The 117363-nt window shown below is 52.0% G+C and overlaps 3 protein-coding genes and 1 long non-coding RNA gene across 13 annotated transcripts; 3 read left to right on the forward strand and 1 right to left on the reverse strand.

The window, feature by feature from the left end:
* The first annotated feature begins 15625 nt into the window (after nucleotides 1-15625).
* On the forward strand, nucleotides 15626-28389 carry CCDC124 (coiled-coil domain containing 124). Of its 2 annotated transcripts, none has more exons than XM_049877395.1 (5): nucleotides 15626-15676; nucleotides 21030-21199; nucleotides 26989-27178; nucleotides 27792-27906; nucleotides 27984-28389. In XM_049877395.1, the coding sequence occupies exons 2-5, from the start codon at nucleotides 21041-21043 to the stop codon at nucleotides 28189-28191; spliced, it is 672 nt and encodes a 223-aa protein (XP_049733352.1). In that variant the 5' UTR covers nucleotides 15626-15676; nucleotides 21030-21040; the 3' UTR covers nucleotides 28192-28389. The 2 variants fall into 2 exon arrangements, with proteins under 2 accessions (XP_049733352.1, XP_049733351.1); XM_049877394.1 differs by lacking the exon at nucleotides 15626-15676 and adding an exon at nucleotides 15808-15947.
* A 1905-nt stretch (nucleotides 28390-30294) lies between these two features.
* On the forward strand, nucleotides 30295-76202 carry KCNN1 (potassium calcium-activated channel subfamily N member 1). Of its 5 annotated transcripts, none has more exons than XM_049877398.1 (10): nucleotides 30295-30394; nucleotides 43989-44109; nucleotides 56682-57167; nucleotides 58214-58309; nucleotides 63885-64303; nucleotides 67458-67599; nucleotides 68644-68754; nucleotides 70548-70675; nucleotides 73818-73887; nucleotides 75678-76202. In XM_049877398.1, the coding sequence occupies exons 3-10, from the start codon at nucleotides 56763-56765 to the stop codon at nucleotides 75930-75932; spliced, it is 1626 nt and encodes a 541-aa protein (XP_049733355.1). In that variant the 5' UTR covers nucleotides 30295-30394; nucleotides 43989-44109; nucleotides 56682-56762; the 3' UTR covers nucleotides 75933-76202. The 5 variants fall into 5 exon arrangements, 4 of the variants coding, with proteins under 4 accessions (XP_049733355.1, XP_049733354.1, XP_049733353.1 ...); XM_049877397.1 differs by lacking the exon at nucleotides 30295-30394 and adding an exon at nucleotides 41748-41824; XR_007516495.1 differs by lacking the exons at nucleotides 30295-30394; nucleotides 43989-44109 and adding an exon at nucleotides 53146-53230 and having other exon boundaries at nucleotides 70548-70650; nucleotides 75678-75763.
* On the reverse strand, nucleotides 31276-37973 carry LOC126072367 (uncharacterized). Of its 2 annotated transcripts, none has more exons than XR_007516497.1 (3): nucleotides 37628-37973; nucleotides 37222-37538; nucleotides 31276-36704 (listed from the first exon to the last, which is right to left on the reverse strand). It is a non-coding gene; the product is annotated as an uncharacterized LOC126072367 (long non-coding RNA). The 2 variants fall into 2 exon arrangements; XR_007516496.1 differs by having other exon boundaries at nucleotides 31276-33719; nucleotides 36218-36704; nucleotides 37222-37973.
* A 3570-nt stretch (nucleotides 76203-79772) lies between the features above and the next one.
* On the forward strand, nucleotides 79773-87828 carry ARRDC2 (arrestin domain containing 2). 4 transcript variants are annotated; one of them, XM_049877402.1, is made up of 8 exons: nucleotides 79776-80271; nucleotides 83620-83686; nucleotides 83926-84073; nucleotides 84941-85043; nucleotides 85138-85394; nucleotides 85768-85930; nucleotides 86151-86308; nucleotides 86653-87828. In XM_049877402.1, the coding sequence occupies exons 1-8, from the start codon at nucleotides 80013-80015 to the stop codon at nucleotides 86704-86706; spliced, it is 1209 nt and encodes a 402-aa protein (XP_049733359.1). In that variant the 5' UTR covers nucleotides 79776-80012; the 3' UTR covers nucleotides 86707-87828. The 4 variants fall into 4 exon arrangements, with proteins under 4 accessions (XP_049733361.1, XP_049733359.1, XP_049733357.1 ...); XM_049877400.1 differs by lacking the exon at nucleotides 79776-80271 and adding an exon at nucleotides 80281-83532; XM_049877404.1 differs by lacking the exon at nucleotides 84941-85043 and having other exon boundaries at nucleotides 79773-80271; nucleotides 83904-84073.
* The last annotated feature ends 29535 nt before the right edge of the window (nucleotides 87829-117363 follow it).

Here is a 117363-nt window from a genome sequence, read left to right on the forward strand (position 1 = left end):
TCCCACCATCAGCAGGGGTAGGCAGTTCCCTTCTAGTCACCATCCTTGATCAGGTTAAGGGAGTTTCTTCTTTCTCATTTACAAAGAACTTAAAAAAAAAAAAAAAAAAAGGAAGCGGTGGCTAAAAGTAACCCGATGTTTTCCCAGCACAGTTGAGATGACCATTTGAGATAAGGGGTATTTTTCTCCTTTCATCTTCTCTTTGAGTCAGTGATGTGCAGAGGTTTTCTGAGGCTGAACTTCTCTTGCCTCCTTGGATCAGAGCCCGGCATACTCCTGGCAGGTTGTCCTTTGAGAACTCGGCTGGACTCAATTTGCTAATATTTTATTTAGCATTTTTGTATGCACCAGACTCCTGACCGCTTCCTGGCATCTCCATGCTCCACAGCTGAGCTGATCTCCACTGTGAGTATACACGTGGGTGTCTGCCAGGAATATCGTACGAGTTCAACAGGGTGAACTAAACTCTGCTCCCGAGACCCACTCCCAGACTCCCAGACCTGTTCCTCCTCCAGGTGACCCTGCTGCTTACCTGAGCAGCCTGGGCACTACCTTCCATGCCCCTTCTCCTAGTCCTGTTGACTCATTTCCCTAAATGGCTGGAATGGGGGAGGGGAATCCACCACACAAGGCTTTCCCCAGGCCTGCAGGCTTCTCCCAGCTTCCCCCCCACTGATCTCGGCATTCACAGCTGAGGCCAAGACTGAGGCCCCAAATTCTTGCTCTTTCCAGGGCGTCTGGAGGATTACCAAGAAGCCAGGCTGAGCAGGAGGCAAGTCCAGGCAGGAGCTGGTAAGTTTCCATTGGTATAGTCCCACCTGCCTCCTCCCCAGTTCTGCACCTGGTCAGCTTCAGGCTCAACTGGATCCAGGTGCACCTAGGGGTGCAATACAAGGATGGAGGATCTACCCTATGCCCTGTCCTCCCCAAGGCCAGGTCTCAGGCTCGGGCTGAGGTCTAGGATTTTCCCCCACAAAGCAGATGTCTTTTCAGGAGGCAGCTCCTTCACCCCCACCCAGCAGCCGTATGGAATCCTAATGACATTTCTTTGCAACCAGCATTCACTTGCTGCCCCTCTCTGGGTTGTCCATGTTGCTTTCTCCCAAGCCGTGAACTGGCAATGGGACACTCGAGGGGCTGGTCAAGGAAAGCAGAGACCCCAAATATGAAAAAAATTAAAAATCTGGAGAGGGCAATACTGTGCTTGTATTGTGACTGAGTGTTGGTTTTACGTTGAAGCACATATGGGGAGGGGAGTGGATATGAGGACCCCAGTGAATGAGGTTCAATTCCTGGCCAATGTTCCTCATGAGCAGCCACCACCTGTCTATCAGTGAAGGCTCGTGTGTCGCTGTGATGCTGAATAGGTTTCAATGGAACTTTCAGACTAAGATGGACTAAGAAGAAAGGCCTGGTGATCAGTTTCTGAAAATCAGCCAATGGAAGCCCTGTGGATCACAACAGTCCAATCTGCGACCGATCATGGAGATGGCACAGGGCCAGCCAGCGTTTTGTTCCACTGTGTATGTGGTTGCCATGAGCCGGGGCTGACTCAAAGGCAACAGACAACAACAACATGAGGTCCTACTAACGTGTGCCCTAATCCTCTATGACTGGTATCCTTATAAAAGAGAAGAAACACAGAGACAGAGAGGCAGAGACAGGACCTCATGCGAGGCTGCAGCTGCAGGCCAAGAAATGCCTAGAGCCACCAGAAGCTGAGAGAGAGGTGTAGACACCTGATTTGGACTTCTAACCTCCACGACTGTGAGACAATAAATTTCTGTTCTTATAAATTCCCCATTATGTTATTAGCTGTTGTCGAGTCAGCCCCCAACTCATGGTTTTCTTGGCTGTAATGTTTATGGAAGCAGGTTACCAGGCCTTTCTTCCTCAGTGCCACTGGGTGGATTCGAACCTCCAACTTTAGGTTAGCAGCTGATTGCAAAACATTTGGGCCCCCTGGGGGCTTTTATAATCCCTGCAGTTTGTGATATTTTGTTACAGCAGCCCTAGAAGACTAATACACAGACCCTGATTCCAATTCCCTGTCCCTTCTCCTCCCTCCCATTGTCATCCCCCCCAACAAGGTAGCCAAGACACTGGGATTAAGAGTCAGGCAGAGCAGGGTTCAAATCCTGCCTTTGCCACATACCAGCTACATCTGAACAACTCCAGCACTTGGAGCCTCAGTTTCCCCTTCTGTAAACTTTGACGCTCACGCGAGTAACTGGGCCCCAGAATGTGGGTGATATGGATGGTCCTCGGACCAGAAAAGGCATTGCCCTTGCTGGGGGATGGAAGGCCTTACCAGGGTGATTGCAGGCTCCATGGGGGACCCCAGCGTGTGTTTGATTTAGGGGAAAAGCCACCAGACAGCCGCTATCTGAGCAGAGTGAAAACAGGCCCAGAAAAGTGAGGGCATGGGGAGCCATCAGATTGCACACCATGGGGAGAAAGCAAACAGCGGCTTTGTGTCTCCCAGGGGCCAGCCACGGTCAGACGTTAACACCCAAGGACCCACCCGCCATTCTGCACGAAAGTGCATGATGTTTGCTGAGTTCAGTCCTTGCTCAAACATTTGTTTCCAAGATAAGATGCCTGCAGTGTCCTGTGCACTTTAGCCAGGTCCCAGGCACCACAGGGCACTAGGGTGGGAGAGGCTCAATGTGGCCGGAGGGTGGTGGGGTTCTCTCCAGGCAGGACGCTGGTCCAGGAACCCTGGGGTCGGAGAATTCACACCTCTCGGAGTATGTGGAGATGTTCTCAAGAATCTGCAGCCTTTCAATACACAGTGTGGGAGAAGTCAGGAAAACATGACCAAGATGTGGGAGGACACTGAGAGGAACACAAGAATAAAGAGCAACAGTGGTAATTAATATAGCATAGATAATCCTGCAACAATAGTATTAACAAATACTAGTTTACAAATGGATACATAGGTAAATAGGTATGCCAAGGGGTCTGAGAATGTGTAAGGGAACACACCCACTTGTAGATATAGGTTTGGTGGTGGATATTTCTGAATACATAACTGTAGGTGCTGCTTATATATTAATATATACAATAGATCACACAAGGCCACAGTCAGGGCAACTTCTTAGGCATAGCCAAACACCTTGGGGGATGAAGTTCCCAGGCTTGAAGGCAAAGGACCCCAGACTCGGAAGATATCTATGTCAATTGGCACAACATAGTTCACAAAAGACAAAATTCTGCATCCTATTTTGGTGAGTAGCATCTGGGGTCTTAAAAGCTTGCAAGTGACCATCTAAGATACATCTACTGGACTCTTACCACACAGAGAAAAGGAGAGTGAAGAAAACTAAAGACTCAAGGGAGCAATTAGCCCAATGGACTAATGGACCACATACATGAACCACAGCCTACATGACCCCGAGACAAGAGCTAGATGGTACCCGGCTATCACTACCAAAGGCTCTGATTGGGATCACAACAGAGGGTTTCAGACAAAGTGGAAGAAAAATTGTAGAATAAAAAATCAAATTCACAAAAAAGACCAGACTTATTGGTCTGACCGAGACTGGCGGAATCCCCAAGACTATGGCCCTAAGACACCCTTCTGAACTGGAACTGAAGCCATTCCCAGAGGCTACCTGTCAGCCAAACCATAAACAGGCCCACAAAATAAACAATAACACCCTAGAAGAACACGCTCCTTAGAACAATCAGTTATACAAGATCAAAAGGGCAATATTTGTTCAAATGTGAAGATAAGAAGGCAGGAAGGGATAGGAAATCAGAATGAAAGGAAATGGGGAAACTAGGACAGAAACGGGAGAGTGCTGACACATTGTGGGGAATGAAACCAAAGTCATGGAACACTTTATCAAACTATCAACACAATTTTTGAACTATTAAATGGGAACTAATTTGTTCGGAAAACTTCTACCTAATAAAAAGTTGGAAAAAAAAAAAAGAATCCTAAATAAAAAGAATCTGCAACCTTTGCCATAAAAAGGAACGAAGGATAAAGTGCCCATACTCACTGTACGATAGTGGTGTCCACTTCCCAGCATTGTTGGGAGATAAAATGAGTTAACCCTGAATGCAGGGACACAAACAGATATTTGTGCACCAAGGTTCATAGCAGCATTATTCATAAGGGCCAAAAGGTGGAAACAAACATCCATCAGCAGATGAATGGATAAACACAATGTGGTCCACCCATACCAGGGACTATTACTCAGCCATAAAGAGAAATGAAGCACTGATACGTGCTATAACATGGATGAACCTTAAAAAAATCACGTTGAGTGAAAGAAGCCAGACACAAAAGATTGCATAGTGTATGATTCTATTGATACGAAATGTCCAGAAAAGGCAAATCCATAGAGACAGAAAGTAGATTAGTGGTTGCCTAGAGCTTTTGGGAAGGGTGAATGAGGAATGACTGCTAATGGGTATGGGGTTTCTTTTTTGGGGTGATGAGGATGTTCTAGACTCGATAGTGGTGATGGTTGTACAGCTTTGTGAATACAATAAGAAACCACTGAGTTATGCACTTTATAAGGTGAATTTTCATGGCAGGTGAATTATATGTCAATAAAGGTGCTATTAAAAGAAAAACAAACATACAAAAAAATTATGCTGAGTAAAAGAAGCCAGACACAAAGGTCACGTAGTGTAAAATTTCATTCCAGCCTACACTGGTTCGACCTCAACTGATTGATTATATTACATTAAATTATGTTACACCCATAGGTATCAAAGCTGCTGCCATCCAGTCCATTCTGATTCATGGTGACCCCATGTGACAGAGTAGAACTCAGCTCCATAGGGTTTTCTTGGCATGCTATAATCATTACAGAAGCAGATCGCCAGGTCTTTCTTCCATGGTACCACCAGATGAGTTCAACCAGCCAAACTTTAGGTTAGCAGTTGAGTGTGAACTGTTTGCACCACCCGGAGACCTCGACCCACACAGGTATAAGAGCCAGGATTTCAGTACGTATTGGAGGGGGGCATAATTCAATCCATAACAAAGCCCTTATAGGATTTGTCTTTTTTTTTTTTCTTATAAGTTTTTGAAATGGTGGTAAGTATGTCCGAAGACCCTGATGTAGGAACATGAGCACCTCAGCCCCCAGCACTGACTCAAGGATGACTTACTGGGTCTCTGTCTGTCCTCTCCCTATAGATGTTTCCTCTTATAGACACACAACACTGAAGGCACTCATAGTGAGTGGAATGGTGTCTCCCACAAACACATGTCCACATCCTAACCCCTGGAACCTGTGAATGGGACCTTATTTGGAAATAAGTTCTTTGGAAATGTGATCAAGTTGAGAATCTTGGCATGAGATCATCCTGGATTTAACCCATTGCCCTGAAGCCAATTCTGACTTATAGCAACCCTCTATAGGACAGACTAGAACTGCCCCCTAGGGTTTCCAAGGAGCAGCTGGTGGATTTTAACTGCCTACCTTTAGTGAGCAGCCAGGCTGTTAACCACCGAGCCACCACAGCTTCCCTGGATTTAAAGTGGGCCCTAAATTCAATGACAGGTGTCTTTACAAGAAGAGGAGAGGACACAGTGACACAAGGGGAGGACGGTCAGGTGATGACAGTTTGGAGTGATGCCACAAACCCAGGACTGCCTAGAGCCACCAGAAGCTGGAAGAGACAAGGAACGATCCTTCCCTAGAGCCTCTGAAGGGACTGCAGCCCTGCTGACATCCTGATTTCAGACTTCTGGCCTCCGGCCCTGTAAGAGAATACCTTTGTGTTGTTTTAACCCTCTCAGTTTGTGGTACTTTGTTACAGCAGTCCCAGGCCACTCATATGGCATTAAACAAGAGCAAGAGGTATTTGGACAGAAAGCTACTTCACCAAGGGACAGTAAGTCTGAGCAGATAGCCAAAAAGTCTCAGAGGACCTCACTGCAGCACTACTCATGATAGCCAAAAGGTAGAACACAACCCAAGTGCCCATCTACAGATGGTAGATAAACACAGTGTGGACCGTCCCCACAATGGCATATTACTCAGCCATGGAGAAAAACGAAGTTCTGAGACATGTTACAGTGTGAATGAACCTTGAAAACATCATGCTGAGAAAGATAAGTCAGTCCCCAAAGGGCAAATACTGTATGACCTCACTTATATGATATAAGCAAATATATAGAAACCAAGTATTATTAGTGGTTACCAGAGGTGGGAGGCAAGGGGATGGGGGAGAGTTTTTGCTTAGGGGGCAGTGAGTTTATGTTAATGGTGGTGGAATGATTTGGAAAAGATTGCGACTTGAAGAATATAATCAATGTCACTGTTGCACACATAGAAATGGTTGAGATGGTGTACGTTCTGTTGTGTATGGTTTCACCCCAAAAAGAAAAAAAAAGTCTCAGAGGAACTTATTCTTAGAAGACCAAGCCAAATCAACCATATGCTGAAGGGTCCCAATGAATTAATACTCAGAGTTTGATTCAGTATGAAACTTACCTGCCAGCCACCGGCAGGTGATCTTGAACAGGTGGAGATACCAGGGGTCTCAGATGTGAACACGTTGAGGGTCCTGAATCTTGGTGGGACCTCCATCTTGGTTGGTGCCCTCCAACCACACACCAGGAACCCATCACACCTGCCATCAAGCCAAGTTGGGTTTATTGGCTCATTGCAACGTGGGAGAGCACCCGCCCCGAGACTCTGTGGGACATCTCAGGAAGACGACATTAGGACAGTCTGGGTATAAAATTGGGGCTGTCTATGGTGATTTGGAGGAGGGTTCAACGGAGTGACAGTTTGCTGTGGACTGAGCAAAAGCAACAAGTGGGGTCAATTCTCTAAATATGATAATAACTTTTACCCAGGAGGAGTCAAGTAGGACTAACACTGAAATTGGTGAGAAATAAGTCATTTCAGTTTAATTTCTTTTTTTTAATAAATGTTTTGTAAACATAATGTGTTGTTGTCGTTAGTGTCCATGAAGTTGAGTCCAACTCATGGCGACCCCACATGTGCAGAGTAGAACTGTGCTCCATAAGGTTTTCAAGGCTGTGAACTTTCAGAAGCAGATCACCAGGCCTGTCTTTCAAGGCGCCTCTGGGTGGATTTGAATCATCAACCTTTCGGTTAATGGTCCAGTGCTTAACCATTTGTGCCACCCAGGGACCCCATAAATAATATAAAAATAATTAATAATATTACATAATGAATTAATGGAAACCCATATCAAGGTTCTTTGCTCACCTGCTGGCTCTCCCCTTCATCTTCCTTCATTTTGAGTTCCCTGTTCTGTTTTTCCTATCACACATCTGTCAGTTTGTCATACTGTGGTGGCTTGCTGGAAACTATGCCACCAGTATTTCAAATACCATCTAGGTCACCCATGGTAGACAGGTTTCACTGGAGTTTCTAGACTAAGACTAAGAAGAAAGGCCTGGTGATCTATTTCCAAAAATTAGCCAATGACAACCCTATGGATCACAACAGAATATGGTCCAATTAAGTGTTGGAAGATGAGCCCCCTAGGTTAGAAGACACTCAAAACACACAGCGGCCACAATGATGGACTCAAGCATACCAATGATCATGAAGATGGCACACAACTGGGCAACGTGTTGTTTTATTGTGCACGGGTTCACCATGAGTCAGAGCAAATAACTACAATGTGTGAGCCAGGACAGGGGGATGTTTGGTCACTTTTGTGCTTTGGACAACGCTCTTGTTTTTGTCTGTCGTTGGGCAATATTATGGAGTAGTCTTTTGTCTCAATCCATCTTGGTGACAGAGTGGCCTGCGTCCAATGATGATGTTCTGTGAAATCGTTTATGTTCAGCAGGAGAATGCAAAGTCTCACAGAACTCACAAACTATACTCCCAGTCAAGTGGTTTATTACGGAAGTGACAGGATACAACTCAGGATCAGGAATGACTCAGAAGTAACATGAAAAACTCAGGATATAGTTCTTGATCAAACCAAACCCAGTGCCGTCGAGTCGATTCCAACTCATAGTGGCCCTAGAGAACAAAGTAGAACTGCCCCATAGAGTTTCCAAGGAGCACCTGGTGGATTTGAACTGCTGACCCTTTGATTAACAGCCATAGCACTTAACCACTATGCCACCAGCGTTTCCAGTTCTTGATCAGGACAGCTTTTTCTTGCCCTCTGCTGCTAGGCCCTGCTGAGGGCCTTCTCAGGCAGGTGTTACAGCTCTTAGCTCCGTAGGTCAGCAAGCCTCACCACAGTTGTCTCTCACCAAACTCCTGGCTCCTGCCATCTCCCACTGCTATTGCTTTTGTTACTGTTGTGCCAATGTCTCTCACTGTCTTCTGTGTTACAGCTCCTATGTTTGTCTCCTGGGTCTAGGAGATTCTCAGCGCAGGGATCCTGGGTCCAAAGGACACACTCCACTCCTAGCTCTTCTTTCTTGGTTGTAGTGAGGTCCCCTCTCTGCTCTGGAATTGGCTTTGCATTTTAAGCCTAGCAAGATGGCAAAACTGGCCAATCATCTCGTTAGGGTTCCATAGACCTTATCTGCTTCCATACACCTTATTTGCGTTCAGGGACAGATTACCCAATAAACAAGGTACACACAGGCTTACTTAGCAATCATACTAATCTGTGGTTGTTAGGTGCCGTCTAGTCGGTTCCGACCCATAGTGACCCTGTGTACCACAGAAGGAAACACTACCCTAGCCATGCTCACAATTGTTGTTACATGAGCCCATTGTTGCAACCACTGTGTCAATGTATCTTGTTGAGGGTCTTCCTCTTTTTTGCTGACCCTCTACTTTACCTAGTATGATGTCCTTCTCCAGAGACTGATCCTTCCTGATAACATGTCTGAAGTATGTAATACGCAATCTCACCATCCTTGATTCTAAGGAGCATTCTGGTTGTACTTCTTCCAAGACAGATTTGTTTGTCCTTTTGGCAGTCCATGGTATATTCAATATTCTTCGCTAATACCACGATTCAAAGGCGTCAACTCTTCTTCGGTCTTCCTTATTCATTGTCCAGCTTTTGCATATATATGTTGCAATTGAAAATACCATGGCTTAGATCAGGCACACCTTAGTCTTCAAGGTGACATCTTTGCTCTTCGACACTTTAAAGAGTTCTTTCACACCAGATTTGCCCAATGCAACGCGTCTTTTGATCCCTTGACCTCTGCTTCCATGGGCATTGACTGTGGATCCAAGTAAAATGAAATCCTTGACCACTTCAATCTTTTCTCCGTTTATCATGATGTTGCTTATTGGTCCAGTTGTGAGGATTTTGGTTTTCTTTATGCTGAGGTGTAATCCATGCTGAAGGCTGTGGTCTCTGATCTTCATTAGTAGGTGCTTCAAATACTCTTCACTTTCAGCAAGCAAGGTTGTGTCATCTGCATGACGCAGGTTGTTAATGAGTCTTCCTCCAATCCTGATGCCCCATTCTTCGTCGTATAGTCCAGCTTCTCAGGTTATTAATCTGTGGTGGTGAAACCCACGTGAAATTATTCACACAGATTAGCAAGTAAACACAATTAAACCCATGCATAACTTGCTTACTGGTTAATCTGCTCCTGTTTGCCTTGTTAGCAAGCTGTCCAACCCCCTTGGTGGCCACAAGCACCTTATTTGCATAGGCCCACCCAATCATTTTGTAAGAGTCACAAGACCATGCATGGCTAAAAAAAAAAAACCCCCTTGGTGGCCACAAGCATCTTATTTGCATAGGCCCACCCAATCATTTTGTAAGAGTCACAAGACCATGCATGGCTAGAAAGGCCAAATAAGTAATGCGGTGCCCTGCACATTCCCACCAGCAATGGATGAGGGCTCCAATTTCTCCGCATCCTCGTTAACACTTTTTGTTTCCTGTTTTATCATTGCCATTCTAATGGGGGTAAGGTGGTGGTTATGAGCATACTTTTGTCTGTGTGACTTTCTGACTGTGAATCCCGTGAGAACAGGGACTGTGTCTCTCTCATTCGACATGATGTCCCTGGCATTGGCGTACATCAGACCCTCAATCCATGGTGAAGAACTCAAGCATCTGGGAGCTAGAAAAGGTCAGATAGTTAGAAGCCAAGAGTTCTCAGGCCTCAGAGCCAAGGTCCACAGCAGGGGTGCCTGGGAGGGAGCAGAAGTCACCTTGCAGAAGACTTAACTTGTTCTGGAACGATCCACTTGACCTGTATCCCTCAGCTATGTCAATACGAGCTAAGCCTCCCTGCCCCCTGGGAAGGTGTGAGGAGCCTGGCTCTTTGCCAGGAGATGGTTAACAAGGTAGTTAACAAGGTGTTATTTTTGGCATCTGTACCCCACCCCCTGACACTGAACAACAATCAGTGTTTTTGTTGAATCCCTTCTTTGTGCTAAACACTGCTGTAGGTGCACAGTCTCTGCCCTCAGTAGGTCGTGGCCTTGGGGGAGGCCAAAAACAAACAGGTAAACAGATAAATTGACCCTACGATTGAAATAAAAAAGAGGGCTGGGGATGGGGGCATGAACATTCCCTGGTCAGTCGGGGGGTATTTCTGAGGAAGTGACTTTTTAAATTTTTTAAAAATTTTATTGTGCTTTAGGCACAGTGGTAAAAAGCTACAGCTGCTGACCTAACCAAAAGGTCAGCAGTTTGAATCCACCAGGCACTCCTTGGAAACCCTCTGGGGTAGGTTCTACTCTGTCCATAGGGTCCCTATGAGTCTGAATCGACTTGACAGCAACAGGTTTGGCTTGGTTTTTGGTTTTAGGTAAAAGTTTACAGTGCAAATTAGTTTCTCATTCAAAAATTTATACACAAATTCTTTTGTGACACAGGTTGCAGTCCCCGCCATGTGTCAACACTCCCCTCTTTCCACTCCGGGTTCCCCCTGTCCATTCATCCAGTTTTTCTGTTCCTTCCTGCCTTCTTGTCTTTGCTTTTGGGCCGGTGTTGCCCATTTGGTCTTGCATAATTGATTGAACTAAGAAGCACTTTCCTCATCTATATTGTTGTTTGTTTATAGGACTGCCTAATCTTTGGTTGAAACGTGGACCTCAGGAGTGTCTTCAGTTCTGAGTTAGCAGGGTGTCTCGTCGCCATAGACTCGGTCTTTTTTTTTTTTTGTGAACTTGAATTTTGTTCTATGTTTTTCTCCAGCTCTGTCTGGGACCCTCTATTGTGATTCCTATCAGAGCCATCAGTGGTGGTAGCTGGGTACTATCTAGTTCTTCTGGGCTCACGGTGATGGAGGCTGTGGTTCATGCGGTCCGTTAGTCCTTTGGACTAATATTTTCCTTGTGTCTTTGGTCTTTTTCAGGCTCCTTTGCTCCAGATGGGATGAGACCAATAGATGTATCTTAGATGGCCATTCACAAGCTTTTAAGACCCCAGACACTACTCACCAAAGTAGGATGTAGAACATTTTCTTTATGAACTATGTTATGCCAGTTGACCTAAATGTCCCCCAAGACCATGGTCCCCAGCCATCAGCCCCAGTAACTCAGCCCCTCAAGGTGTTTGGATGTGTCTAGGAAGCTTCTAAGACTTTGCCTTGGTCAAGTGTGCAGGCTTCCCCCGTATTGTGTGGTGTCTTTACCTTCACCAAAGTTAACACTTGCCTACTATCTATTGATTTTCCACTCCCATCCTTCATCTCCCTTGTAACCATCAAAGATTGTTTTTTTCTGTTTAAACCTTTTCTTTCTTTTTTTAAAATTATGCTTTAGGTGAATGTTTACAGAGCAAAGTAGTTTCTAATTAAACAATTAATACACAAATTGTTTTGTGACATTGGTTGCCAATCCCATGATGTGTCAACACTCTCCCCTTCTCCACCCTGTTTCCATTCTCCAGTTTTCCTGTCCCTTCCTGACCTCTCATCCTTGCTTTTGGGCTGGTATGCCCATTTAGTCTCCTTTACACGATTGAATTACAAAGCGTGTTCCTCATGTGGGTTACAGTTGGCCCCATAGACTTGTCTCATCTTTCACTGAAGAGTAAACCTTGGGAGTGACTTCAGTACTGAGTTAAAAGAGTGTCCAGGGGCCATACTCTTGGGGTTTCTCCAGTCTCTGCCAGACCCGCAAGTCTGATCTTTTGTTGTGTGTGTGTGAATTTGAAGTTTGTTCCACATTTTTCTCCCTGCACTGTTGGGACTCTCTATTGTAATCCCTGTCATAGTAGTCACTGGTGGTAGCTGGGCACCATCTAGTCGTTCTGGGCTCAGTCTGGTGGAGACTGTGGTAGTTGTGGTCCATTAGTTCTTTGGACTAATCTTCCACTTGTGTCTTTGGTTTTCTTCATTCTCCTTTGCTCTAGCTAGAATGGGACCAGTAGATGTATCTTAGATGGCCACTTGAAGGCTTTTAAGACCTCAGACATTATTCACCACAGTCAGATAGAGAACATTTTGTTTATAAACTATGTTATGCCAATTGAGCTAGATGTCCCCCAAGATCATGGCCGCCGGCCCTCAGCTCAGTTACTCAGTCCCTCAAGAAGTTTGAATGTGTCTGTGAAGCTTCTATAACTTCGCCTTGGTCAACTTGTACTACTGACTTCCCCAGTACTGTGTACTGTCTTACCCTTCACCAAAGTTACCACTGAGCTACTATCTGTTGTTGTTAGGTGCTACTGAGTTGGTTCCGACTCATAGCGACCCTGTAGGACAGAGTAGAACTGGCCTATAGGATTTCCAAGGAGTAGCTGGGTGGATTTGAACTGCCAACATTTTGGTTAGAATCTGAGCTCTTAACCACTATGCCACCAGGGCTCCATCTACTATCTAGTTAGTATTTTTCCCTACCAACCCCTCCCCTCCCTCATAATCATCAAAGGTTGTTTCTCTCTGTGGGTAAACCTTTTCATGAGTTTTTATAATAATGGCCTCATATAGTATTTGTCCTTTTGTGATTGACTTAATTCATTCAGCATAATGCCCTTCAGATTCATCCATGCTATGAGATGTTTCACAGATTCATTATTGTCCTTTATCATTGCATAGTATTCCATTGTGTGTATGTACCATAGTTTATCCATTTATCTGTTGATGGGCACTTAAGTGTTTCCATATTTTTGCTATTGCGAATAATGCTGCAATGAACATTGGTGTCCATATGTCTATTTGTGTGATGGCTCTTATTTCTCTAGGAAATGTGCCTAGGAGTGAGATTGCTGGATCATATGGTACTTCTATTTCCAGCTTTTGAAGGAGGCACTGTATCGTTTGCCATAGTAGTTGTACCATTTTACATTCCCACCAGCAATGCATAAGAGTTCCAATCTCCTTGCAACCTCCCCAACATTTGTTATTTTCTGTGTTTTTGATTTGTCCCAGCAACGTTGGGGTTGAGATGGTATCTCATTGTAGTTTTGATTTGCATTTCTCTATTATTGCAGCATTTCCTCAGGTGTCTGTTAGTCACCCGAATGTCTTCTTTGGTGAAGTATCTGTTTGTATCCTTTGTCCATTTTTAAATTGGGTTGTCTTTTTGTTGTTGAGGTATTGGAGTATTTTATAGATTTTAGAGATCAGACCCTTGTCATAGCCATTTTTTCCCCCTGTCTGTAGGTTCTTTTTTTACTCTTTTGGTTAAGTCTTTTGATGAGCCTAAGTGTTTAATTTTTAGGAGTTCCCAGTTATCTAGTTTATCTTCTGGTGTTTGTGCATCGTTCATAATGGTTTGTGTTGTATTTATGCCATGTATTAGGGCCTCTAGTGTTGTTCCTACTTTTTCTTCCGTGATTTTTATCATTTTAGGTCTTATATTTAGGTCTGTGATCCATTGTGAGTTAGTTTTTGTGTATGGTGTGAGGTATGGCTCCTGTTCGTTTTTTTTTTTACAGATGGGCGTCCACTTTTGCCAGGACCGTTTGTTAAAAAGACTGTCTTTCCCCCATCTAATGGGCTTTGGTCTTTTGTCAAAAATCAGCTGACCATAGGTGGGTGGATTTTCATCTGCACTTTTTATTCTGTTCCATTGGTCTATGTGTCTGTCATTATACCAGTACCAGGCTGTTTTGACAACCATGGCTGTACAGTAGGTTCTGAGATCAGGTAGTGTGAGGCCTCCTACTTTATTCTTTTTCTTCAAAAATACTTTGTTTATTCAGGGCCTCTTTCCTTTCTATATAAAATTGGTGATTAGTTTTCCATCTCATAAGAGAATGTTGTTGATATTTGGACTGAGATTGCATTATATCTGTACATCACGTTGGGTAGAATAGACATTTTCACAACGTTGAGTCTTCCTATCCATGAGCATGGTATGTTTTTCCGTTTATGTAGGTCTTTTTTGGCTTCTTACAGTAGTGTTTTGTAGTTTTCTTTGTGTAGGTCTTTTAGGTCCCTGGTTAGATTTATTATTTTACTTTTTTAGGGACTAATGTAAATGGTATTGTTTTTGAGGAAGGGACATTTGACCAAGGCCTGAAGGAGGTGAGAGTGCTGGTTATGGGAAAGGCCAGGGGCAGAGCATTCTTGCAAAGGCAACTGCAGGAGCAAAGGCCCTGAGGCAGAACCATAGTTGGCAGTTTGGAGAAAGGAGACTGGCGTGGCTGGAGATGAGAGGGAAAATGGATGAGAAGGGCCATGAGGTGGGGAGGTGGGAGGAGTCTTGCAGGACCGCGGGGAGCCATGGGAGACTTTGGAGTACAGGAGGTATATGAGCTGATACAGGTTCCAACAGTGCAGCCATGGGACTGCCTTTTAGAGAATGGACTTTGAGGTTAAAACAAAAACCGTTGCCTTCCAATCAAATTTGACTCATGACGATTCCATGTGTTACAAAGTAGAACTGCTTCATACGGTTTTCTTGACTATAATCTTTATGGAAGCAGACTGCCAGGACTTTCTTCTGAGGTGCCACTGGGTGGGTTGAAATCTGTGCCCTCTCTCCTTCCCCATAGCCAGGCCCAGTGTAACCATCCTCTCTAGCACCCTCATTTTTACAGGTGTGACACTGAGGCTCAGTAATTGCAAAAAAAAACCTTAAGTATAGGTACCTAGGACGAATTGGCGCCTCAAACCTAATAAATAATATTGCAATCAAGTGAAGGTGAGGAGAGCAATTCAAGTGCAGGGACTGACAGGAGCAAAAAACGAGGAATTGAGCCACTGTGGTTAGATTTTGACTAAATTCAATTCCTTGCCGCTCTGAGCCTCAGTTTCCCCACGTACACAGAGCAAGAAGGTGTTCATTTTTTCACCGCTTTCCCTCCCCTTCTCCCCCCAGCGCCGTGGGACTGGGTAAGCCTTTCAAAGCGCAATGCGATCGTGAAGGGCTCTTGGGACGCCCCTCTATTCAGAAGCTTGCTTCAGTGCATCCAGGTCTGCCTCCCGGCGCGGATTGCGGGCTCTGGCGCGCCGTGGCGGCCAGGCAACTCCTGGCCGACACTGCCAGAGCAAGTGTGAAGTCGCGGCTGCCATATTTTATTCGGGCAACCGCCATCTTTGTAAGGGCATTGCTGTAGTCTCTAGCCCCTGTTTGCCCCTTCTGGCTCATCAATATCTGAAGTGAGCGTCGAGGCTGATAATTTATAAAATATCCGCTTATTGAATAGAAAAAAGAAATAGATGATGACTTTAGCTTCGACCTGAGGCCTGGTGCGCTTTTCCTTGACCAAGATGGCAACGGCGCCGAAAAGTCATCAGGGCGCGCCGCGCGCCGCCGGGAGCTCGGCGCGTTGGCTCCGTGGTGACGTAACGGAGACGCGACCGGGCCGGAGCTGGGAGAAGGAGGTAGGAGCGGCCGTGGTGCTGGCGGAGGCGCGGGGCAGGGGGGCGGGCCCGCGACGGCGGCTCAGCTTCGGAACCCCCTTCCCCGTGGGGCTGGAGAAGGGGTGATTGGAGATGGGGGTACTTCCAACGTTCAGTTCCGATTGCCCCCGCGGCGGCCGTGCCCATTTCCAGGAGCCGGCGACTGAGGCCCAGAGGGGCAGCGTGGTGTTCGAGGCCGCCTGGCCCTGACCCCACCCCCAAGCAGCTCCCAGCCTGGGAGGGACGAAGCTGGGTAGGGACGACCCCAGCCTGTTGCATTGGGGTTAGGGCTGGGTAGCAGGAGGGGCTGGGGGAGCCCAGCCGGGATAGGCGGGAGGGCTTCTTGGAAGAGACGCCGTTGAGCTTCATCCTCTGTTCTCTCTTACCTCCACATTCAGTCAGTCACCTGGACGGGTCGTGATTTTCCCCCTAAATGTCCCCTGGCCCAGCCTGGGCCACTCCCTGGTTTTTCCCGAGTCCACTCCTCACCAGCCCCGGAGGCTGTCTGACCTGCACATCTGGACCTCCTGAGTTCTTGCCTTCCATCACACTGGAATACAAATTCACTCTTTTTCCTAGCCTTCCTCTTCTCAGATGGCTCCTCCAGGAAGCCCTTTGATCCCTCAGGCTGGGTCAGAAACCCCCCTCCGCCCCATCACAGCTTCAACCAGTTGTAACTCCTCTTCCCTTACCTGCCTATCTCCCCACTTGCCCAGGTGTCTCAGGCAGGCAGAAGCCCATCTGAGCCATCTCTTTCCCCAGTGTCCCACACATAGGTGCTCAGTACATGTTTGTTGAATGAAAAAGTGTGGTGTGTGTGTTGTGTTTGCCATACTAAAAGGAAAGGGTGAGTGTGTCCCAGCAAGAAGAGGGGGGTCGAACACCTTTCAGCCTTGGGAATGGCATTGGGGAGCTTGGCCAGTGGGGCAGTGTCTTCCAGGGCTGGTAGGGTTTTCACAGGAGGAGGGGGTAGGGAGGGTATATAAGGTGAGAGCCCAACATGAGCAAAGACTCTGAGGCTGGAGAAGGAGGGGAGTAGGAAGAGCAGGGAGGAGTCGAGTTTGAACACAACACAGAGTGTGTGAAGTTTTAAATACTGAGAAAACCCTGGAAACGGAAGCTTTATTGTTTTGCTCAAAATGTTGACTGAGCTCCTGTTCTGCAGGGCTCAGGACATGGCTGTGAAAAGGCAGCCCTGGCCCTGCCCTCACAGAGCTCACAGCCTGGTGGAAGCCAGACATTTGTTAAATAATTGTATAAATGAGCATAAAAGAGCAAACTGTGTAGGTGCCTCAGGGAAGTTTGTGGTCTGGAAGAGGGGTGGGGGGCGGTTCTTAGAAGGCTTCCTGGAGATGGTGACACCTGAGCTGGTTCCTGATGCTTAAATAGGAGTTAATGAGATTAAAAAAAAAAAAAATCGCCCTCAGTCAGTTTCCAACTCATGGAGACCCCATGTGTGTCAGTGTAGAGTTGCTTCACAGGGTTTTCAAGGCTATGACCTTTTGGAAGCAGATCACCAGCCTTTCTTCCCAGTCACCTCTGGGTGGGTTCAAACCACCACCTTTCAGTTAGTGGCCAAGTGCTTTATCAGTTGTGCCACCCAGGGACTCCTAACTGGATAAAAAGGGGAGCAAAAAGTATCCAAGCAGATGGTGCAGCACTGCCCTGCTTGGTGTGTTTGAAGGAGGCTGGTGTGGCTACCTTTGAATGAGTGAAGGGAAAAGAGAGGGAGAGGAGGGGGCCAGGGGTTTTCTGTCAGGTACATCATAGGTGCTTAGTAATGAGCACTTGGTTCAGGGGGCCAGGGAGTAGCTGGGAGCAGTACGGAATTGGGCTGGTGTATCTTGGCCTTTGTAGCAGCCTTTGCACCCTGTGAGGGGAAGGACTAGAATTACACCCCCATCTCAGATAAGAAAACTGAGGCTTGAGAAGCACCTTGGCCACAACTGCGGAGCCAGAGCTCAAACCCGAGTCTCCTGGATCCACACTGACCTCCCCCATTGCTGCCTTTGCTGCCTGTTGAGCTCTCTCCCCAGTCTCAGCCTGAACTGTGGAGTGGGGGCCACTCCTCCACATGAAGTCAGGAGCAGCAGTGGTTTCAGAGCACCAGTCTGCCTCGATGCTCCCTAAGAAGCCAGATGGGACCCTGGTTAGGAGCATGGTGTTGGGACCCAGCAGCCTGGACCTGGGTTCAAACCTTGGCCCCTCCATTAACCAGCATATGGCTCTGGGCATGCCAGTTAGGCTCCTTATCTGTAAAACGGGAGTAAAAGTACCTGTTTCGGTGCTACGGGGGGAATGAAACGGTTTAATGTGTACCTGGCACAGAACGTCAGCCCTTATCTTGGTTATTACTGCGTAGCCAAGTCCTGTCTGACTCCAGAACTCCAGCTCTACCCCCAGCACCATCATGATTCGTCAGTGTTTGTGCCCCCACCCCCCACCCCTCATGTGCCTGCACGGGGATCTGGGGCATACAGCAGCTGGAACGGGCTTACCAGTTGCTGTCCAGATAACTGCAACTCATGGCAACCCTGTGTGTGTCAGGGTAGAACTGAGCTCTATAGGGTTTTCAGTGGCTGGTTTTTTCAGACATGGATTGCCAGGTCTTTCTTCTTAGGCACCTCTGGGTGAACTCAAACCTCCAGCTTTTCAGTTAATGGCTGATCACATTAACCATTTGCACCACCCATGGAGGAGGCTTAAACCAAAACCAAACCAGTTGCTGTTGAGTCGATTCTGACTCACGGCGACCTCATGTATGTCAGAGTAGAATTGCTCTATAGGGTTTTAAAGGCTGTCACCTTTTGGAAGCAGATAGCCAGCCCTGTCTTCCGAGGCATCTCTGGGTGGGCTCAAACTGCCAAACTGTAGGTTAGTTGAGCGTTTAAGGGAGGGGGTTTGGAACCACCTAAATCGGAACATATCCATGCCTTGCTTGAAGCTGTTTCTGCTCCCTGTTGCTCTCAGGATAAAATCCGTGCCCTTCCTCCACCCACAAGAGCCTGTGCTGTCAGCCCCTGCTCCCCTCCCCATGCGCACCCACTCCTGCCTCAGTGGCCGACATGCTGCTGTTCCCCCAGCAGGCGGCTGAGTTCCCGCCACAGGGTCTTTGCACGTGCTGTGCCCTCTGCCGGGAATGCTTCCCCTACACACACAGCCAGCTCCCGCTCGTGCTCAGACCTCTGGGTTGTGAGAATGAACTAAGACGCTGCATGTGAAACCCTAAGCCTGCACAGGCACCCGCTGCAAACAGGAAAAGCCAGGATTTCCAGTAGGGCTTACAAATGGGCGAGAGCCACCTGGCAGTCCTGGATGAGCATTGCCCCTCTGCAGCCTCCCCTTCGTTCTCAGTGGATGGCCCTGTTTGTCCAAAGGTCATAAGGACCGGAGGAGGATGACCCAGAGGGAGGAGCATCTGCCCAGTTCCAGGATGAGGAAAACTGAGGCTCAGAGACCTGAAGTCACTTATCCTGGACTTCAGCATTCTGGAGGGAGTGCCCTTAATTCCTCAGGGGCACGGGCTCCCCCTTCACCTGAGAAGTGAGACCCCAGGCTCCCATTGCCATGCCATATGACCTTGAAGTGAGAGTAATTACAGTCCCTTGTTTAAGGTCTTGGGGGAACTCAAGCCACTTGGCGTAGGGCCGGCCACAGGATGGGGTTTATGTCTGTCTCATTTCCCCAGAGCCCAACAGAGACCTGGCCCAGACCAGGTGCCCGTGGACGGCAGGTTTCCATTTATGGTCATCACCTCTCCCAGCACAGTGAGCCTGGGGCAGCCATCAGAAGTAGCTCATGGTGGCTGCTGGTCCAGGGTGACGAAGACTTGCCTTCGGGTCTGTGGGACCTGGAGATAGAGGCGTCACAGGTGGCAGAGCGAGAGGGGCCTAAGAATAAGTCCAGGCCACACACAGACTCAGACACGGATGTCCAGAGCAATACTTTTCACAACAGCCAGAAGGTGGAAACAACCCATTTGTCCATCAACTGCTGAATTAAACACCTGTGGTTCATCCATACGATGGAATATCACTCCCTGTAAGGGGAAACGTAGCACTGATACATGCTGTAACACGGGTGAACCTTGAAAACTTGCTGTTCGCTGAGAAGCCAGACGCAAAGGACTGCGTGATGTGTGATTCCGTTTATATGAACTGGCCAGAACAGGCAAGCCCATAGAGACAGGAAGTAGATTCAAGGTTGTCGGGCTGGGGGAGAGGGGTGGGGAGTAACTGCTAATGAAACGAGGGTGATGAGAATGTTCAGGACGTGATTTATGGTGATGATTGCACCAGTTGGTAAAGTTACAAGAAGTCACTGAATTGTGTACTTGGGAGGAGCAAATTTCTTATGACATAAAATACATCTCAAAGCAGTTAAAAGAGGAGATGGTGGCTACCTTCCACTACCAGCCATTTTGACCAGGGACACAATAGATGGTTCCAGATAGAAAGGGAGAAAAATGCAGAACAAAACTCAAATTCTTTAAAAAAAATCCAGACCTACTGGACTAGTAGAGACTAAATGAACCCCCAAGACTATGGCCCTGAGATGCCCTTTAAACTTTCTACTGTAACCACTTCTGGAGGTCACCCTTCAGTTGAATAATAGATTGGCTCATAAAATAAATAATATCACCGTGAATACTATGCTCCTTTAAAAGATTATATGAGACCAAATGGTCAACATTTACCTTAAAGCAAAGATGAGAAGGTAAGGGGTGGGGGGGTGGGGGGGGAGGTCAGGGAAGCTAGAATAATGGGAACAGAACATCCAGAACGGAAATAATAAGAATGTTGACATTGTGAAAAATGTAACCAGTGTCACTGAAAAATATGTATACCAAAACCAAAAAACCAAACTCATTGCCATCGGTTCGATTCCAGCTCATACCGACCCTATAGAACAGAGTAGAACTGCCCCATAGGGTTTTCAAGGAGCAGCTGGTGGATTCGAACTGCCAACCTTTCAGTTAACTGCTGTGCTCTTAACCACTGCACCACCAGGGCTCCAAATGATATGTATAGAAATTGTTAAATGGGAACCTAATTTACTGTGTAAACTTTCGCCAAGAACACAATAAAATAAGTGAGAGAGATGGAAGGAAGACAAAAGAGGAGGGAGTGAAGGAGAGGGAAAGAAAAATAGAGACACGGGGAGAAGGAGAGACAAGGGAGAGAAGACTAAGTCTGAAGTTCTCATTTTCTGTCCATTGAGACCCGCGGAGGGTCTCAGCTCGAAGGCAGCAGAGGTGAGGCCCCGGATGCTGTGAGCAGGTGCCCTGCCCCAGCCCCAGCTCACCATGTCCCCCCCTCCCTCCCCATCCCCGCAGCGTGCCAAGGGATGCCCAAGAAGTTCCAGGGCGAGAACACCAAGGCGGCAGCGGCCCGGGTGCGGAAGGCGGAGGCCAAGGCGGCAGCTGATGCCAGGAAGCAGAAGGAGCTGGAGGATGCCTACTGGAGGGATGAGGACAAACACGTCATGAGGAAGGAACAGCGCAAGGTGGGTGGCACCCGTGGCCCCACAGACCACACGCCCAGGGCCTGGCTGGCGGAGGGCAAGAGGGCGCTGGATATGGGACAGGGGTGGGAGGGAGTTCCAGGCAGAAGAGAAGGCACGTGCAAAGGCCCTTGGGTGGTGAGGATGTGGCCTGTTTTCAGCCAGTGGCTGGAGTGGAGCCAGCACCGCTCTGTGGACTCCTTTCTCTTCTCTGCAATGCCAGGGTCAGGCCAGAACCCAGGGTGATTCTGCCCCCAGGGGACCCTGCGCATTTCTGAAGACATTTGTGGTGGTCACAACTGGAGGAGGGGGTGCTACTGGCATCAAGTGGGTTGAGACCAGGGATGCTATTGTACAGGTCAGCCCACCACAGCAGAGAATGTTGCAGCCCAGAGGTCACAGAGTCCAATTTCCAACTTGCTGGTCCTGGGTCCGCAGGCTCCTCCAGCTGTTTATAAACACATGGGAACTCCAAGAGGGCAGGCCCATCTGTCTGATCCCCAGAGAGACCGGTGCCAGCATACAGGTGCCTTCAAGTTGACCCCAACTCAAGGTGGCCCCATGGGTGTCAGAACAGAGCTGTGCTCCACAGAGTTCTCTGTGCCTGATCTCTCAGAAACGGATCACCATATGCCTTTCTTCTGAGGCCCCTCTGGGGGGACTCGAACCACCAATCTTTCAGTTAGCAGCCAAACATATTAACCCTTGGCACTACCAAGAACTCCTGTTGGGCACATCAAACCACGGCCAAACCCATTGCCGTGGAGTCGATTCTGACTCATGGTGACCCCATGTGTTACAGAGAAGTGAGCTCCATAGGGTTTTCTGGATCCCCAGGTGGAGAAGGTGGGAATCTATGGAAGTAGATTGCCAGGCCTTTCTTCCATGATGCCTCTGGGTGGACTCAAACTTCCAACCTTTCAGTTAGCAGCCATGTGTGTTCACCATTGGCACCACCCAGGGACTCTGCCAGGCACACCAATGACCAAACCAGTGAGGAGCCATATAAGATACTCCACTGGTTTCACCCCTTTGAGAGCAAGGGAGAATGAAGAAAACTAAAGATACAAGAGAAAGATTAGTCCAAAGGACTAACAGACCACAACTACCATGGCTTCCTCCAGACTGAATCCAGTACAACTAGATGGTGCTCGGCTATCACCACTGACTGCTCTGACAGGGATCAAAATAGAGGGTCCCGGACAGAGCTGGAGAAAAATGTAGAACAAAGTTCTAACTCACAAAAAAAGACCGGACTTGGGGAGAAACCCTGAGATTATGGCCCCTGGACACCCTTTTACCTCTGTAAGTGCCTCCTGAGATTCACCCTTCAGCCAAAGATTACACAGGCCCATAAAAAAAAAAATGAGACTGAAGGGGCACACAAGCCCAGTTAGTGATCATTTGACCTCTGGTTCTTGGGACTTGAGCCAGAGGCCCGCTATCTGACCTGCTGATTCAGGGATTCACCAGCCTCTACAGCCCCCTGGGCCGGCAGCCTGTTGTCTGACCCAATTTGCCAGCTTCCACCACCTTGTGAGCCAGCAGCCTATGGTCTGAACTGTGGGTTTGGGTTCTTCAGCCCCTGCAGTCACATGGGTCAGGAGAAGCCTATGCTTGACCCACAGATTTGGGACTTAACAGACTCCACAACCTCATGAGCCATTTCCTTTGTACAGTTTGTGAGTTCTGTGAGATGTAGTGAATTGGGGAACCCAAAGATGCAAGGGAGAGTGCTGAGGGGAGAGGGGGTAGTTGATGTTAGAGATGATGGAGTGGTGCAGCAGTTTGGAAAAGTTGGACATTTGGGACATCTTTAACCTCCACCCTATAGGGTCACTATGAGTTGGAATCAACTTGATGGCAGTGGGTTTGGTTTGGGGTTTCATCGGAGCCAGCTTTGTGCTGATCCTTATAAAAGAAATTATTCATTTTGGGGGGTTCCTTCAGCCTCAGTGGCTCCAGAAAGTCTGAATTTGCATTTCTGTTCCATATTTCCCCCCTTTTGATCAAGATTCTTCTATAGAATCTTTGATCAAAACATTCACTTAATGGTAGCTGGGCACCATCCAGTTCTTCTGATCTCATGGCAAAGGAGACAGTTGTTCGTGCAGGCAATTCCTGATCCCTCCTTCCTCTCTTGCCTCACTGACTATAATCTCTATGGAAGCGGATCATCAGGCCTTTCTCCTGTGGAGCCGCTCAGTGGGTTTGAACTGCCAACCTTTCAGTCAGCAACTGAATGCTGAAGCGTTGCGCCATGAGGGCTGTTCTTTGACACTACAGGCAGTTGAAAACTCAAAAGGAAAAGCAAAAGCCAAAGATCAGATATCCAGCTAGAGAGACACTGGAGACCTTTGGTCCCAGGAGCAGTGGCCCAGGACAGAGGAAGCCGTCCCCATGGCCTGTGTCTTGGGCACTGGGATCATCTTGTCTTCTAGTTCAGAAACTCAGGCACAGAGAGGCCAGAAAGCAGGAGCCCAGGTTATGGGGCTACACAGAGGGCCTGGGCGAGCAGAAGCAAAAGTCATGGTCCTGCCTTGTTAAGAGGTTCAACTAACAGACAGGAAAGTGTGCATATTCCAGGTGTGTAGATCAGTGAGCATTTATCTGTCTGTTTACCTGTGCAGCACCAGAAGAACAGGTAAAGCTGTTATTGTTAGCTGCTGAGTTGGCCCCCAGCTCATAGCAGCCCCACGTAGTGGGATGAAATGCTACCTGGTCCTGTGCCGCCACCATAATTGGTTGCGGTTGGTCCATTGTGATCCATAGAGTTTTCATTGGCTGATTTTCAAAAAGAGATTACCACGCCTTTCTTCCTAATCCATTTTAGTCCGGAAGCTTCACCGAAACCTGTTCAGCAACGCAGCAACACACAAACCTCCACTGACAGATGGGTGGGGCCACCCATGAGGCGCACTGGGTGGGAGTCGAACCTGGGTCTCCCACATGGAAGGCAAGAATTCTACCCCCAAACCACGACTGCCTTTGTCTCAAAAGCAGCCACAGACAATACATGCACGAATAGATGTGGCTTGTGTTGATAAAACTTTATTTACAAAACCAGGTGGTGGGCCTTACTTTGCCAACCCATGATCTATAACATTCCTAGTCCCCGGGGACTCCCTCCTACCCCCTCCGCAACAACCCCTCCCCCCAGGCAACCCCTCTCCTGACTTTGAACCCCACGAATCAACATTGTTCTTGAAGCTCACATAAATGAACGCAGGGCATCCCCTTCTGTGTCCAGCGCCTCTTGCTGAGACATGCCGTGTTCTGCGTGGGGCTGCCGTTGGGTCTTCTTCATCGTGCACTTTCTCCTGGCGTGCTTATCCTCCCTCCCCCTCAGGAAAGCCCCCCCCCACACAGTTCCCACTACCACTCTGAAGCACACCTGGTCCCTTGTGTTTTCCTCACGTGACAGCCATTTTTAAAATATATGTGTTATTTCAGAGTTACATTAAAATATATTGTTTTTATGAAAAAAAAAAAAAAAAACTCATGCTTGCTCCGGAACACTCAAAGACAGTGCACCTACTGATACACCTGCCCACACGTGACACAGAGGCCTTTCTCACCCAGACTGCACCTTGAGGCTTGCGTCCTTGACAAAACGCTGTCCCGCAGCCAGATTTCTCCTGGCTGGCCTGGCGGTCATCCAGCGGTCAACGTTTCGTCTTTGCTCGCTCCCCATTAAGCAGCTCAGCGATGAGCACCTGACTGCTGGCTCTCTGAGTTCCAGCTCAATTATTCATAAGGCTCATTCCGGATGGTTCTGGAATATTCTGTCAAGTACACTCATCTTTCAGCCATCTCCAGATGTTGCCAGCGGCTAATTGCTCACTTTTAGAAACTGGGAGTGTCTCTCCTGTTTTCTCTTTTAATCTTCCTGAATGTCAGAGTATAACTGCACATGGAAGATGAAGTCACGTGGAAGGGTTGGGAACAAAAAACCCTGGTCAGGTCTGGCTCTCTAGAAACAAATGCTGTGGCCGCATGGTACATGACCTTCCTTTGATTGGAGCTTCCCAGCATTCACCCATTCGTTAGTTCATTCGTTCAGCACGTGGTTCCCTTGACCCTGGTGGTGGTGGTGGTGGGGCGGGAGGGGGGGGTGTTCAGCATCCCAGGAGCCAGGGGAGGGAGAGGACCACACTGGTCCCACTCCCCTGAGCTTACTTGTCCTACTGTGTGCCCAGAAAGGGTCTCCTGCCTGAGACCAAAAAAAAAAAAAAAAAACAACAAACAGTGCTGTCGAGTCAAACCTGACTCATGGTGACCCCATGTGTTACAGAGTAGAATGAGCCCCATAGGGTTTCCTGGCTGTAATCTTTATTGGGAGCCCTGGTGACACAGTGGTTAAACACTCAGTTGGTAACCAAAAAGGTCGGCTGTTCAAACCTACCTGCTGCTCCGTGGGAGAAAGATGTGGCAGTCAGCTTTCATAAAGATCAACAGCCCTGGCTTGCCCTACTGGGTTAACGTACCTGTTCGGTGGCACCACACGCCCAGGGCCAGGGCAATACCTGCCATACTCACCATACTCTAGTTATGCCTCTGGATGAAAGATCCATCTAAAAATAAAATATAGTAATTTGTTGTAATATTTGGTTGTTGATCACTGAATTTTCTTTTATGAAAAAAAAATTTTATAGCCTTGGAACCCCTATGAAGCAGTTCTGCTCTGTCCTACAGGATCACTATGAGTCAGAATAAACTTTACAGCAATGAGTAATCTTTATTAGAGTCCCTGAGTGGCACAAACAGTTAAGTTCTTGACCACTAGCTGAAAGGTTGGCAGTTCAAACCCAACCAGAGGCACCTTGGAAGAAAAGCCTGGTGATCCGCTTCTGAGAGGTGACAACCAAGAATACCCCATGGAGCTCAGTTCTACTCTGACACACCTGGGGTTGCCACGAGTCAGTCAATGCGAGGGCAATGGGTTTGGTTTTTGGTTTAGGTCTGCCTAGAGATGCAGGGGCATGTCACGTGAGTGTGCGGACCCCTCCCCAGGAGCTCCCAGGCAAGAGCAACAGATGGGGGATTCACAGGGCTGGGACGCAGGCCCAGCCTGAAACGGAGGAATATTCTAAACCTGTGGCTGTACCATAAATAACCCAGAGCCTTGTGCTGTCTTTGGGGTGGTGGGGGCAGCAGCCAGGACGAGCCGCGCCCCCCCCCAGCCAGATGTCTCCTCACGCTGCCCAGCTGTGTGCTATCAGAGCTTCCCTGAGGGGTCAGGGCAGACCTGGCCCCCACGACTCATAGGTAGGGACACGCGGACAAGGCCTCCCTGTCATTCCCACTTGGACTGCCTCGCTCCAGACCCCTTGCCTTGGCTGCAAACAGGTCCAGACCCTCCTGTGGATCCCATCACCTTGGGATCCAATCCAAGCCCTCTCGGTGCCCTCCATGCCCTTCCCCCTCCAAGTTTGCCCCTCCTTGCTCCCCCTTATACACCCTCACTCCCATCACCACCTGAATGCAGCTCCAGCCACAGCAGCCTCCCTTGTTCCCCTGTCGTGCCAGGTGGTTCCTGCCCCAGGGCCTTTGCACCTGCCATTCCCTCCACCTGGTCCCTCTTGGCTGGCTCCTTCCCCTCCTTCATGCCTCAGCCTAGTGTCCCCCTTTTCCTAAAGCCCCCTGCCCTGGCTGAAGTCCGTCTGCTGCTTCTGTACTTGTTCAGGGTGGGCACCCCCCAACTGGCAGGCTAGGGCCAGGCCGGGCCCAGGTCCATCCTGAGCCCAGACCCCTTCAATGGGGGTGCCCAGCATGATCACCCATACCCCCAGGAGGAGAAGGAGAAGAGGCGCTTGGAGCAGCTAGAGCGCAAGAAGGAGACACAGCGGCTGCTGGAGGAGGAGGACTCAAAGCTCAAGGGTGGCAAGGCCCCACGGGCGGCTGCGCCCGGCAAGGTCACCCGTGCCCAGATCGAAGAAACGCTACGCCGTGACCTCCAGCACCGGGAGGCCCCAGAGCCAGGTGGGTGCGGGGCAGGGGCACCGGGAGCTGCCCTTCCATCACTAAGGGGTTGTGGCCGCAGGACCCTGACCCAGACTGACCCACTCCAGAGCCCTCCCTTGCCCTCAGCAGAGCCCCCAGATCCCCATGGTGGGGGGGTTGGGAGGCATCCCTGCTGGCCTGTCTCAAAGCACAGATGACACGGGGTGTCCCCAACATCCTCAGCTTGTGTACCCCACAGTCCCGGTGGTGTTAACGGAGCGCCAAGAGGCAGAGATGGCAGCCACATGTCGGCACCTCCTGTGTGCCAGGTGAAGGGTGGTCAGCAGGGCCTGGGCAGGGTCTGCTGGGGTGGCCTCCCCGCTCACAGTCTGTTTCCCCTCTTCTCATCATTCTTTCCTTGCCTCTTCCTCTCCATCCCTTCTGTCTTCCTTCTTTTCATCTCTTCGTATCTCTCTCTCCATACATTTCTGTCTTTGCATCTCTGCATCTGTTTCTCCGTCTCTGCATACGTCTCTTTGCATCTCTGCGTATCTCTCTGCGTCTCTGTTTCTGTGAACGTTTCTGTCTTTACATTTCTGTGTATCTCTTGGTCCTTGCATATCTATCTGTCCCTCTGTCTCTGGACCCCTAGCTGAGAAGGCCCGGAGCCACCTGGAGGTGCCGCTGGAGGAGAATGTGAACCGTCGCATGCTGGAAGAGGGCAGTGTGGAGGCGCGCACCGTGGAGGACGCCATCGCTGTGCTCAGGTAATGGGCTCAGGTAAGGGGGGGCTCCCTGGACCCTACCAGCACCCTCCGGCCCCCTAACACGCATGTTCCCACAGCATGGTTGAGGAGGCGCCTGACCGGCACCCTGAGCGACGCATGCGGGCAGCTTTCACTGCCTTCGAGGAGGCGCAGCTGCCGCGGCTCAAGCTAGAGAACCCCAACATGCGGCTGTCGCAGCTGAAGCAGCTGCTCAAGAAGGAGTGGATGCGCTCGCCCGACAACCCCATGAACCAGCGGGTCATGCCCTTCAATGCCCCGAAGTGAGGCACCCACCCCTGGACTGGGAGCTGCCTGCGGCTGGCCACACCAAGGGGGACATGGAAGACGGGAGGCCAGGCACACGCTGTGGGCCGGGGGCTCCATGGCATCACGCCCCTTCCTCCTGCAGAGGGTCCCTGCTCCGAGCGACCCAGGCGCACGCAGGGCCCAGGGCTAGGTTCCCAATAAAGGCAGGTCTGGCTGCAATGAGCAGGTGTGGACTTGAACTGGTGAGGGAGTGGGGGGCTGGGAGGTGGGTGGGAGGGGTGAGGGAGCGGGTTGAGCAGGCAGGTGGGAGGGGGCAGGAAGGGTAGACCAGTGGGAGGGACTGAGTGTTCAGGAGCAGGAAAGGGGGCTTCTGGGGCCAAAGTGTCGTAGGTACCCACAGTACCTACTGTGGTAAGATGTTGGAACTGCTGCCTGGGAAAGACGAGGGCCCCGATGCTCAGCAGGGCCGATGATCATGGGACAATACTGAACCATGCAGGGCCGGGCTGACGCATCTCCCCAGTCTCCTCCACCCTATACAGCCCTGGCCATCAGACCCTGCCCACTCCTGCGGTACCTCAGTGTAGATTAGCAAAAGGCACCCCTCCTCAGCTGAACCGGTTGTGCAGCAAGTGACCTGTACAATCAGTCGTCCACAGCAGCCTCCCTGAGAGGTTGAACCACTGGCCGAGGTCACATAGTACATCAGAGGGACAGCTGGAGGCAAGTCTTTGGCCTCCGGAGCCTGCATTTCAGAGTCGACCTGAGGGCTTGTGCTGTGCCGGCTTCTGCTGCCGTTTGTTACTCCCCAACTGGAGGCGTCCAGCTGAGTCCTGGTGGATCAAAGTTGTACGTCTGAGAAGCCACAGAGGGAGGGATTTGAACCCGGGTTTGGCAGCCTACAGCTTCAGTAGACCCTAAAGGGCGGGGGGGGGAGGGGCAGCTGGGAGACAGCCCACGAGGCTGGGGAAGGGGCGGATTGAGGTGGGGGGTTGGCAACAATTTTTTGGACATGATTTGCAAGAAGCCGACTTTAGTCCAGACCCAGCACCTGGCTCCTGAGGGCCAGGAGGGGAAAAAGGTGCTCTCCAGTACAGCAGTCAGATCGTCAGCAGCACTTCCTGGGTAGGCTTAGACCGAGGGCAGAGCAGCTGCTGGCACTGGGAGTCAACACCATGGCGAGGGAAGGGTGTTTTCAGTAGATGCTATGTGCCAGGCCTTGGACAGCCCTGCTGCAAATCAAGGTCACCCATGACAGAGAAGAAAACTGAGGTAAGGGGGACTCCCTGGACCCTACAGGTGCTGTCTTTGGGGCGGTGGGGCCAGCAGCCAGGATGAGCCTCCCCCAAGCCAGATGTCTCCTCACACTGCCCAGCTGTCTGCTATCAGAGCCTCCCTGAGGGGTCGGGGAAGACGTGACTCCCATGACTCATAGCTAGGGGCACGCGGACAAGCCTTCCCTGTCATTCCCATGCGGTGCCTCAGGGTTGATTAGCAAAAGGTACCCTCCCCCCGCCTCAATCCACCCCTTCCCTAGCCTCGTGGGCTGTCTCCTGGCCGCCCCTCCCTCCCTGACCTTCAGGGTTCACTGAAGCTGTAGGCTGCCAAACCCAAGTTCAAATCCCTCCCTCTGTGGCTTCCCAGACGTGCAACTTTGATCCACCAGGACTCAGCTGGACGCCTCCAGTTGGGGTGTAACAAGCGGCAGCAGCAGCTGGCACTTCTACTGGTCAAGTCCTCAGGTCGACTCTGAAATGCAGGCTCCGGAGGGCTCTGAGTGGGAGGATGGGGTGAAGGATTTACTGAGCTCTCCACCCTGGCTCCCCACCCAGGCAACACCCTCCCTGTGCCCTCTCATGCCCATTCCCAATCCCCCTTCCTGGCTCTCAGCTTCTCAGATACCAGGCTTGGCCCCACTGGGGACTTTGCCCTGGGTTCCCCCTGCCCAGAATGCACCTTTCTAGATCTCAAGTTTCAGATGCAGATACCCACTGAGGCCACCTGTCCCTGTGGGGTTAGGGCTGGGCCAGAGAGAGCCAGGGTCTGCCTAAAGGTGGGGTGGGGCAGAGGGGAGGTAGAGGTCTTCATAGAGGAGGGGCTTTTAAGGACGGATAGGAATTCTCCACAAAGATGAGAAATGGGGAAGGCTGAAGGAGCGACACGCAGAAAGGCCTGGAGGTGTCAATTCTCCCCTCGGGGAGGGGGTGCAACTAATAATTAGGTACAGCTCATGTGTTATGTGCAGGGGGCTGGAGGGTGGCAGAAGCAATGGAAGTTGACATGAAAATGGCAACAATGGTATAAAAGTGGCTCCAGGTATTGAGCCCAAGAGTAGTTTGGGGTCCCTCAGGAGCCAATCCTGCAAGGAGGGCATGTGGGTTACCAGGGAGGAAACCCACAAAGCTCTTGGGGGGTGTGGAAATGAGGGAGGGGAGGAGCCTATGAGGGCGCCAACGAGCAGAGTCCCTTCAATGACTCAGGGAGACTGGGCCAGCAGTGAGAACCCCCAACAGGGTGATGGGCCCTTGCTAACCACGAGGCAACATCTCACTGAACCCCAGGACAGCTCCATAAGACAGCGATTCTCTTTACAGATAAACAGTCACACGGCCCAGAAGCAGCCGACAGAGTACTCCACCCAGAGCACCCAGGGAGGTAGCAGGGGTGGCATGGGGCCGGGAATCGGGGCTGAAGGTGTCTCAGCGGGGTATCGGTGGAGGAGCCCAATGTCTCCCCCATAAATGGAGGCTTGGGTTCGAATCTCACCTCTCCCCTTTACTCCTAGGACCTTGGGCAAGGGCCTTAATGGGCCTGAGCCTCAGTTTCTCTCTCTCTAAAACAGGTCTAGAAACAATGCCCACCTGTAGGCTGTCTTGAGAACCAACATGCCCTGGAAGGACATGTCCTGGAGAAGGGCTTGGCAAAGGATTCTCCGTATGGACACGCTGAGGTCTTTGTGGCCCTGGCTGAGTCAAGGTCGGGGCCAACGGCCATTAACTGGAGGGTGGAAGCCAGGGGGGAAGCCCTGGATGCCATGCTGAGGAGTGGGACTGTTCCACAGCTATAACGGCACAAGGCAGACAAAAGCGAAAAGAAACTTTATTTAGTTGGCCAAGTAAGGGAGCACAACGGGGCTCATGTCGCCAGGATGGCTCCTGAATGATGGCTGAAACAGTGTATATTAGAGGAAGGGTCCTTGCAGGAAGGAGCAAGGTCATTGATTGGTCTGGTGCAGAAAATGGCGTTTCCCCCCACGCGGTTCCGTCATCTGCGCTTCCTCAGTTCAGAAAAAGGGGGTGTCTCAAATTGGAGCTTAGGCTCAGATCCTTATCTTCTGAAAGTCTTCCCCCAGTCTTGGGCCACTAAAGTTCAGTTCCCTCAGATGGGAGAAAAGTTCCAGGGTCACCCAGAGGACAGGGTTGCGCATGTCAGGCGGGCCAGTTCTGGTCTTAACTGGTTCTGCAGGTCTGTGGACCCCAGCCTCTTGTTTTTCTTATCTTGGGCAGGAAGTTGGCTTGATTACCTGAAAAACCATCTGGAGAAACCAGTTAGAGGCGGAGGTGGCTCATGCTACTTCACTTACAAGTTGGGGTTGGTAATGGTGCCCAGAGGTGTCATTCCCTCCTCTTTTCAGGATTTGGGTGCTCAGTCCAAATCCTGACTTCCATAGGGTGAAAGTCATTCTTCTGTAAGTACTTCAAGCTGGACAGGGGCGCTGGCATAGAACTGAAGTCTGGCCTGTGTGGGTTCAGGAGGGATGGGTTTGTATCCTTGTTGGCCGAGGTTTGTTAAGAGGAACACGGTCTGACATATGAGGCATCATGATGTTCACAGCAGCTAGGCGATTTTGAATGAACCCGGTAAGACAATTTAAGAGGCAGAGCAAAAACAGATAGATTAGCAAAAGAATAATCAACACAGAGTAACAAGAGGCCAGAGCCAGTGGAAGCTGGCAAACAGGGAGGTTATCCATGACCACCAGTCAGGCAGTGTTTCTCCATCAGGGGATGGGTCCAATTGGCGATTTGTTCTAATTTGTGGAGACTAACTTCTGCATCATGGCTGGTGTTTATCCAAGTGCAGCAAGAGGTGCTGGCTATGGCACAGATGCCCCCTTTTTTTGCCAAAATACAGTCAAGGGCAATGTGGTGGTCCATCATGACCCAAGCAAGGTAATTCAGGGAAGTTTGCTGGGCTTTTATGGCTTGGCTGTTAGTTTTGGAAAGGATGTGAATAGTTTCTGATAGATTTTTCACTGCGTCTTGAAGAGCTGCGAGCTGAGGGAAAACTGTAAGTGTTTGAATGATAAACCAACCATCGCCAGTCTTGGTTATGGGATTAAACCTGGTTCCAGTTAACTCCCACCCAGTATCATCAGAGTCATAGTTGTCTGAGGTTTGGGTTTCTCTTTTCTTGCCTTCTGGGAGTTAGCAGGTGGTTTCATTAGTTGAGTGAGCTTATAAGGGGAAGTGATCATCACGGGGAAGGACACTATTCCAAGAGTGCAAGTACCGAGCACAGCTCGGGGCAAGAAGCATTTGTGAGCAGTAGAGCAAATGTTTGACTCCCAGGTTTAGTGTGATTACCACAAAGAAATGAATATTCAGGTAGCACGCAAGCACGGGTACGGTTTGCAACTTTTGAGCTGGTCTTCTCTAAGTAATTCCAGGGGCGTGCAGTGTCACCAAACCAATTTTCCCAGCCTTCTGTTATGCTATAGTCATTAGTGACACAACCTGAGTAAGTTCCTAGGTTAACAAGGACAGCTAGATTTCATATGTGTTTGATTCCTTCTACAAAGCTGTAATTAATCCAAGTAAAATTTCTTATATTGTCTGAATCTGAAGGCCAGTAAAATAAGCTTTTGATTTTAAAGCAAGGAGTGGTAGCACTTGCTTTTTTTGGCTCTTACCTCTAACCCAGGACTATCTAAAGAGTCATTATAGGTGGGAGATGGTACCTTCTTCAGGTGTGTAACATTGGGTATTGGAACTGCCCAAGGGGCATGGAGACTTTCTGTGGTGGTGGGCAGAGGCTAACATACCCAACAGGTGGTGAGATTGCCTCCAGAGGCTACTGATTGGATTCATTTCAGATAAAAATTGTCCACAAGATGCTCACCATGGGGTCAAAATAAAGGAAAGACCTGGAGCTGCTGTAAAAAGAGAAGGAAGAACACAACGATTGCCAAGACAGTAAAGGCAATGTAAACATTAGGAGACAATCATGTTGGAAGGTCTTCCCTTTTCTTGAACGGCCACCACAACCCTGTTATTGGTCCAGCCTCCCAGTTGCTGTTCTTCTGCAAAGTCTGTTGTTCAAGGTCAGATGTAGGAGCTGACTTGATTCTGGTGTGGTGAATCCAGGCGCCCTTCCCACTGATGTTCACAGCTGCGGGTGTGGACATCAGCATGACATAGGGACCATTCCATTTCTCAGCCAAAATCTTAGCATCCCAGGCTTTAACAAATATCCAGCTTTTGGGCTTGGTGATGTGCAGCAGCACTTCAGGTGGTGGGACAGTCTGCCAGGTGGCATTGGCGTACCTGTGGAGAGATTCAAGATTTTCTCCTGCTAAGCGTAGATACTGTTTTCCAAATAATTTACCTTTTCATGAATACAATCAGTTCCCAGGTCTTTGGTTATATCCATGGAGCTTTAAGTCAGATTTATATAGTTACAGAGCAAGGGGCACCCATATGCAAACTCAAAAGACTTACCTTTAGCTTAGTTCTAGGAGCAACTCTTACCCTGAACAGAGCCATAGGGAGAGCTTTTGTCCAAACTAATTTGGTTTCTTGACATATTTTGGTTACATGTGTTTTCAGTGTCCTGTTCATTCTTTCTACCTTTCTGCTGGATGGTGGTCTCCAGGTGCTATGGAAATGCCATTTGATGTCAAGATGCGTAGCCACAAGTTGAGTTACCGTGTCAGTAAAGTGAGGTCTGTTGTCACTTTCAATCAACTGTGGTAGGCCAAATCTGCTAATGGTTTCTTCTAGTAAATGCTTTGCTACTTCTGTAGCTCTTTCTGTCCTGCAGGGATAAGCCTCTACCCAGTTAGAAAAAGCATCTACAGAGACTAGCAAATATACTTGCCGGTATTCTCTGGGTATTTGTCCCTGATACTGTGTTCCAAGTGGAGCTGCAACAAATGCTTTTGGATTATTTTTCTGGCAAATAACACAATGTTGGGTAATGGATTTTATTATTGCTTGGATACCTTCACTCACTAGGTGTTGATGCACCCAATCATACATGGCTTCTCTCCCATAGCGGGTAGCCTCATGCAATTCTAAGACTGGTGGGATTTTTTTCTTTTGGGAGGAATAACCGTCCATCTGTCGTACAATACCACTTTTCCCTCTTTGGGAGTTACCGTTCATAAGCTATGTAAGGTTGTTGCTTAGTTTCAGGAGTTGGGGAATCAGGGCTATTACTACAGGTGTAAAAGTTCATACAGCTCGCTTCGCCTCTAGGTCTGCTTTCCTATTGCCCTGGGTGGCGAGAGACTCACCTTGTTGGTGTCTCTTTCAATGGGTTATAGCCACAGCCTCTGGTAGCAGGACTGCTTCGAGGAGTAGCAGTATTTGCTGGCTATGCTTAATATCTTTCCCTGCTGAAGTGCCTCATGTGCGTGTAAAACTGAAATATGTACTTTGAGTCCATGTAGATGTTTGTCCGCTTCACCCTGGCCAGTCTCAGAGCTTGCACCATGGCAATCAGCTGGGCCTTCTGGGCAGAGGTACTGCTAGGGAGAGCATTCGCTTCCAGAACTGCAGTAAGAGTGCCGATTGGGTAGCCTGCGTTCCACTCTCCACCTTCTACGAAGCTGCTCGCATCGGTGAAGAGTTCAAGATATACTTGCGCCAAGGGCCAGTCCTGCAAATCAGGGCAACTGCCATATACTAGATCGACAGTTTGAACACAGTTATGATGTACTGGGTCACCAACGGGCAAGGTAAGGGAGGAGAGTGGCTGGATTCAGAGCGATCATAGGTTGAATTTGGACATTTGGACTGTCCACAAGGGCAGCTTGGTACTGGGACACCTGGCTCTGAGATAACCAGTAGCTGCCTCTCTGTTCTGTCAGGACTGAGTGGGTGGTATACACTCACAATGGCTGTCCCAAAGTGAGCTTCTCTGCAGCTTTGGCACTCTTTAACAGTTGCCACTACTGCCTTCAGGCAAGCTGGCCATTCTTGAGTTACTGGGTCTAAAGTCTCAGAAGAATAAGCCACAGGGCATCTCCAGAACCCTCAATGTAGGGTGAGTACTGCTGCAATTCCTGGGTGTTTATGCACAAACAAAAGGCTTGTACAAATCGGGCAAACCTAGAGCCGGGGCCTCTAGCAGGGCCTTTCTAACTTGTTCAGATGCTCTTTGCTCATGGCTAGTCCAGGCAAATGGATCTGTCTCCTTCCCTTCCAAAGGGTATATAAGGGTTTGGTTAGCCTGCCAAAATTTGGGATCCAAATTCTACAGAATCCTGCCATTCCTAGAAGCCCGTGCAGTTGCTTACAGTTTTCAGGTGGGCCAAGCCTGCAAATGGCCTGTTTCCTTTTAGGCTGTAACTCTCCTTGCCCTGCACTGATGATGAATCCTAAATAACTAAACTTTTGTTGCACAATCTGGGCCTTTTCCTTGGATACACGGTATCCAGCCTCGGCCAAAAAGTTTAGAACAGTCACTGTGTTAATACTGCAATCAGATTCATTATTACCTACAATAAGGAGATCATCACATACTGCAGAAGGACCCCATTAGTCAGTAGTAGTCTCTTAAGTTCTCTGGCCAAGATGGTCCCAAACCAAGTCAGAGAATTTTTAAACCCTTGTGGAATAACAGTCCAGCAATATTGCTGTGTTTGCCTGGAATTTGGATCCTCCCACTCAAATGCAAATATCTCTTGGCTTTGGGAGTCCAAGGGAATGCAGAAAAATGCATCCTTTAGATCTAAAACCAAGAAACAAGTCCAAGCAGGTGACAGGGTTGACAGTAAAGTGTACAGGTTAGCCACCACCAGGTGTATGGTGACAATTACCTGGTTAAGGGCTCACAGGTGCTGGACAAAACAGTATGTCCCATCCTTCTTCTTGACTGGCAAAATAGGGGTATTAAAATCTGGATAACAGATTCGCAAAAGTCCAAAATCCAGGTGCTTACTGATGAGCTGATGAGTGGCCATCTGGGCTTCACGGTTTAGCGGGTACTTTCTCACCCATGGTGGTGTGATGTTGGGTAGTAGCTGGACCTTGATCAGTACTGCACTGTGGGTGTGTCCAGGCCACTGAGTGCCCAAACAATAAGGTTATGCACTGGTTTGGGAGGAGCACTGCCCCCTGATGGTGAGGCTCTGTCTCCCGGCAGAAGATGGGCCTTCCAACCATGTTCAGCAGGAACATCAACATGCATCTGTCCTTGCTCAAAATAGATTTCAGCCTGTAATTTACTGAGCAGGTCCCTCCCCAACAATGGGGCAGGGCATTCAGGCATGTACAAAAAGGAGTGAGTCAGGGTTTTTGCCTTTCCTGTGAGAGAGCAGATTAAAGGTTGGAGAAAAGGTCAGGTATCTTCCTTTGCTGATACTCCCATCACAGAAATCTTTTTCTTAGAGGGTGGACCCGTTAGGTGGGTTAAAACTGAGTGGGTAGTGCCAGTATCCACAAAAACTTAGTTGGTTTTCCCTCCACACTCATTATAACCAGGGGCTTGGGTGGAAGGCCTGCCTCCGGTGCCCTCCAATCAGTCTTCTTCTAAACTTAGAGGTGGCAGTTGACTGGCCCCTGTGTTTGACCTTGACAGCTTTGGGCACTCTATGCCAGTGGCCTTCTCCCTTGTAAGCAGGCGCACTGGTCTTTACCCATAGGAATCTTGTTACCAGCTCCCCCTACTGGAGGACCTCCTTTTCTTTGTCTATTTGGGCCTCCCTTTCCTTTTTAGGGCTGCCACCAGCAAGGCTGCTATAAACTCTATTTAAACTCCTTTGCTTTGGGACCCCGTTCTTAAGCCCCATGAGTAAAAAATCCTGATACTGAGTGAGCCTACCTTACTCAGCATAGTTTGGCTTCCAGTGAGGGTCCCGGAAACGGCGGGCCTCATCCAGTGTCTGTGCTTGCTCAGTCCAGCAAAGGGGGTCTCTCAAACCCTTTGTTTCTGAAAGTCTCCCCAGTCTTGGGCCGCTAAAGTGTGGTTCTGTCTGGTGGGAGAAAAGTTCCGGGGTCACGTAGAGGACGGGGGTTGATGGCTCTGCGCATGTCAGGCCGTCCCGATCTGGTCCTAACTGATTCTGTGGTCTGCAGACCCCAGCCTCTTGTTTTTCATAACTTGGCAGGAAGTTGACGGATTACCTGAAACGAAAACATCTGCAGAAACCAGTTAGAGGGGGAGGTAGCTAATGCTACTTTACTTACAAGTTGGGGTTGGTTTTGGTGCCCACAGGCTGGGGTCTCACCAGGGGATGGGAAGCCATGGCAGATGTGAGAGCAGGGGAGGGAGGGTGTCTGAGCTGCGCGTGACCACCTCCGCTGGGGACTTTAGGAGGACAGCTAGAGGACCAGAGAGTGGGGCTAGAATCCAGGACGCGAGCTGAGAGCGGCACCTTCAATCCCTGGACATGAGGGTGGAATGGTAACGGCTGATCCCTTTTACAGAAAAGCCCCTTCTTGCTGGGCCACACTACCGGAATCGCGGGCACGCGCATGCGCACCTGCAGCAGGGAATCCCTGGCCCCGCGCAGCGCGCGGGAGGGGGCGTGCAAGGGGAGTCCCGCACGCTCCCAGCCCGCCTCGCGCGGTGTTGCCAGGACGACCGGGCAGCTCCTGGGTGGGGCTGCGGAGACGCTGGGAGTGTACTGCGCCTGCGCAAGTCTCCCGCCACTGGCGCCGGGGCTTTCCCTGGGCGCTCCCGCCGGGGAATGGGGGACGAGGTGACGCCGCGCCCCGCGCGCATGCGCAGGGTCCCACCCGTTCCCCCATCCCCTGGGCCGGGGATTCCTCGCCGCCGCAGTGCGAAGGGGGGCGGGGCGGGGGAACTGGCTCAAACCAGAGTGGGGATCGCGCAGAGGCGGCGGAGGAGGGAGCGTCTGCGGGGTCTTCCCGAGGTTCCCCACTCGGCCTTAGCCATTGCCATGGCAACCGCTAGCTGGCCGCAGTGCTGGGGCGACGGCGGGGCTTGGGAAAGCCGTGTGGCTCTGCGCCTGCGCCGAGCTCCGCGTCTGGGGTTTCCCCTCGCGCGCCCCCGGGGACCGCAGGTGTTGGGTGGTGGGGAGAGCCCGGGGGACGACAAAGGAGGGGAGGGGGAGCAGGGAGGAGACAGGGATAATGAGGGCCCCTGGAGGCTTGGCGGGGACAATGGGAGACAAATGAGGGGCTTGAGAGCGGGACACTGGAGGTGTGGGGGTGCAGGGAGGGAAGACTGGGGGCCGGACACCTTCAGCCCCTGGAGCCGGAGCTTCCAGACAGCTAGGAGCCCTGGTTGTGGACCCAAAGTTTCCAGATTTCAGCAAAATAAAAACACAAACACAAGACGCCCGGTTAAATTTGAATTTCAGATAAACCCGGAGTAAATTTTCAGTGTAATGTGTTTTACCTGACAACCCGAGTCCAGGTCCCCCCCCCAACTCACACACAATCTGTCCCTCGCGCCCTTTCCCAAAGCCGTGGGGACTCTGGCGGACGGTGCCTTCCTCCTCTGGCTCAGCCTCCCATTTTTCTGACGCCCCTCAGCCTGTACGCGGGGTTCCCCCGCCACGGGTCGTTCCCCACCCCACTGGCCTTGAACCCGCGCCCACCTGCAGATGTGGGGCAGGTCCTGGACATGCAGGAAATGTGCAAAGACGCGGTACACGCTCGCCCACTCGGCCCCCTAAACCCTCCGCCATGGACCTGGTCCTACTGGGGCGACGTGTCCTTGCCCATCCCTGATGGCCGCACCCCCTTCCTTTTCCAAACTGGAAGGGGTTCCTCTCAGCCTGCGCTCCCAGCACCCCCAACCGCCGGGCTCCCCTCACTTTCTGGGCACACAGTAGGTGCTCAAAAACGTTTGAGGCGAGTGTAAGGAGCACTTATGTGGGGATTGATTTCTCAACCGCTGCCTTCTCCATCGCACGGGGAAGCACCCTTTTCTGTGCCTTTACAGACTCCAACGAAGTGCTTTTCCTTTGTCTATCCCTTTGGTTCCAAAAATCATAAAACAATAAAATGTGATGGAAAAGCGAATAAAAGGAGGGAGGTCAGCCCTGAGGGCCCCTGGCCCTGGCTGCCCCAGGCCCCACACTGAGCAGACCAGGGACACGTTCTTTTTGCAGCTCCGTGTTATTCCGGTTAAGCGTCCCGGGTGTGAAACGTTGGGGCTCCTGGCTAGGTTATTAGCTTCCCTTTGGTAGGCAACGCCCTGCAGAAGCAGTCCTGGATGTTTGGTGCCATGTCTTGGGGGCGTTTCCCAGGGCAGAAGGTAGCTCCGTCCTCTGATCTGTCTCTGGGTACCCCTTGGGGTTGGGGAGGATCAGGACTACCCCCTATCCTCCCAGCAGCCAGGCACAAGTCAGAACAGCACGAAAGGTGAATAAAAGACCAGACCCCACCAGGGGCTGAGAAGTAGCAAGGATGGTAAGCCAGGCAGAAGGTGACATTGGACCCAGCACTGAAAGACGAGTGTGGGTGGGGTCTGGGGTCCGGTTGACCCGGCAGAACCGCAGGTGCAAAGGCCCTGAGGCCGAATGGGTTAGGAGAGCCCCCGGGCGTGGCCGGAATGTGGTGAGCAGTCCAGACGGAGGTGGCAGAACTGGGACAAAGGGTGAGCTGGGCCAGACCACTGCAAGATCTGCGAGGGAAGCTTCGTCAGGATCCCCTTTTGATTCAAAGGAAGAGGGGGGCGGGGTAAGGGAGCGCGGACTTAAGCCGGGCAGGAACGTGACCTGTCACCACACAGGCGAGCTCTGGCTGCCTCACAGAGAAAGGTCTGTGGGAAGACAGCGGGGACAGGAGGAGTTGCAGGACTGGGCGTGGGGGCTCCACAGGGCGATTGTGGGCGGCCCAAGGGGCGGGGACCATCCCTGCACGCCCTTGTCACCGCTGGTCCCTGTCTCTCTCCACAGTATGCGGCAAGGCACCACCCACATGCCCACCTAGCGGGGAGTCACCCCCACAGGGGTGCAGGGTGGCGCCCCTCGCCTGTCGCGTCCCCGTGACCTTTCTGTCTCCATAATGCAGACCCCCTAGACCCTCGCCTCTTTGTTCTCTTTCCCTCCACACACGGTCACGGTCAGGCTGGCGGCGCCGTTCGAGCGCATCTCACACACACAAAGGGGGGTGCGTGCGCTCCCAGCCCCTCCCCAGTCCCGCTTCACCAGCCCCGCCTGCGCGCGGAATCCCAGCCTCTGGACCCCTCGCGGGAGCTCATCGCGGGGGCCTTTCAGGGGACTCTCCCGGCCCCTGGTGGGGGGGGGGGAAGGTGGCGGCTATTTTTAGAATGAATGGAAGAAAAGGAAAAAAATATATAAAAAGGGATGGAGCCTCGTAGAAGCCACCTGGCTTCCGGGAGGAAACCCTACTAGCCCCAGGCCACGGCAGAAGGTGGGTGGGGGTTCCAGGGCTGGCGGGGCGGGAGAGGGACGGGGTGGCCAGGGTGGTTGGGACGGCGTTCCCCTTTCTGGGGGGCTGGAGGAAGAGAAAAACGTTGGAGCGAGAATAGACCCCGGAGATCGGCGTTGCTCATTTACTAGAGAGAAACTGAGGCTCAGAGAGGGTCCGGACTGGGCCAAGGTCACCGGTGGGGCCGAGCCCTGGCTTCTCGCTCCCCTGCTAACCGTTCTCTAGTGACCCCGACCCCGCGAGCCACGTTATTCTAATTTGGCAGAGTGACCTTCACAATCCTGCTGCCTCCGCCGTTCGTGTCCACAGAGGTCTAGGAACCCGGGGTCCCCGATTCGTGCAGGCGTGGCGGGGGCGTTCCCGGCCCGCCGACGAGGTAGAGAAGTTTCTGTGGTTTGTTTTCGGGCTACCGAGGTTCCACTCCGTCTCTGGGACCTTCCTGCCAGGGCAACGTCACCAATTGCCCCAGCCTCCCCGGTCCGCTGGGCTCCCCAGGCCCTATAGCCGTCTCGGGGTGGGGAGGTTAACTGCTTGTCGGGTTCTCTAACTCCCCACCTGGGAGAGCAGTCCCCAGAGTGTGAGGGGCAGCCGCGTTGTGTATTGCTGAGGCACTGCGCCAGGCCTGGGGCTCCCCTTTTCCGGGCCTCAGTTTCCCGGCCAGTAAAACAAACGCCTTGGTCCAGCCGCCGCGTAGGGTGTCCCCCAGCCCCAGCCCCGCCATCTCTTTGAGTGTGATCTGGAATTTTTTGCCACGCCTTGGGGGTAGTGGGCTGGAGGGAGACACGGAGGGGGATTCCCCCTCTTTTCCTCTCTTTCCAGAGAAGCGCTGCAGGGGAAGTGGGTAGGGCAGCGGGCAACGACTCCCTCCCTCCCTCCCTCGGCGGGTCAGCGCCCCCTCCCCGAGTGGAGACAGTGGCGGGCGGGGCCGGGCGGCCGGGAGGGGGCAGCTCTGCGGCGGCGCGCGCACTCCTCCAGCCCGCACGCCCTTGCCCGCCCGGTGCACTTGGCTTTGCTCTCCCCGCCGGTCCAGCTCCGGCAGCTGCGGCCAGCGACGGTCGGTGAGTGGGCGTCAGGGAAGGGTACTGGGGTCCCAGAAGCGGCGCCCCCCTTCTGTTCGATGGGCGACGGTCTGGGCTTGCCTACTCGGGGGATCCAAAGGAGAGCTGCCAGAGGGAGGGGCACCCCTTACCCCCCACCGAATAGGGAGTCAGCCCCAGACCCCCCACATATCCCAGTAACTGGGGGCTCCGGGTGAGATCTCGAAACATAGGACCCGGTATGGGCAGGGGCTTGAGGACTCTCAGGATGGGCACCATCCTCAGGGGTGAGGGGAGAGCTGGCCCCCCTGGTCCCCCCTTTTCTCCCCTTCCCAGCCTTTCCCCTACATCCCTAGGCCCTTCTCTTCCCACCAGGGCGTATGGGTATTCCCCTCAATGAAGATTGGGAGCGAACCCCCATCCTCTAGGGTGCACTATCTCTTCCCTAAGCTTCAGCCCCTCCCCCCCATCCCCATTGACAGGGAAAGGGGCTGAGGCCCAAAGAGGGTTAGCACTGGCCCAAGGTCACCCAGCCAGGCAGAGACAGAGCCGGGAGTTGCAGCCAGACCCTCTGACTCAGCTGGTGGGGTTCATTCTGGGGTCCTCTCTTTCCAGTGTTTAATGCCTGGAGTGGGATGTGGAGGAGCCTCTATCTGGGGGGCCAGGGATTGGGGGTCTCTTCCCTGTCTCTGAGTCTTTCTGCCCAGCCAGAGGCCCAGACAGGACTGAGCTGAGAAGCCCTCGCCTTCTGCCCTCCTAGGGCTCCAGGGTTTCAGTCTCCCCTCACCTGACCCGCCTCTCCACACCCTCCCTCCAGCCTCATCAGGCTGCCCACCACCCTGCAGGAAATCTCTGGGGGTTCTAGAGCCATGGGGTGGGATGGGGAGGAGCAGGGAGGAGCATCAGAATTGCCACTATGATGCCACCAGCTTGATGGCGACTTTGGACAAGCCCCCTGCCCTCCCAGGACTAGAACTATCTCCAGCCCCCAAGCCATTCAGGGGGTTGCCCCTTCCCGCAACCCCAGACCCTCCAGGAGTCTGGAGGGAGAAGGGGCAGCTGGAACGTTTGTTCACACTGTGTTTCCCCTTCAGCCCCATTCTGGGATCTGGCCAGCCACCCCTTCTTTTCCCTTAGAGGCTGTCCTGTGTCCCCTTCTTCCCCCTCCTCTAGGGTGGTGCCTGGGTCCTGGTGCCCATACAGGACTTCTGGAAGAGGGAGTGAATATAAGGAGGAGCTACAGGCCCTAGGGCAATTGTGGGGGGCTAGAGAATTTGGAGGGCTGAGATTAGAGTAGGTCTCACCAGGGATTATTTTGTCTCCTTCATCCTCCAGTCACTCCATGGGAGAAAGATGTGGCAGTCTGCTCTGTAAAAATTATAGCCTTGGAAACGCTATGGGACAGCTCTACTCTGTCCTCTAGGGTCGCTATGAGTAGAAATCAGCTCCACGACACCTACAACAAGTAGTGCAATGGGGCCCTGATGGCACAGTGGCTAAGAGCTTCAGAGAGCTATGGTTGTTAAGCAAAAGATCGGCGGTTTGAACCCACCAGCCACTCCTTGGAAACTCTATGATGCAGTTCTACTCTGTCCTGTAGGGTCACTATGAGCCGAAATCAACTCGACAGCAACGGGTTTTTTTTTTGGTTAGGTGGTGCAATTCGTTTGCACTCATCTACTAACCTGAAGGTTGCCAGTTCAAATTCATTCAGTAGCACCTCGGAAGAAAGGCCTGGTGATCCGCTTCTGTAAATATTACAGCCAGGAAAGCCTGATGAAGCAGTTCTACTCTACATATGTGGGATAGACATGAGTCGGAATTGACTCAACGGCAAAGCAACAACGAGGGAGAGGACAGGGAACAGCATAGGGAAGGGCAGACAGAAGATGGAGTCCAGTGGCCAGTGCAAGGAGGCAAGGCCACTGGAGAGGGAGCTTTCAGGCTGGTTTGTGGAAGGGGCATGGAGGTATCCACAGGGGCTCACCGAGGCCTCAGAGGGAGGAGACAGGGCCCCATTAGACAGAAGAGGCCACTGATCTTAAGTTTCCTTACCAAGTACCATCTCATCAATGCAAAGTCAGACTGCAAATCTGTTCTGAAGACCCTTGAGGTCTGGGGGCTGTCTACACCCAACCCTCTTGTGGCCCTGCCTTCACCCCATGCCCATGTCTCGTCTTCACAGGTCTCTCCAGCAGGAAAAGAAAGACAACCAGCAGCCCCCCCCCGGCAAGTGGTAACACAGCTGCTCTGAAAGGGGCAGGGTCCTTGGTGGCAGCTCATCGGGGAGACCCCTGCACCCCAGGGTGAGTGACTCCCAAGGTTTTGTGGGGGCTGGGGTGGCCCATGGGCAGAACAGGCCAACCAGGGTGGATTGACTAGAAAATCTAATGATTTAAGGAAATAGTGCCAGCCACTGAAACAATAATAACAATAATAATATGAGGCCATGGTGGTTCTGTGGTAGAATTCTTGCCTCCCATGCAGGAGACCTGGGTTTGATTCCCAGCCAATGCACCTCTGTGCAGCTACCACCCACCCACCCATCAGTGGAGGCTTGCATGTTGCTGTGATGCTGAACAGATTTCTGCAGAGCTTCTAGACTAAGATGAACGAGGAAGAAAGGCCTGGTGATCAACTTCCCAAAATCAGCCAACGAAAACCCTGTGGATCACGGAAGTTTGATCGAAACTGATCATGGGGCTGGCACAGGACTGGCAGCGTTTCATTTCGTTCCTTATGGGGTCACCTTGAGTTGGGGACTAATTTGATGACAGCTAACAACAACAACAATAATAACAACAACAACGATGACTTCACTTTCTAGAGCTCCCAGGGAGTAACTGCCTACCTTATCTGATGGCTGGTGGTGGAGAATTTGCTCAGAGAGGCTGGTTGACCTGCCCAGTGTCACACAGCCAGAGGGGGGTAGATGAAGTGGGTGAGAAGGGTCTCCACCCTGACAGGCTCCTCTCCACCTCCCGGGAGCCTCACTCCATGAAGACAGCTTCCAGGAAGCAGTCGGGTACAGGCAGCTTGCTTGCTGGTTTTTCCCCGGGAATATTGACTGGCATTCGGGGTTGGGGGTGAGCTGGCTGGTGGGGCATGAAATCAGAAGCATGTGGTCCCAGACCTGTGGGGTTGGCCACACATCAGCAAACACATACTAAGCAGCACTGTGTGTCCAGCTCCAGGCTGGGCTCTGGGGACACAATGCGGACCCAAGCAGGCCCAGGTCAGTGGGGTCTCCTGGGATATCACTTAGGAAAGCAATATACTAAGTGCTGGACGGAAAATAAAACCTGGTGATGTGCCTAGGGTGGGGCAGGGTGTGGCTCCTGTAGGTGGGCAGAAAGGCCTCTTTGGGAAAGTAACACATGAGCTGAGCTCTGAAAGAGGAGAAGGAGCCAGTTGGGAGAGCTGGGACAGCATACCCAGCAGAGGGAACAGCCAGTGCACAGGCCCTGAGGCAGGAATGAGGTGGTATGCTTGAGTCAGGAGGCTGGTGTGGCTGGAACAGAATGAGTGGGACAGAGAGAAGGGCGCTGAAGGCAGGGAGGTCAGCAGCTAGAGACCAGGACATGCTGAATCTCAGGGGCCAGCAGATGGGGTAGACTGTAGAGCAAGGAGGAGCCACGGAGGGTGTGTGAGCAGGAGAAGGCTATGGACTGATGTGTGATTTTCAGGAGTCTCTGTCTCTGCCATGGAGAGCAGAGGCTGTCAGGGCAGAAGTGGATGCAGCAGGAAGTCAGGGCAGAAGGCGGGGCAGTATCCAGGGTGGGGGAAGATGTTGGCAGAGCAAGGACTAGTGTGATGGAGAGAAGTGGGCAGATTCTGGGACAGAGCTGGGGACTGAGGAGGAACTCTTTGTGACCAGATTCCTGCACAAGATGAGGAGAGAGCAGGAGGGATCAGTTCTGCTTGAGGGAAATCTGGGGAGGCGTCCTGGAGGAGGTGCTCTTTGAGTTGTCAGGAAGGGTGAATAGGAGTTTGCCAGTGGCCATGGCTGGAACGGTGTCCAGGGTCTAATTGTTCAGAGTGAAGATGCCATGTGGGCCCCACGGGGAGCCCTGAACTCAGAATTTGGGTGATGTGATCAGATTTGTAACAAGGAAAGATTCTCCCGGGCCAGGCTGTCTGGCAGCAGTCTGGCCTGAGGCAGAGAGTCCAGGAAGGCACTTTTGAAATGGTCTGGGTCATGATTAGGACAGCGGCATGAGCATCCATTGAGCACTTGTTGTATGCCAGGCATATTTGTCAGAGATTAGCTCCCTTACCACTGCCCTCCAAGGGGCCTCATCATGCTGCTGAGGAAACTGAGTTACAGACAGACACAGTGCCCTACCCACCACAGCTGCTGTATGAGTCTTCTGTGGCTGCTGTAACAACGTCCCACAAACTGGGTGGCAATAGATAGATAGGTAGGTAGGTAGGTAAGCAGGTTGGTAGGAAGGCAGGCAGATAGGCAGGTAGGTAGGTTGCTTAGTTAGTAGGTGGGCAGGTAGGTAGCTAGATAGATGGATAGCTGCCATCGAGTTGACTCTTACTCATGGTGAACCCATACACAACAGAGCAAAACGTTGCCCGGTCTTGTGTCATTCTCATGATTGCTGGCATGTTCAAGTCCATTGTTGTGGCTACTGTGCCAATCCACCTAACTGTCTCCCTCACCCTTGCTGGCCCTCTACTTCACCAAATGCGATGTCCTCTTCCACCAACTGATCCCTCCTGATGACATGTCCAAAACAAGCAAGTCCAATAAGGTTGTGTTCTGTGATCCATAAGGTTTTCTTTGGCTAATTTTTGGAAGTTGATCGCCAGGCCTCTCTTCCTCGTCGTACTTAATCTAAAAGCTCTGCTGAACCCTGTGCACCATGGGAAAGCCTGCTGGTACTTGAAATACTGGGGGTGCAGCTTCCAGCATTACAGCAACATGCAAGCCACCACAGTATGACATACTGACAGATGGGAGGTGGGGTGGCTTTAACAACCGTTCTGGAGGCTGGCAGTCCGAATTCAGGGTGTCAGCAGGGCCCCGCTCCTTCCAAAGGCTCTAGGGAGGATCCTGCCTTGTCTCTTCCAGCTTCTGGTGGCCCTAGGTGTTCTTGGGCTTGTGGCTGCCTCACTCCAATCTCTGCTCCTTCCTCGCACTGCCGTCTTCCCTCTTTGTGTTTCTGTGTCCTCTCCTCTCGCTGTAAGGACACCCATCACTGGCTTTAAGGCCCACCCTAATCCATGATGATCTCATCTCGAGATCCTTAACTAACTACATATGCAAAGACCTTATTTCCAAATGAGGTCCCATTCTGATGTTCTGGGGGGGGACACAAATTTTGGGGGGACACTCTTCAACCCAGTGTAGCTACAGAGCAGGACTCCATGCTTCGGAGCCAGGTCTTTATCTCAGGGCCTGTGCTGGGCAGCGGCTATGAGGGCGGGGAGGAAGGGCCGCATGAATTGAATTTGTTATCAGTTGCTGTTAAGTCAGTTCCTACTCATGGTGATCCCGTGTGTGAAGAGTAGAATTGCTCCACAGGGTTTTCAAGGCTGGGATCTTTCAGAATCAGATTGCCAGGCCTTTCTGCTGAGGCATCTCTGGGTGGGTTTGAACCACCAACCTCTTAGCTAGTAGCTGAGTACTCAACCATTTGCATCACCCAGGAACTCCTGGAGTGAATTTTGGGAGAGAAATTTAGGAACAGCTCTGGGGTCCTTTGGAATTGGAAGGTCACAGGAGACAGAGAGTTGATGGTGGTCTGAAACCTTCCAGCTTGAGCACGTGAAGGGAGGGGACTCTGGTGTCTGGGGCAGGGGTGCTGCTGCTGCAGCTGAGTGAACAGGACAGTCCAGGGTGGGTCAAATGGTGGGCGTGGCAGGGGCTCTCTCATGGCCTCAGATGCTTTGTGGGGACCCCCTTCCACTCCTACCACCTCCTCCAGGCCAAAGGCTGAGACAGCACTTTTTGGTTGAGGAGGATGGTACCACCCAGGCCAGCCCTTCTTAGCCTCATTTCCTCTGAGAACCCTCTTCAGGATCCTTGTGGATTTATTTATCACCTCAAGGTCTGTCTCACTCACTGGCCTGGGGGATTTTGTGTGTTTTTTTCACTGCATGGTCACCACCTCGGGTTTTTTTATGGTCACCACCTCAGGGTACAGGCCCTGCATACAGGAAGCACTCAATAAATGCTGGCCTTGCATACAGGAGGTGCTCAATAAATGCTGGCAGCATAAAAAAAGCTCTGGATCCCCCCTCAGGAACAATCCCTCTGGGGCAGCTGCCCTAATCTCCCCATGTCTCCCTGCTTGCCCTGTTCCTCTAACAATTCACAAGAGCCCTGAGGAGCTTAACCCTCAGTGGCTTCTCCTCTGCTCAGAATTATCACCTCCCACACAGACCTGGCCACACTTCTTCCAAGACAGATTGTTCGTTCTTTTGGCAGTCCACGGTATATTCAATATTCTTCGCCAACACCACAATTCAAAGGCGTCAACTCTTCTTTGGTCTTCCATATTCATTGTCCAGCTTTCACATGCATATGATGTGATTGAAAATACCATGGCTTGGGTCAGGCACACCTTAGTCTTCAGGGTGACATCTTTGCTCTTCAACACTTTGAAGAGGTCCTTTGCAGCAGATTTACCCAATGCAACGCGTCTTTCGATTTCTTGACTGCTGCTTCCATGGCTGTTGATTTTTGATCCAAGTAAAATGAAATCCTTGACAACTTCAATCTTTTCTCCGTTTATCATGATGTTGCTCATTGGTCCGGCTGTGAGGATTTTGGTTTTATTTTTTTATTTATTTATGTTGAGGTGTAATCCATACTTAAGCCTGTGGTCTTTGATCTTCATTAGTAAGTGCTCCAAGCCCTCTTCACTTTCAGCAAGCAAGGTTGTGTCGTCTGCATAACGCAGGTTGTTAATGAGTCTTCCTCCAATCCTGATGCCCCGTTCTTCTTCATATAGTCCAGCTTCTTGTATTATCTGTTCAGCATACAGATTAAATAGGTATGGTGAAAGAATACAACCCTGACGCACACCTTTCCTGACTTTAAACCAATCATTATCCCCTTGTTCTGTCCGAACAACTGCCTCTTGATCTATGTAAAGGATCCTGATGAGCACAATTAAGTGTTCTGGAATTCCCATTCTTCGCAGGGTTATCCATAGTTTATCACGATCCACACAGTCGAATGCCTTTGCACAGTCAATAAAACACAGGTAAACATCCTTCTGGTATTCTCTGCTTTCAGCCAGGATCCATCTGACATCAGCAAGATATCCCTGGTTCCACGTCCTCTTCTGAAACCGGCCTGAATTTCTGGCAGTTCCCTGTTGATATACTGCTGCAGCCATTTTTTAATGATCTTCAGCAAAATTTTGCTAGAGTGTGATATTAATGATATTGTTCTATAATTTCCACATTTGGTTGGATCACCTTTCTTGGGAATAGGCATAAATATGGTCAGCGGAAAAGAGGAAGACCCTCAACGAGGTGGATTGACACAGTGGCTGCAACAATGAGCTCAACCATAACAACGATTGTAAGGATGGCGCAGGACCGGGGCAGTGTTTCATTCTGTTGTGCATAGGGTCGCTATGAGTCGGAACCGACTCGACAGCACCTAACAACAACAACAACCACCACACAGACCTGAGGCAGGACCACTGCCCACCTCTCTGACTTTGCCTCACCCTGTTTGCCCCCATACTGGTCTCCTATCTCTTTCTTGAATTCACCTTCCCAGGTCCTACCCCAGGACTTTTGCATGGGCAGTTCCCTCACCTGACGCATTGTTCTCCCAGCTCTTCCCATGCCAGCTGCTTGGCTCCTTTTGAAGGTCCCCTCCTCTGAAAGGACTCCCTTCTCCCCTCCCCAAGTCTTCCCATCTTCACTTCCTTTTCTCTCAACTTCATTGTTTCATTGGATCTTTTTCCAATTCTTTCATGTATCTGAAATTCTTAGTGTTTTATGGCTTCACTTGGAGAGGACTGGCCTCTTTGTTGTTGTTAGTAGCTGTTGAGTTGACTCTGATTCACAGTGACCCCATGTGTGCAGTGTAGAACTGTGCTCCACAGGGTTTTCAAGGCTGTGCTCTTTTGGAAGCAGATCTCCCGGCCTTTCTTTGAGGTGTCTCTGGGTGGGTTCAGACTGCCAACCTTTCAGCTAGGAGGTGAATGTATAACTGCTTGTGTCATCCAGGGACTCCTTTGCTAGAAAGTTATCCATGAGGGGCAGGGGTTATATCTGTCTTGGGTACCATTCCCAGTACCAGGCTCAGAGAAGGGGCTCTGTGGATATGTAAATAAGTGAATGAGTTAATGGGTGAATGAGTGAAAACCTCCCCCTCCTCCTGCCATCCCGACACTCACTGGGGGGCCTGGTTGGGCCTCCATCCAGGCATCCAGACGTTGAGCCTGGGTTTGGGGCTCAGATGGGTGGCTTTGGTGGATGAACAGCTAGAGGGGAGGCCAGGTGACCCGGATCCCTCAGCGCCAGTACTCTGAGTGTCTCCCAGGTCTCCTGCATCCAGACCCTTGGCCAATAGATAGTCTCAGGCCCCTGGGGGTGGTACCTCCTGATGGGCCGCCCCCACCTGGCCTGCCTGTGGCCAAAGAGGACACTGGCAGCCTAGGTGGCTCAGGCTGTGAATCACCAGGGCTTTTTGGCAGCTCCCTTCCAGCCAACCACAGGGCCCATTCGAAGTTCTGGCTGGGATGGTGTCTTAGTTATCTAGGGCTGCTATAACAGAAATACCACATGTGGATGGATTTAACAAACAAAAGTTTACTCTCCCACAGTCTAGTAGGCTAGAAGTCCAAATTCAGGGCATCAGCTCCAGGGGAAGGCTTTCTCTGTCAACTGTGGAGGAAGGCCCTTGTCATCAATCTTCCCCTGGACTAGGAGCTTCTCGGCACAGGAACCCTGGGTCCAAAGGATATGCTCTGCTCCTGGTGCTGCTTTCTTGGTGGTATGAGGTCCCCTCCCCCCTGCTCGCTTCTCCTCTTATCTCTTGTAAGATAAAAGGTGGTGCAGGCCACAACCCAGGGGAACTCCTCTTACATTGGATCAGGGAGGCGACCTGAGGGAGCATGTTAACCTTCTAATCTTGTCTCATTAACCACAGGCAGAGATTAGAATTGACAACACATAGGAAAATCACATCAGATGACAAAATGGTAGACAATCATACAATAATGGTAATCATGACCTAGCCAAGTTGACAGATATTTGGGGGGGGGGGACACAATTCAACCCATGACATATGGGGAACCCAGGCAGCCTCCGATCAGAGCCCCACCTCTGTCCAGCCCCCCACCCCCACCCCATCTTCTCCTGAGCAGGGCAGATGGGGACAGTTGCTCAGGGTAGAGGGCTCGAGGGAAGGAGGGCCCTTTCCAGAGGGAGGCTGCGGGTTCAGAAGCTGCAGGGCCTGGGGGGTGGGGGTGGAGGGTCTGTGGCCGAGGCTTCTGTCGATGCTTGGACTTGTGTATTCTTCTTGTTGTTGTTAGCAGCCCCCGCCTCATGGCAACGCCCTGTGTTACAGAGTAGAACTGAGCTCCTTCAGGTTTTCCTGGCTGTAATCTTTACCAAAGCAGAATGCTAGCTAGCCCTTTCTTCTGCAACATTGCTGGCTGGGTTCAAACCACCAACATTTAGGTTATCAGTCGAGCTCAAACCATTCGTGCCACCCAGGCTCCTGGACTTGTGCATTTGGGACCCATATTCAAATAGTGTTAAACATTGCGGTGACCCCATGGTGCAGGCTGGGGTCAGTCCATGGGCAGCTGCTAACAGGATTCCACGGGAGGCATGAGTGACTGGATCACATCTGTCCTTTAGAAGGAGCTCCCTCAAAGCTCCAGGGGGAGGACAGGGTGGCTGGGCCTGGCCTGAGACATGGGGAGGACTGGGAGGGGGAGCAGGAGGGGTGGCCTGCTCCTGGGGCAGGGCTGAGAATATACCGCTTCAGGTCCCCACAGCCCCTCTCCTACTCTCCATGTCTCCTCTAAGTTGATTGCGTGTGCTCAGGCCCCTGTGGACACAGCAGGACCTGGTTGGTCCCCAGATGGCCCAAGGGGCTGGGATGAGGAACAGGTTGGTAGGGAGGGGACAGGGGCCCTGTCTGCTCACCCCAGGCTTAAGCTCTGCCCTGCCCAGCCTGGCTGCCTCCTGCGCCCCTTGGCCCCACTTCCTGCCCAACCATCCCCTCATTCATTTCCTTGGTCCATCCATTCTTCCATCAGTGGGAACAAGACAAGCCAGCAGCCCTGAGGCAGTGAAAGTGATCAGATGAGCCTTACCTGGCCCAAGGCTCTGGCAGGGAAGGAAGCAGATGGGTGTGTGTGTGTGGGGAGGAGGGGAGATGCCCCACCCAGGCTCAGTCTCAGGGCTCTAGGACCCCCTGGGGGGCAAAGCCAGACACCATCACTCCCAGGGGATAGGGGACAAGGTGAGGCTAAGGCAGTGCTTGGCGACCTCCCCTCCCAGGGCTCCCGGGAGGCACTGTTAATGGTGAATAAACGAGCTGCTGAAGGTCACCCTCAGTGACCTCAGTTTTCGGGCCCCTCCAGCCCTGGCAGTCCCAGCTCCCCAGGCTCCCGCTGGCCTACTCTCCTGGCCATGGTGTTGGGGGTCAGGACTGGAGGGCTGAATCTGAATTGGCATCTCTCCCCCTCAGGGAAGGTGGCCTCCAACCCGTCTCCTCCCAACCCCTGGAAGCCCCCAGCCCTGCTCCCGGGCACCCTCGCCTGCCAACATCCACCCTAAAGAAGGGTCCCCCACGCAGAGCAGGCGGCTGAGGAGGTCATTTTGAGGGGATGGTGAATCGCTTTGCAAAGTTGTCCCATAGGATGGTCGAGCAAAGGTTGGGGACCCGATTTGGGGGAGGCGGTGACTAGGGGAACAAGAGGGCCGTTGGAGGCGGGGTCGTTTCGCTAAGGTCCCCTCTGTAGCGCAGGGCAAGAACGCGAGTTCGAGGACTGGCCGCCCTCGGGCGGCGGAGGAGGGGGCAGGGAGGGGCCGAGGTTGACTGGAACGCGGGGTCTTTAAATGCAGGCGGGGCTTTGTGGGGTCGCCAGGGGCGGTGCCAACCCGAGCTCAACCAATCCGCGGCGCCGCCCGCGGCGCACCGCCCCCTTCTCTCCGGGCCCGGCGGGGACTCGCGCCCCCCCCCGCCTCCCCCGGCCCGGCCGGTCGACAGGGCGCCGGGGGATGCGCCCGCGGTCCCCGCCGCCCCCGGGCCGGGCCCCGCTGGGGACCCCCGCGCGCGTGCCCGGCCCGGAGCCCGGCGGCGGGGGGCGGCTCCCGAGCCCCGCGCTCGGCCCGCCCCGGCCCCGACCCCGACCCCGGCCCAGAGGTCCCCGGCTGCTCGGGACCCTGTCCCCGCCAACTTCGTTCGCCCGCCCGGGCAGAGCCCGGCAGGTAAGGGGCGTGGGCGCAGGGGTCCTGGGCCGCTGCCCGTGGCGCCCTGGAAGGGGTCCTGGGCAGGAGAGGGGTGGTCTCCGTCGGGTGGGAACCTAGGGGACAGCGGGGTGTGTGTGGGGACCCTGCTTGAGCGAGTGAGTAAGGACTTGGGGACCTCCCTCAGGATGGGGATATAACTGGGTTCGCTGAGGGGGGCCCTAGCAGTGAGTCTCCAAACTCCACAGAAACGGGGGAGGCGGGGGAACCTCTCAGAATGGGAACAGTGCCAGGACTGACTTGCAGAGAGGGGCGTCCAAGCAGAGACCCGTACCACTGACCTCTTATAGGAGGGTTAGGGGCCCCCTGAAAGGGTAGGGGGTCAGGGGCCCAGTCTCCTAGCTCTCTTGGACCTAAAGAGGCCAGGACCCTTTTCCTAGGCGCAGGCAGCAGGTGTGAGGCCCGGAGATAGGGGTGGGTGGGCAGTAGGGGGACAGGGCTGGCTAATTGTACCCACTGGTAGATTCGTGATGGGTTTGAATGAGGGGGGCAACTGATGCCTCCTGCACCCCCTTTACCCCAGGGCATCAGCTCACAGGGGGGAAGGGAGAGGAGACCTAGTACACCTGGTACCCCTAGACCCGGAGATTGCTGGGGGGTCTCAGGGACCTCCCCCACCCTCCACGGGGACATATGGCCTCGTGGCCACGGCTGGGACCCACAACAGGCCCATACATCCAGGGAAGGGTCCACCACCATGCTGCTTTCCTGGGAGTGAGGGGCTGGGCATTTCACCCAATAGGGGGAGCTGCCTCTGGCACCTAACTGAGGCAGGGAGGAGGAGGAGGAAGCTTTCATCCATCCCATGAGGAAAACACACAGCTATGAAACCTATAGGTGTGTGTCCTGTCGAGCAAATACTTCCACGTGAGAGCCCATGACATTCAGGCATCGACCCTATCAAGTGACATCCCCTTTCAGAGGTGGCATCACTCTCTGCCGGGGTCCCTTTCAGGGCAGCAGCTTCAACTCTTCATGGGTAACAGGGCAAGTGGTCCTGGCTGGACTTCTTCTTCATCCTATATCTTGTGGGGTGGGGAGAAGCCAACTGCCCTGCTCCCACCCTCTCTCTCTTCCAGAGCCCTCTGGGGTCCCTCCCGCCTCTGCCTGGATCTCAGGATTCATGCAAATCTTCGTGCCCTTTTGGGATGAGGTGGAGAGGCGGCTCTACTCAGCCCCTCACTCCAAGTTTCAAGGAATGGAGGTCTGGTGCCCCAGAAACTTGAGGCAATTTTGGCAGTTCCAAACAAACAAAACCCAAATCAGTTGCCTTCCAGTCAGTTCAGACTCAAGGTAACCCGATGTGTGTCATAGTAGAACTGTACTCCACAGGCTTTTCAAAGGCTGATTTTTTGGAAGTAGATTGCCAGGCCTTTCTTTCTCATTGCCTCTGGGTAGATTCAAACCACCAATCTCTCAGTTAGTAGCTGAGCATTTAATCATTTGGGCCACCCAGGGACTCTTTCGGCAGTTCCAGAGACACTCAAAACCAAACACAGCGCCACCCACTTAACCTTTTGGAAAAACACCCCCTTCTTGGGTACCCAAACCTTGGCTGTGATTTCAGAGGGACTCCTGGGGCTCTTGGGATCCCTGAGGGTCTTAGGAACCCCAGCTTTAGGCCCAGGATGCAGTGGGGAGGGGGAGGGAGTCCCCTTGTCCCCAGGGCCCTCTGGTCTCTCCCAGCCTTTAGCTGTTGTTTTTCCTGTGGGGCCTCTGACAGGTCCTTCTGGGGCCCTGGCTCACGTCATATGCATTCAGGTTGTGTGCACCCCTCTGCCCTCTCAGAAGCCACCGGCCGGCCTCCCCCCTTCTCACTCTCTCCCTGTCCTGGACATGGCCAGTGGGCAGGGAGGAACATGGCAGACACTCGACAGCTGCATTTGGCCCATGCGTCTGCCAGCTGAGTCACCCCAAATTGCATCCTCATCTGCGTATTTCGGAAGGTCATCTGCAACAGCCCTTAGCCCCCCTTCTCCCTGGTCCTGTCTGCCAAGCCATCTGCCTCTCCTGCCTGCACACCCCCAGCACTGGGCAGGGACCTTTGTGTCTTCTGTTGGGGGGGGTGGGTGGGCATAGTAGAAAGGGTTCCTGGGTGGGGGTCAGGGTGTAAGACAGACGAGGTCACTCAGCCATGGAAAGAACATCTTGTGCTCCTACTGTGTACCAGCACAGTGTCTGAGGACACACTGAATGAGACAGATAATGCAGAGGGGACACTGGACAAAAGCACAGGCGGTCCTGTTATGTGGGAGGTGTCCCCAGTCAAGGCCAACCCTCATCTGCTGGTCAGTGCACCTCCTCTAGCATGTTCTTCATTGACGGTTCCCAAATCCATTGCCCCCGGGGTGTGCTTTTAGGGTTTCAAGTGGTGTCCTGGTCTGTGCCCACAGCCATCATATCCCCCCTGTCCTTTTCCAAGAGGGCAACACTTAGCCCACCACCTGCCCTGCCTGGCTTGTTAGGAGAATTCCGGAATTTTTCCTGTAAAGGGACAATGGGACCTTTGGCAAGTCCCTTCACCCTGTTGGGCCTCAGTTTTCCTGTCTATAAAGGTGAGAGATCCTAGGACCCCCCCCCCCCACTTAGGGGCGTCATGAGGATTACAGAGAAAATTTGTATAAAGAACTGAGCCTGGCACATGGTAAACCAAACCAATTGCCATTGAGTTGACCCCAACTCATGGTGACCCCATGTGTGTCAGAGTAGAGCCATAGGGTTTTCAGTGGCTAATTTTTTAGAAGTAGATCACCAGGCCTTTCTTCTAAGGCTCCTCTGGGTAGATTCAAACTTCCAACCTTTCTGTGAGCCGTCAAACACGTTAACTGTTTGCACCACTCAGGGACTGGCATGTAGTATGTGTTCAGTAAACATCTGGGTGGCAGCTGGTGGTGCGTGTGAGGGTGGGAGATGGTGGGCTGGTGGGGGGGCTGTTGGGCATGGTGGGGAAGGGTCTGGCAAGTCAGGTTTCAGGGAGGTGGGACTCCAGGCATCGGTGGGAGGGTGTTCCAGGCAGAGGGAACAGCACATGCAAAGTCCCTGAGACGGGTCTGAGCTTGCTGGTTCTGGCATGCTGATGGGGGTGAGTCTGGGGAGAGTGAGAGGATGAGGTGGGTGGAAGGCAGACTGCAGTGGGCCTCTTGACCACCAGGAGGAGTTTGGCTTTTGCTTGATGGTGCTGGGGACCCATGAAAGGATTTTGAGCAGGGGAGGCTGACTTAGGTTTCTCCAGGATGGCAAAGTCGTGTGCTGAGTGCTCTGGGTATACCACATGGAAGTTTCTGTGTTTGAGCCCCATGGCTTCTGAGCCATAGAAAGTTCTTGAGTTTTGGCAATGGTCTCTGCCCCTGTAGTCAGTTGACGAGACCCTGAGTAGCCTCTGGGTGTAACGTGTCCCTCTGTGACCCCGCAGGTCAGCGCGGGAGCCCAGCCACTGCGCCATGCCGGGCCCCGGGCGGCCTGCAACGAGCCCAACACCTGCCCCCAGATAGTCATGAACAGCCATAGCCACAATGGCAGTGTGGGGCAGCCGCTAGGCAGCGGGCCAGGGGCCCTGGGCCGCGACCCTGCAGACCCCGAGGCTGGCCGTGCCCCCCAGCCCCTGCACAGCCCAGGCCTGCAGGTGGTCGTGGCCAAGAGTGAGCCAGCCCGGCCCTCACCCGGCAGCCCCCGGGGACAGCTCCAGGATGAGGACGAGGAGGAAGACAAGGACGAGGAGGATGAGGCAGGCAGGCGGGGGCGCTCAGGGAAGCCCCTGAATGTAGGCCACCGCCTGGGCCATCGGCGGGCCCTCTTTGAGAAGCGGAAGCGCCTCAGCGACTACGCACTCATCTTTGGCATGTTCGGCATCGTTGTCATGGTGACGGAAACGGAGCTGTCCTGGGGGGTCTACACCAAGGTAGGCACAGCCCAATCCCCTCTCTGTGTCCCAGTGTGCCTCAAGGATGCCCTGCAGGCCTGCCTGACTGCCCTGCAGCCCCCTGGACCCAGGGTTGGGGTCCCCAGTGGCCTAGTGAGAGAGCCAGGTGGGGTGCCGTGGGACCGTGGATAGGAGTCCTGAACTCCCACCAGGCCACCTCCTGGGGCAGCAAGGAGGCTGTGATGGGGAGGGATGCCCCAGCCTTTCCCTTTGCCCTGAAGGAGGGGCTCCCCCCAGGACAGATTGGCCTGGGGTAGGTGCAAGACAGGGGCTCTGGAAGGCAGGGGGCAGGGGAAGACCTTCCACCCCTTCCAAGGACATTTGGGCCTAGGGTTGGAGCCAGGAGGATGGAGAGATCAGGACCAAGTCAGCCTTATAAACTGTGGCATGCTGGATCTTCATGAGGTACTTAGGAAGTACTGAGGCCACAGGAGACCAGGCCTTACAAACTGTGAAGTGCCAGGCCTGCAGGAGGTTAGGCCTTGTAAACTTTGAAGTGCCACAGAGCTGCAGGAGTCCAGGCTGTACAAACTGTGAAGTCCTGAACCCATAGAGGCTAGGCTGTGTAAACTGGGGAGTACTGGTCCTGTAGGAGGCCAGGCCATATAAACTGGGAAGTGCTAAGTTCACAGCAGGCCAGGCCTTATAAGCTGTGATGTGTCAGGGGCGCAGTGAGGCCAGGCCTTATACACTGTGGAGTGCAGTCTCCCTTGCCATCCACCCAGCCCCAAGGAGTAAGGACACAGTATTGCTCCCTAGCTCCCTCCACGTGCCTGTCGGCCGAGCTCTTTCCACTCCGAGGCCCTGGGATGCAGGAATTAGCATTCCTCCTCATCCCCCTTCACTTCGCAGGGGAAGAAGTCGGGGCTCAGTGTTGGGGGGACCCCCAGCATGGAGGGGGCGCTGTGACCCCAGCTTGTTTGGGTGACTTGGTGCCCCTTCCCTGACAGCCGGGTGAGCAGGGGCAGAGGGCTACCCACCCCATCCAGCATCTGTCCATCTGTCCATCTCCTCTCTCTGCCCAGGAGTCCCTGTACTCGTTTGCACTGAAATGCCTCATCAGCTTCTCCACCGTCATCCTACTGGGCCTTGTCATCCTGTACCATGCCCGCGAAATCCAGGTCAGTACTGAGGGGCAGGACCCAGTGCCCCCAGACCCCTACGGCTCAGCCCCCAAAACACGAAACAGCCAATCCTCCCTCACGAAGACACAATTTGGGTCCCTCTAAATTTCCTTGGGGAATCCCTGGGTGGTACAAATGGTTAAGCGATTGACTACTAGCTGAGAGGTTGACAGTTTGAATCTACCCAGTGGAGGCTCGGAAGAAAGGCCTGGTGATCTGCTTCTGAAAGGGCACAGCCTCAAAAACCCTCTGGAGTACACAATTCTGCTGTGCACACATGGGGTTGCCACGAGCTGGAATCGACTCGACAGCAATTAAGAACAAGTTTGCTTGGGATGCATGTCTGTGTTTTAATTTTCACTGATTATTTAAAGAAGAGAACAGCTAGTGGGAGAGCCCCAAGCTTGAGCCCGCTCACCTGGCCAGCAGTAGACTTTGCTTAGTTTTGACACACCTGGGCCCCTTGGGGGGACACACAGCAGTCGTTTTAAAAACCCCAGGGTCTTCTGAGGCTTTGCAGCTGTGAAAACCAGTCTGTAGCAGCCAGCTTCCTCTTCACGTTTGATCAGACCCCGTGGTTTGAAGGGTTTGGTGCACACCAGGGAGTTTGTCCTGCTGTTTTGGGGGTTAATGGAAGTCAAGTCGGGCTGCAGGGAAATGTCAGCTCAGGTTGTGCCCACTGTGAGCAAGATGTCACCGAGCTCCAGCTCGGGGATGGGGAGGTCGCGGGGTGTCAGAGCTGGCTCCTGACCTCTGGCCTCTGGCCGCTGACCTTGAGGAACAGCAGTCTGGTGGGAGATAGGATGTAAGAAAGCTGGGTCTGGGGGCTGTACCCTGTGCAGACGTCTGTAGGGCTAACAGAGGCCTGACACGCAGGAGGGGACCATGGGTCTGGGTGGGAGGGAGCAGCGACCATGAGCTAGAAGGCATGGTCGCTGTTTTAAAGGGATGGCTGCTGTACAAAGCAGCCTGGTGGCTCCTCAGCCGATTAAGCACTGAGTTACCATATGGCCCCAGCAATTCCACTCCTGGCTATCAACCCAAAAGAACGAAAAACATAGGTCCACATAGAAAACTGTACACACCTGTTCATCACAGCACTGTTCACAGTAGTCATGAAGTGGAAAGAACCCAAGTGTCCATCAACGGATGGATGGATAAACACAACGGGGTCCGTCCACACCAGGGAATATCCCTCAGCTGCGTAATACCATGAGAAAAACCAAAAAAAAAACAAAACAGTTGCTGTAGGTCAATCCCAAGCTTTTCTTGGGTTCCTTGACTGCCTTTATGTGCATCTTCACCGGCTGTACCAGTCCCAGCGTGGCCTAAATGGTTAAGCACTCGACTACTAACCAAAAGGTTGGGGGTTTGAATCTATTCAGAGGTGCCTTGAAAGAAAGACCTGATAATCCACTTCCCCAAACCCCATGAGCAGCCCCACACCGAGCACATGGGGTTACCATGAGTCAGAACTGACTCAGCCGCAGCCAGATTTTTTGGTCGTCACATGGTGTCTTCTTCCCCCTGCGTGTGACTCTGTTTCCGCCTCTGTTCTCCATGTTTCTAAGATACCACTCAGAAGGGATTAGGACCCACTGTACTCAGTATGGACCCCTGGTGGCACAGTGGTTAGGAGCTTGGCTGCTAACCAAAAGGTTGGAAGTTTGAATCCACCAGCCAGCCGCTCCTTGGAAACCCTGTGGGACAGTTTTACTCTGTCCTATAGGGTCACTATGAGTCAGAATCAACTCAACAGCAACGAGTTTTGGTTTTTCAGGTACTCAGTATGACCTTGTTAAATTAAGGGCTAACATCTTCAGAGAAAGACCGTATTTCCAAACAAGGTCACGTTCGTAGGTACGGGGGTTAGGACTTCAACATATATTTTGGGGTATATAATTCAATCCATAACGAACAAACCACCAAAAGGAGTGAAGCACTGATACATGCTACAGTGAACCTGGAAAACATGCTTGGTGAGAGAAGCCAGACACAAAAAGCTACATATTGTGTGATTCCATTATATGAAATTCCCAGAACAGGCAAATCTATAAAGACAGGAAGTAGATTAGTGGTTGCCTAGGGCTTGGTGTGCTCAGCTGATAGCCAAAAGGTTGGCAGTTCAAACCCACAGGTGGCTCCGTGGGAGAACAGACATGGCGATCTGCTTCTGTAAAGCTTCCCCCTAGGAAACTCTATGGGGCAGTTCCACTCTGTCATATAGGGCCACTATGAGTCAGATTTGACGGGACGGCACCTACCAACAAGAACAGGGCTTGGGGAAGGGGAAAACAGGAGTGACTTCTAATGGGTACAGGGGTTCTGTTTGGGGTGATGAGAATGTTCTGGAACTAGATAGAGATGATGGTTGCACAATATTGTGAATGGACTAAACGCCATGAATTGTTTACTTTAAATGGGCGAACTGTATGTTAAGTGAATTATATCTCAATAATCCTATCTATAAAAGCACCAGTCCTTCCGAGGACCTAGAAAGCCCCCTCTAGGGAAGATGTACGAGCCCCTCAGCCTTTCTGAGCATCAGGACCCTGAACTACGGTAGGTGAGTGAAGCACTTCATGCAGGCACAAAATATCAGGGTGTGCCAAGAACTCAGTTATCAAGATAATTAATACTATCTAAACGTGATATTTTAATAAATTGAAACAAATGCCAAAATATCCAGAGTGAGCCAAATACCAACATTTTAAATAAAGACAGCATCAAATTCTTGATTCTCCCTTTTGCCACAGCCTCTTACATGTCTGGTTCAGGCACTGTTACTGATAAATATGATTTCTCCTGATACCTCACTTGCTTTGCCCTAGTCCCCGCCCCGGACACCTCTGGGGCCCCTATCAAGACCCAAGGGGAGTAGGGACCCCCAGCAGGCTGCACGTGTTCAGACCACACAGATGCGTGGGCAGAACTTGCCTCTATAATGAACGGCTGTCATGACATTTTTCACTCTCCGTTTCCCCCTCCCCCATCCTGTGGTAACCACTAATCTTCTTTTGTAGTCACGACATTTTAAGAAAGTGCTTTTTTCTCCCCTTTTTTCTTATTTTAGAATTTCTTTATTATTAATCATTTAAAAATGACACATGAAAACGAAAAAATTGATAAATATGCCTTAGTCCCTAGGTGGTACAAACAGTTAAGCACTCGACTACTAGCCCAAAGGTTGGCGGTTCGAATCCACCCAGAGGTCCCTTGAAAGAAAAGTCTGGAGATGCGCTTCGGAAAGGTCACAACCTTGAAAAATCCTACAGAGCAGTTCTGCTCTGCACACACGAGATGGCCATGAGTCGGAGTCGACTCAACGGCATCTTCAACAACAACAACATCACACACACATTCAGGCAGAATGGAAAAGTCCAATGAAAGCAGTAAATATTCCCTGAGTTCTGCACCAGGAAGGAATAATCACTTTGGGGAGGGGATATTGTCTCAGGCATCTTCCAGTATGCATATTTCAGAGGTCCCACCCGGGCCTCAGTTTACCCTGCCCAGTGGGTTTTTTTAAATTATGGTTAAAATTCACATAACAAAATTAACCATTTTAAAGTCTGCATACAGCTCAGTGGCATTTAATATATTCAGTGTTGTGCAACCACCACCAATATCTAGTTCCAGAACATTCTCATCACCCCAAAAGGAAACCCTGTACCCATTAACAGTCACTCCTCATTTCCCCTCCCTGTGGTGGAGTTGGCCCCTGGCTCACGGGGACCCCACGCACAGCAGAACGAAATGTTGCCCAGTCCCGCACCATCCCCGTGATCGGCTACAGACCAGACTGCGGTGACCCACAGGGTTTTCACTGGCTGATTTTTGGAAATCGATCACCAGGCCTTCCTTCTTAGCCCACCTTAGTCTGAAAGCTCCACTGAAACCTGTTCAGCATCATAGCGACACACAGTGACAGAATGGTGGTGGCTCTGCATTGAGGTACACTGGCTAGGAATCGAACCCAGGTTTCCAGCATGGAAGGTGAGAATTCTGCCTCTATACCACCACTGGCCCTCTTCCCAAGCCCTAGGCAACGACTAATCTACTTTGTGTCTCGTTGCATTTGCCTATTCTAAAAAAAAAAAAAAAAAAAATTTTTTTATTATTCTAGGTATGTCATATAAGTGGTATCAGACAATATTTGCCTTTTTTGTGTCTGGTTTCTTTCACTGAGCATACTGTTTCCGAGTTTCATCCGCGTGGTATCATGTATCTATCAGGACTTCATTTCTCTTTATGGATGAACACTATTCCAGTGTGTGGATGAACCACTTTGTGTTTATCCATTCATCCATTGGTTGGTGCTTGGTTGTTTCCACCTTTTGGCTGGTGTGAACGGTGCTCCTGTAAACATATGTGTACGAGCCTTTGCGTGGATGCATGTTTTCATTTCTCTTGGGCATAAACCCAGGAGGAGAATTGCTGGGTCACATGGTGGCTCTGTGTTTAACCATTTGAGGACACCTCACCCAGTGCTTTTAAGTTTGAGTTGTAGCTGATGTTGAGAACTAGGGAATTTCACATCCAAGACCCTGTTTCTGATTTCTCTTGTAAAGGCTGAGCTTTTTAATTATCTAGTGTTATCAGGTGTCTTAGTTACCTAGTGCTGCTACAACAGAAATACCACAAGTGGGTGGCTGGTGTTAACAAATAGAAATGTATTTTCTCACAGCTCAGGAGCCAGAAGTCTGAATTCAGGGCACCAGCTCTAGGGGAAGGCTTTCTCTGTTGGCTCTGGCGGAAGGTCCTAGTCTCTTTTCAGCTTCTCTTCCTAGGTGCCTTGGCAATCTCCACACGGCACTTATCTTTCCCTGGTTTGTGCTTGCTTGTCTCTGTGCCTAATCTGCTCCTTTTATATCTCAAAAGTTAGGGTTAGGACATACCCTACCCTGATCCGGCTTAATTAACATAACAAATAAAACCTAATTCCAAATGGGATTGCAGTTACATTCACAGGTATTGTTGTTTTTGTTAGTCGCTGTTGAGTCGATGCCAAAGCCTGGCGACCCCATGTGTGCAGAGTAGAGCTGTTTCATAGGGTTTTCAAGGCTATGACCTTTCAGAAGCTGATTGCCAAGCCTGTCTTCTGAGGCATCTCTGGGTAGGTTTGAATCTCCAACCTTTTAGTGAGCACCTGAGTGCTTAACTGTTTGCACCACCCAGGGACTCCCCACAGGTATAGAGGTTAGGATTTACAACACCTATTTTGGGGGGACAAATGTTCAACCCATTACAGGGGAGCTTGAGGCTGTGGCTATTGTGAATAGTGCCGCAGTGAACACACATGCACATGTTTCTGTGTGAATGCATGTTTTCATTTCTCTTGGGCACATACCCAGGAGCGGAATTGCTGGGTCCCATGGTGCCTCTTTGTTTAATGGTGTGAGGACAATCCAATGAATGCATTTAAGTTTGAATTGTGGCCGATGTTGAGAACTAGGGAGTTTCCCATATGAGACTCCTCTTGCAAAAGCTAGGCTGGGAGGGATTTGGGCTACTGTCACGCTCTGAGGGCAGCAGGGCTGAGACCCACCTGCCACCTGCCCGGCCCCTGCAGCTGTTCATGGTGGACAACGGGGCAGACGACTGGCGCATCGCGATGACATACGAGCGAGTGCTGCTCATCTCTCTGGAGCTGGTGGTGTGCGCTGTACACCCAGTGCCCGGGCACTACCGCTTCACATGGACAGCACGGCTGGCCTTCACGTACGCGCCGTCAGAGGCTGAGGCGGACGTGGACGTGCTGCTGTCCATCCCCATGTTCCTGCGCCTCTACCTGCTGGGCCGCGTCATGCTGCTGCATAGCAAGATCTTCACGGACGCCTCCAGCCGCAGCATCGGCGCACTCAACAAAGTCACCTTCAACACACGCTTTGTCATGAAGACGCTCATGACCATCTGCCCTGGCACCGTGCTGCTCGTCTTCAGCATCTCGTCCTGGATCGTCGCCGCCTGGACTGTGCGCGTCTGCGAGAGGTGTGCCACCACAGGCCCTGGGGACCTCTTGTGACCCTGTGTCCAGCCCATGGCCTTGGGGACATGGAGCTTCCTGGCCACTACATTGTCTCCCTGACCCGGGGCCCCCGGGGACTCGTGTGCAGCCTTGACCTCAGGGACCCTGGACTGGGGCTCCCTGGCTGGGGCTTTGTCTCCCTGACTCCAGGACCTTCTGGGACCCGTGCAACCAGCCCATGACCTTGGGAACCCTGGGGCCATTACTTCCATGTGTCTGGCTCCCATGACCTCTGTGATTCTGGGACTCCTTGGCCATCATTCCATCACCCTGACCCTAGGACTCCAGTGACCCTTGTGTCCAACCATGACCTCAGGGAATCTGGGGCCAGTACTCTGCCTTCCTGACCCCAGGACCCATGTGACCCCCTGCCTAGCTCATGACCTCAGGGACCCTGGGGTAACCTTAACCATTGTTTCTATCTCCCTGACCCACAACTGTCTGTGACCCCTGCCTAACCTATGACCTTTGAGACCTGGGACTCCCAACCATTGTTGCCATGTCCCTGACCCCAAGACCCCCTGTGACTCCCCCACCCAGTCCATGACCTCGGTGACCCTGTGCTGGGGCTCCCCAGGCTATCACTTCCATGTCCCCGACCCTATGACCCCTGTGACCCCCATGCCTAGCCCATGACCTTGGTGATCCTGGGGCCATCGCTTCCATTCCCCTGGGCCTTGAGCCCTGTGTCCCTGGCCACCCCCACCCCTACCCCTGGCCTACCCCCCTGTGGCACCCCAGTCCTTCCTCGCCCACCCCTGGGATCTCATGCCCCTCCTCCTGTGGCCCCTCCATTTTGGGGAGAACCCCTGACCTCTGGCCTGGGCAGCAGCAGAAACAGGGACACGCCCCACATGTAACCTGCTCTCCTTCTCCCCTGCCCGCCACGGACATAGGGAAAACATGTGAGTCCCACCTCAGCCATGCGCAGAGCCACCACCACCGCCCACCTGCCTGCCAGGAATTTAAGATTAGCTGCCGCAGCGGAGGACAGGAACAGAAGGCAGGGCTGGGCCAGGAGCTACCGAGGCTGGGGCCTGAAGGGGACCCCCAGCACGTTGGGCCCAGGTCTGGGCTCTTGGCCTGGATAGCAGAAGGCAGGCCACCTTGGGTGCTGTGTATCCCACTGAGCTTCAAAGGGAGACGGGGGGGAGGAGGACGGAGTTGGCCTTTCCAGGAGGGCTTATGGCTTTGTTGGGGCAGCTGACTCCAGGATTTGGGGTCTCCTCCCGCAAATGAGAAGGGTCAAGAGTGAATAAGACTGGCCAGCCTTCGGGACTCCTTGGAGTTGGTTCTGGGCAGACCCAGCTTACAGAGTAGGAAACTGAGGCTTGGAGAGAGAAGCAAGGTACCATCCCCGAGAGTTTATTCAGAGACCCCAAGGACTTCAGGAGAGGCAGGGGCCCAGCTGGCCTCACAGGGTGCAGGGGCGGCTCGTGGGGAGAGGGTCTCACTTGGGAAGGGCCTGAGGCAGGTGGTGCTGGGACTGAGGTTCCTGGGGGTCCCTGGGCTGGACCAGCCCCAGCCCCAGCCCCCCTGCAACTCCTGCTGCAAGCTCTTCCTGCCGTCTGATGTTGGGCTCACAGGCAGAGGACCTGACTCCTCCTGGGATCAAGGTGTAGGGCCTGGGAGTCACACAGGGTCTCCTTGGACCCCTGGGTGTGCCCACCACCCTCCTGTCAGGACAGGTCGGGATTGGGGTCCCGCTTGTAGGGCATCACTGTGGTTCCAGGCCAGGCCATTGCTTTGGTGGGCACAAGCAGGGATGGCGGGCAGCCAGTCCTAAATTCTGAGCCCCACGATGCTTAAAGCCCCACCTATCTCTCTCCACCCCTGCGGGTCTTGTCCCACGTCACCCCTGCCTCCTGCATGTCCCCCTCCTGCCCCTAGGCAGCACCCACCAGAGCTCCAACCTGCCTTGGATGCCTTTTTATGAAACAGTGTTCAGCCCGTGTCTGCCACTCAGCAAGCAGCCCATAAGCCCAGGCTGGGGGGCTAGTAATGACATTTGACTCCCCCAGAGGTGGGGATCCCCTCAAATAGCAGACCTGTGGGGGGCTTCCACCCCCATTGGGGCTGGCAGTCTCTGCCCCATCTTGAGCCCCTGGCCCCAGCCTGGCCTCTGGGGCCATAGATGTAGCTATCACCTGCTCTGCCAGTGCGACTTTCTCCCCTCCAACTTCCCGTGCCTCTTCTGTGTCCCCCACCATTGGTCTCTAACGCTGACCCCTCAAACGTGGTCCCTGCTAGCCAAGGAGTCACACACTCCCTGATGTCCCCCAGCCAGACTCACTAGCCTCCCTGGACAACTGCCTAAGGGCCTTTATGGGCTGGGGGGAAGGCTGGAGCAGACCCTCTAGCCACTCCCAGAACTGATTTAGACCTGGCGGGTCCCAAAAGGCCAGTCTAGGCCCCTCTGTGGTCAGAAGGAAGTCATTTCCCCTCGAGGCTTTGGGGCCTTGCTACCTTGATCCCAAAAAGGGAGCCCTGGGTCTCTCTCGGTGCCAGGGGACCTGCCCCCCCCATCCAACTCTCAGGCTGGGGTTGGGGCACTGGGGGTGCCATGCATCCTGGCTTCCCTCCTTCCCCAAGTCCTGGACATGATCCTCCAGCCTATGCCTCCCCATGTCCTCCTCCATCCTCTGGGCCTCCCTGGCTAGGGAAGTCCTTCCTGGTGTCTGACCAGAATCATCCTCGCCTTCATGCCTTACTCCCTGCTGCGTCTGGTGCCTCTGGCCACCTGTGTTCCCATCTGTCTTTGTGTGTCTGTCTGTGCACGAGGGGTTATGGGTACCTGCACCCAGACCCCTCTCTGCCCCATAACCAGGGCCCCGGGGAGAGCAGATGTCCTGGGCAGCAGCTTGGGGGTCAGGCAGAGGGAGAGGGTGTGGATGCCCCAGGACTACGGGGCTGACCGAGATAAGGCTTTCCTGAGACCATCCACCCCACCCTGCAGTGCCCTTTCTCACCTTGACCCCCAGACTGGTCCCTCCCAACGGTCATGGCCCCTACCCCATGAGGTGGACTTAGGGCCCTGCTGTCCTGGCCCTAGCCCTGGGGGATGTGATGAAGACAGGGACCAGCATGGACTCACTGCATCCTCCCTGGCTCCCCCAGGTACCACGACAAGCAGGAGGTGACCAGCAACTTCCTGGGTGCCATGTGGCTCATCTCCATCACCTTCCTCTCCATTGGCTATGGCGACATGGTGCCCCACACTTACTGCGGGAAGGGCGTGTGCCTGCTCACTGGCATCATGGTGAGGGTGCTTGGGGACACCAGATGTGGCCAGGATTATGGGAGCTCAGCAGAGGGGAGCCACCAACGCAATGGGTGTAGAGGGTGTCTTAGTTTCCTAGAGCTCCTGTAACAGAAACACCAAAGTGGGGGGCTTTAACAAACAGACATTTATTTTCTCACAGCACAGGAAGCTAGAAATCCCAATTCAGGGCACTGGCTGTAGGGAAAGGCTCTCTCTGTTGGCTCTGGGGGAAAATCCTTGTCTTAGCTTCTGTAACCCCAGTGTTCCTTAGGTCCTTGGCAATCTCCACGTGGCACCTATCTATCCCCCATTTGTTCTCACTTGCTTCCATGTCTATGTTGTTGTTAGTTGCCATTGACCTGATTCTGACTCATGGCAACCCCACATGGCGCGAACAGTTAAACGCATGACTACTAGCCAAAAGGTTGGTGGTTCAAAGTCCACCCAGACGCATCTCGGAAGACAGGCCCTGGCAATCTGCTTCCAAAGGCAACGGCAACAGGTTAGGTTTTTGGTTTAATCTTCAAGTGAGCAGATCACCAGGGCTTTTCTCTCTCAGAGCTACTGGGGGGGTTTAAACCACCAACCTTTTGGTTAGCAACAAAGCACTTAGTTGTTGCACACCAGAGCTCCTTATCCGTAGGTGTAAACTCATTGCTATTTTTTTTATTGAATCAATTCTGACTCATAGCCACCCTGTAGGACAGAGTAGAACTGCCCCATATGTTTCCAAGGCTATAATCTTCATGGGAGCAGACTGCCACATCTTTCTTCCATGGAGTGACTGGTGGATTTGAACCATTGACCTTTTGGTTAGCAGCCAAGTGCTTGACCACTGTGCCACCAGGGCTGTTTATCCACAGGTATGGGGTTATCATTTACGACACAGATTTTTGGGGGACAAGGTCCAATTCATAACAGACAGCCAGGTGCAGGGTGGTATCAGGGTGGGCTTCCTGGAGGAGGGGATGTCCTGCCTTCGGCCTGGGAGGACCTCAGGTCAGAGCTGGACATTGATGTGCCCCCACCCTCTGAATGCAGGGAGCTGGCTGCACGGCGCTTGTGGTGGCCGTAGTGGCCCGGAAGCTGGAGCTCACCAAGGCCGAGAAACACGTCCACAACTTCATGATGGACACGCAGCTCAACAAGCGGGTAAGGACCCTGTCTCCTCGGCCATGGGGGTGAAACCTACTGCCTTCCCTCTGCACACGCTGGGCATGCCTTTGCCTTGCACGGAGACTCAAAAATGGCCAGGCGCCCTCTGGTGGCCCAGAAGTGCCAAAATGTGGCCACAGAGCCAGAGTCAGACTCCAGGGCCACTGCCTCAGTTTCCCCATGTACAAAACGAGGGTGACAGCTGTGTGTGAGGTGTGGAGGGGCAAGTTGACTGCTCTGTGCCTCAGTTTTCCCATGTACAAAATGATGGTGATAGCAGCGTGTGCAGATCCACAGAATTCATGTGTGCGAGCCATGGCGGAGGCCTGGCCCATGGTGAGCAGACGTAAGCGTGTTAGGAACACACCCACCACAAGGATGTGGACATTCAAGCACAGCACAGTCTGCCTAGTCTTGGAGCTTTCCAGGAGTTTCCAGAAATTCCTGGGGCTTTCTGGAGTTTCATGTATATATTAATTTATTTGAGCTGCTATAATAAATTACCACACACACTGGGTGGCTTAAAACAACCGAAATTTTTTCTCTCATAGTTCTGGAGGCTGGGAATTCAAAATCAAGGTGTTATGAATTGAATAAGGAGCCAGGGTGGCACAGTGGTTAAGCAATTGGCTGCTAACTGAAGAGTCAGCAGTTTGAACCCACCAGCCACTCCACAGGAGAAAGATGTGGCAGTGTGCTTCTGTAAAGATCACAGTCTTGGAAACCCTGTGGAGCAGTTTGGCTCTGCCCCACAGGGTTGCTATGAGTTGGGATCAACTAGATGACAATGGGGTATGGATTGAATTGTGTTCCCTAAAAAGATAGAAAGTTCTAAACCCTGGTCCCTGTGAACGTGACCTTGTTTGGAAATAGGGACTTTGAAGGTGTTATCAGTTCAATTAACATGAGGTCATACTGGAGGAGGGAGGCTCCTAATCCCATTTGAGTGGGTCCTTATAAAAGAGAGGAGACAGAGGGAGACAGACAGAGGGAAGCCCCTATGTGTGAAGTTAAGATATGCTGTTAGGCCTACAAGCCAAGAAACGCCTGGAATATCAGAAGCTGAGAGAGACAAGAAAGGACCTCCCTTAGATCTCTCAGAGCATGGGCCTGCTGACACCCCAGATTTGGACTTCTGGTCTCCAGAACCATGAGAGAATAAATTGCTGTTCTTACAAGCCACCCAGCTTGTGGTACTTCTTTACAGCAGCCCCTGGAAACTCATACACAAGGTATCAGGAAGGGTTGTTCCTTCTGGAGGCTCTGAGGGAGAATCCATTCCATGCCTCTCTCCTCGATTCTAGCGGCTCCCAGCAATCCTTGCTGTTACTTAGCTTGTGGCAGAATCACTCCAGTCTCTGCCTTCGTCATCACATGGCCATCTTGTAAGGACACCAATCATTGGACTAAGAGCCAAAAAACAAAACCCATTGCTGTCAAGTCGATTCCAACTCATGGCGACCCTATGTGTTACAGAGTAGAACTGCTCCATAGGGTCTTCTTGGCTGTGATCTTTACAGAAGCAGACAGCCAGGTCTTTCTTCCACAGGGCTTCTGGGTGGGTTTAAAAACTCAACCTTTAGGTTAGTAGTCAAGCACAAACCATTTTTGTCATTCAGGGACCTTGGGCCCACCCTAATCCACTATGGCCTCGTCTCAACTTATTACATCTGCAAAAACCCTGTTTCCAGCTAAGGTCACATTTTAAGATTCTGTGTGGACATGAATTTGGGGGGAATACCAGCCCAGTACAACGCTTATCCTGAAAAAGTTTTCTTTTCCGGTCCCAGGTGAAAAACGCCGCTGCTAACGTTCTCAGGGAGACGTGGCTCATCTACAAACACACCAGGCTGATGAAGAAGCCAGATCATGCCCGGGTTCGGAAACACCAGCGTAAGTTCCTCCAAGCCATCCATCAGTAAGTCTTGCCCCTTCCCACTCACGTTTCTGTGTCCACCTGGAATGGAAGCAGCCTTGGACCCTGGGAGGAGGCCACAGGCCAGGCCAGGCAACTCAGTGCGGCCCGTCATGGCCCCTACTAGGCTAGGTGGTCAGTTGGTTGGGACCTGTAACTTCTGTGCTGGTTAAAATGATGGGGCCAGGGGCCAGACCGGCCAGGTTTCTGGTCAGAGGGAGGCCTAGAGCAATTGCCCCAAACAAGTCCTAGAAGCCGCCCAATCTAAGGAACCAAACTACTTGTCATCAAGTCGATCCCAACTCATAGCAACCCTATAGCAACAAGAAGCATATTTTATTCTCTGGAGTAACCAGAATCGTTTTTACCTCTTGGACTATGAAGTGTCCTCCCTTTTTTGCTTTGGTTGTCAGGGAGCTAGAATTTGCGACCTGATCCATGCAGCCATGTGGGGTAATGAGAAATTACTGATTCCCCTGTTGTCCCTTTGTCCTGAGAATTATGTAGCTCATTAACTGTTCATTGGGGTCACTTGAGGGGCTTTTTAAAATCCCACTGTCTGGGCCACCCCCAACACCAGTTACGGTAGACGCTGGGATGCAAGGAGGACCCTATGTAAGTGATGGAGGTGGTAGGCTGGGTTGGGGGAGGGCAGCTGGGACAGGGGCCTAAGATCACTGGGTCTTGGGGCCTCAGAGTGTAAAGCAGCCTGACCGCAGGGAAGAATGGCTAAGGCGAGAGGATGCTCAGCTAGCTGGATTTTTTTAAATCCCATTTAATCATCTTTGTCTTTTTTAAGAAATCAACTTTATCAAGGTATAATTGACATACCGTAAACTGCACGTATGACACATTGTAAAACTATCACCACCGTCAAGATAATGAATAGATCTATCACCCCCTTACCGTCTTTGTCTTTTAAATAGAGAGTTTAGTCCATTTATTTTTATTGTATTTGCATTATAATTAGATTTCTTTCTAATGATAATAATAACTACTTCATAGGACTGTGGGGAGATTTAAATGTGATAATGTAGAAAATGCCTTGCATGGTCACCAGCACAGATCAATTGTTTGATAAAATAGCACCCCAAACCCTTACTCCCTGCCTTTGCTTCTACCGTCCCCTAAAAAGCAAGGAGAGAGACTGGCACTCCACTTATCCGACTTCTTTGTGCCCAGGTATTTGTCCTACCTCACCAGACCCCAAGATAGTAACATGTTTCCTCTCTAGGAGTAGGGTGTGGTTCCAATAGGATTGGGGTAACTAGGTGCCTCACCTATACCTGCCACATAGTATTTTCTAAAAATGGGAATGGCCCTTGGTTTCCCCCTTGATATGCTCATTTGGTCATTTTCACAAGCATTCCTTGTACTGGCCAGTATGCCAGTCATGGGGGACACAGATATGCCCTGCCCTGGACCTCACCCCAAGAGATGTTTCTGGAAGGTTCTCTGAGGGAGGTGGGAAGGTAGAAATAGATGAGATGAACTGAATCTGGGGAGAGGCTCCTGCTCTGTGGGTTACCTGTATCCCTTTGTCCTGGGGCAGAGACTATCTCACTCACCTTTAAGTCCCTGTGCTGCCCCCGCCCCAGCCCCCACAGAGTAACCCCATAAGAACAGCTGACAAAATTAAGCACATTTGATCCAGGGCCTGAGGGGTAGATAGGATGTGGGTTGAAAGCTGAGGGATGGGAAGGCATATCAAGTAGTCTGCAACATGATCAGGGCAAAGGTGGGGAGGTGGGAATGGGCATAGTAGCAGGGAGACTGGAGGTCTGAGCTGTGGGCACGAGGAAGCCATGGTAGGTTCTTGAGTTGGCGTTCCCATGATAGGAACATTTTATAAACAGCCAATGAAGAAATGGTCCCCAGGAGGGTGGATTGAAGGGCGCAGCATGTGTTTGGGGGGTTGAGAGGGTAGATTGAGGGCCACAGCATGGGTCTGGGATTTCCAGACAAGCCCCCAACCCTTCCTCCTGCCCAGCCCTGAACCATGGGGCTGGGGGTGTCCGTGTACTACTATGTCTCTCCAGACTGGGGATCCCCAGGGGCTAGGTCAATGGCTGGATCATCGCAGAGGTGGACACCTAGGGGCCATTCAGGGTGACTGCCACACATGGTAACACAGGGGTTAAGCTTGGATAGGTAAGGGTAAGTGTTGGGACATGTGGGACAAGTCCTGCTTGAAATGGTTCCCTGGGCCACCTTAGCTACAGAAGAGATGGTAGGAGGGGCAGGACACATCACCTCCTCCCATGGGCAGCTGTCCAGGGCTGAGGCAAGAATGGCAGATGCGAGTTCAAATCCTTCCACTGCCTTCACCCTCTGAGCTTGTGTCCCCCTCGGTAAGCAGCACAGGTGGAGTTTTCTGGACTAAATGCTGCCACCTTGAGGACCAGGTGTCCATTGCCCTGTGGGAGCTCACGAAGTTCCAGTTCCCCCAACCTGTCCCCTCTAGGGACACCAAGCTGAGGGCAGCTGCAGTTGTTCTGGTCAGGACTAGGGGGAAGGGCAATTGCTGAGGGGAGGGCACAGAGGACCAGTGTGTCCCCAATGGACTGGCACCCTCAAAGGCCGGGCCCTTCCCCAGAGCAGGGTGGTGTCCTCACACCATCCTGGGCCCAGCCTTGCTCTCAGGGGGCATGGGTGGGAGGTTGGTAGGGGTCTGGCACACACTGCTGGCTGCTCTGAGATTAAAATTGCCTTGTGGTTTCTCTCTGCTCTGCCGGGTCCTGTCAGGGCTCAGAAGTAAGTGTCCTCAAGGGGTTCAGGCAGGGAGCTGGGGGTGCATGGTGATTGGGGGAACACTGGGCAGCTCGGGGGGCGCCACCTGGCCTCGGAGGCAAGCAGGCTCATGTCCACCCCGGGGGCCAGCATGGGCTCCCCCTTGGGGCTCGGGGTCCGAGTTCCTGTGTCGGACCCGAAGATCTTGTGAGGGGCGGCCGAGCTGCCCCCAGGCCCTGCCACTCCGAGATATGCCTTACAGGGTGGAGGGAAAGGGCCACAGGGGCCTGGTCCCTGACTCCAACTCACCGCTCCCTGCATGCTCCACAAGCTGACCCTGGGCAGGTGCATGAAGGACCCCACTTCCCCCTCTGTGGGCTCTCCCTGACCCCACCCACCCATGTGTCCCCATCAGACTGCGGAGTGTGAAAATGGAGCAGAGGAAGCTGAATGACCAGGCCACCACACTCGCCGACTTGGCCAAGGTGAGTTGGCAGGCAGGTGGAGCAGATGGCTCGGGGCCAGCAGGTGATGGGGGAGGGGCAGTGCTGGCACCCACAGAGCAGGCAGGTGACACAGGCGGGGATGGGCCACCTGGGAACCCAGGCTCTCTCTGCAGGAGTTCACTGTGACTGCAGGCTCCAGAGACTCCAGAAATCTACTTGTGTAAATTATTATTATTTTTAACATTGACAGTTGCTTTTTCAAAAAGTTAAACCTCAGAGAGGGTCTAAAAGAACAGTCTGATGCTGGATGCTGCCCCGGGGCTCCAAAAGACACCCCCGGACCCTCAGGCATGTGCTGCATGACACAGGCTGGGCTGAGGGCCAGCGGCCTGTGCAGGGCCCACAGGGTGTCTCAGCAAGTGCCCACCCGAGCTGTGTTCAGCTGGGAAGTAGGAGGGGAGGGGGTCACGGCCAAGCACAGGTGCGGCAGGTGCCGTGAGCAGCAGGGGAAGGAGCTGTGTGAGGTCTGGCCCCTGTTCCCTCCCACCCAGCGGAGTGTTGAGAGAGTGATTTCCTGGGTCCATGGGGTGTCAGGAGAGGGTGGGACCTCCTGAACCCCTTTGTCAAGGTGATCCTTGAGGGGTTTCCCCCAACCTGAGCCCAGCCCACCCCTTCAGCCTACAGGGCTGGACCAGTTGGCTGGAGACCTGGAGTGTCATTCTTCTGCCACCTGGTGGCAGTGAATGCCATCTCCTCCAAGGGCTCCTGCCTCTCCCTCTGAACAGGCCTGTATTTGCTGGGTTGTGGGGACGGTTGGAAACCCTGGTGGCATATGCTACGGCTGCTAACCAAAGGGCTGGCAGTTCAAATCCGCCAGATGCTCCTTAGAAACTCTGTGGGGCACTTCTACTCTGTCTATAGGGTCACTATGAGTCGGAATTGACTCAACAGCACTGGGTTTGGTTTGGTTTTTTTAGCGGGGGACATTTGAGGGGGTGGGGACTTCCCAACCACAGCCGTAGCAGTAACTGTGGTGGTGGTGGTGGTGGTCTGTGTTTGGGTCTGGGCCTCAGGGCTACCACCTCCTCACTCAGACTGCCCGTCTCCACCCCAGCCAAATGCAGGATGGGGAGGCAGCTCACAACTGAGCTGGGGGTCCACTGACCTCCTCCCACTCAACCATGTCCCTGAGCTCCTGCTATCCCCACTGTTCCCACCTGGAGCCACATCAGCCCAGAACCTCCCCCAGGGGCTGGGGGTGAAGACACCACCCCACCAGGACCAGCCTCTTGGCCACCACCCCTCATCTGGGACCCTCTTCCCAGGACCCGGGTGTCCCCTACAGGGCCATGACCCCCTCCCCAGGATGTGGGAGCTCCCTGCTGCAGGGATGGGAGGCTTTCCATTTAGAGGTTGTCTGGTAGGGAGACCCCTCTCAATGTGTGGGGACCCCCCCCATCCAGAATCTGGCAAACCCTCAACTGAGGTACTCCATGTGACCAGTCCATCCCCCAGGCGACTCTGGCCACGTCCACTCCCCAGACCCTTTTTGGCCTCCCCCAGACCTTCTGGCCCGACCCTGGCATTCCAGGCCCCTTTCTCCCCTTGCCCTTTCTTCAGCCATTCCCTGAGCTTTGGCAAGAGACCTGCAGGGTTAGGATTAACGTTTCCCAGTAAGGGCTAGGGTTAGGGGTTGGGCTAGGGTTAGGGTTAGAGCTAGGCCTAGAGTTAGGGTTAGCCCAGCCTCACAGCCCCCATCCAGCCGAGGCTCTCCACCCAGCTCTGTGTCTGTCTCCCTCACTCTCCATCCCCCGTCCATGTTTCTACAGACCCAAAGCGTCATGTATGACCTGGTGGCTGAGCTGCACGCTCAGCATGAGGACCTGGAGACCCGCCTGGCCGCTTTGGAGAGCCGCCTGGACGCGCTGGCCGCCTCCCTGCAGGCCCTGCCTGACCTTGTCGCCCAAGCCATACACCCGCCGCCACCACCCCTGCCACCCCGGCCTGGTCCTGGGCCCCCGGCCTCGGCTGCCTGGAGCCCCTCGAGCTGGCGGCCACCCGCGACCTCTTCAGACTGCAGGTGATGGCCTTGCCCGCCACCAGACCCCAAATATTGGCCATCGTGTGGCCACTGCCTCCACACCGCCCGGGGGGCCTGTCCAGCAGCACCTCCAGGAGAACAAGAAGGCACAGCTCAGTTGGGCTGTGTGGCCTGGGGTCCTCTGCCCCCCGAGGCCCACCCGTATCCACACTGCTGGGACAGGGGGAGGCCTGGAGCTTCCCTGGTTCCCTGGCCCCCGGTGGGCAAGGAGCAGTTGGAGGGGGGGTCCTTGCCAATTCTGAATAAAGCAAGATCTGGAGTTGCTGCCTGTTGTGTGTGGTGGGGTAGGGGGGAGCACCATCACCCCCCAGGAGGTGGACATCCTGACCCAGAGGCCCAGAGCAGGTATGGTAGTCCAGGGAGGCCCCTGAGCCTGTCCCCATCACCATCCCAGCTCTGGTGGCCCCAGGGCCAGGCTCAGTTGGGGATGGCTCCCCGAGGATCAGTATGCCAGCCCAGTCCCCACAAGGTACCCGATAATCGGAACACCCCTCCCTCTCTCCCTCTGCCCTCCTGGCATTGATGGAGCCCCCACTGGTGCCTCAGGGTCCAGTGGGGAGGGTGAAGGTGGCATTCAGCCATTCTCTGGACACATATTGAGTGCCTGCTGTACACAGGAAACAGGATGTAAATGACCACAGTCTTCACCAGAACCTGCCAAGGTTAAAACCCCACCCGTTGCCATTGAGTGGATTCCGACTCATAGCAACCCTATAGGATAGAGTAGAACTGCCCCATAGAGTTTCCAAGGAGCGCCTGGTGGATCTGAATTGCCGACCTTTTGGTTAGCAGCCATAGCACTCAACCACTACGCCACAGGGTTGTTGTTGTTAGGTGCCGTCGAGTCGGTTCCGACTCATAGCGACCCTATGCACAACAGAAAGAAACACTGCCCGGTCCTGAGCCATCTTTAGAATCGTGGTTATGCTTGAGCTCACTGTTGCAGCCGCTGTGTCAATCCACCTCTTTGAGGGTCTTCCTCTTTTCTGCTGACCCTGTACTCTGCCAAGCATGATGTCCTTCTCCAGGGACTGATCCCTCCTGACAACATGTCCCAAGTATGTAAGACGCAGTCTCACTGTCCTTGCTTCTAAGGAGCATTCTGGTTGTACTTCTTCCAAGACAGATTTGTTCGTTCTTTTGGCAGTCCGTGGTATATTCAATATTCTTCACCAACACTACAATTCAGAGGCGTCAATTCTTCAGTCTTCCTTATTCATTGTCCAGCTTTCACAGGCATATGATGCGACTGAAAATACCATGGCTTGGGTCAGGCGCACCTTAGTCTTCAAGGTGACATCTTTGCTCTTCAACACTTTGAAGAGGTCCTTTGCACCAGATTTGCCCAATGCAATGCGTCTTTTGATTTCTTGACTGCTGCTTTCATGGCTCTTGATTGTGGATCCAAGTAAAATGAAATCCTTGACAACTTCAATCTTTTCTTCGTTTATCATGATGTTGCTCATTGGTCCAGTTGTGAGGATTTTTGTTTTCTTTATGTTGAGGTGTAATCCATACTGAAGGCTGTCTGTGGTCTTTGATTTTCATTAGTAAGTGCTTCAAGTCCTTTTCACTTTCAGCAAGCAAGGTTGTGTCATCTGCATGACACAGGTTGTTAATGAGTCTTCCTCCAATCCTGATGCACCGTGCTTCTTTATGTAGTCCAGCTTCTTGTATTATTTGCTCAGCATACAGATTGAATAGGTATGGTGAAAGAATACAACCCTGACGCACACCTTTCCTGACTTTAAACCAATCATACCTCCTTGTTCTGTCGGAACAACTGCCTCTTGATCTATGTATAGGTTCCTTATGAGCACGATTAAGTGTTCTGGAATTCCCATTCTTTGCAATATTATCCATAATTTGTTATGATCCACACAGTTGAATCCCTTTGCACAGGGTTAGGACGGGGAAACTGAGGCCCAGGGCCACCCAGTGGAGAGTGTTGGAACCAAGATTCAAACTGCGGGACCACAGGTCAAAGAGAAGAATATATACTTGTTGGTGGGCACCCCATGGAGAGGTTTGTGAGCAGAGGGACATGGCAGGGATCCTGGGGTTAGGGACACCCTCTGGGGCAGGCAGGCCAGAGGGCCCCAGCGTACACAGAATCAGAAAGGTCCCTCCAGACTTTGGGTGTGGGGTGCTGGGGCCAGGCTGAGGTGGGGATCAGGCAGGCGGAAAGGTAAATGTGGGGAACAGGCTGGGGTTAAGGGGGCCAGGCTGAGGTGGGGGGCAGGGCAGGGAGGTGCAGGCTGAGGTGGGGGGCAGGATGGGGTAAGTGCAGGCATGGTGGAGGGGAAAGCCAAGGTGGGGGCCGAGATGGGAACCAAAGTGGGAGTGGGGCCAGGCCAAAGGGTGGGAGGGGGCACAGCCCAGGTGGAAGGGGGCAGGTGGGGCCAGGCTGAGGTGGGAGGTGGGGGGGCAGACTAAGGCAGGGAGGGGCAGGCTGAGGTGGGGGGGTGTGCATGCTAGGGGCAGCCCTCGGTAGGGGGCAGGTCAGGGGCATGGGAGGGGCAGACTGAGGGGGGGCCAAGGCCAAAGAGGGAAGGTCCACGCCGGGGTGGGCCAGGCAGAGGAGGGAGGGAGGCAGGCCAGGAGCATAGGGGGGCAGGCCCAGCTGATGCTGGGTCCTGGCGGGGGAGGGCAGGTGGAGCTCTGGGGAGGCTAATCTGGGCCCAGCTGGGGAGCTCAGGCCTGGCAGCCCCTGATAAGGTTATTGACCACCAGCTCAAGGAGATACAGCTGCCAGGTGGCACCAGGCGCTAAGAACCAGCTTGAGAAGGGTCTGGGCGGTGACTGATGCAGGGCAGACCCAGGTTCAAGTACTGGCTCTGCCACTGTGAAGGGGCCACTGGGCAGCAGCTGTTCCTCTTGGGGCCTCAGTTCCTCATCTGTAAGGTCAGGGATGATAGTACCTTAAACTAGGAAACTCTAAAAAGGGTCAGGCACACAGTTGGTGCTCAATAGATGCTCTCTCCCTCCTGATCACTTAAACAGGGGGAAGGGGGACGTTGAGTAGTTGACAAGCCTCATCCAGAGCTTTATACCAGCCCCACTGAAGCCTAGCTCCAAGGCTCCCTACTGGGTGGCCCTGGGCAGGCTGCATCACCTCCCTGTGCCTCAGTTTCCCTATCCTAACCTGGTCGGGTTCTGGTGAAAAGTCTGTGTGGTCATTTACATCCTGTTCCCGGTATACTGCAGGTATTCAATGTGTCCACTGAATGACTGGCTGGGGAAACTGAGGTCTGGAAAAGGAAGGGGGCTGTCCTATAGAGTTGGAGGGCACCATTCAACCCAGCGCTGGGCTGGCTTCTGGACCTAGGGTTGGGGTAGGGGGTTGGGCTCGGCGTCCACCTTGAGGACAGCCCAGTCTGACGGGGGAGGCCCGGTAAGCACAGAACAACGGAAAAAATACAACAGCCATAAAGAAATAAACGTGGCCATTGAGGGGACTAGGGGGCTCAGGAGGGGGCGTTTGGGTGGAGCTGGGAGAGTAGATCAGAAGAGGGGCCTTCCTAGCAGCAGCACAGCCAGTGGAAAGGCCAAGGGGCAGGACCTGAGCGTGATGTGTTTGGGGACCAGTCTGGAGGTGAGTGGCACTGAAGGGGGGGCGGCTGGAGCGGCCAAATGGGTGGGGGATGCGTGGGACCACAAGATGGAGCCGCGTGGCCGCCGCCCACGCCAAGCTGCCACATCCGCTGCCGTCCGCCTCTGATTCAACAGTGCCGACCCTGCACAAACAGATCACGCCCCACTAAGGGGTTGCAAAGTCAACAAGGCAGGCGGGCGGCTCGGGCGCGTCACGGGGGCGGACCCGGGGACCAGGAAGTCAGCGGAGGGCCCTGGGCGCCTGTACTAGTGTGCCGAGGCCTGAGGAAACTGGAGGCACCCGGGCCGCCAGGAGGGGCGCGAAGCCGGAAGATTTGCAGACGCGCCGGGCCGTGCCCCTCCACGCTGTGTGCTGGGCAGTGCCACCCGCAGGGCGCACTGTCCCCGCTGCGTCCCCGGCCTGGCCCCCAGCGGGTTCACCATCACTGCTGTGCACCCCGCCGGCGCGATGCACCCCTGGGGCGTGCGCAGCTTCGTGCTGGAGCTGGCCCGGGGCCCAGGAGGCTCGTACCGTGGCGGCGAGCGGCTGTGCGGCCGGGTGCTGCTGGAGGCGGCAGCGCCACTGAGGGTGCGAGCGCTCGAGGTGGCAGCGCGCGGCGGGGCGGCGGCGCACTGGCTCGAGGGCCGTAGCGTGGGCGTCAACGCGGTGTCCAGCGACTACGTGGCCGCCGAGACTTACCTGCGGCGGCGGCAGCTGCTGCTTCGAGGTGAGCGGCTTCCCAGCCAGGACTACTTTGGCCAGGACCCCCTGCTCTGGGTCTGGGCGCCCTGTGTCCTCCAGAGCCAGGAGCCCTTCGACTTAGAGGTTGTGCGGTCGGTGACTGCTCTCCATACGTGAGGACATCCTATCCAGAGTCTGGACACCCCCCTCGTCTAGGGCTTCTTTTCCAGGACCACCTTCCCAGGGTCGTCTGGGCAGCCTCCCTCCAGGGCAGAGCCGAGACTCCCCAGGCTGAGACCCCCCTCCTTATGTCGGCACACTCCCCCGCCAGGGCTGGGAGACTTCATTTAGAGGTTATCTGGTAGGGATACCCTTCTCAGTGCACGGGGACCGCCTATCCAGGGTCTGGAGAACCCTTGGGTGGGGTCGCCAGACCCCAGAAGCCCCATTTTAGCCCTAGTCCCTAATCCCCAAAGAAGGTCCTACCAGCGTTCTCCCCCCTCCACCTTATCCAGAACTGTTTGTAGCTATGGGGTCATCCCTGGGGAGAGGTTTCTGGTGGCGTTACAGGGAGCATGTGGGAATACCCCTCTGTTGTTGCTGTTCGGTGCCTTCCAGTAGGTTTGACTCCTAGCGACCCTATGTACAACAGAAGGAAACACTGCCTGGCTCTGTGCCATCTTCGCAGTCGCTTTTATGCTTGAGCCCATTGTTGCAGCCACTGTGTCAATCCATCTCGTTGAGGGTCTTCCTCTTTTTCGATGGCCCTCACTTTACCAAGCATGATGTCCTTCTCCAGGGACTGATCCCTCCTGATAAAATGTCCAAAGTATGGGAGACAGAGTCTCGCCATGCTTACTTCTAAGGAGCATTCTGGTTGTACTTCTTCCAAGACAGATATTTGCCCTCTTTTGGCAGTCCATGGCAGATTCAATGCTCTTCTAGGGGAAGAAGCTTGGGGTGAGAACCATCCGTCTGGGAGTTATGCCCAGCATGGCAGGGTCTTAGGCCTCTTAGGCCTGTCCGTATCTGCCTTCTGAACCTCAATCTTTCATCTCCAACCCCAGGCCACACAGCTCATCGGGAGTGGCTCAGGGACTGCAGCTCATGCTGTGTGGCTGCCAGGGAGACCTCGGCCTCTCTGAGTCGCTCGCTCTAGCCTAAGCTAGACCTGCCTATGTTCATCCGCAAAATGGGTGGGGCGGCGGGGGGGGGGCGCGCTCCGACCCCTCGAAGTTCCCTTTTTCCAGCACTTTGCCCAAAACCGTGAAACCTTGTCCCAACAGCCCCAGGCAGGGGACTCTTCCCTAACCAGCTGTGGAAACCGAGGCGCGGGCAGCCGGGGTGGGGCAGGAAGGGACAGCAGAGGCACTTCCCTTCTGGGGAGGCTCAAGGGAAACATTGGGGCCACGCTGGCCCTACGGCCCCCCTGGCCCCAGACAAGCGCGGGCGACTTCCTTAAAACACTGGAGGGCCGAGCCCGCGGAGCTATTGTGTGACCCCGGGGAGGTCTTGCCCCTCTCTGGGGCCCTCTATGAAACGGATAGAGGGAGGCCCGCCTCAGTCCGAGCCTCCTGGCTCCCCGCCTCCGTCTCCCCAGGGGTAGCAAATAAACTCGTCCCTGCCTCCTTCTGGGCTTCCGGCTTCCTGTTCTGGGAGAAGGTCCCAGTGCCTTCTCCTCCTGGCAGCCCCCCAGTCTGAACCCTGCGCCTCCCCGAACACCGCCAGACCCCAATCCTCCCTTCGGTCCTGCCCTGATGCCCCTCACCCCGGGCTGTGCGTGACCATGTTCAGCTGTGCTCCACCTCCACGGTAGCGTCGAGGCCTTGAGGTTGTGGTGTTGCCTGAGCCAAGCGCAGCCCGGATGGCCAGGGTAGGAGTGAGTTTGAGTAGCAGTGCATCCACCGCCACCAGGGGGCGCCGACGCCCTGCAAACGGCGCGGAGGCAACCCCGGGCTGCTTGAAAACTCCCCACCCGACTCTCCCTTGGGGAAACTGAGTCCAGAGAGGAGGGGCACCGCTCCTAGGTCGCACAGCAGGCCTGTAGCGTCCCTTGGTCCTGGCTCTGAGAAGGGGAGGGAGGGAAGGCTGGATGTGTCTGGAGCGGCGTGCGGGGTCGGCCTAGGGGATGAGTGAGTTTGCCAAGGGCTGAAAGCCCGGAACTGCATGTCGGGAAGTAGGAACAGGGTGGGCAAAGGCGCCCGGCGAGGCGTAGCGGCGTGTTGGGGACAGGTTGATGACCGTGGCATCATGGCTTTGGGGTCACGAATGATTTTCTCCCAGTTCTGCAGATGTGGAAACTGAGGTCCCAAGGATTGTCACTTGCCGGGGTCACCCAGCTGAGCGGGGGTTCGAATCCTAGGTGAGAGTAGGGTGGCCAAGAGGCGCCCCGTGGAGAGCGAGACCCCACCCATTTTCTCCTCCCACCCTCACTTGTCAGAGGTGGAAACTGAGGCTCGGCGCGGCCCAGACTCTCGGGCCCGGGAGTGGGGGCCAGGACCCGCCCAGCATGGGCTGAAAGTGCACGTGGCGGCGGTTTGACGATTAAGCCCGAGGGGCAAGGTGCTCGCTCATCTGGACGACCTCAGGCCTGGGCCTCGCCTGGAGGTCTGAGTTTCCTAGCTTGACCGCTGGGGTCCCCGAGAGCCTGGCTTCGGCCGCTCCACGCCTCGGTTTCCCCCTGGTCGGCCGGGGAGAGGGCGTGGCCCTGGGCGGGGGCGTGGCCCTGAGCGGGCACCAGAGCCGGCTGTTGTTTGTTATTTTCCTCCACGCCTGGTCCGAGCCACGCCGCTTGCCGCGCCTCCAGGGGGCGGGGACTGCTTCTCGCCCCGCCCCCGCCCTCGCCCTATAAAAGCGTAGCCAGAGTGCGGCGCGGGCAGTCGCTCGCCGGCTTCGTCGGGACTCCTCCGCGCGCCGGGCGGACTCGCGACCCTAAAGCTGTAGCGTCCGTAATTTGCGTCGTCGTCGCCGCCGCTGCAGCGCCTTGGGTTCGAAGCCTGGGTCCGCGCGTCGCGGGTTCGCGTCCCGGGCGCGATGTTGTTCGACAAGGTGAAGGCGTTTGTGGTGCAGCTGGACGGGGCAAGCGCCGGCGCAGAGCCGGTGTTCAGCGGCGGCCAGGTCATGGCAGGCCGGGTGCTGCTGGAGCTGGCGAGCGCGGCGCGCGTGGGCGCCCTGAGGTTGCGCGCGCGGGGCCGTGCTCAGGTCCACTGGACCGAGTCGCGCAGCGCGGGTTCGAGCACCGCGTACACGCAGAGCTACAGCGAGAGCGTGGAGGTGGTGAACCACCGCGCCACGCTCCTCGCGCCAGGTAAGACCAGCGACGTGGGGGCTGAGCACTGCCCACCCGACGGCAGGACCTCCTCGCATCCCCTGAGTTCCACTCTTCTACTCGCAGACACTGGAGAGACGACGACTCTGCCTCCAGGGCGCCATGAGTTCCCGTTCAGCTTCCAGCTGCCCCCGTAAGTCCTAAGTCTGCAGCCCTTCCAGGTTTGGGGGTGTCCAGGGTCGCTATGAGTCGGAATCGACTGGAAGGCAATGGCTTTGGGGTTTTTTGTTTGCTTGTTTGTTTAAGGGGACTTCTGAGCTCCAAGACTGTCTCCCTGGGGCACCCCTGAGTGTCTTTCTAGTGCCCCAGTCTCTGGACCCCACTAAGTGTCTCTGTATCTTGCTCCTGAGGCCCTCTCCATTCTGCTCCCAGGACCCTAGTGACGTCCTTCGAGGGCAGGCACGGCAGCGTCCGCTACAGCATCAAAGCCACCTTACACCGGCCCTGGGCCCCCGCGCGGCGGGCAAGGAAGGTGTTCACTGTCATCGAGCCTGTGGATATCAACACTCCCGCCTTGCTGGTATGTAGGTATCCCAGAAGCTGTAATGGGGATGTTGTAGGCAGCGACCTGGCCGCTGGGGGACTCCAGCTGGCTTCTCACCCACTTACCCCCTGCACAAATCGGGGTGACAGCTTGGCTTTAGGAGGGAGGAAGGCAGGTGTCAGAAAGCACTTGGAGTCCAGTGGCACCAGGTGCAAATCCTACCTCCGTGCCAATTTGCTGTGTAGCTCTGGGCAAGTGTCTTATCCTCTCTGAGCCTCAGGTGCCCTGTCTGCAAAATAATGCATAGGCCAGAGCTGGCAACTACAAGGGCTTGTTGTTGTTAGTTGCCATCGAGTCGATTCTGACTCACGGCAACCCCATGTGTGCAGAACTGCTCCATAGGGTTTTCAGTGACTGTGACCTTTAGGAAGCATAAGTGTTTGCGCCGCTCTGGGGCTCCAGTAACAGCTTACTAAGCACTAATTACGCACTAAGTATTTGGCTTATTTATTTCATTTTCAATCTATACGGTGGACTGTATCCTTGAGTAAAGGTTTCTGGGTGGTGCAGTTTGCGCTTAACTGCTAACCTAAAGTTTGGTAGTTCAAACCCACCCAGCAGCACTGTGGAAGAAAGGCCTGGCAAATTACTTCCATTCAGATCACAGCCAAGAAAGCACTGTGGAGTACCGTAGTTCTGTTCTGCCACACATGGAGTCACCGTGAGTCAGAGTTGACTTGACTTGACCACAACATCCATGGTTCCGTTTTACAGATAGTCCCAAAATTGTTGAAAAGAAACTGTGCTCCCCTCCCCCAAAGTCCTTCTTTGGTGGCAGAGGTTTGGGGGCTCCATGGAGTTTGCACAGTGACCCATTCGTGTCTCTCTCCTCCACCCTGGCAGGCACCCCAGGCCGGTACACGGGAGAAGGTTGCCCGGGCCTGGTATTGTAACCAAGGCCTCGTCTCCCTCTCGGTTAAAATCGACCGAAAGGGCTACACACCAGGTAGCTGGGTAGCAGGTGGGCAGGCAGGATCAATAGGAGGGCCAGGGTTGGGGCTGTGGTTGTGGAAACTGAGGCACCCCCCTCTTTGCTGTAGGCGAGGTGATCCCTGTCTTTGCTGAGATTGACAACGGCACCACACGCCCCGTGCTGCCACGGGCAGCCGTCGTCCAGACACAGACTTTCATGGCGCGAGGAGCCCGCAAGCAGAAGCGGGCCGTGGTGGCCAGCCTGGTGGGGGAGCCTGTGGGCCCCAGGCGGCGAACGCTGTGGCAGGGCCGGGCATTGCGGATCCCGCCTGTGGGCCCTTCCATCCTGCACTGCCGCGTGTTACATGTTGACTATGCCCTCAAGGTTAGTGCATTTTGCTGGTCGTAGCAGCAGGGGGGCGCTGCATCCTCTTTGTCCCTGGACTGGGGTTCCCAAGGGTGAACCCAAGCCTCAGTCTCCCTGAGCGTGGGGGGGGGGGGGAGGTCAAGAAGTATCTTCTGTAGAAAAAAAGGAGAAGAACGTGCATGGGGGAGGCTACCTGGGCTCCTCCATTGCAGCTTGCTCCCTAGGTCTGTGTCTGTTCCCAGAATGGAGTTTTTTGAAGGTGGACCTTGGGGCCTTGGTCTCCCTGGGCACAAGGATGAGGGGTCAGGAAGTACCTCTTGTGTAGAAGGAGGGGAGGGGAGCAGGCGTGGCAGAGGCTGCCTGGATGCCCTCCATCATGGCTCTCTCCCAGGTCTGCGTGGACATCCCAGGTACATCCAAGCTGCTCCTGGAGCTCCCGCTGGTCATTGGCACCGTGCCCTTGCACCCTTTCGGCAGCCGCTCGTCCAGTGTGAGCAGCCGTGCCAGCTTCCTGTTGGACTGGGGGCTAGGCACCCTGCCGGAGCGGCCTGAGGGTAAGCACCAAGTCCTGCTGCAGGGGACGGGGGACAGAGGGGTAGATGCCAAGTCGACCCCCACAGTCTTAGTCCTCCCATTGATCATGATGACAGTCATGAGTACCACCCCCCACCCCGAGTCCCAGTCACCTCCCTGAGGGCACACAGCCCAAGTCGGCACTCACCCCAGGCTCCCTTCCACTTCTGCCAGCCTCACCCACCCTGCTCTCGTTTCTAGCTCCTCCTGAGTACTCAGAGGTGGTGGCAGATGAGGAGGTGGTTACTGCAGAGCAGAACCTCTTCCCGCTACTGCCAGAACTTGACCTAGGCCTCGAGGGCCCCTTCTTTGCCTACATCCAGGAGTTCCGCTACCGCCCACCGCCCCTGTACTCTGAGGTGAGCTTGGGGCTCCGGGAACCCCCTATGCCTCTGGGTTTTCAGATGGGAGATGTAGGAGACAGGTTTTAAATGTTAATGAAGAACTTCTATACATACCTCAGCACCCAGACTCCGTTGGTACCTTAGTCTGCTTTAGGTGTCACCCCTAGGTCGCCTCTTCCCTGGGTGAGTGTGGGGTTTGGGGAAAGGGCATTTTAGCAGATGAATGGGAGATGAACCAACAGACAAATGAGAGGGATGAGTCCGAGAAGGTCAGATTTGGGAGGAGATGTGTGGGGCAGGGAGGGGGTGCTTCTGAGCCTCCAGTTTCCTCCAAGACCTGATGGGAATTTTTCTCTCAGGAGGACCCTCACCCACCCACGGAGGCCATCAGACCCCGTTGTATGACCTGCTGAGCAGCAAGTGGACACCTTGAGAGATGAAGCTGCATACTGTTCCCGGCCACTGCAGACATGGGGAGCGGCTGGAGCAAGGATGAGCCAACCTGACTGCTTTGAAGTTGGGGAAATGGAGTCTCAGATTGGCCACAGTCTGTTCTGAAATCACGCAGAGCTGGGCTGAAATCTAACATATGTGGACTGGCTGTCCTCGTGAGGCATCTAAATGCCAAGTGCAGGATCCGAATGATGGTTTAATATGTCTATGCCTAGTCTGTGGTCAGTGCTGGGGATCCTATGAAGCCTCTAGTCTGAGGGTTTCCTGAGGGTGGACCCAGGAATCAGACACAGATACTTCCAGTCTTATGGGACCAGAAGGACCCCAGGGCTGGGGAAGTCCAGAGGGAGAACAGGGAAGGCTTCCTGGAAGAAAGGGTGTTTTAGCTGAAGCTTTGGTGTATGAATAGGAGCTCAACAGGCAGGCAAGTGAAAGGGAGAGGTCAGAGAAAGTCAGAGCTGAGCGAAGTTTAGAGCCCAGCCCCTTCATTTTAGGGGAGAGAACTGGGGACTCAGAGGCAAGTGCCTCAGTCGAGGCCACTCAGTGAGGTCCAGTGGGAGAGAAGGCCCAGGAGTGAGGTGTTCAGGGGAGCAGGTTGTTGGGGCGATGTGGGGACTGTGAGTGACAGGGCTAGTGGCTTTAGGTTTTGAAGGCCAAAATTTCCCGTTCTGGGCTGCAACTACCCAGGAGTTCCTCCAGGTACGAGGGCCACCTGAGCAGGAAACCAAGACTCAGGGGGGACAGACAAGACTGATGACATAACTTGCAAAATGAAACTGCAGGGATCCCCTGCTCAAAGAGTCTGAAGAATTTCAAGAAGGGGACTACAGAGCATTAACTCTGGTGCAGGGCCCCATGGGAGTGCTCAGGCCATACACCCTGGGGACGGAGGCCAGCCAGAGGACCCTTTTGTCCTGATAGCACAAAGCATGAAGGGGCAGCTGGATCAAGGCCCCAACTGCAGAGTCCCAGTCCTGGCTGGGGCAGGGCCTTTGCCTGGGGCTCAGCATTTTTCATAAACCTTTTAAAACTGTATTCTTTTGTACATTTTTTTTTTTTTTTTTTAAATAAAAGTGTGGAGAAGGAGCTAGATGGGACCTGTTGGTTTATTTTCCCTAAAACTTCCAAGGGAGCTGGTCTGGCCTTGACTGTCAGTACAGTCCCACCTGGGCTATTAGCTCAAGGACTGAATTCTAGGCTAAGGAGTGTTGAGGCGCCTGTTGTTCAGTAGGGGAAGCTGAGGCTCAGAGCTGGGCGGTCACTGGTTCAGGGCGAACAGGGAGACTAAGCTGGGTGTAAAAATGGCATGGCAAGGGTGTTGTCTGACTTTCTCTAACTTTACAAAGGGGAAGGAGAATCAAGCCCAAGGCTGATTCCTGTGAGGCAGAGGTCAGACATGCCTCCTCTCTCCGCCATCTTTACCAATTTTGATACTAGCTTGTCCCTCCCATGGCACTCTACTCCTCTGCTGGGTTCCGTAATTCCTGGCAATGGTTACACAGAACTCAGAGACCATCCTCACAGTTAAAAGGTTTACTAGGGAAGTAACAGGTTGAAGAATGCTAATGATACAGTTCTTTGATCAGGCCAGCCTCTTCTCAGCTGTTCCCTGGCCCTCAGTCCCTCAGCCTGACTTCTACCCTACTCGGCAAGTGCAGGAAAGCTCTTTTAGCTCTGCTGCTAAGTGTGCAGAGGCACCTCGTTCCTCCACAAGGCCACGGCCCAGAGGCTACAGTTCTAGCTCCATGGATTGCCAAACCTACCTTCACCAAGTACCTGCAAGGCACCCTACTCCACCAGCAAGCCTCCTGCCTGAAGGCTCTCAGCTTTCTCGCTCTGTGGGCCAGGAAACCCACCATGCAGTCTCATGCCAGTCTCCTGCCATGTCCTGGTCCTGCTCCCACCATTTCCGTGGCTGCTGCTGCTTGCCATTTCTGGTGTTACAGCTCTCCCTCTCTTCCTGGTTCTGCTGCCTCTGCCGCCTCTCTCCTCGTGTTACAACTCCTCTCTCTCTATCTCTGTGTCTCCCTGTAAGCCTAGCGGGATGGCAAAACTGACCAATCCCCTTTTTAGGGTTCCATGCACCTTATTTACATTATTAGCAAGTTATCTAATCCCCTTGGTGGGCCACACGCACCTTATTTGCATAGTACCACCCAGTCATTTGGTGGGAGTTATAAAGACTGTGGCTAGAAGGGCCATATAAAGTAATTCATTGTACTGTGTAGGCTATCCTCTGGCTCTTCTAGCCATTGGCCCACTCATACTTGGAGGATTAACCCCCCCACCATTATTTTACCAGTCCAAAACAATTGGTTTTAGCAATTAGTTACCAGTAGTTAATAATTGGAAACCCTGGTGGTGTAGTGGTTAAGTGCTACCGCTGCTAACCAAGAGGTTGGCAGTTCAAATCCACCAGGTGCTCCTTGGAAATTATGGGGCAGTTCTACTCTGTCCTACAGGGTCGCTGTGAGTTGGAATCGACTTGACGGCAACAGGTTTGGTTTTTTTTTCAGGTAGTTAACAATTAGTCCTTCAGTAGGGCAAAGAGTCCTCAGGGTGAGTTAACTCGGGTACCAGCCGTTCAGGTCTGCTCCAGGCGTCCATCTGATCTGGCCGCGTTCTCCAAAAGTTCATTTTCTCTTCACCCTCTCTGGTGTCTGGTAAAATTTAACTGAGAAGATTATTTCCTTGCTCTGAGCCTCACGAGGTATCAGCATAGCAAAACCTTTAAGGGACTTCAGGTTCGGCCACAGTCCTCCAGTCCAGCATTGCCTCCCCCTTAGCTTCTTTATTACAGTTTTTACAATCACAATTAACCCTGTTAACAGTCAATACTCACAACTGAATTATATAATGCTATCAGCCTCTTCCCCCACCTTCTCTTCCCCAGACCTATCAGGAAAAAAGGACTCTATTCAGCAAAGACCCTCCCTTGTCCCCCTCATTGAGTATGAACACATCCATGAAAGTACATAAACCAGTCACTTCATGTCTTTATCTCCCCCCAGTTTAGAGAGTCAATGTTCACATCGCCCAACCCTATCAAACCTGTACTCTGAGGAGGCGAGCATGTTCCTTCAGCTCATGAATCTTCTGTTCCAGTTGGAGCTTTGAGTATCTGCATGCATAAGCAAAGTCTAGTCCAGAGCAAGCCATCAAATTGTAGCAATCTATACCAGCTCACGGTGTCAAATGTCTTTCTCTTCCTTGGGTCAGGTTCTGGTCAGTTCATCCCTAGCCCATGTGGGCTAGGCCAGTGGGAACCATCTATGGGCTCGGGAGTCCACCCAACTCCCTGAACTTGAGACCAGCCAGTCCCTACTCTCTCTGATCCCTACCCTCCATGGACTAGGTCAACAGGTCCCAATGGAACATGTTCAAACTCAGCCCATCTCGTCATTGCTGCACTTCCCTCACTTCCACTCATTGAGTGGTTCCAGGTGGCCACCCAGGTGAGCATAACAGGCTGTCTACTTGCTGGCTGTCTTTATCTACCAGTTCTGGAAGGGGATTCTTCTGATGGCCACTGACTTCCTGCCTTGATGCATCCAACAGCAGCAAACCCGCTTGTTTGAAACTCAAAAGGCAAAAGAGTAATTTTTTTTTTTTCTTCTGTAGGTTCTTTCTTCAAATGAAAACCTCCTGCTCTCTCAGCAGTTCTGGGTGGGTCTGCATGTCTTTTCAAAAGCACATTTCCTGACTCTGGAGAGTTAAGGTGGGGCTCAGGAATATGCAGGGCTACCTCATTTGCTGATGTGGTGCTAGGCAGAATGAGAAGAAACAGCTGCAAATTAAAATTAACATAATTTAATAAAAATTAATAACCTGAACATGGAATTAGGAAGTATGAATCAAAGAAAATTGAAAATCATCAAAAATGAAATGGAACGCATAAACGTCAATATCCTAGGCATGAGTGAACTGAAATGGACTGGTATTGACCATTTTTGAATCAATCATATGGTCTACTATGCCAGAAATGACAAATTGAAGAGGAACGGCCTCAAATTCATCATCGAAAAGAACATTTCAAGATCTATCCTGAAGTACAATGCTGTCAGTGATAGGCTAATATCCACACGCCTACAAGGACAACCAGTTAATACAAGAATTATTCAAATTTACACACCAACCACTAAGGTCAAAGATGAAGAAATTGAAGATATTTACCAATTTCTGCAGTCTGAAGCTGATCGAACATGCAATCAGGATGCATTGACAATTACTGATGATTGGAATTCGGAAGTTGGAAACAAACAAGGATCAGTAGTTGGAAAATATGGCCTTGGTGATAGAAACGACACTAGAGATCGAATGATACAATTTTGCACAACCAACGACTTCTTCATTGCAAATACCTTTCTTCACCAACAGAAATGATGACTGTACACATGGACCTTATCAGATGGAATACACAGGAATCAAATCTACTACATCTGTGGAAAGAGACAATAGAAAAGCTCAATATCATCAGTCAGAACAAGGCCGGGGGCTGACTGCAGAGCAGACCAATTGCGCATACACAAGTTCAAGCTGAAGCTGAAGAAAATTAAAACAAATCTGCAAGGGCCAAAATACAACCTTGAGTGTATGTCACCTGAATTTAGAGACCATCTCAAGAATAGTTTTGATGCATTCAACGCTAATGACCAAAGACCAGACGAGTTGTGGAATGACATCAAGGACATCATCCATGAAGAAAGCAAGAAGTCATTAAAAAGACAGGAAAAAACGAAAAGACAAAAAATGAATGTTAGAAGAGACTCTGAAACTTACTCTTGAACACAGAGTAGCTAAAGTGAAAGGAAGAAATAATGAAGTAAAAGAGCTGAACAGAAGAGTTCAAAGGGTGACTCCAGAAGACAAAGTAAAGTGTTATAATGAAATGTACAAAAGTCCTGGAGTTAGAAAATCAAAAGGGAAGAACAAGTTTGGCATTTCTCAAGCTGAAAGAACTGAAGAAAAAAAATCAAGCCTTGAGTTGCAATATTGAAGGATTCTATGGACAAAATATTGAACGATGCAGGAAGCATCAAAAGAAGATGGAAGGAATACTCAGAGTCACTGTACCAAAATGAATTGGTCGACATCCAAACATTAAAGAAGGTAGCATAGGATCAAGAACCAATGGTACTGAAGGAAGAAATCCAAGTTGCACTGAAGACACTGGTGAAAAACAAGGAACCAGGACTTGACGGAATACTCAACAAACAGATGGAGCCCTGGAAGTGCTCACTCGTCTATACCAAGAAATTTGGAAGACAGCTAACTGGCCAACTTACGCCTATACCAAAGAAAGGTGATCCAACAGAATGTGGAAATTATTGAATGATATCATTAATATCACACACAGGTAAAATTTTGCTGAAGATCATTCAAAAGCAGTTGCAGCAGTACATTGGCAGAGAAGTGCCAGAAGTTTGAGCCAGATTCAGAGGAGGACGTGAAACAAGGAACATCATTGCTGATGTCAAAAGGATCCTGGCTGAAAGCAGAGAATACCAGAAAGATGTTTACCTGTGTTTTATTGACTATGCAAAGGCATTTGACTGAGTAGATCATAACAAATTATGGATAACATTGTGAAGAATGGGAATTCCAGAACACTTAAATTGTGCTCATGGGGAAACTGTACATGGACCAAGAAGCAGTCATTCAAAGAGAACAAGGGGATACTGAGTGGTTTAAGGTCAAGAAAAGTGTCAGGGTTGTATCCTTTCACCATAATTATTCAATCTGTATGCTGAGCCAATCTGTGAAACTGGATGTCTTGTTATCTAGTGCTGCCAAAACAGAAATACCATAAGTGAATGGCTTCAACCGACAAAAGTATATTCTCTCACAGTCTAGTAGGCTACAAGTCTAAATTCGGGGCATCAGCTCCAGGGGAAGGCTTTCTCTCTCTGTAGGCTCTGGAGGAAGGTCTTTGTCATCAATCTTCCCCTGGACTAGGAGCTTCTCAGCCCAGGGACCCCAGGTCCAAAAGAGCCACTATTCTCTTGGCTCTTGCTTCTTGGTGGTATGAGGTCCCTATGTCTCTCTGCTAACTTCTCTCTTTGATATCTCAAAATAGATTGACTCAAGACACAACCCAATCATGTAGATTGAGTCCTGCCTCATTAACATAACTGCTGCTAATCCCTTTTCCTCAACATCATAGAAATAGCATTTACAAAACATAGGAAAATCGTATCTGATGACAAAATGGTGGACAATCACACAATACTAGGAATCATGACCTAGCCAAGTTAATGTATTTTGGGGGGGACACAATTCAGTCCATGACACTGGACTCTATCAGGATTGGAGGAAGACTCATTAACAACTTTTGTTATGCAGATGACACAACTTTGCTTGCTGAAAGTGAAGAGGACTTGAAGCACTTACTGATGAAGATCAAAGACTACAGCCTCCAGTATGGGTTACACCTCAACATAAGGAAAACAAAAAGCTTCTCAACTGGGCCAATAAGCAACATCATGTACTTGCCTCCACAATCAAAGCCCATGGAAGCAGCAGTCAAGAAATCAAACGATGCATTGCATTGGGCAAATCTGCTGTAAATGACCTCTTCAAAGTGTTAAAAAGCAAAGATGTCATTCTATGGACTAAGGTGCACCTGACCCAAGCCATGGTGTTTTCAATCGTCTCATATCCATGAGAAAGCTGGACAATGAATAAGGAAGACCGAAGAAGAATTGATGCCTTTGAATTATGGTGTCTTAGTTGCCTAGAGCTGCTATAACAGAAATACCACAAGTGATTCTTCTCTCAGTCTAGTAGGCTACAAGTCCAAATTAAGGGTGTCAGCTCCAGGGAAAGGCTTTCTATCTGTCGGCTCAGGAGGAAAATCCTTGTCATCAATCTTCCTCTGGTCGAGGAGCTTCTCAGCACAGGGGCCCCAGGTCCAAAGGACGCACTATTCTCCTGGCTCTAGTTTCTTGGTGGTATGAGGTCCCCCATGTCTCTCTGCTTGCTTCTCTTTTTTTATGTATCAAAAGAGATTGGCTTAAAACACTATCTAATCTTGTAGTCCTCATCAATGTAACTGCTGCTAATCCATCTCATAAACATCATAGTGATAGGATTTACATCACGTAAGGAAATCATATCAGATGACAAAATGGTAGACAATCATGCAATACTGGGAATCATGACCTAGCCAAATTGACAGATAATTTGGGGGGACACAATTCAATTCATGACATATGGTGTTAGCAAAGAATATTGAATATGCCATGGGATGCCAGAAGAACAAACAAATGTGTCCTGGAAGTATATCCAGAATGCTCCTTAGAAGAAAGCTTGGCAAAACTTTGTCTCACATATTTTGGACATGTTGTCAGGAGGGTGCAGTCCCTGAAGAAGGACATCATGCTTGGTAAAGTGGAGGGTCAGCGAAAAAGAGGAAGACCCTCAACGAGATGGATGGACACAATGGCTGCAACAATGGGCTCAAGCATAAGAGCAATTGTGAGGATGGCACAGGACCAGGCAGTGTTTCCGTTATACATAGAGTTGCTATGAGTCCATATTACATTCAACTAAACACATAACCCTTTTTAAAACATTCCAGTTTCATCTTTTCCACCCCTTGACTATCTTCTTATTCATATGCACATGGCTTCAGGCCTCGTGGCTGGGTGGAACCACAGACCCTGGCCCCCTGTCAATCATCTTATTAAATCAACCAGACTTTTGCCCCAGACCGCTCCAGATGCTGCTTTTCTCCCCTCAGTTGTGGCATAATGTCTCTTAATTTCCTTTCAGCCATTACAGGTAACAACAACTAAAGTAAGCATCTAAAAATCAAAAGTTTCACTTCCCATGCCTATTCGTTCTTTCTCTTACAAAAGTCCTATGCTTTCTGAGTCTGGAGCCACTGCAACAAATCCCACTTCTGACACCAACTGAAAAATGGCAAGGCGAGGGCATCATCATCTGACCTCCTCTACCTTTACAAAGAGGAAGGAGAATCAAGATCAACAGCCCAAGGCTGATTTCTATGAGGCAGAGGTCAGACATACCTCCTCTCCCTGCTGTCTTTACCAATTCCGACACCAGTCATGCCTCCCATGGCACTCTTTACCTCTCTGCTCTTGTTGTTGTTGTTAGGTGCCTCTTCTGGGCTCAATAATTAGTTGCAGTGCTCACAGACCATACTCATAGTTATGGGGTTTATTAGGGAAGTAACTGGACAGTTCAGGTTCAGAAATGCTCAGAATACAGTTCTTCAATCAGGACAGTCTCTTCTCAGCTGTGCCCACAGGCAGGTGTCTCCCTGGCCCTCGAACCCTCAGCCTGGTCTCTGCCCTACTCAGCAGGTGTTACTAAACTCTTTTAGTTCTATCAATAAGTGCTCAGAGGCACCCCACTCTGCCAGCAAGCCTCAGCCCAAAAGCACACAGCTCTAGCTCTGTGGGTCGGCAAACCTAGCTCCACCAAGTGCCCAAAGGCACCCTACTCCACGAGCAAGTCTTCTACCTGAAGGCACTCAGCTTTCTCACTCCATGGGCAGGAAGCCCACCATGCCATCTCCTGCTGGTCTCCTGATCCTGCTGCCGCTGTTTCTCTGCCACTGCTTCTGGTCATCTCTGGTGTTACAGCTCTCCCGGTTCTGCTGCCTCTCTCTGTCTTCCATGTTACAGCTCCTCTATCTCTCTCTCCATGTCTGCTTTAAGTCTAGTGGAATGGCAAAACTGACCATCACCTTGTTTACATTATTACCAAGCTATCCAATCCCCTTGGTGGGCCACAAGTAATTCATTTGCATAGAACCACCCAGTCAGTTGGTAGAAGTTAAAGACTATGGCTACAATGGCCATATTAAGTAATTCACTGCACAGCACTGGGGTTGGATGGGACCTTGTGAATCTTACTACACCAGCCACCAGCCAGAGCAGACCCAGACGCTGGGAGCGTGAATGGTGGAGGACAGGTGGAAACCTCACCTATGAGTCTGGAAATGGGGAAGGGCTGGGCTCACTGGAGCTGGGTGGGGGGGCTCCTGGGTGGATGAATAACTCCATCTACCTAAGTCACCCACTTTCTGGGCTTTTTTTTTTTTAATTAAGGTGAAATTCACATAACATAAAATTCACCATTTTAAAGTGAACAATTCAGTGACATTTAGCCCATTTACAATGTTGTGCAAGCCCCACCTCTATTTAGTTCCAGAACATTCTCATTACCCCAAGGAAACCCTGTACTCACTAGCAGTCACTTCCTCCCTCAAACCCTAGGCAACCACCAATCTACTTTCTGTTTCTATAGATTTGCCTGTTCTGGACATTTTGTATCAATGGAATCACACAAGATGTGACCTTTTGTGTCTGACTTCTCTCACTGAACACCATGTTTTCCAGGCTCATCCACATTATAGTGTGTATCAGAGCTTCATTCCTCTTTATGGCTGAATAATATTCCATTGTATGGATAGGATACATTTTGTTTACCCATTCGTCTATCAATGGACATTTGGGGTTTTTTGAACCCTTTGGCTATTGTGAATTGTGCTGCTGAGAACATGTGTGTACACTTTCTTGTATGAATATTCCCTGGGCTTTGACTTGCACATGCAAAGACACTGAGGTACTAATCAGCTTGGTGGGTGTTTAAGTAGTAGCCATTGGGGGGTAGAGAGGGATGCCTGGAGGGACAGGTAAGCAGGGAGATTTGGGGGCCTGAGGAGGGGTGAGGTTTTATTTTAGAAGAATTTTCTGCCCTCCTCCGGGCATGGTCTGAGGTCATTCTGGAGTTGCAGGTGGGGAAACGGAAGCCAAGAGAGTGAGGTGGCCCACCCCGGGTCCCACAGGCAGTACTTGATGGAGCCGGGACTCGAACTTGCACCTCAGACTCTAGAGTAGACACGTGGCTGCCAGTGCTTAGTCTCCGCCCCAGATCTCTGAGGCTCTATCCCTCCTCACTCTTCAACCCCAGGTCTGAGAGCCCAGGCTGTGCCCATCAGCCCTGCCTGAGGTGGTGAAAATTAACTGACACCCCAGGGTGGCCATTGGCAGGGCCAACGGGCAGGAGTGAGGACTAGGGGGGCCTTGGGGCTGGCCCCTGGGAGGCACAGATTTGAGCTTTTCTCAATGTGTGAGGGCACACAGATTATTTGGGCTCTGGGCCTCAGTTTCCCCATCTGAAACCCTGGGGTGCCCCCTCTTCATTTTCCTCAATCACCTCTCCTACTGCAGCCTGAGAGTGGGTCTTGATTTCCAGCTGGCTCTGGCCATGGGGCCCCCTTAGCCCTCCTTGTCTGGCCCTGGTGGCTGAGCTGGCACTGAGCCTAGAGCATGACAGACTCGGAGATCCTTGGAGGGGCCCAGGCTGAGGGGTGATATCCCCTCAGCACAGCTGCTCAGACCCCAAATTGCCTGTCCCAGGAGGGGTGAGCTCCCCATCAACCGGGATATGGAAGAGGAAAGATCCCAGTTTCCAGATCTGTGTTCCCAAGCTGAGAAGAGCCTAAGGTGTTTATTCCAACAATGGATGTGGACACAGCTCTACAAAAGGTTCTCTCCAGAGGGCTTGGGAGGACAAGACACCCATGTCCCTGGAACTCCCGCGTCTGCAAGCATTGGGAACCCGATCCCTAGAGGAGGCAGATTTTGTGGTTCAGATAAATGACAGCCCAGGTGAACTGGCTCAGTGAGTCGGGATTTGGGAAACTCCCTGGGAAGGCAGGGAGGGGCCCTGGAGGCCCAGAGGAGAAGGGCCAATTCTTCCCCTAAAATAAAACCTTACCCCTTCCCAGATCCCTGAGACTTCCCACCCACCTCTCTCTTCATCTCCCCTTCACTTATTGGTTACTACTCAGACACCCCAAACTGATTGCCACCACAGGGCTTTTGCAAGTGCCGTTCCCTCTTCCTGAAAGGCTCTTTCCCTCTGGCTGGGTCCTCCTTGCCACCTGGTGTCCCTGACTTCCTGGCAAAGTTGCCCCCTCACTCTCTCTCCAATCGCCCTGTTCTCCTGTCCTCATAGCCACTATCACTCTGAAATTCCTTCTTAGATGTTCGTTTGTTTGTCCATAGCCCCCACAAGAACCATAAGCCTGTGATGGTGAGGCCAGGTCAGGGCTATGTCTCCGGCACACAGCAGGCGTGACAGGGGTGGCTGACTGAGTGACTAGGGGACCCCACCCTCTCTGTGTGGACAAAGTGCGCTTGTTCCCAGCTGATTCTAACACCCCAGGTCTCTCTCCATTCTGTCTCTCTGTCTCTGTTTCATTGTCTCTGTCTCTCATTATCTTTCCACTTTTCTCTGTCTCTAACTCTCTATGCCTCTCTGTGTCTCTCACTCATTCTCTATCTCTCTGTGTCTCTGTTTCTCCATGTCTCTCTCATTATCTCTCCATCCCTGCTTCTGTTTGTCTGTCTCCCTCACTGTCTCTGTCTTCCTGTCTCTCTCTCATTCACCATCTCTCTGTCTCTTTGCCTATCTCACTCTCTCACTATCTCTGTCTCTTTTTTCTGTCTCTTACCCTGTCTCTCTCACTGTCTCTGTGTTTTTCTCTCTGTCTCTCCATGTCTCTATCACTGCCTCTCCATCTCTGTCTCTCACTGTCTCTGTCTCTCTTTCTCCTGCCCTGGCCCACCCACCAGGGTGAGGGGTGACAGGCGGGTTGGGTGCCACCGCCTGTTTTCTGCCTGCATACGCTGGCTGGGGGCCAAGCTAGGCTGCCGTTCAGAAACCCTCCCACTGCTGCTCCAGCCACCCGGTGCAGGCACCGCCGGCCTCTCCTCCTGGCACATTCTGTCCTGAGCAGGGAGCACTGAGGGCGGCGGGAGGGGGCCCTCTTCCTGCCCAACTCTGATTATAGGACACTCTGTCCTGGTGCCCCCAACCCCCTCCCCTCCCTGCTCTGGGCTTAGACCTTTCCGAATGGGGCCACGGCCACCTAGCCAGCCCACCCCACCACAGGGCCTTTGCATTGGCCAAGTCACCCCCCTCCAGCTCTCAGATCCTATATCACTGCCTCGGAATGCCCTGTCTCTGCCCAGCCTGGCTTCATTGCCCTCCCTGGCCCTCCTCCCCCTACCTGGAGTTATATCCTGGCTTCCTTTTTGATGTGGCGTCTGTGTCCCCAGGTCCCCGCTGTGTCCCCAGTGCCTGGCACACACAGTAGATGCTCAGTGACTGTTTTAGAATCGACGACATTTCTGCCCAGGCTCAAGCTGAGCTCCCAGCCCTCAGCCCATCCCCTATCTCCTCTGACACTGCCATCCAGCTGTCCCTGCTCTGGACACACTGGCCATCTCTCAGTCCTCCCACCTTTGCCCAGGCACCCTTCATGCCTTTGAGAGCCACATGCTTCTCCAGGGAAGGGCTGGTCTCCTATTTTGGGGCCCATTGTGCTCCACACTTAGGGCAGCCATGATGTCCACATGTGAGCACATACACACATATGCACACACAAATAGACATGCACACACACACACGACCACACAGGTGAGCAAACACGTGTGTGCACACACGTGCAGACACGTATGAGTACATGCACACACATGAACACACGTGTAGGCTCATGTGCAGACACGTGTGCATACATACACATGTGCGCAAGCATGTCAGGAACACAGATGTCAACAGGCAAACTTGGGTTCATGCAGCTGAGACCTCAAGCAGCCAGATTCATCTGCACACATGAGCAAAAAATATGCTAACATGTGTTCAAACACCAGCCACATGCTTGCACCCACCCACATTCACTGGGCGGCACCAAGGGCTTTCGGGGGTTCACAAGTGGAGTCCCCACAACTCTGGGATGCAGTTATAGCCTCAGCCTTGCAGGTGGGACAAGGTGTGTGGGATTGGAACCCATGCCTTCTGTGTGCACAAATGTGTCCACACACTTCCTCCCCTATGTCCCCATCGCTGCTTGCATAGTCCCCTCTGAGGAGTCACCCCCATCTTGTTTCTGGGGTTCAGAGGAGACTGGAAAAGTCCCCAGAGAGTCACAGGCTGAGCAGGTGACACAGCGGAAGCAGTGACCCAGCCACCTGCCACACTGGATGCCTGGGCTCAAGGATCCACAGAGAACAACAATGAAGAATCTGGGGGATGGGTGGGAGTGGGACAAGTAGGGCTGAGCAAGGCTGGATGGGGAGGGAGGGTGCAACACTCCTTCCCAGGCCCTGTTCACAGGTGGGAAAACTGAGGCACAGAGACTGAGTGGCTTGTCCAAGATCCCCAGCTGGATCTTGTCCTAAGTCCTTAGCAATAGGGTCTGCAAGGGGCATCTGCTCTAACCCCAACCCTGCCTGCCAGAGCACAGTTCATCCACCTTTCGGTGATTTATTGATGTTGCTAGTTGCCATCAAGTTGACCCCAACTCATGGGGACCCCATGAGTGTCGGAACAGAGCTATTCTCCATAGGGTTTTCTTGGCTGTAATCCTTACAGAAGCAGACCACCAGGCCCATCTTCTGCTGAGCCACTGGTAGGTTTGAACCACTGACCTTTGGGTTAGGAGTTGAGTGCTTAACCACTGAGCCAACAGGCTCCTTTTTGGTGGTTTAGGAGAAGCCAAGTTCACTTCCTGGCTCCAGATGTTAACATGTGACCAGATCTGACCAATTAGAGCATTTTGTCACTGTGACCACAGGGATTGATTCAGGTTTGGGCATATGACTGGTGGGCCAATATGGCCCTGGGAGTTTGGGGGTTTAATGGAGGAAAACCTGGAGGTGATAGGAAAGCAGAACAGAGAGTCCCAAGAACACTGTGCTGGGGACAGAGGGGAACACAGACACCCCTAGCCCCTTGGGATCAAGATAAAGCCAGAGAGAGGGACTGGGACTAGAGAATCAAGGAAAGGCTTCCAGGAAGAGGGGACATTGAAGTTGGGGCTTTAACAGATGAAGAAAAGTTCACCAGGGAACTAGGAAAGGGCATTCTGGGCAGAGGGAACAGCCTGTGCAAACCACAGCAAGCAGGAGAGAACAAGGCCTGTCCTTAGCCACCCTGGGTGGATTTGTTTATTTTCTCCTGGGCTTGATTCTCCCACCTAACCACCTACGCACCCCACCCAAGTGCAGGACCAAATCTGGCTGCTAGCACTATAGGTGATGCAGGTGGGCCAGGCCATGTGGGACCTCCAACCCTGGCTGGGAGCCAGGCCCTGCTCCTGGAGCAAGGAGAGACACAGGTGGGCAGGTAGGTGGGGTGCAGTGAGCAGGGGTAGGTTGAGCCCATGGGGCAGGTCCTGGGGCTGTGTGGGGTGGGCCTCTGGAGCCTGGGAGCTGGGAGGGGCCAGATTAGGGTCCAGGCAGCAGATGGCATCTCCCCATGTGTGAACTCCACCCCACCGCACAGGGTTCAAGAAGGAAGCAGGCAAGAGCTCAGGGTCTGGACACCTGCACAGGCTCTTCCGCCTGGTATGACCCTGGGCAGCAGCACAACCTCTCTGAGTTTCACTTTCCCCATTTGGAGTGGGTCTTAGAAGTCTGACCTCACTGTGGGACAGGTTTGGTACTGAGCAGAGTGGGGGTTGCTGAGGCGGGGGGCTGAACGGGGACGCTGAGACCAAGGGGGTCAGATGGGGGTACTGGGGCGTGGAGCAGACCAGCCTGTTCAAAACCCTTGTCAGCAGTTGCCAGCCTCTGGGAAAACAGGAAGCCAGCTCTCAAGGGAGCCCCCAGCTGCGCTTCCTGAGGCTCCTTGTGACGCGTGTGCTAGGGCAGATTTTGTGTGCACGTGTGTGTTTGCAGCAGCCTAGGGACGAGGCCTAGCTGCCCAAGTGTGCACATGTGTGTGTACAGGGCAGGGCTGCCTGTGAGGCACCTTTATGCTTGGAGGTATGTGCACACAAGTTGTATATATTTATATATTTGAATGTGGGCTTACACAGTTCAGCAAACAGGTGGCCTGGTCAGTCTGTTTGCAAGTCTGGACCTGGGTCTGGTATTGGGCAGATGTGTCTGTCAGAAGTGGGTACAGGCGTGTGCTAGTATGTGCTGATGTGGGCTGACGTGTGTTGACATGTGCAGATATATGCTGGCATGGCAAACGTGTTGGCATTCTAGCATGTGGTGGTGTGTGCAGGTGCCGGCCAGCAGGGGGGAGCCTGTGTCATGGTCCCCAGGCCTCTGAATCCCCAGGGCAGCCAGGATTCAGCTGCTAATGGTCTCTCGTAGACCTGCTCTGTGCCTGTCCTTTGTTCCTCCTGGTCCCTGAGACTCCACGTGACCCCTGCGGCTTCCCACCCTCCTCTTCTCCATCTGCCATGGCTCACTGCACTCCAACACCAGTCGCCTCCTCAATGATCCTTGAACCCACCCAGCACAGTCCCCCTCAGGGCCTTTGGACATGCTGTGCCCGCTCTACCCAAACTGCTCTTCCCTCCCGTCCTCTCTGTCTCTGAGGTCTCAGCACAGTGACCTTGGGAGAGTGACCTCTCCCACTTTTCAATCCTCACCCCCTTTCCCCTACCCCTGGTCCTGACCATTGCCCCAGGCCCCAGCTTCCAATCTGGCCATTTCCCTCCTCATCCTGGCCCAGCTGATCCCCTCTCTTAGCCTGTTCCCTGTCCTGTAATCTAGGCCACTCTTGATGTGGCCTCATTTGCCCAGGGTCACCCAATGAAAATGAAAAAGCCTGGATTCTAACCCAGGCTGGCCTGACCCCAGGGCCTTTATTCTTAACCATATAAAAAAAAAAAATTTTTTTTTTTTTTCTTTATAGAGGGAGGAAATACCTGCAGGGTCAGGCCAGTTGAAGGTCACTCAGCCACAGGGACCAGATGGGGCTGAGTCAATCCTAGGATAACTGGCAAACTCTCTTGCTGGCAAACTCCTATTCACTCTTCAAACCCCCACCTCCAATGCCCCTTTTCTCCTGGCTGAGCCTGGCTCCCTCTCTGCCTCCCCTGAGACACATCCCCCCATCCAGTCAAAATCCTGACCTCACTGGGCTAAGGGCATTTGAGTCTAGCACTGTCCCCTCTAGCCTCTCAGGAACCCAGCATCACCCAGCTCCACATGCTGTCTTTCTGGGGCTGGCCCAGGTCCCCCTGCCATGCCTGATCCCCGGGAGGTACCTCCTGGCTGCTGAATCATCCTCAGGACCTGCCAAGATGCACAGCTTAAAAGGGCAGGCTGGATGCTTCCAAGTGACCCAGGAGCCCATGAGCTCCAGAGGCCCCCCAGGCTGGGCCTCTGCTGGCCCTGAGGTCCCCCCTGCCCAGGCCTGCAGCCCCTCTGGCCTTAGCTTCATTAGCCCACACCGGACTAGTTCCTGTGAAGAGGCTGTCTCATGCCCCCAACCCTGGGCAGCCACAGGGGCGCTGCGAGGATAACGTTCGGGCACCTATCTTTAAACACCCTTTCCTGCAGCCCATTCTTATCTCCCAGGGGCCGGAGCTGGACTTTGCCAACCCAGGATTAGGTGCTCAATGGGTAATAAAGTATCAAGGTTCGTGTTTACAAAGTATCCGGGATTCTGTCTAAAGTGCTTCCTCTGTGCCAGCTAAGAAAATACTAGGACTGTGGATGGCCACGAGGGTCTGATACTGACAACCAACAAGTATGGAGACTCGTTGTTTACAAAGTATCAGAACAAAGTATAGTCACGTCAGGCCAGGGTTGACAGCACCCCACCCTGCCCCTGGCCATGCCCTGCACAGATGGCCAAGGTGGGCACTGCCACCATTATCAGGCACTGTTTATCAAGTATCGAGTGGCAGGAGCTGGTGATAGAGTATCAGGTCACAGGGAAGTCACACCACAAGTTGGGCACTGTGACAATGTCTCTGGTCTCCGGCTGTTTACAGAGACCTGAGACTGTTTACAGGGGACTGGCCGGTCAGCTTCCGGATGCCAGTGGGACGGATGCCACTGGAGGGTGTTCGCAGGGGGCCCTGGTCCCACGGCTGCCTCTAGAACCAGGGTCAGGAATGAGCTAAGTGACATCAGCAAGAGACAGTGAGGCTGGCATTTTGCTCACTCCAGACACCCTACCTGTGCTGGGCTATTTGAAGCAGGAACTGAATGGTGAAGCCACCAGGTTCATGGACCTGGCTTGGATTGTCCCAGGCTGGGTAGCCTTGGGCACATCACTTAGCCACTCTGGGTCTCCACTTTCTCATCTGTAAAATGGGCGGGATGACAGATTAAATACAGGGTAGATAAAATCAAGGATGCCTGGTTAACTGAATTTCAGATAAATAATAAACAATGTTTTTGAGTATATTTCAAACGTCACATGGGATGTACTTACACTAGAAATTATTTGTAATAATTTCATTAAAAATTCATAATAATTTTTCTAGTGTAAGTATATACCAGGAAGCCCTGGTGGCGTAGTGGTTAAGTGCTACGGCTGCTAACCAAAGGGTCAGCATTTCGAATCCACCAGGCGCTCCTTGGAAACTCTATGGGGCAGTTCTACTCTGTCCTATAGGGTCGCTATGGGTAGGAATTGACTTGACGGCACTGTTTTTTTTTTTTTTTTTTTTAAGTATATTCCAAATGGAGTCTCTGGATGAGGCAAATAGTGAACACACTCAGCTGCTAACTGAAAGGTTGGGAGTTTGAGTCCTCCGAGTGGTCGCTCAGAAGAAAGGCCTGGCGACCTGCTTCTGAAAAGTCAGTCATTGAAAACCCTGTGGAATGCAGTTCTACTCTGACACACATGGATGTTCCTTACTCAGACTTGTCTAGATGGCAACTGTTTTATTTTTTTATAGCCCAAATATCACAAGGGATATACTAAAATTTATTAGTTATTTACCTGCAGTTCAGGACATCTGCTGTTATTTGCTAAATCAGGCCATCCTACAATGGAGCCTCCTCCACAGGAGGTTGTGATGATCCTAAAGGGGAGCCCAGGCCAGGCGCACAGAAAGTGTTGGAGACGTCAGAGCACTGCTGTTCACACTGTTGTTCCAGGAACTCGCGGGGAGTAAGGTTTGATGGCTGGTTCATAGATGCATCATCTCCTTCCAGGGAGCAGCCCAGACGAAAAGAATGGTTTCAGCAGAAGTCAGCCTGAGGCACCACAGGGCCTCAGGTGACCTAAGGGAGTGCAGGGGACCCAGGCCTCTGGGGTTCTTCATTCCTGGCCACATCCCCAGTGCCCAGAGCCTGGGGTCCTGGAGGGTACAGTAAAGAGTTGTTGAATGAATGAAAGACAGGATTTAATAACTGGTTATTGAGTTCAATGATTGATTCCACCACTGTATGCACCTACTTATTGAGCACCTACTGTATGCAGGCTCTGGGGACACTATTGTGGAGTGAATGTCCCAGTCCCTGCCAACCCAGGACTCTCCATCACAGAAGGAGACAGATACTGATCCAGTAATCACCATAAATGCAAAACTATAACCTGGACAAGACCTGCCAAAGAGAGACACCCAGTGCCAGGACCCCACAGGTAGAGTCCAGGAGGGCTTTCTAGAGGAGGTGATGCCAACTGAGACCTGAAAGAGGAGGAGGAGATTTGTTGGTACAAATATGACAGAGAGTCCCAGGGAGAGCACATAGCATGTGCAAATGTCCTGAGGTAGAGGGACCTGGAAGATTTCAGAGAATGAGCCAAAAGCTCAAGTGGCTGTCTTTATGGGAAACCCCAGCGTCTTGACAAAATGCAGGCCCCAGCAGACAGTCCAGGAAACTGAGGGTCTGACACACATGGGGTTGCCAGGAGTTGAGAAAGACTGGATGGCAACTGTATCCAGTAGGTAATGGCAAATGTATCCAATAGGTAACTAAAAATGTGCTCACCAAATATTCATTACCTACTGTGTGCCTGGCGGTGGGGAAAGGGCTCAGCAGCAAAGGGGTCCAGTGGAACTCTTGTGGGAGATAGAGATATGTCTAGGTTGATGATTCTAGAACTGCATGCATTTGTCAAAACCTACCCAACTTAACCTTATTGTATGTAAGTTACACCTTCACTGACTTTGAAAAATGTTTATACACTTAATTCTAAGACTTGATTTAAAAAAAAAAAAAGCGCAAAAGAGAACAAAACCCAAATGCTCTATGCAAAGTCTCCTATTCTGGAAACTCCCGTTATGTGCTGGAGCTCGGCATGGGGACCAGTGGTATATGACTAGCTGCTCGGGCTGTACACATGTGCCTGGTAATGTTTTTTTTTTTTCCCCTCAAAATGGAACACATCAAGGAAGAACTACGGAGGCAGTAAAAAGATCAGTGGTTGCCAGGAGTTCAGGGAGAGGAGGGAGGGATGGATAGGTGGGACGCAGGGCATTTTTAGAGCAGAGAAACTCTTCTGTACGACTGTAATCATGGATAAGTGATATTATGCACTTGTCCCAACCCATAGGATTGTACAACACAGAATGAACTCTGATGTAAACTGTGGACTTTGATCAATAATGTTGTTCACTGCCATGGAGTTGACTCCGACTCATGGTGACTCCATGAACAACAGAATGAAAGGCTGCCTGGTCCTGTGTCACCCTCACAATGGCTGCCATGTTCGAGTCCATCACTACAACTCTTGTGCCAATCTATCTTACTGAGGGTCTCCCTCGCCCTTCCTGGCCCCTTACTTCACCAAATACGGTATTCTTTTCCAGCCAATGGTCTCTCCTGATGCCACGTCCAAACCAAGTGAGTCAAACAATGTTCTGTTGTGATCTGGCTGATTTTTGGAAGTAGATGACCAGGCCTTTCTTCCTAGTCTGTCTTAGTCTGAAAGCTTCACTGAAACCTGTCCAACTTCGGTGACCCTACTGGTATTTGAAATGCTGGTGGCATAGCTTCCGGCAGCATAGCGACACGAAAGCCAAATGCCACACCTTTCTCCCATGAAGTGGCTAGTGGGTTCGAACCGCCGATCTTTCAGTTAGCAGCTGAGTGCTTAACCACTGAGCAACCAGGTCTCTTTGACAGAAGGGTGGTGGTTAGGCAGTAACAATGTATCAATATTGTTTCATCAATTGTAACAAATGGACCACAGAAATGTTAGGTGTTGATAACAGAAGAAACAGCCTGCAGGGGAAAGGAGGGGTTATCGGAGTTCTCTGTATTTTCTGCACACTTTCTATGTATGACGAAAACTCCATTTAAAAAATAAGGTCTATTTTTTTTTTTAATCTATATTTTCAATGGAAACCCCAGTAGTACAGTGGTTAAGTGCTACAGCTGCTAACCAAAAGGTCAGCAGTTCGAATCCACCAGGCGCTCACTGGAAAATCCATGGGACAGTTCTACTCTGTCCTATAAGTCACTATGAGTCAGAATTGACTTGACCGTAATGGGTTTATATTTTCAATTGTGTAAATATGAACATAGTATGTGCAATGCATTCATGAAGTAGCTGGGAGTATACCATTATATAACAACAACAACAACAACAAAAACCCACTCACTGAGTCAATCCCGATTCTAGCAGCCCTATGGGACAAAGTAGAATGGCCCCGTAGGTTTTCCAAGGAGCAGCTGGTGGATTCAAACTGCCAATCTTTCCGTTAGCAGCTGAACACTTAACCACTGTGCAACCAGGGCTCTATACCATCATATAAACCACAGGAGAAAAGAAAAAAGCAGGTATAAATGATTGAGAGCTCGGCTGCTAACTGAAAAACTGACAGTTCAAACACACCCATGGCTCTGTGGGAGAAAGGCTTGGCAATCTGCTGCAGTAAAGATTACTGCCTAGAAAACCCTGTGGGGCAGTTCTACTCTGTCACATGGGGTTGCCACGAGTCAGAAATGACTCTACAGCAGCAACAAGACAGTTGTTACGGTTGTGTGGCAGACCCGTGCCTCAGTTTCCTCATCTGTATAATGGGAGTAACAAGTGCCCGGTCACATGGGGTCATTGTGGAGACTGTGTGGTTGGGCCTGGTATAGTGGATGTTCTCAGAATGGGATCAGTAAGTCCTGGGTTGGTTTTAGTATCTTGGGTCCTTTCAGCTGTGTTGGTTGGTTTTCCGCTGATGTAAGTCAGGGTAAGGAACAGACCCCACATTTTGCTATCACCCAAATGTTCAAGTTGCTGCCCTGCACCAGCAGCAGCAGCACCGCAACATGCTTGCTTCCCCTTTAAAAATCCAGCTCTGGGGTCACTTCTTTCTAGAACAGTCTTGGGGTGAGGAGCCCAGGCAAGTGTCCTGTGTCTTGTTCCTGAGATCTTGGAGTGCCTGGTCATCAAAGGGTTGGACTCAGTGTGGCCATTAGGACTGTCCCACTGTAGGAGCTTCTTCAGGGGACAAGGCAAATGTAGCCCCCAGGGTAGGGGGCTTAGCAGGGTTAGGGTGAGGCAACCCACCCAGGCTGGGATCCCAGTGTGCAATTCTGGCCTCAGTGGAAAGTCCAGCCTGACAACCATTCAGGAAGGTTCAACCACGACCAGTCTCAGTGGGGCCAGGAGGGGAATTCAGAGCAGCAGGCTTGACCCACCAGTGACAGAGACAGGGAGAGACAGGGAGAAGGAAAAAGAGACAGAGAGAAACAGGGAGAGACAGACAGAAACAGTGACAAAGAGAGAGAGACAGGGAGACACAGGCTGAAAGGTAGGGATAGACAGACAGGGAGACAGAGAGAAATGGAGAGAGACAGGGAGAGACAGAAAGTGAGACACAGACAGGGAGAAAGACAGAGACATGGAGTGATAATGAGAGACACAAAAAGACAGGGAGAGACAGAGAGAAATACAGGGAGAGACAGGAAGAGACACACACACAAGACAGAGAGACAGGGAAAGATATGGAGAGAGAGACAGGGAGACAGTGAAAGGGATAAAAGGAGAGACAGACAGGGAGAGAGTCAGGAAGAGCCAGAGATAGACAATGAGAAAGAGAGACAGGAAGAGACAGAGCTCCTGGGCCATTAATTCTACCCCCCAGGCCTGGCCCCTCCGCAACCCCCAGCCAGGCCCAGCACCTGCCCCCCGTCCCCTGTTATATACACAAATGGGGAAACTGAGGCCTAGAGGTGCTGCCCCCTCCCCCAGTGACTCTGGGCGGGGCCAGGAGGAGGGACTTCAGGGAGTGAGAAGCCTGGAGCTAGGACCAGCTTCTGGGATGATTTTGGTTTGGGCAGGCTTGTCCTGTGGGAAACTCCCGAGTTGCAGGCCAGTGAGAGAGCATGACAGGGAGTGGCCTGAACTGAACAACGGTGGGGGGGGGGGGAATGCCACGGAAAAGGAGTTGACACCTCCCAGATCATTGTCCGTCCACAACTCTGGGGCATGTTTGAAATTTTCCATGACACAAAGTGTTTTCAAATGCCCCCTAGGCTCCTGGGGCTGATTCCAGGCTCAGTGTCCCAAATCGGGACATCTTGGCTCCTTGCCGACAGCAGCTGGAGGCGCCGGAGGGATGCCAGGGAAAACCAGAGACGCCCCGGGGTGACAATGGGGCCTGGCAGGGACTGCAGCGCCAGCTGGAAATTCACCTCCTGGCATTTCCTGTCATTGCCACCCCCACACCTGTGGCCACAGAGCTGGAATGACAGTCAGTGACTACCTTCCCCACCCCACCCCAAGCTGGGGGAACCACGGAGCACTTGCAACCCATGGAGTTACTCCCTCCTTGAGCTGCCTCCCTGAGGGACTCAGGAAACCACAGACTGAGGAGGAGCAAGTAGGGGTGAGGGGTGTTGGCAGAGATCTTAGGGGACCTCAGGTCTTACCCCCTCCTGCATCCTGGGGCTGGCCCCACCTTTGATAACCCTGAGAAGACAGGCTTGGGACCCAAAGGATCAGACCTGGAGAGACACAACAGTTCACCAGGAAAAACAAGCCCCAAACCATGAGAAGCAGGAACAGGAGAACGGAAAGGCAAAGAGTTTAAAATGAGTCTGATACACACCCCAAAGCAGGCAGGGAACATGCTGGCAGTGGTAAAGTCAGTCCATCAAAAACAAAAGTAAACAAACAAACAAGCAAAACAGGCAGCAGGGACTCGAACAGATACCTGTACACAATGTTCACAGCAGCACTACTCTCAACAGTCAAAAGGAAGAAACAGCCCAAGTGTCCATCAACAGATCATGGATAAACACAATGTGGTCCATTGGTATGATGGAATATTACTCAGCCATGAAAAGGAATGAAGCACTGGTACAGCACGGATGAACCTTGAAAACATTATGCTCAGTGAAATGTCAGACACAAAAGGGCAAATACTGTATGATCTCACTTATATGAAATATCCAGAAGAGGCAAATTCATACAGACTAAAGTTTATTAGTGGTTACCAGCAGCAGGTGGTAGGGGAAAATAGGGAGTTATTACTTAAAGGGTACTGAGTTTCTGTTTAGGATGATGAAAAAAATTGGAAACAAGTAATGGCAATGGTTGCAACACATGGGGTCACCATGAGTCAGAATCAACTCAACAGCAACAGATTTGGTTTGGTTTTGGTTTGCACAACAAGGTAAATGTAATTAATGTCACTGAATTATACACGTAAAAATGGTTGAAATGGCAAATGTTTTGTTATATATTTTACCACAATAAAATTAAAAAGAAGGTGAAAGAGGAGGGGGCTACAGGGAGAGGAAGAGGCAGGAAAGGAAGGAGGAGGAAGAGAACCAAGCAGAAATAACAGGCGTGAAAAAAAAAAAATCTCATAGTTGAATCAAGAACATGATAGGGAAAGAAGGAGGATGGGTTCAGCTGAAGAAAGAGGAATGAAGGAGACAAAAGTTGTCTCCACCCCTTCAGGGAAACTGACATGGCTTTATTAAGAGATACTTAAGAGGCTATGGGCCATGGAGATGGTGGATGTACCATGTTCATGGACAGGAAGACTAAACCTCATGGAAACATTGGTTCTCCATATCCATCTGTAGTTTCAACACAATTCCAGTTAAGAGCTTTCCCTGGAACCTGATGAGATGATTTTAAAAACTACCTGGAAAAGCATAGCATTGCAAATAGTTGGGACATTGTTGCAGAAGAACAGGGTGACATTACCTGTCCTACCAGATATCAGGACCAATGACAAAACCTGTAATTAAGGCAGGGAGAATTTGGCACAAGAAGAAAAATATTGACCAAGGAATTGGAACTAAATACCCAGAGACAATCCCATGTATGCCAAAAATTTTGCTTCAAGATGGAGGAAGCCTCTCCCAGTAGTGGGTGGGGATGGGAGACTATTCCGCAAAAGGATTTGGGAAATGGAAATCTGTGTTGAAAAAAATGATATTGGATCTCTACTTCACACCATGCACAAAAGTCAATGTCACGTGAATTAAGGACTTAAATGCAAAAATATAATAAAATAAAGCTTTAAAGGTGTTGGTAAAAAATACAGCTGTACCTGTACACCAGTGTTCATTGCAGCACTTTTCACAATAGCCAAAAGGTGAAAACAACCGAAATGTTCGACAGATGAATTGGTAAACAAAATATGGCCTATACATACAATGAAATATTACTCAGCCATAAAGAGAAATGAAATCCTGTTGCATGCCACAACATGGATGAACCTTGGAAACATCACACTGAGTGAAATAAGTCGGTTGCAAAAGGACAGATGCTGCATGATATCACTTAAATGTAAATAAGCAAATATATAGAAACCGAAGATTATTAGTGGTTACCGGAGGTGGGAGGGAAGGGGAAAGAGGAAGTTTTTGTTTGGGGGCATTGAGTTTATATCAATGATGGTGGAATATTTTGGAAAATGACAGTTACAACGATGGTACAACATGGAAAATGTAATCAATGTCATTGAATTATAAATGTAGAAGCTGTTGTAATGGTGAATGTTTTGGTGTGTATATTTTCACAACAGTAAAGAAAAAAAGTGGGTACCTTTTAGATCTTGGGGTAAGGATTTTCCAAACAAGAACCAATAGACATTGTCTATATAAGAAAAGGCTGATCAATTTGCACATCTTAATATGTTAATGGATTAAGACTTTTTGCTGATCAAAAGGAACCTTACAGAAAGTAAGAAGACAAGTTATGAACTAGAGGAAGATACTTGCAATATATACTCAATTGACAGAAGAATAGTATCAAACATATATAAAGAATTCCTATAACTCATCACAAAGAACACAAACAACCCCATCAGGATTTCAAGGAAGAGGAAACGTGTGTGGCCAATAAATGTACAGGAAGTTTAACATCATTAGGGATGAGGAACATGCAAATCAAGACAGCAATTAGATGCCATTCATTGGCAAAAGCTACAAAGTTCAACAATACCAATTGTTGGCAGGTTCACAGGGACTTATACACAGCTGAGGGCAGGTGAATGGTTTTGACACTTTGGAAAAGTGTCCAGTGTTTCTGAGCATGTCAGAATCCACAATTAACAGTCTTCCAAAGTTCTATGCCTCCTTACTCCCAGCTCGAGTCCCGGACGTTAACATCACAGGAAGGGCAGGGCATTGTTAAATGGGAGGTATATTGGATTCCTGTGGTTGCTGTAACAAATTACCACAAAATGATGGCTTGCAACAACAGAAATTTATTTTCTCACAGTTCTGGAAGCCAAAAGTCTGAAATTAGGTGTCGGCAGGGTTGATTCCTTCTGGAGGCTCTAGCAGACAATATGTTCCATGCTGTTCTCCCAGCTTCTGGTGGCTCCTGGCAATTCTTGGCATTCCTTGACTTGTTGAAGCATGGCTCCAATCTCTGCCTGTCTTCACATGGCCTTCTCCCGGTGTGTGTGTCCATGTCTTTCCATTTTCTGTTTCTTATAAGGACGCTTGTCATTGGATTTAGGATCCACCCAAATCCAGGATGATTCTATCTGGGGATCCTTGCTTTAGTTACATCTCCAAAAACCCTTTATTCAAATTAGGTCATATTCCGAGGTTCCTGGTGGACATAACTTTTGGGGGACCACATTTCAACCTACTTCAAGGGAGACTTTTGATCCTTAGATCACACCCTAATACAAGGACCACCCATCAGCCCAAGGTTCAGAGGTCAGGTCCCTGATGCTGTGATTCTCATTCCCACTGTGCCCACAGCTCCCAGCAAGGGTCTGGCACACAGTAGGCTCAAGGGAGTGGCTGAGATGTGGAGTGAGTTGACCCATGCACCCAATGGCTGGGGTTCAAATCCCAGCTGCTCAAGCGAATGCCTTAACCTCTCTGTGACTATTTTCCTGGCCAATAAAGAGGATCTGGTATCTGCCTGTACTGGGTTGAAATGTGTCCCCAAAAGATATGTCCACCTGAAACCTCAGAATATGACCTTGTTTGGAAATAGAGTCTTCATAGATGTCATTACGTGAAGGATCTCAAGATGAGATCATCCTAGAATAGACTAAAAAAAAAAAAAAAATTCATTGTGGTAGAGTTGGTTCCCACTCATGGCGTTCCCATGTGTTACAGAGTAGAACTGAGCCCCACAGGGTTTCCTTGGCTGTAACCTTCATGGAAGCAGATTGCCAGGACTTTCTTCCTGGCATGTTGCTGGGTGGGTTCAAACTGCCAACCTTTAAGTTAGGAGTTGAGTGCAAACTGTTTGCGCGACCGAGGGACCATTCCTGGGTTAACCAAAAAAAAAAAACCCATTGCTGTCGAGTCAATTCCAACTCATTGCGACCCTGTGGGTCAGAGTAGAAGTGCCCAGTAGAGTTTCCAAGGAGCACCTGGTGGATTTGAACTGCTGACCTTTTGGTTAGGAGCTGTAGCACTTAACCACTACACCTCCAGGGTTTCCTTCCTGGATTGAAAAAACAAACAAAAAAAAAGGAGGTGGGCCCTAAATCCAAAGACTGATGTCCTTATAAGAAGAGACACAGAAAGAATGCCATGTGACAATAGAGGTTGTGATTGGAGCAATGCGGCTATAAGCCAAGGATTGCTGGGAGCCACTAGAAGCTTCTGTGAGTCACAGAACAGATTCTCCCTCAGAGCCTCTAGAAGGAACCAAGCCTGCTGATGCCTTGATTTCTAACTTCTGCCCTCCAGAGCTGTGAGAGAATAAACATCTGTTGTTTTAAGGCACAGGGTGTATGGTCATTTGCTGCCCCAGCTCTGGGACACTAACACAGAGCCTTGTTGGACTATTGAGTTGATTCAGTGCCCCACACCTGCAAGCTCCTGGGTCTCTGGGTGACACAAGTGGTTTAGCACTCAACTACTAGCCAAGAGGTTGGTGGTTCAAATCCACCCAGAGGTACAGCAGAAGAAAGACCCGGCGATCTGCTTCTGTTATGATTACAGCAAAGAAAACCCTGTGGAGCAGTTCTACTAACACATAGGGTTGCCAGGAGTCTGAAATTGATTCAAGGACAGCAAACAATAACCTACAAGTTCCTCGTATACAGCAAGCGCTTAATGCAAGCTCACTGGGAGGATAAAATACATTACTACAGCAAAGCATGCAGTTAGCGCCTGCTGTTGAATGTGTGGATGAATGACCAGGGGTCAGTGCATCCCAGGCCCTAACCACACTGCCCAAGGTCCCCAGGCCCCTGCCGCCCCGCCCCCTGCCACCCTCTCTCCCCTGGGCACAGCTCATTTCCTTGTTTCTCTTACGCAGAGATACCAGTCTCAGACAAACAAGCAAACCTGCAGGGGCTGCACCAGGCAGCGGGGAGCTGGATGCTATTTGTAAACCAAAACCCAGGCCTGCAGGTTTGGCGATCTATATGCAAAACCTGCCCCGTTTCCTCCTTGTGAGAAAGTCTCCCCATTAAAGTAGTGTGGGGGAGAGGCAGGAGAAGTGGGGAACAGGCTCCATTCCCTGAGGACCTTGGGGAGGGACAGCCTCATTCTGTGCCTCAGTTTCCCGCCTGTAAATGGGACTGTGCTGGGCAGAGGATCATAGGCTCCTGGCTGGGGTTGGTGGACTTGGGGGTAACTGGATAAGAGTCACGACCGCTCTGAGCCTCAGTTTCCTTGTCTCTGAGCTGCTGAGAGTCACGTGGCCGCCAGTGCTGCTTCATGAGGCCAAAGCATCTTTGGAAGACAGGAATCAAATCCCATTTCCTCTCTCAGTACCCTCTCAGGGTACCCCGTTGTGCTTGAGGTAAAGACTAACCTCTTCCCTGTGGCTCCCAAAGCATCGTGAGGTCCAGCACCCCTCATCTCAGCCTCCTCATGAACACACAAGCTCATTCCTGCTGCAGGGCCTTTGCTCTGCATCTCCCTCTCTCCCTCCCTCCCCTCCCCTCACACAGGCCTCAGCTCCAATGCCATCTCTTCCAGGATGCCCTCCATGGCTGGCCAATTGGACAGATCCTCTCTGTGCTGTACCCACATTTCGTTTTATTCATAGCACTTTTCACTACCTGACTCTGTTACATGTTGTCATTGTCAGTTGCCATGTAGAGCCAATTTTGACTCAGGGCGACCCCATGTGTGTGGAATAGAACTGTGCACCATAGAGTATCCTTGGCTGTAACCTTAACAGAAGCAGACCAACAGACCCTTCTTCTGTGGTACCCCTAGGTGGATTGTCCATCTACCTCACCCTCCCCATTCCATGAGCCCCCCAAGAACGAGGATTTGTCAGAATTGTCCCTGGCTGTGTCCCCAGCCCCTAGCCCAGGTCCTGGAGCACAGTGGGCCTCTGGTATATGACTCTTACATCAGCATGTTCGTGAGCACATTAATTGAGCCCTGGTCAGGCGCCAGGAGGCAGGGACACAGCCGAGAACAAAATGCAGACTTTTGGTGGTGTAGGAGGGAGGAAGGGAGTGTGGGAGGCACGGTGACGTTTGAGCTGAGAACTGAAGGAGGTGGAAGGGAGCCATATAGTGTGTAGGGGAAAGATGGTCCCAGGCGGAGGGCACAGTCTGTTCAAAGTCCCTGTGGTGGGTGGCACAAGCCTGGCTTGTTTCAGGAGCAGCCAGGAGGCCGGTGAGGTTGGAGCAGAGGGGGCACTGCGGGGAGAGGAGGGAAGTGATAATGGAGGCAGCAATGGGAAGACTTTGGCTTTTACTCTTGGGTAGGCAGGAGCTATGGAAGGTTCTATGCAGAGGAGGGACAGTTCTGTTTCAGGTTACTATGGGGGAACAGTCCGAGGACTGAGGGTGGAAGTCAAGGGACCAGTGTCTTAGTTATCTAGTGCTCCTACAACAGAAATACCACAAATGGATGACTTTAACAAACAGAAGTTTTTTCTCTCACAGTTTAGTAGGCTAGAAGTCCAAATTCAGGGCACCAGCTCCAGGGGAAGGCTTTCTCTCTGTCAACTCTGAAGGAAGGTCCTTGTCATCAATCTTCCCGTGGTCTAGAAGCTTCTCTGCAGAGGAACTTCTCTGCAAAGGACCCGCTTTGCTGCCAGCATTGCTTTCTTGGTGGTATGAGGTCCCCCTGTTTCCCTGCTCACTTCTCTCTTTTATATCTCAAAAGAGATTGGATTTAAACAAAATCTAATCTTGCAAATTGAGTCCTGCCTCATTAACATAACTGCCTTTAATCCCACCTCATTCACATCATAGAGGCAGAATTTACAACACACTGGAAAATCATATCAGATGACAAAATGGTGGACAATCACACAACACTGGGAATCGTGGCCTAGCCAACTTGACAGATATTTTGGGGGGACACAATTCAATCCATTACTACCAGGGAGTGCTGATGTGGGCTGGACCAGGTTGTGACAAGGCATAGGATTGGGGATACATTTTGCTGGAGGATGGGGTGGGGGATGGGTAAAGGAGAGGCTGGAAGGAACGGGTGGGAAGCTCAGAGGCAGCCAGGGTCCAGGAGGGAGTCCCAGGCCCCTGAGTGAGCTGGGCTGTCAGTTTCTCCTGACGTAAGGACATCTTCCTCCTCAGCCCCGCCCCATTCTCCTGCCTCTCTCTGTGATTTTTTTTTTCCCTCTTCTTATCTTTTTTTCTTTTTATTTTATTTTTTTGTGGTGAAAATATACACATCAAAGTGTTCGCCATCTCAACAATTTCTACGTGTACAATTCAGTGACATTGATTATATTCTCTAAGTCATGCCACCGTTCTTACTTACTATTCTTTCCCAAATCATTCTACCGCCACTGACATAAATTCACTGCGCTCTAAACAATACTCTTTCCCCTCTTCCCACCCTGGTAACCACTAATAATCTTTAGCTTCTATCTATTTGCTTATTTCATGTGAGATCATTCAGTGTTTGTCCTTTTACGACTGACTTATTTCGCTCAGCATGATGTTTTCAAGGTTCATCCATGTGGTGGCAGGCATCAGGACTTCATTTCTCTTCATGGCTGAGTAGTATTCCAGCGTGTGTATAGACCACATTACGCTTAGCCATTCATCTGCTGGCAGACATTTTGGTTGTTTCCACCTTTTGGCTCTTGTGAAAAGTGCTGCAGTGAACATTGGTTTACAGGTTTCTGTTTGCATTCTCTCTCTGTGATTTTATCTGTGTAATTTCCAGCCTTGTCAGAGGGAGGAGGCGCCAACCACCTTCGATTCACAGTTGATCCGCCTTGATCTCCAGCTCCATGCATCTTCATCCACCCCCTGCAACAACCCCAAGATGTGGGTACCGCCCCCCCCTGCACTGTACAGAAGGGGAAATTGAGGCTCAGAGAGGTGAAGGGGTTGTGCCTGTCTGAGAGGGGCGGACCCAGGATTCAAACCCAGGCATCGAGCTCCGAATCTCTCATCCACCCTGGGATGCTGTTCAGCTCTGGCTGCAGACAGGGACTGGGGTGGGGAGCCCCCGGTTGTGCTAAGAATCCAGGTTTTAGATTCTGATGGC

This window comes from Elephas maximus, chromosome 3 (genome assembly GCF_024166365.1).
Source record: "Elephas maximus indicus isolate mEleMax1 chromosome 3, mEleMax1 primary haplotype, whole genome shotgun sequence".
In the NCBI taxonomy this organism is placed as follows: Eukaryota; Metazoa; Chordata; class Mammalia; order Proboscidea; family Elephantidae; genus Elephas; species Elephas maximus.

Bases quoted from the DNA above. Each gene is read 5' to 3' on its own strand.
- CCDC124 (XM_049877395.1), top strand. From the start codon at position 21,041: ATGCCCAAGAAGTTCCAGGGCGAGAACACCAAGGCGGCAGCGGCCCGG. The intron at 27,179-27,791 runs GTGGGTGCGGGG...CTGGACCCCTAG, and splicing joins CCGGGAGGCCCCAGAGCCAG to CTGAGAAGGCCCGGAGCCAC. The intron at 27,907-27,983 runs GTAATGGGCTCA...ATGTTCCCACAG, and splicing joins GACGCCATCGCTGTGCTCAG to CATGGTTGAGGAGGCGCCTG.
- KCNN1 (XM_049877398.1), top strand. From the start codon at position 56,763: ATGAACAGCCATAGCCACAATGGCAGTGTGGGGCAGCCGCTAGGCAGC. The intron at 67,600-68,643 runs GTGAGGGTGCTT...CTCTGAATGCAG, and splicing joins GCCTGCTCACTGGCATCATG to GGAGCTGGCTGCACGGCGCT. The intron at 70,676-73,817 runs GTAAGTCTTGCC...TGTCCCCATCAG, and splicing joins TTCCTCCAAGCCATCCATCA to ACTGCGGAGTGTGAAAATGG.
- ARRDC2 (XM_049877400.1), top strand. From the start codon at position 83,259: ATGTTGTTCGACAAGGTGAAGGCGTTTGTGGTGCAGCTGGACGGGGCA. The intron at 83,687-83,925 runs GTAAGTCCTAAG...TTCTGCTCCCAG, and splicing joins TTCAGCTTCCAGCTGCCCCC to GACCCTAGTGACGTCCTTCG. The intron at 86,309-86,652 runs GTGAGCTTGGGG...TTTTTCTCTCAG, and splicing joins CACCGCCCCTGTACTCTGAG to GAGGACCCTCACCCACCCAC.